Source organism: Pinus tabuliformis, chromosome 2_2 (assembly GCF_031772625.1).
Source record: "Pinus tabuliformis cultivar Carrire ecotype Pingquan chromosome 2_2, CPIR1, whole genome shotgun sequence".
Lineage (NCBI taxonomy): Eukaryota > Viridiplantae > Streptophyta > Pinopsida > Pinales > Pinaceae > Pinus > Pinus tabuliformis.
In genome coordinates this window covers 595996226-596140404 of record NC_142300.1, presented here as the reverse complement: position 1 = coordinate 596140404, position 144179 = coordinate 595996226, and positions in this window count along the sequence as shown.

The following is a 144179-nucleotide window of genomic DNA, read 5'->3' as shown; positions in this document are numbered from 1 at the left end:
AAATGAAAACAAAAATAGAAAAATAAAAACTAAATAAAAATAAAGAATGACTCATGGTCTTGAAAACCCATGGTATTCATGTGGAACATAACCTATTTAAAGCGTGAAACCAAACGAGCCTAGATAATGTAATGTAAACATTTTAAAAGTTAAAATAAAATAAAAAATGAAAGCTAATAATCCCAGAAATCTTAAATATGAATATATATATTTTTCTTGAGAAGTGTTCTCTAACCTATATGGTAGAGATGATGTAACCTCTAAATAAAATAAAATAAAATATTTTGTTTAAAAAAAAAATAAATTAAATGAAAAGATTAATGTAATATAAACATTTTAACCAAGTCAACATAAAATAAAAAATGAAGTAAAAATAACAAAATAAAATTAAAAAATGACTTAGGGTATGGAAAAACCATGGTATTCATGTGGAACATAGCCTCTTTAAAGGGTGAAATTAAACTAGACTAGATCCATTTTAACTTCTGAACTACAAAGCATCCAAATAGATCAAATCTCTTTTAACTCTAAAAGAGGTTTCCATCTCAAGAGCTTTGATCCCTCTGGTGCTTTCTAAATCCAATGTTGAGATAAAATCTAGATTGGTTATATGAGTTTCCTATTTTTTCATTTTATCATATATTTTACAATTATAAATTAAATTGATATAATTTTAATAAATTTATAAAATATATATTTAATAAAAAATATAAACATATACCATTCATTATTATGGCTTAGTAAATATATTCAATGAAAAGAAATTAATAATATATTATTACAAATATAAAACACTTAATTATTAAAACATAATCATAATAACATATAATAAAATTGAAAAATATAAAATATTTATTTAATTTGGAAATATAATTAAACCAACATTGAAAAATAATATCATTAATTATTAAAAAAAAACATTTCAAAAACTAAGAAAATTTTAAACAATAATAATCCTATATTATTATTATAAAACTTAACTTTAAAATAGAATGTTTTAATAACATATTAATAACATTTTATAAAATTGTGTTTTAATAATTTTTTTTTTTTTTTTGCTGAAGCAAGAGTCGTTCCTTCTATTTCATTAAAACAAAAAATATTTTACATAAAGTAAAACCGTCCATAAGGCACTGTGGACCAAGGAAAATCTAATCACTAAGTGCCAAAGTCATGAACCCCCAACCCTACAAACATAACCTCAAAACCCTCAGTAGATAGACAATGCTTGGGCAGTGCGGTTAGAAGAACATGCGAAAATCCATGATTCCTCACGCGCATCTTAACAACAAGACTTGCATCTTTAATCACTACCGTCCATTCTCCCCGCTCGATCCAACGATGAAGGAGGAAATTGCACTGCAAAGACGCTCGACGCTTAACAACTAGGCCCCACCAACATGCATGATCATTCATGTCTATAGATCTGCCTAGCAAAATCTGACGACTAAGGATAATATTTATCGGGTCTAAAGCCCCAAAAATTAGTGCGCGATGATGGCAGTATTTGGTCCCACCCCCATTTCCACGTGTAGGTAGATGAGTAGAATCGCTTCCAATTCGTTAAAACCGCTTCTTGCTTGAGAGGCTTGTGATCAACCAAATACCAACAGGGAAGCGATTTTGCATCCCAAAAAGGAAAATAAGGGGTATTACGACCACGACGAAAGCTAGGAATCCAGCCCCTCGCACCATTTCCTGTACACCTGAAACTAAACCCATGGAAGGTGTTGATCCTTCCCCCTTTATGACCAACCGATAAACTGTGAAATCCTAGCAACATCCACCAGGGGTTTCTGAATTTGTATTTACCTGGGCTATTGAGGCCGACAGTGGCCTGCCTCCCACCAAAGGCCAGATTATGAAAAGAATAGAAAATCATAATGAGATCAAGTTATTTGGAACCTGCCTCCTTGGCTCTGTTTTGAAACACCTCCCTGTCTTGATCCGCCTGGTCGTAACAAAGTGCCTTTAGTCTGCTTTGAGGCAACTCTTGCCAAACCATCAAAACACTGCTTTCAGTACAGCTCAATCCTTGGTTGGGCAGAATATCTGCCAGTTTATTGGCCTTTCTGCACACATGGTTGAAACTTACTGTGCAAAGGCCTTGGAGGTGACTCTGAATTCTTTGGAAAACCTAGATCAACCTCTAGCGTTTTGAGACTTTCTTCGACAACATTCCACAACTAATTCTCTTAACCGAGTTAATGATTAACTCAAAATCAGCTTCTATAATCACATTTAGGCAGTTATCCTGCTTCAGAAAATCTAAACATTGCTCCATAGTCATTAATTCCGCCAGGTTGTTAGTGGCTCTTCCTAAATGGAAATGGAAGATGAAGAGAATACTTCCTTCTTCATCCCTTGATGCCCCTCCAAGACCAACAGTTCCCAGGTGCCTTTTGAAGCCCCATCGATGTTGTATTTCAAAAAACCCTGAGGGGGAGGGCGCCAAAAATCCTTCTCAGTATCCATTTTCATTACTTTCCTATCTAGGCCTTGAGGAATAAGCCCCTGCATACCAAGCGGACTCAGAATTCTCATTTCAACTTCTAAGGGTGGATTCTTAGGTGGATTACGCACTGTGGTGCCAATCGTCTCCTTAAGTTGTTTTAAGATATGCTCTAATAGGTAATGGGAGGGACTCTTTTCATTTTTGAAGATTCTCTTATTCCTTTCTTTCCAAACATTCCATATAATGAAGATTGGTGTTAGAGCCCAAGAAGAGCCAAGAAATTCATAATGAAAAAAGTTTCGTCTCCAATTGTTTAGGGTATTAATGATACTCCCTGTGACCCTGTCGGTCTGTTGGAAAATGGTGGAAAATGTATCCCACAACCTGGAGGTGAAAATGCAACTATTGAGAAGATGTTCCATTGTCTCCACTTGGGCTTCATAGAGCTAGCATCTGGAAGGCCACAGAACACCCCTCTTCCTAATATTATCCCAAGTCAAAATTTTCTTATGATGAACCAACCACATGAAGAGTTAAATCTTCATCCACCCTTGATGCCTCCATAGGTTCTGCCAGATCCTATCCGGAACATCGGAATCCATCTCATGGAGAATGCGTTTTTCTTCCTTAAGATTAAAGGGGCCCTCATTATTGTTGCCCCATCTAAGTTGGTCCTACCCCGCTGTCACTAAAATCTTCCTTTGTTCCAACCTTTTCATAAGTGTCTCTGCTTTTGTTTTCAAGGGGCTATCATCCATGCCATCTATGTTTCTCCAGGTTCTCCACTTTCCTACACTGTCAGTATGATCCCAAAAACACTTTACCTTACATAATCCTTGGGTGTCTATCTCATACTTGAGGTCCAAAAAGTCCTCTTTTAACAGTGTAGGTTCTTGTTTCCATTTATCCTCCCAGAATATAGCTCGATCTCCTTCTCCGATCTCCTAAAAGCTATTTTTTTGTACTAAGCCTCTGTTCTCCCAGGACTTATTCCAGATGTATGAGCCCTTTATATTACCGGACATCCTTATGTGATCATTAGTTTTCCAAGAGCTGGCATATTTTTCTTTCTAGATACTTGCGCACTGAGCCCTTCGATCTTTTACCCTATGCCACCATAGTTTAACCCCTCAGACAATCTTGAGAATCTCCAGATCGTCCAATTTAAGACCCCCGTGGTTCTTGGATCTATAGATTTTTTCCCAGGATACTAAGGCCCATTTCTTACTTGTCTCCTCCTTACCCCAAATAAAGTCTTTTTGGATGGCCCTGAATTGATGTAAGACTCCTTTTGGTGCTGGGAGTGCTGATAGGATGAAAACTAGGATTGATTGAAGCACAACCTTTGTAAGCACCAACCTACTAGCCAAGTTTAAAGATCTAATGGTCCATTTCCTGACTTTATCCTGCATCTTATTAACCACTGGCTCCCAAATGCTCTTGTGCAAAGGTTTAGTAGTTAGAGGAACTCCCAAATATTTTGGAGGGAGGGAGTCCCTTTGAAAGCCTAGACTTCCAGAGATATTTCTCTAAATAACAATATTTGTATTAAAGAAAAAAAATTTGATTTGGAGAGATTAACATCCATACCTGTAGCCTTGGCAAAGTCATTCAGGATTTGTTTGTACGCTAGAGCTTCTTTGACTGTGGGGATTCCCTATAACATTGTATCATCAACAAATTGTTCATGAGTCAAGGCTTGTCCATTCTGAGTTAGTTGTAGGTCCTTAATCTTACATGCTACTTTAGCATGCTTGATAGACCGACCAAGTCCTTCCATCATGAGGATGAAGAGAAAGGGAGAGAGTGGGTCTCCCTGCCTGAGGCCTCTTGAAAGAATAAAATTCTAAGAGGGAAAGCCATTAACCAATATTGAAAAGCTGGAGGAAGTTACCATGGCCATGACCCATCTGACCCAGCTATGATCAAATCCAAAAGAAATAATAACTTTCCGGATATAGGTCCAGTTCAACTTATCATAAGCTTTGGCTAGGTCTAGTTGCATGATCATTCTAGCCTTCTTATTACTAGTCAACGAGTGCACCACCTCGTGAGTTTTAATGATGTTATTGAGAATTTGTCTACCTTCCACATAAACGGATTGTTCCATAGAAGCTATAGTAGGAAGCGGAGGTTTGAGTCTATTGGCCACTACCTTCAATATTATCTTGTATATCACGTTGCATAACGTTGTAGGTCTATGCCTGTCTAGAGTTTGAGCATTGTCCTGTTTATGGAACAGGGAGATGAAGGAGGTATTGAGCACCTTCAAAATAGTTCTATCAATCCTGGAGTCCTCCACTACATTAATTATATCCTGTTTAACAATATTCCAACAAGCTTTAAAGAAATCCACATTGAAACCATCAAGGCCTGGCGCTTTGCCATTCTGCATATCATTGAGGACCTCACTAACCTCCTCTTCAGGCATTGCCCTATTAAGGTTGAAATTTTCCTCTCTAGACACCATCTTAGGTATATCTCCAGTTAAGTCCCTGATAAAATGCTCTCTATCTGAAATGGTTTCCTGTGCTATACCTAGGAAGTGTTGAACTAACACAGCTTCTATATCCTCATGGGAGTTAAGAAGATTCCCATCCTAGTCCTTGATCGAAGATATCCTGTTGTGAACTCTATTCACCATGGTGGATCTATGGAAAAATCTAGTGTTACACTCTCCTTATTTTAGCCATTGAACTCTAGATTTTCATCTCCAAAACATTTCCTCTTGTTTACACAAATTCTCCCATTCTTGCTGATGTTTTTCTACTTGATCACTTTTGACTTTATCAAAGTCATCCACGATAAGGGTTTGGTTGAGTTCCTGCATTTTGTCTTCAACAGATTTTTTTTCCAACAAAATTATTACCAAAATCATTCTTGTTCCATTCTTTGAGCATGAGCTTGAGGTTCTTTAATATCTTATGTAGAAGGAACATTCTTGTTCCTTGAATATGTAAATCTTCTGACCACCATTTTTCAATATTGCTGATGAATTCTGGGTGGGTAAGCTAGATATTCTCAAATCTGAAAGGTCTATTCTTGGGGGTACCAATGCCCTGGACCTCCAATTGAACCGACTAGTGATCTGAGCCTCCAAAGGGGAGAACTCTCACTATTATTTCCTTGTGTATGGGCATAAGGTCCTTTAAGATAATGAATCTATCTAACTTGGAGGCTACATGAGACTCTCCTTCTCTTTTATTGTTCCAAGTAAATAGACCATTGCTCGTATCAGTATCAACTAGTTTCACGTTATCTATAAAGGTTTGAAATGCTAAAGAGTCTTTGCTTAAAGATTTGGTTTCACGTTTTTTCTCCAAAAGTGATTTGATCATGTTGAAGTCCCCTCCCATGATCTAAGGTATTTCTACATTTCTATCTCTGAGATCCATAAGAGAATCTAGAAACCTGAGTTTATCATCCATTCTTTAAGGGCCATAAACATTCGTGACCAGATAGGTATCCCTATCTCCTAAAGGCTGAATAACCAGTGATAAATAATTCCTAGATGCCTCAGCATCGATTATGCAAATCTTTTGGGGGTTCCAAAGAGTGAGTAAGCCTCTTGCTATATTCTCTGCTTTGACTTCTAGAAATTCAAATCTACTGAACCATTTGCTATGTATTTGTTTTAACTTTTGAATGGAACATTTAGTTTCTTGGATAAAGATCATAACTGGAGCTACTTGTTTCATTCTATTAAAAAGAAATCTTTGTTTTCTTTTACTACCTAGATCCCTAATATTCGAAGATGTGAACTTCATAATTAAAGATTTGTAAAGGAGTAGCTAGTCAGATCTTTCATCTTACCTGAATCTATCATTATCTTTCCACATTCCATCAATAGCTCAATCTGTTTTTTCCTGCCTCTTTTCTTCCCTAGGTTTCTAGGTGCTAATCCTATTGTAGTTTTCATAGTTTTCACACCTTTGTTACCCTGCCTTTCAATGTTTTTTGCCTCTCCAACCCATTAGCCTGATTTTTCCACAAGAACAACTGCTATACTCTATTGAACTCTTCTTGAGGTAACGAGTCTACCCGTCCCATGGTTCCCTGTTTCAAGAACCCTTCCAAATCTAAGTGTTCCTTATCAAGAATCTCCTGTAGCTCGTGGTCCTCCAATTCCATCTCACTCTGAGCCATTTCCTCGTCCATCTCCAGTTCTGCATCGCTCATCATAGTCCCTTTTTGTTTATTAATATACTATGTTTGTTCAGGCTCTTCTTATTTCTCCTTCTCCCCAGGGCTTCCTCCCATTGCTTGATCTACTTTTGTTATCTCTTCATCTTCTTCAAGTACTTGGAACCTGTTCTGACTGGCCTGTTGCCCTACATTTTGATGTTGCTTTGGCCCCCTTTTGTTCCATTTTCCTTTATGTACAACTTTATGGAAGCTATAAGTGTCTTTCATTGTGTTAGCTTTTCTCTTGTTCTCTACATTATTGAGAGGGCAGTCCCTGAATAGGTGCCCGTGTTCGTGGCATATATGGCATCTGAATGGAATATGCTCATAGTCTACTATCTGCACCCATTCTTCATAAAAAAAAAAATCCAATATTACCTCATCCAGAAGAGCTCCAGAGAGATCCATCTCCACACATATCCTTGCAAAGGAAGTATATTTTCCCCTTCTGGTGGCCTTAGAAGCTTTGAAAAAATGCCCTAATTTATTACCAATGGAAGCCAATGATTCAATTTGATAGTAATAAAGAGGTAGTGAATAGAGTCTTACCCAGACTGGGACCGAAGTAAAAGTCTCATGCTCCAGGACAAAATTCATCATCCATGGCCGCATATAGAGGCCTGCTACTGCATAGAAGTAGGGCCCTCCTTCAAACACTCTGTCTTTATCTTCAATATTTTTGAAGACCACTGTGAAGAATGCCTTTGACCCAAGATTTAGGTCTATGCTTCCTTTAGGTTTCCAGTGGTATTCAATCCACGTCTGTAAAGATTTTTCATTGGACCATAATCCCATGAATTTACAATTGATAGCATATGTCTGCATGTGATCCTTGTGCGCTTGCAGAGCAGGATCATTTAATACTACTCTGGGTGTGATCTCAGCTTTGGGTTTACAAGGTTGCCTTTGCCTTTCGTCTTTTGTTCCCTATTTCTTGTCTTCTTCCTCATTTCATTTTGTGCTATTATTCTCCCTCGTTTTGGTACCCTCTAGCTCCTCTTCCATGTTCCTTTTCCCTTCCTCAGAAGTACCTCTGTGATTTTCTAGTGGTTTCTTGCCTCTGTTGGCCACGACCTGCTTATAGGAGGGAGTGGAGCTCCCTCCTTTGTGTCCTTCCATGTAGATCAACCCCTACAATAGTCTGGAACCCTAGATGTTCACCTGTCGTTCGTCCCTCCCTCGATTGAATTCCTGCCAACAAAATCACTTCATATTCGTGTTTTAGTAAAATTATAATAAAATAAGTAATAAATATTTATTTATTAAAATTTAAAATATATAAATTGTATATGGTTGACATTCCATCCAGTAAGTGCAATTCATTTTTGTGTAGTTCATTTTCATCTGTCTCTTAAAATGTCAACCCAAAAATATTACAATAAAATTACTCTTCGTACAAAAAAAAACTACCACACTCCAATTATATATATATATATATATATAAGAGCTAATTTTGGATCAAGATTAAATCAAAGACCTTTGATGGTAGGAGAAAAAAGGATATGCCCCCATTTCTTAATGGTTAATCAAGAGACTTAAAAATTAAACTGGATGATTAATTCATCTTGGTTTAGTGTAACATTTTGATGCTTTGTAAAGTTTAACTTTTGTTAGGTCAATATTAGTGAATGTACAACTAGAATAATGTAGATACTGTAGTATTTTATTCAAAAGCTTAAGGTTCGAATATGTAGTCTAATACATACTTAATTTTGACCATATCCACTCATTTCAACATGCTTATGTAAAACATGTATCTAAACTCAGCTTTAAATTAATGTATTTTAATGCAATAAATATTCTCAATTCATGTTAATATGAGATGCTAAACAGAGTTTTAGATAATTTTTTATCTTTCTAAACTTTCTTAAATTAAATTAATTTGTTATCTTAATTCTAATAAACATTATATGTCAGTGTGTGTGTGTGTCATGCCTATACAACTTCTTTTTTGAACATTGGTAACATAATACTTCTCTTTATTGTCTTGTTCAACACTGGAATCATTTTTAATTATAATGCTCTTATTTTAAGTTAAAACAAGAGTATAGTTCTTTTTTTTCCTCTTAGTCTAAGGATGATGTTTAAATTAAAGGTAAATACTTCAACTGGATGATGGAGCTATGGTATGGCACTATTACATAGACCTATCACTTAAGCATAGTTTTTAAGTTATGTTTTAAGGTTCTGAACATATTGAGGTTCTGAACAATCTTGATGCTTTTACAATTGCTTTCCACATGGCCTTGGTAATTGTAAAATATTCGATCCATAGTTATTGTTCATTAGCATTTTGATCAGCTAGTCAAAATGGAGTAGGATGCTAGAGCGTAACCACCCTTCCATCCTAGAGTCACAAGGAGGTCATTCATTCAATTTTCTGTGTTGAGAATGGATCTGCAACTATGTAAGGAACAACTTGTTATGGAACCTATGGGTTGTCTATTCCAAATCCAGTATTCCATCAGGTAAGATCCACAACTGAAATATTACATAAATTTTGTCTGATCAGATGTAAGGCATTGTTATCATCACTTAATTAAATTTTTGTTTTTTGTGTTGAGATAATTATTAGTCATATCCTTCTTGCTAAGGTAATTGGAGTTTGATATCAGATTTCGAGGTTTACTCGAACCCTTGCCATGGCTCTGAGGTCACATACATGGCTATGTTATTATTGAGGATTTCCAGGTAATTTCGAGTTAGGCTTATCTAAATGATTTTCTTTTCTTTGGTGTAATTTATTTAATCACTTAAAAGATGGGTTTTCATTCTAGGAGTACTATGGAAGTCATCGCAAAGAGTATCCATCATACAGGTAATCCCCTTTCCCGACTACTCATCATTCTAGTTACTTTATTCCATTAAAACTTGAATGAATTTGCCTGACATTTCTGTCTCGCTTCCCTGACATGTATCTTTTGGAATTCTATTTAGTGTGAATATTTCCCTCTTTTAGTAGGTTATGTTGGGCTAGGGTTCGACCAAGTTGGTTCTCACACCTTGCCATAACACAAGGGAGAAGTGCTCTTCCAACTTGTATATTTTTAAAGCCTTTTAGAGTCATCATTGTCGACTTGGAATGCTATGTTTCTTACTATAAGGTTTTGAAGGTAAGCTTTGACCTTGGTTTTATAATACCACTACTTCTTATACTCATGTGCCCATTCTGATGAGGATGATCACTCATACGTGGAGGTGTTCAAGGCATTTTTCTTGAAGGTAGGTTCAATGGTACAATCTTTCTCTTTTCCTCTGGTAATTTTCCAACTTCCCCTAGTTACGTTTCCTAACTAATAATTTTCATGAAATCCATATTGCAGGGTATGGTATTCTCTGCCCTTCCAACATTTGGATCTATTTTTCTTCTTACTCCCATAGTTTCAGTTTCTCATTTTTTTTCCCCAAACACGTGTTGGCTTAGTGGGTCCTGACCCAGGTTCAGAGTTAAGTTTGCCAAACAAAGCCTTTCGGCATAAACCCACGGAGTGTGGACTATAGTCACACACGAAGTAGTATGGGGGGATGCTAGAACCAAGTTTTTGCACCCAGAGATGAGTGTGATGTTGTTTTGTGCCTTAAACCGGATTTTACGTAGATCGATAAGCATCTAAGGCTTATCGATACAAGTTCCTTTAACCAACCTATAAACCTTCGTGAAGGTCTATGACTATCTTTTGTTGACCCTGAACGGGTGAATCAACCACTTATGCACCTCTATAATTACCCTTAGTTCTATATTTACCCAGATGAACTTAAGTGTTTGATAACATTGACATGCAATACGATATTCTTTGCATAAATAGTTATTATTACTTGCATTCATATGCCAATGTAAATCATGTAAAATCATGCATGAATACAATATTAATTCATAAACACGTCATTCATCATAACATTATATCACATTCATTCATATCATAAATAAATAGACAAAATAGAGGAATTGTTGGAATAATCTCTTTATTAATGCTTATGTTCTTCTTACAGACTCAAGAATTCCCTGTGTACTCAGCTGTAGAGGTCCACACACTTAGCTGTGGACTCTACTCTAGGCCTCTGCACACACAACTGTAGAGCCTCACTTCTACTATAATACTTATTCTCTATTACTCTTAATGACCCATTACATTCATCTTCATCCTTAATTATCATCTCTTAGACTCTCTGAGACTCTCCTTTTTATAAAATCCCATGGTCCGCGAACCATGGGTAGATCGACTAAAGCTGACACAACTTACATAAAACAAGGATAAAACCCTTTATGACACTTTAATATCTATTCACATTGTGACCACATCTTGCAGAGACTTTAAATTCTTTACAACAAAACTTGGGCTTTTGCCACAAAATTGGCCTTAGGGGACCTCGTCCCAGTAGGCCCCCAACACAAATATCATGACTCGCCCCCGAGTCACTCTACTGGTGTGAAGATATTACTGCAGAGACCTCCCAAATCTACTTGTGCCACTGCTACCCCAGTCGTGCTCTGCGTCGCCACCTGTTTCATCTGCTTCACCAGCTCCTCTGTTTTTGGTCTTACACTGTCTTCCTTTATCTTCTACTGTGTTCTCTATAGGTTCACCAACCTCTCCTCAATGGTGGAAGAGATAACATAGGCCTCGTCTAGGCAAGGCCCCAATATGGCCTTGAGGAATACCTATTTCCTTTGCGTTGAGTCCACGTGTTCGAGAAACTCCTTCACCTCATGTAGCTTGGCTAGTTGTTGTGATATGATGATGGTGCATGCCGATGCTCTTGCTTCATCATATTGCTGGTGCAATTCATAGGCTTCCATATTCAACCTCTATAAGTTAGGATCTTCCTGGATCATTGTGACTACCTCCATGGACTTCTCAAAGAGATCTGTGCAATCCACCACCGCAACATCTACTACTGCAACTCCATCCTTTACAGCTGGCTTGTGCTGTTATCTAACCTCTGGTGGAGTTCAAGGTTGTGACTTCAACTCGAGCTCCGTTATCTTTAGGTTCAATTCAAACTGAACTTGGCCACTTCTATTTTTGCTTCATGCACACCTGGAGCCAACTTCCTAAGGAACTTCCTCTGGGATATGCAGTTCAGGGAATTTCCTACATGACTCAACCACCACGGCTGCAGTATGATCATTCTGCGCCTGCACTTTTTCCATGATTTTAGCACTGTTGTCTTTGTAATGAACATCTATTTGTTGTTGACCTTGTACTCATTGATCATGCTCAGCGCGCATTGCTCCTGGGCCTTAGGCTCTATGATCACAATTTCTTGTAGTGTGTGAAGGAACTCACTAGGAGCGTAGCTAAGTTTATGCCCACATTCTTTCAAGTGCTAAAAATAGCCTTATTAGTGGCTGCCTTTGCGTTCAAAGCTCCATAAGGCATTGTGACTTCCTAGAGATCGGTCGACAGAACCATATTTTCTGCTTGAGTGGTTCTTGGTGCCAAACTGATTGACGTAATGTTTGTCTATCTTGCATGTGCCTGGAGCCTAGTTGTTTAGATCTACATCTCATGCAGACCTGATTGTATGGCAACCAGTGATTGCTTTTGCTTCTACCCAAACTGCTGCAACAGTTCTGCTCTTGTATCCTACACCTTATCACAAATATCATCCAAGTCACCCTCTCTTAAGGTAATCAGATCTAGTGAAGACTTCGTGGCTTTTGTATTTTTGTGTGGTCCTTCCTTTTCCTGCTCCATATAACTCTTCACCCGAAAGGGAGTACTTTCCTATTGATCTCCACTGCTGTGATCTAACCACTCTTCTTCATTCGTTTGGGGTGAAGGAGATTTCTAACTTCTGTTGGAGTCATGCTCCTCCTATTCTGCCTATTCTTTTGTGGTGCACTCTGCTTCTGCTCAGGCCTTCTCCTCATTCTCCTTCTTCCTCTTTTTAGCCAACTGCTAAACCTTTAGTCTGGCCACTCCCTTTTTCTACTTCTCCATGGACTTGCTAGTCCTGGTGGCCTCATTGGATGCGACATGCCAATCTATTGGCCAATGCTTGATGAATTCTGCAATCACGTCATCTGTGACCAGGTAGGGTAAGTCAAACCATTTCTGCTTAGGGTCCTTATGCGCCTAGATGTAAATATGATGGAAGTCCTCTTTGAACTCCCCAAACCCCGATAACTATTCGAACACAATTGGCGACAACTGCGGATTTTGGTTGATCGCTGCATGGATTCTTGCCACCATTAGTACCCAAAAGACTTTTCTTTATCTAACCTGCTACTTCTGGTAAATCTTCCTTAATCAGAGGAAACTGGCTACTCTCTAGCAACTCCCACACGACCAACACAATTGTGAGTAATAACCATTAATAATCAAAGGTCATAGTTTGGTCCTATGCCTCTCTGTAGTTTGTGAGGAACTCACTACAGAGGTATCGCTCCCAGTTCAACTTTACGCCCTCTGCATACTAAGCTGGCAAAGAGACCATAGGTGACAGAACCTCATCTGCGTAGCATTCCTTATGACTTTTCCAACTAGAATTTGAGTTGCAATCATCACCGCGAGATCAGTAATGTTGGTAATGGAATACCCGCGCGAATTCTTGACAAGTTTGAACTTGTCCTTCATCTTCTCAGTGAGGTCGCACTCGCTTGCCTTTCCACCAAATGCCTTGGTCCGATTCAGTCTTGAATGAGGTAGTAATGTGATCCGATGGATCAACATATCGGTTATGGGGATCAGCTCACTCAGCCACAGGAACCGTTGTGCACCAGGCACAACCATTGCTTGATAAAAGTCAGGTTTATCGAAGCACGGTGGTAATGAGGCACCCATAGCAGGTTTAGTAACCTCGATTTGTTAACTCCAAGAGTCCACTCCACCGACTTCAGCACAGTAACACCAGAATCCTTGTAGAAAACCCTCCTCATGAAGGTGTCAGTTGGCAGGTGGGGGAACCTCTTGATGTCCCACAAATCCCAATCTTAAAAATTCAGATGTGGGAACCACGCCAAGCAGGGGCCTTCAAAGGGTAGGTTGTCCAGTAACAGGGGTGTGTTAAGGAGGAACTTTCCCTCATCTATGCCCTTTGATACTTTTACTTTGCCCTGGTGTGGAGGGATATACTCTGGAAACATTGAAATAGGGTCTACTCGCTCAATGTCTACGTTGTCTGTGCCCTCCTTAGCTTCCAGGTCTACCACCTTCCCTTTCTCTTTTTCACTCAGCTTTTCTTTCTGTTGAGCCTGTGTAGTTGCATGTTTCCTGAGTGACTCGAGCACTGGCATAATCTTATTTTTCTTATCCTTTCTTGTCTTGCAGACCTCTCTCATCGGCACAGGCTTCGACCTAGGAGACCTCGGTGCCATAGGCACTGTCGCTGGAACTCCCATACTCACAACCTTAGGGGCAGCTTCCTAAGAGGCAATAGTCTCTCCATTGCTCGCAGTCTCTGTAGGACCTGGTCCTAACATGATATCATGGATAAGCTTTATCCTTGACTTGGGAATACTGAGTGAACATGGGGCTTGCAAGAAAACCCTTAAAGAACTCATGGTTCATGTGCAATAGACAACACAGCTCAGAAATTCTCAGAATGCAAAGTGTTTCTTGCTTGACGACCACCTGTAATTTATTGGAAAATTTGAATTCAAATTCAACCGTTCCCCACAAAATATGTCCATAAATGCAAGATTAGCAGTAGATTTCCAAATATTTCACTCTTGATTTCAACCTTAAATTACTTAAATGTTGGATGCGTACTCCTCCTAAACGTCTTCTCGCAATCAAATCATGAACAATGATAGTAACGGTCACTTTTTGCCTGTACTACACAGTCTCCACCACTATAGTAGCTCCCTTCACACTTCTTCTTATAGGAAGGTTCTGAGTTTAGAGTATACCCCCATTAACATGACCTGGCAGGAGAGAATCAAGTGGTTCCAAGACAACCTACCAAGATTCAAAGATGTCCACTCGGATTCAATTCTCGGCCAAATTAAAGGTCCTCTTCAACCTCAGATTCTACATCACTTAGTTATAGAAGATCAACTCCTTCAGCTATCCATGGAGATCATCTTTAAGTGGAATCTGTGGTGTTGCCTGCTCATCATCTGCCACATGATGTGCTTTGAGGCAGGGGAGTAGATTCTTCGGCTATTCACAAGCCAAGAAGTTTGTGTCATACCTCTTCCAGAAAACACCGATGGAGGGATGGTTGAGAAAGATTGATAGCAGTGATATCGATCGAGGGAAGTAACCCGTAGTCATTGTTGGCTCACTAAGATGTCTTTTTACAGGCAATCTTAATCCCTACATTAGTTTTCAACTGGAGGTAAGTCTTTCTATCTCATGTGTGCCAACACCGTATGTGCAGTGAAGCTAGAGGTTATATGATGACGAATTGTTGCAATCAATAAAGGCTAATTCTTGAATTCAATTCACACAACTCTGAAGAGAACTATCTATGGAAGAAATTACTTCAAAACACTATGTAATTATATGCAACTTGTTCCAAAACCAATTGTGCCAACACCGTATGTGCAGTGAAGCTAGAGGTTATATGATGACGAATTGTTGCAACCAATAAAGGCTAATTCTTCAATTCAATTCACACAACTCTGAAGAGAACTATCTATAGAAGAAATTATCTCAACATGCTATGTAATTCTATGCAACTTGTTCCAAAACCAATTGAAACTGAACGCAAATAAAAATTACACTTAGAATAGTTCAAATAACCTTAAGTAAAGAAACTATGACTATTGAACACACTGCTAATCTAGAACAACCCAAATCAATCTACATTACTCAATTGAACAACAACAATAAGTGAACAGTAATAAAAAATCGGTAATTGAACAACAAACAACGATAAAGGATTCCTCAATGGAAAACATTCTATATTGCAATCTATAGAAGTTAATCAGTCTTGTCTTTCAAGATCTATTATAACATCTATTCAAATTAACAATAATCTGCTATCAATACGTATTCACTCATCCTAATCAAAGCGCTACTTAAGTATGTCTCATGAATTCACTCTAAATATAATTGAACAACAATATAAACCAATATCACAAATATTCATGATAAATGAAATAACTGAACATTGAATCAAGAGCAAAGACTGAATATAAAAATATAACACAAAGGAGCAATGGAACTTCTTGTGATTGGGCCCAGAGTCACCAGAAGCCTCTGCTTAATAAAAACTGAGAATAGAAAGATGCATCAAATGCAACCTTCTTTCATTAGCTTCAAGTAACAGCTGACAGGGTCACTTAATTAAAAATGTATATATTTCAAAAAGAATAATTACAAATAATAAGTCCGAACCGTATCTAATATCCTTTCGGCCCTATATATTACATAAAAGAGAAACTTGGATAAAAGTGAATCCTCAAGATCACAGGATCCTAAGGATTTCACACTATAAAAGAAAAGAATCAGTTTTTCGTACTAGATTTTCTTATTCTATGACCAAATAGTTTCATCGAACTTTAGCCCATATTTTTCTCATTTTAATCTATAAACGAAGATAATCGTATAAGGATGAATGATAAATGAAGCAATTTCTAAAGAGAAATCAACCTTTTTCCTATCCCAACATACTCCCCAACTTACCTTGTTGCACGTCCTCGTGCAAGAATATAGTTTAGATGCAACTGAGTGAGGGAATAAGAAGGATATAGTTCCTCATTAATTCCTAAAACCATTCTTTTCCTTAAGTATAGCGAAACCTTGGGTTACCTCATGATCCTTTAAGTTATAATTACTACGGTATTGATCAGGAGGGTACCATATGATTGGGGTTCTATAGCGGAATGCTATCCAATCTGGCCCCATTATTAAAATCATATTTCTATATTTATAAAAATGGGAAGAGGCATCTTGGAAGTTACGATATTCGAATGGCTCTCGGCCCCTCACAGTGTTAGTGTAAACTTCCCACCGTTTCCTTAATGCAGCCAAGGCTTCTTCTTTAATGTCCTAGAAGTATTCCTTCCCAGCCTGAATGATATCCATAGGGAGTGGCCCCAATTTGCCTATGACACCATATTCTTTCATAAATTTTTTATGCCACACATATAGGAGTAATGGCTGTGTAGGCTCTCCTCTAACCCATAGGTCAATTCCATACTCACACCTTTTGAGCATGTTGTAAGCCTTGCCCATTTTAGCTGATTAGAAGTAATTGATAGGAATGCTTGAAATTGAATGTCTCCTATAAAAGGGGCAGGGTGGTTGTCCCTGTCATCCTCTAAAACAAAATTATGTATATAGAGTTTGCAAAGGATGCGTTGAACCTTCTCATCGTGCTCTCTAAAGAATTTGATAAAGTCATGAGTGGTTTTGATTTCTGCTAGTTTACCAACCTTAATGGCCTTAACTTTTAATAGGAGGTATCTTTCCATGAGAAATAAAGAATAATTTGTGGTCGGGGCTTGGTAAGATAGAGTGTCTGAATAAAGAGAACATAAAATCTCCATTTTCTCTCTAGATTTTTGCAATTGACCTCTAATTGTTCAACCTTATTTTTCTCAACCTTATATTGATCAGAGGTCTCACCTTCAGTCCTTGTAAGTGCTTCAAACTTCTTCTTTAGCCCTTCATGTTCATGTAGAGGCACCACCTTTTCCTTGTGCTAAGCAAGTTCTTGGTGAACTATCAGAAGCTCATTTTGTAATTTTCTAATAACTGCCTCTCTTACCAATGGGGTGTAAAGGGGTGTTTCATCTATTTGGACCTCTACATCGTGGGTCTTCACAGGGCTAGTTTTCATAGCAACTTCAAATGCTTCTTGAATTACACAATCAACTTGAACATTTTCTTCAACATCTATTTGGACAATAATGTCTATAGTGGGGTAGGCCGTTTCAGTTCCCTGTGAAAAGATACAGGGCTCTTCAGTTTTGTATCGCAATATCTTCTCTCATAGCTGGTTCAATCTGGGTTTCTTTTGGAAAAACCTCAAGAAACTCTGTTTGAGTCTCAACGTCCTTCGTAGAACATAATTCTATTTTTGTTCCTGCAGCTTCCATTTCCACTTTCAATTTCCTGGTTCTGGTTTCTTTGTTTAACCAATATTTCAGCTGCCTAATTACTTGCTACTATTTCCTGTGCTTTTTGAGCACCTTTTTAAGCCTAGCTCTATAGGGATTTCCTACTCTAGGGCCTCTATCTAAAGCTGTGTTATCCTTTTCTACCTATACAGGCTGTACTATGTCATCATTAGGAATGTTCCCAATTGGAACTGTGTTTTTTGGTGGAATTTCTCCTTCCAACTCGTAATTATTATACATTTCATTTTTAGAAGATCCCAATGCAATGGTATCTCCTAAAAAATTATCATTCTCGTGGTCTTCTCCATGGTAGGCCTCATCCAGAAGGTACTTTTAAAAGGGAATATCACTTGGTTAATTGGCATCTCTCAAGTTTTCATCGTCACAGTTTCCTTCTATTGGGTGGTCCACTGGACAGGTGCCTACTGCTTGAGTTTCATTTCTGCTCACTGCTCCTTCATTTTCCTCAGCTTCGAGGGGTGTTTCCATAACAGGAATTGAATCCCTCTATTCTTCCATGGCGTCAGTGCATGGCTTGGTTTTTTCATGATCGGAATTTTTAGCAAGGGCCGACCGGTTAGGGGTGCAATTATGCTTTTCAATGTTCCTTGGTTGATCCCTACCTTTCGTAAACACTCAAATGTTTCCCAAAACCTTTGCCACTTCCTCCTCATAGTCTTGCAAAGGAGGGTCTTTCGAACTAAGAGGAGGTGTGTGGGATGGTCTGGCTTCCTCTGCTAGGATTGGGATGCATCGTTGGGCTTTTACTCACACAAAGCATCTACACTTAGCTGATTTTAGGGGTGTAGAGGGGCTCTTTCATTTTAGCATTTTCTTTGGGCCTGGGGTTCTTAGCCCTTACTACTCTATTTCCTCATTTTCCAAGGTGGAGCCACGGTAGTATTTATGATACTATCCCATGTTAATTGTTGTTGTGCCAATCTATTTGTGATAATTAACTTAATTAACCCATGATGGCTAACTACACTATGTGGGTCCTTGCTGTCCTTACCTATCGGGAAACATTGTGTAACAAGGAATTTAGATAAAATGGTAAATTAACTGAAATTATTTGTTTTAGAATGGCTATAATTTTTAATATTCAGGGCTTTGCCATGTCATGTCGACCGTCGCAGGTGATATATCTTTGGATGAAAACTGCCATCTCTTACCACGGTTACTACAATGCCGAAGGATGAATTTCCTTCCACGTTCGTACCAACTACTCGCTTGGGTCTTATAATGCTTCAATTGCACTGTATAAAAGGACGTGTTTGTCTGCCCATTTCACCCCTTATGCTGGAAGTTGGGTGATTTTGGCCAGGCCTTCTTCAGAAACCATCATGCTTATGCCTTTGACCACTATACTACCATTCTACAGATTTTGCAGAAATTCGAGTATTAGCTCTTCATGGAATCCCTGCAATCTATTTAAATACTACAGCGAGCCAGCGCATTCAAGGATTTCGTGAGCTTGATCTGACACCATTAGTACTGGAGGTTCACTTTAGATTGCTCTTTCGCCCAATGTTATTGCACTTGAGGATGGTTCTTCATGTATAACTGTGTTTTACCCCTATAATGCAACACAACAACAATGTATATTACAACAACTATGAAGGAAATGGCATTGCTTGGATAATTATTATCGTTTTTAGTTAAGTCACTCATCTTGTCAGCCATACTTAACGCAAAATCGTAGGTTCGCATGCCCACCGTAATGGTTTCCATTCGTCGACCAATCAAAATTTTTACCTAATTATTACACATGCGTGTTGATCATGTAGTTTGTACTCTGGAGGTAATTCGAATGATTGTCACACAGTTATCCATAACTGTAATACGTGCCATCCATACACATGCCATCCCCCCTTTGATGAGAAAAGGGTGTCCACATCCTTTCAGCACACAGAAAATAAGAAAATAAACCAATGCGAAATAAATGTCGACAACCAATCTAAAGAACACAACACATAAATCAATAAAGAATTTAAGGAATATCTGTCATCAGACGTGAATTGGCCAAATCAAATAAAAACAACAATTTGAAGTCATTATGTCAAAGATATTTACCATAAGCGAATTAATCACATCAACATAATTGGCGGTTTATGTTTAATGACTGTCATTTAATGCTCGGATGTATGGAATATAATAAGTATTGATTAAAGTCACCATGTTATTCGGCTTGTAAAAGTGCTACCAAATGGAAATTTTCGTTAGAAGAAAATTCATAGGTTATAAGAGGTAGATTTCATATGGCAATATAAGATGATACTCCAATACCATAAGCAGAGCCACTACTGCCAGAAAGCATTTATAGCCTCGCCAGGGTTGCTTTTTAACCCTCCCAAATGAGCCAGAGTCCTTACAATTAATATTTAATTCTTTTGTCACAAAGAGACCACCATACTAGCATGGTGACTAGATAACCATAGTCCCACTCACTAGGGTGTAACAAAAATGATTAGGTTGGCTCATGAACATACCCCTATTCTTCTGAAAAATTAATTATCAAGAAGGTCATTACCCTGGTTTGGTAGCTAAATTGGAATGTCACCTATTACTTCCTTATGATCATGGTAGGCTGGCTCATGATGAGACCTCCTATCCTTTTTGGACAAAGTTTTAAACATTTTGATATTTTATTTTTCTTTTGGAATCTTTCTTGTAGAAGAGGGGAGGCACATTTATTCCTCAAGGGTCAAGGATGGTGTAAGAAGTAAGAAGATGCTAATGGAAGTTTTATACTCTTATCCACTTAATCCACCACGTTACCCAGTTTTTGTGTAAAGGATAGGACCCCGCAAACATTTCGAAGGGGAAGAGAATGGATTTCACCAATGCAGAGGCCATGAAAAAAGAAATAAAAGTTGGAGAAGAGGAAAATGGGATACAAAATATCCAACATCAACAATAGAGCAGTTAAAGTTGTGACCCAAATTTTGGCCGGTAAGCTCATGCAGAAGTGTTGCCCAGATGGGGTACCCACACCATTGGTGGCATTTGATAGACATGCACAAAAGGAGTCCAGTTTAATTGATATGAATTCTTACGCAACGAGTTCTTGGAGAATTGCCACGAGAGACAAGAACAAGGAAAAATTTTCCACTATGCATGGCTTATTTTGTCGATAGTGTTGGTGGCAAGGGAATTTCCAGAGGACAACGAGTTCCCCACAATTTCTAGGGATCTCCAAGAGGCCACAAAGAACGCTTCACTATGGGCGACTAAGGATGCAACTCAGATCCGCGACAAAAATATATTCTAGGTATTCATGGAGATGAAAATTAGAATGTGGATTAACCACAAGCCACGAACTGTCTACAACAGCCTGCAAAGTTTTGCAAAATTTAAAGCGGACATTCACCACATATACCTCAGGGTGCGCAAGGACCCTATGAAGAAGTGGAGTGAGCTACCCTTCATAGCCACTAATGATGCGATTTTCGATGTACTGGAGACATGTCCACCGAAGTGGCATGCCCTAGACATCGTCGCAGTATAGAAGTCTGTTGTGCAGAAGAAGAAAGAGGAGGTCAAACGATGCATGGAGTAGTTGGAAGAAAAGAGGAGGCAAGAAGCAGCAGCAACAAAAGCACAAGAGGCATGGGATGCTGTGTAGACATCAGAAAAACAAAAAAAAGGTTGTAGCAGTAGCAACATAGGAGGTAGCAGAGAAGGCATGTGAGGGCCAGAATTCACCTTTGCCTAGGCAGGAAAAAGAGATGGAAATAGAGGAAGAGGAGGGTGATGCCAACCCACAAACAACGTTAACACAATTGAAGTGACAATGCTTAAGTGAGCGTACAGGGCTACACAAGAAGGTGAAATCATCCAAGCTATCGATTGACCCAATCACCCTTATTGAGGGTTTCCTACACGACATAGGTGAGATGGTGAAAAGTCACCACCGAGGTCATCCAAAACTTTATGCAGGAGAATCAATCTGTGTTAGGGGTTGTTCGAGCACAGATTCAGGAGTTGCAGGTGCACACTCATTAGGTTGGTACTCTTTCGACCAACCTCGTAGTAGGGACAGCTACAACCGAGCAAATGTATTGCGCTCGGACAACCAACACAATAGCACTGCCAGAAGGGGCACTGGTTACAGAAAATGAGGCCGACTGACCTACGGTTAGTGCACTAAAAGGGATATGGATCAACATGGCTGTTCTCCTGTGGGAGATGCTCTATGTTCTATAGTATGGGATTACTACAGAATTGCGGGCTAGCGACAGCCACACGTTGTAAGTGCTGAGTGAGCAGAAGATCAACATGGAACAATTGAGCTTGCAGCATGACAAGGTCATGCCATAGAACGGGCAGATAGTACAAATATTGGAAGAAGCCTACCAGATGGTCCTTGAGATGGCCATCCTAATAGAAGCACCAACAGAGGCATGCATCCAAAGATTAGCAGCAAGGCTGCTAATGGCCAAGGTTCAGCTGGAGCTGAACCTTCAGATGGCAAAGCTACGATTGAAGGCACAACATCCACTCCTCCAGAAGGGAATAGCGTGCCAGTGATATTATGTCGGGGATGGAGGAGATCAATACTGCAGCAAGGGATTACACCAGAATGTTGGAAGAGTCATATGAGGTCCTCACCAACGTGGAGGAGGACCCTAACACCCAGTGCTTAGAGATAGAGGTGCGTGAGCTCCAACAGCAGTATGATACCATCAAAGGGACCATTCATATGGTGGACCTTACTTAGAGGCTTGCGCGAATGCAATAGGCCAAAGCGTTGAAAGAGCAAGTGGACAGAGGGCGACACAAAGAAGAAGTTTTGGAGGCATGTGTTCAGCCTTGGATCAATGACACCTTCAAAATCACAACAACAATTGAAGGGAACCTCGCGCAAATGCAGGGAATGCAAGAACAGATGCAAGGGAGCGGTTTTGACAGTATGGTCTTGGATCAATGTGTACAAGAGATTCAGTAGGCAGCCACTCAGTGTGCCACTAACCTTGTAGCTATTTGAGCAGAGTTGGAGGGTCTCCACACAAAGATCTTTGCACTGACAGAGTGACTCGAGGGTGAGTAATGATGTTTGTGTTGTGGGCCTATTGGGCGTGGAATCCCCCCAAGGCATGTTTTGGGGCTTAAAGCCTGTTAGCTCCTATACCAATAGGTTTTCATTTCTCATGATTGACAGTGGAAGTGCCAAAAATGTTCACCTTCCATGCTACTAAGGTTCCATTTTTGTGAAAGAAGCAGACAGTTAAAAAATGTAAAGAGGGTATGCCTTAAAAGAAAAATCAAAGGGCAAGAAAATGAATTGGTCAAAGAAAAAATAAAAGAAATGAACCCCAAATAAAGACCATGAAAGTGGCTAGTCCAAATAGCCACTATTACTTTGATGGGTGGTCCAACAGCTCAAGCTGGGCCTCACCATGTTTTAAATTGTATGTTGTAGACTAGAGAGGAAGTAACTGTTCAAATAGTTCTAGCTTGACAGATGACTAGGTGGATAGAGAAAGAAAGGAGCCCAACTGCTTAATCTGGGCCCTTGGAAGTCATAAGGGTAGACTTAGATAGGAGGGAAGCAAAAAGAAAAGAGAATTATCAAGGTTTGCAAGGCTAAGTGCACCCATCCAAAGGAAGAAAAAATGTTAGGCATATTAGGCAGGGTAGGCAGTTGAAGGTTTTAGAAAGCAAGATCTAAGCATATGACATGGGAAAAATCACAATGATGTCACCAGAACAAGAAAGGCAAGAGCAATGGCCTATTTGGCAAACTACTAAACCATCACTAACTTCCCTCATCCCCTCCAAAAGTTTCTTACTAACCTCCCCATGAGCACTGCAGGATCTGCCTGATCAGTCCTCCTTACACTCCTCATTTGTAAAAATTTCATGTCAGAAGTGACTTCTCTTTTTGAAAAGCAGCCACATTTCCTGTGTAAAAATTCTTTTCATTTTGATCTACTCCCTAACTAAGTTTGTTTCCCAAAAACTTAGTATCTATCACTTCCCATTCACATTCTTCTCCAATACTAACTACTAACTCTATCTACACTAAATCCCCTATTTTCCCCTTTCCCTATTACTATAACACCATGGTGTATAAAACCCCATAGAATGTATAAATATCCCCCCCCTTTAGCATTATAGCTAAATAACACTTCTAAGGGAGACATTAGTCCACCAGGGACTATAGTCAACCCTTGCTTTGGGATTACTCTAACCTCCAGTTAGAGTAATAACCTACACTAAACCCTCATTTACCCTTTTTCCGAAAAAATTCATGAAAAACCCCTTCCCCCCTCTCAAACCTAGCATTCAAAGGTTTTTTAAACCGACAGATTAACCCACATACGTTAAAACCCATTTAGAAACCCCCTAACCCAAAGTTCTAAACCCGAAATATTTTAACGAATATTTTATTCGCTGGCGGGCCACCACCCAAACTTGCACGATGGGTCGGGGCGCCCGCCAGCCCTCGATCTCCCGCCGCCCTCAATCCAACGGTGGGCGGGCGATTTCGGATTTAAAACTGCCGCGCTTTAGCGTCCGGGGAGCGGGTGGTTTTGCTCCCGTACGCTGGACGCGTGGTAGCCGACGGAGGTGTTCGGAGCCCCCCTCCCCTATACCGCCTTCTGCCAAAAGCGGTGCGGGGAGACCACTTACTGCCTTCCCTATCCCGCCACCGCGCCTCGTGACCCTCCACATCTTCTCGCGCCCCCCACATCCCGCCACCATGTCCTGCCATGCTGGCCTCCAGCTCAGCATCCACGTCACCATCCATACCCGGGCCCGCCATGACGTCATGCTGACGTCATCGGCGGAAAAGCGCCAATAACCTACATTTTCCAAAATTGTCATTAAAAACGCGCAAAAGAGCCATTTTATGTCATTTTCATACGAAAAGGACAGAGTCGCTATTTTTCGTTCGCTCCAAAAATTGCCTCTACGCTGCAAATTCAAAGCTCCGGACGCCATCATTCACCACTTCAACTGTGTTCTACACCCACTGTTCAACCCGGAGGCCCTCGGCATCAATTATCCAGGTATTCAGCGCAATTCACCTGTTTTTCCCATGTTCATGCCACTTCTCTGTAATATTGTCCACTAAATACCTGGTAAATCCAACATTAAAGATTGTCATTTATTCAATTCTGGACCAAAACAACCTACATTGCCCCCTGCCCCAAAATTCACTATTGAGAAATCATTTGCGGCCTTAATTCACAATTTATCCTCCAAACTGCCCGACATTGTTCCCTTTTGCCGAGTACATGCTTGAAAAGCTGCATTTTACCAATTTTTAGTCCTGCCCTCCCTCTGCAATTCATCCTTATTATCCACAATCCCTGTGAATTCACCAGAGCTGAGCAGAGGCAAGCCTGCTCAATCCACCTACTCCTCTTTGAAGAACATATTTGGCATTATCTGCATTCAGTCTGCCACCTCACTTTTAAGAATCCTTACAAGCTACTGCATTCACTTTATTTCATTCAGAGATTGCACTTTTAAAGACAGAACCCAAAAGCTACACAATGGTTGCTCCTGCACCCACAGCTCTCAGTGTTGCCCCCATGAATCCCCCAAATAAAGAGCTTGAGTCCCTGCCTCTTGCTGACAGGGATGACCTCATCCAAGACTTTGTGGGTGATAGGAACCATTTGCAGACCTTCCGGGAATTAAGGGATAACTATTTGAACAACAACGATACATATGGGATATGGGAATCTAATCTGCCTTATTACTTCCTCCCATCTGTCAACATTTTTCCAGAGATTATCCGCCTATGTGCTGAGAATTATGATCCAAATCACAGAGCTGTCAAGTCTCCATCTGCGAGCATCCTCTTCCACATTAATGCTGAGTCAATCAACCAGATGATTAATTTCAAAAAAACTCAACTGTTGCATCCTTTCTCCATGAACTATCTACTGGATACATGTGCCAAGCTTTCCACTGCTGACATTCAGAAGATCACCCAGACATTTATGAGAGCTGACCGCCAGCCCACAGGGCCACCTCCCTTCTTGTATGTCCATTTTACTGATGTAGGAAAACTTCTGCTGGACATGATTGCATATGTGTTGGGCTATAAAACCAGTGAGTATGTTGATGAGACTGTGCTGGTGTTTTTAGCTGCTTATAGCCCAGGCCAACCCCCTGCCTACAAATATAATTTTGCTAAATTCATAGCCAACAAGATACATGACCAGCTGTTCAAAGTAGACAGGGAGGGCATATTCAAATATTCATCTTACATCTACCACTTGTTCATGTATTACCATTCTGAGGCCTTTCAATTCCATATTAAGAAGCTGGATTCTAAAGGAGAAAGAAGATCTATTATCTTCTGGACATCTATTTTTCACCAAGTCCAAGATTCACCATATTCATACTGTGAATTTATTGATCAATTTGTATACCCAGTCTCTTGCTTATTAATGAGGTCCCCTCCTCTTAGAGTCTCATTTGAAATCCAGAAAACTCTTAAGCTGTCCAAAAATTATAAAATAGGTGATTGGTACCTATATCAAGATCATACAGTCATCAGAATTTATGGTTGTGAGCTCTGTCCATACAGGCTCCCAAAATATGTACCAATAAGACTGTTTGCCTTGGAGTACTATAGGCAGCTCATTCACTCTGACCTCACCCACTTTCATAGTGCTAAAAAGAAAGCCCATCTCAAGTTTAAGCACCACCTAGGCCCCTTCATCATGAACAAAAAAGAGGGATGGCAAGATGTTGAGCAAATCCTCAAAGACAAGTACAAGTTATCAAAAAGCTTCCGGTGCATCCCTTATGACCCTGAAGGCTTCATCTGTGCTAGGAGGGTCAAGTACAGGCTGCTAGGCTATGAGCATTGTAAATATCCACATATTGAGCAGTATGCCAATCAGCAAGAATGGTTGCAAGATACATTAATTGAGAAACTAACTGAAGAAGAAATAATGCAAAAGAATGTCAAGGATTTGGAAAAAACTCTTGACTTGGATTCTGTGCAGCAGGTAATCTTCAAGCAACCACATCCAGTGGGAGAAGGGACTTCAGCTACAACAACTGCACCAGCCACCCAGGCGCCATCTACAGCAGCATCAGGTACAGATAAGGGTAAAGGAATAATGGGTGCTGAAGAAGAAATAGTAAAAGAACAGCCTGCCTCCTCAATTGGGCAGCAACAAGAGCAGACCCCTCCACCGCAAACAGAACCACCAACAACACCTATATTGCAGACTCCTGCACATGAGGAAAGGGGCAAGAAGAGAGACAGAGAAGAGTCCACTCCTGCTAGTGGATCCTCCCAGCAACCTGAGGCCAAGAGGCAAAAGGTTGACTCCCCGATCATAGAAGAAATAAGTGAAGAAGTCCTTGATAGCCCAAGGAAAGAAGGGGAAGACAGTCAGCAAACGGGCACAAGCTCTTTCCAACAAGAGCAAGGATTGCAGCTTGGCTTGGAGGGGTCCTCCTCCACCCAGAAGAGCAAGAAGCCTTCAAGCACCAAGGCTTCCTTCAAACAAATAAAAGCACAGAATGATTTGCTGAGAATAGAGGTATATAAACAATTCCTCAAAGCAACACCAACCAAGCAAGAGAGATTGATGTCAGTGTATGACATTCAAGAGGAGAAAATGATCCTCAGCCACTTCAAACCCAAGGTGCCGCAGCCTCAATCAGCTGCAGATTTTGTAAGAACAAGTGTGGAAGTCATGACAAAGGACATTCACCCCATGGACCAGATTGAACTGCACAAACAAATAGGGGAAATGGTCTATGCCACCTTGGTAGACAGGGCCACAATGGCCCATGAATTGAAAGAATCATTGAAGAATACCAACATTCAGTTGGATTTTGAGAGAATGTCCTCCATGGCCAAGGACAACAGGATTAAATCACTAGAGGACATCATCATAGACCTAGGACATGATCCTAAGGACCCAAAGGGCGTGAGGGCCCTCATGAAAAAGAAGGAAGATGATCTTAGTGCATTGAAGAAAAGGCTAAAACTGCTTCCCACCGAGCACCCCCAAACAATAGAGTTGCAGAAGGAAAAGGAGGCGGATGAGCAGCTTGATCTAATAATGCAGCTCAATCTAAAAGTCATTGATCTAGAGAAGGAGCGAGAAGGGGCACTACAGAATAAACAGGGAGAATCCACATCCCAACCTCCTCCAACTACCTCAACCACTGCCACCACTACAGAGGCAGCAGTAGCCCCTGCAACTACACCAGAAACAATAAAAGCAGCAGCAACAACAACAACAGCTCCTGAGTCCAGCTTGAACATGGAAGATTTGACAAAGGCTATCAAAGAGTTGGAGCTCCAAGCTACTGAGATCAAGGAGGCCAAAGAAAAATTGGCAGAACTAGAGGCCAAATATGATAAATCAAAGATGATTGTAGCAGAGCAGTCTAGAGAAATTAAGGCCCTAAAAGACAAAATCAAGGCCTTAGAAAAGGAGCTCAAACTAGAAAATGCTCTGGCAGAAATAAAGAGGATTTTGTGGGCCCAGATTGACCACTCCCTTACTAGACAGTGGAAGTCAATCAAGACTGTGCATGAACAAATGGAATTGATTGGCCAAGCACACATTGAGATCCAAAAGGCCAGGACAGTACTAGGGAACAGGCCTGAGCAGGCCAATAGAATGATAAATTTTCTGAACAATCAGACTAAGGAAGAGCTGGCAGCCGTCAACATTGTTAATAGAACAGAGGTTGTCCTTATAGCTAAAAAGGTACTGACTCTCAGGAATTTTGTACAAACTGTAGAGAGGAAATGCCATGAAATACAGGTTGAGCTGGATGAGTACAAGCTCAAAATAGTAACACTGCAAGGAAAGGGATTTCCCAGCCTACTAACTAGCACAGGAAAACTTCTCCCTCGTGAGCAATATGCTACCAGGTTGACAAATTTTGTTGAAAATCAAATTACTGCATCTACCAGTACTTTTGAGGAAATAGGGCCTCCAACAGGGCAGGGCCTCTATGATAAGCTTGAAAATCTATTTTTCATTGAACATGAGGTCAATCACCTATTTGAGGTTCCTCCTAATTTTTATAGATATACAGAGGCAGATGAAACCTTGGTGAAAATTCGAAGACACCAGCTGCCCAAAGAGGATTGGTGGCAGGCAATGCTGCAAATTTTTCCTCAGTGATCTCAGTTGATCAATCCTAGTCAGCCTCCACTCAGCAAAGAGCAAAAAGCAGAATGAAGACAGCACACAAGGTAGCTGAAAAGGGTGACTCAACATAAAGACAGCGGCAGCAAGCCAAATATAGGAAAATGTGCAAATTTTGGGCAGCACATCTTCAGCCGACTCCAACGGTCACAAAGTCAACATTCTCTGACCATTTTGGACAGCTAATACACTTAGGAGTTACTACAGCATTTACTTTCCCAGCTACAATGCTCCAGGAGTTCGCACGATATTAATGAGCCATTAACTCATTAGCTAGATATTTTTTGATGTAAATTTTGTATATATACCTCCCCTGGCAACGTATTAGGGGTTTGATTTTCACTCTAAGGCAAATGTGATGTATACTTTCAGATAATCTAATGCAAGAGGCTGGAAAAGCTCAGTGATTTCTTGGATGTTTGATGTCTTGATGATGCTCTGCGTGCTGTTGCAGAATTCCTGTGCTGTCTAATGGAACAATAAGTTTTCTCAATCTATGTTTTATCTTCTTATGTTTGTTTGAATCATACACATGCTTTCACTAATCTAACAATGGAGAAAAGGAATAGTACAGGAAATGTTTAATTACACCTTGTGCTCAATCTCTGTTGCTGAAAATGTTTTCTTCAGAATTAATAATGAACATGAATTCTTAATTGCTCATGTTTACATTAATTCTACAAATATGAATGTTATATAGGAATTCTTCAGTGCTCCTAAATAATATTCCCACTGTTCTCCATATCAGATTACTGAAAGATCCTTAATTGCCTTTCATGCCCTGATTACATCACACCCAATCACAGATTTAAAGAATTGTTTCTTAGACACTTATCTGGCTCTGCAGCATCACTGTTGTATCAACACAGACATATCAAGCAAATTAAGCATCACTGACTCCATGCCCAATGGCCTAGAGCACCCTGATAAACATATATCTATCTTGACTGAAGTCATCATCCAGCAAAATTCCAAAAAAAACCTTGAGCATCATAGCTAGCCTAAAATATTATACAAACAAAGTTAAATCATAAAGAGAGAGCCCTCTCTGGTCATATTTAGGCTAGAACCTGTGACCCAAAGATTGGTTAGTGGTTACCTCGGCCTTATTCCCTTGGGAGTCAAAGGGAACAACCTGAGTGCTAACATAATTGGCGAATCCACTGGGGAAAGAGCTTATTTTTCAGCTGTTGTCTGTTTTTAGACAGTGGTTCCAAAAGCCTGAGTAGTCCCTTAAAATAGTTCTAAAATATCCTTAAAAATACCAAAAACAAGTTTAGAAGTTGGCTCTGAAAAATAGAACTAGGCACACCAGGTCAAACCCTGACCCAAATCCCCCACCTGTTTTCGAAAATCCAAATTTGATCCATAAAACTCTTAGGAACCAGAAGGAACCCGAACAATCTCCTGAATCTAGCCCTAAGGCAGCTCAACAAAGTTTTATTCCAACCCCTTCTAAGCCATCAGTTCACCTTCATACAATTCATTCTTCCCCCTCTTCATCATCCACTTCACAAAACATATTGTCTACACCCAATACACAAACTGCTGTTGTTGTCCCTGTTGTCCCAGTTGTTCCCTTTCTACCAGTTGTCCCACTTATCCCCCCAAATATGGCTAATCGTTATGTACCCCTTCAGTTACCTGGCAATCCTGGGGCCATGCCTTAGGACTACCAAAGAAAGATTACTTATTTTGATGGAACCAGTACATACACTGCCTTACAGCATACTAAGAAAATGCAAGACTACTTTGAGAACTATGAGATAGATGATGATGATATAAGGATGAAAATATTTGTCCAAAGTTTAACAGGTGAAGTAAGAACCTGGTTCAGGGCACTGGCTGCACATTCTATAGCTGATTTGGGTGCCCTTTATCAGTCCTTCCTCAACAGATGGGAAAAGAAAAAGGACCCTCTGCACATTTTATCTGAATATGATACTATAAAAAGAGGCCCACAAGAAGCTGTCTTGGACTATTGCACTAGATTCAACACTATTTATAATGCCATTCCTCAAAATCTTAGACCTCCACCTGATTTAGCATTGATTAAGTTCCCTGATGGATTTGACGCTGATATGGCATATCAACTAAGAGAAAGAGCCCCTGCAACTCTAGCAGACACGCAAAACATAGCTGTGAGTGTAGAGGCAAATCTAATTGCCAAGAGAAACCAGGCAAGAACTGAAAGAAGAACTACTTTCAAAGAAGAACCCTCATCATTTGAGCAAAAGCTAGATGCAATCATCAAAGGGATGGATAGACTTGGAGACAGGGTGGAAACCATAGAGATAAAATCATCATGGGAAGGTCAAACAAGCAATATTAGAAACCCAAACTTTAGAAAGAATCAAAATCCCAATGTTGGAAGGAGTGATCCTGACCAACATCTCAGACCTCCTTTTCAGGAAAACTATGCCGAGGCTTCAACATCTAGTGAACCTAGTGAGGACCCTCACATCAACCTAATGGGTTTGGACAGTGAAAATCAAGTCTTTCTAACACAAGAAGACCAAGAGGTCTACAACGACAACCAATTCCACACTAAGTCAGGAGAATCATTTGATTTTAAAGAAGGTTATGACGCAGCTGTGTATGAGGTACACAAACAATACAAACTAAGGAGTAGAACAATAGATGTACCTACACCCCTCAAACCAAAGGACAATAAGCAGCCAAAAAAGATCAATGAAAATACTACCCTTCCCCAATCAGCTGGCAGCTCAAACCCACCTGCCACAGAAGTGACTGTGGAGGACATTTCAGAGCAACAGTCCTCTCAAAATCAGCCAGGTCCACCCCATCCATTAAAGTCAAAGGCAAATAATCCCCCAGGAAACAAACATGGCACCAGTTTTACTCAAAATGGACCCAACTATGAGCAAAAGACACTTGATAACTCAGCTGAAAAGGAAAAATCTGTTGCACTAAATGCCAAAATTCAAGTGGAAAAACCTTTCAACTTGGAAACAGAAATAAGTAAGCTAAAGATATCAGTTCCTCTTTCGGAATTGGCCAAACATGACATATGCAGACAGCAGATCAATAAGTCAATCCAAGTATCAGACAACAAAGATGCGGTTAATGTCCTAGATGACCAACCAGAGTTGTTGTTCGGACCTGAGGTTAATGGAAAAACAAAAAATGGAGGGGTACCACCCTTTTATGTCAGTCTAAACATTCATGATAAGGTCCTACATAATGAAATGTTCGATTCTGGGGTCTCACACAACTTAATGCCCAAATCTGTAATGGAAAAACTTGACTTGGACATCACAAGACCTTACAAAGATCTGTTCTCATTTGATTCAAGCCAAGTCAGGTGTTTGGGCCTGATCAAAGATTTATGTGTTTCTCTGGTTCAATACCCAACCAAAACTATCTTGATGGATGTAGTAGTAGCTGACATACCCCCTAAGTATGGCATGCTCTTGTCCAGATCCTAGGGGGCCAAACTCCAAGGATCGTTGCAATTGGATATGTCCTATGCAACTATCTCAGTCTTTGGGCAGCCAAAGAGGTTATATCGTGAAACTTTGATGAAATATGTGGTAAGAAGTCAAGAGAAGCCCCAAAACTTTCCAATCTATTCAATACACTTTGACATGGATTCATTTATTCTCTACAATGCCGACATCTCTCACAAAGCTTATTTTGAACTATTAATGACAGTAGAGACCGAGGAGTTAGATGAGCAATGTGCTTTCAAAGACCAAGGGACTGTGGGTATACCTGATAAGAAGACAAAAGAACATGATGCATCAAGTCACTTGCAAGAAACCAACCTACCCATGATCCAAATTTCTAGTGATCCCAATCCAAATCTTGATCATGAAACTTTATGGTATTTAGAATTTGATGGCTCTGTAAACAAGCTAGGAGCTGGGGCAGGAGTCTGGATCCACAATATGCAAAATGACCAAGCTGAGGGCCATGCATACAGATTAAACTTTCGGTGCACAAACAACATGGCTGAATATGAAGCCCTCCTGTTAGGTCTGAAACTCATAAAAAATCTAGGTGCAACCAAAGTCTCAATCTTAGGAGACTCAGATCTGATCATACAACAGATGAAAGGAAACTTTACCACAAATGATCTAAGGTTGAGAGCATATAAGGGAGCAGCTATCCAAGTCCTTGAGAGCTTCTCACAATCACAGTTGACTAAAATTTCCAGAGAACTCAATCTACATGCTCACAGCTTGGCAACCTTTGCCAGCACTTGTAAATTACCTTTCAAAACCAATCATACATTTACTGCTGAAATCAAACACAGACCTTCAGTTCCGGATAACATCAAGAATTGGCAAGTCTTTGAGAGTAATACACAGATAAATAACTTTCTCACTTTAAAAGAAGAATTTTCTGGCATGAACATTGACACTAACACTAAAGATGATCAACCACAGGTATGCACAATTACACAGAAAATATCAGCTGAAACAGCTGATCTAGTTTTGCATCCTACCACCTTTGACAAAGAAACTATAAGGGAGTTGAAACAATCAGATGAAGAGGAAATGGCTGAAACAAAAGAGGAGGTAATTGAGCTAAAGGATAATTTTCTGCCCATAGGTCTAACCCCTTTGGAGGATATGTTTGATTCAAATGACATCTCAAGAAAACCAAAAATGCAATCATTGAATGTTGAAATAGAAGATTGTAACATTGGGACCCCTGAAAATCCCAAAATGGTTAAGTTATCCAAAGCATTACCACCTGAGAAGAAACTAAAATACATTGAGTTGTTCAAAGAGTTTCAAGAAGTCTTTGCCTGGAGCTATGAGGACCTTAAATCTTATGATACATCAGTTATCCAGCAAACTATACCTCTAAAAGAAAATCAAAAGCCTTTCAAACAGAAGCTCAGGAGAGTCAATCCAGTCCTCCTCCCCCTTATTGAAAAAGAGGTTAAACGTATGTATGAAGCTGGGATCATTGCCCCAATTAGATTCTCAGAGTGGATTTCAAACCTTGTGCCTACTAGGAAAAAGACAGGGGAAATCAGACTGTGTGTTGACCTAAGAAATATGAACAAAGTATCTCTCAAAGACCATTATCCCTTACCTAAAGTGGACCACATCTTGCAAAGAGTAGTGGGAGCTGCTAGGATCTCTTTACTAGATGGTTTCTCAGGATTCAATCAGATTCTAGTACACCCAGATGATCAAGACAAAACAACCTTCACAACACCTTGGGGAACATTCAAATATGTCAAAATGCCTTTTGGACTTAAAAATGCAGGGGCCACATTCCAAAGAGCAATGGATATTGCCTTTGCCAAGGAAATTCATGACTTCCTAGTTGTCTATCTTGATGATCTAACTGCCTTTTCAAAATCATATCAAGAACACTTAGAACACTTGAGGCAGGTTTTCACAATTTGTAGAAAGTACGACATATCTTTAAACCCAAAGAAGTCACTGTTTGGGATAGAAGAAGGTAAACTTCTGGGGCATATAATCTCAAAAAATGGAATTAGGATTGATCCAGACAGAATTCAAGCTATCCTGCAAGTACCACGTCCAAGAAACATCAAAGAACTACAAAGCTTTCTAGGAAAGATCAACTTCTTGAGGAGATTCATTCCCAATCTGGTTGAACTCATTAGACTGTTAAATAATATGCTGAAAAAGGATTCCAAGGTCAAATGGACCATGGAAACTAGACAAGCCTTTGAGGATATCAAAAGAGCAATGACAAACACACCAGTCCTAACAAGCCCTAGATTTGATCAAGATTTCATTATTTTTTCTTTTGCTTCTGAGCATACAATTGTTGTTGTTCTGCTACAAAAAGATGACCAAGGCTGTGAAAAACCCATTGCATTTTTTAGCAGAGCCCTTAGAGATGCTCCTTCGAAATATCAGATCATGGAAAAACAAGCCTATGCATTGGTAAAAGCCATCAAGGAATTCATAATATATATCCTTTACTCTCATATAATTTCCTATGTTCCTAATGCAGTGGTCAAAGACATTCTAACCCAAGAATGAATTGAAGGCAAGAGGGGAAAATGGATTTCCAATATCTTAGAATATGACATTGAGATTAAACCTACCAAACTGATAAAAGGGCAAGGCCTAGCCAAACTAATGACTGAAACCAATTATCAAGCCCTTGACATCAATGAACTGGACGACTAACAGGAGATGGCGACTCCACAGATCAACCAAGCCTTTATGCAATCTCCCTGGTATACTAATATATGTTTTGTATTATTAAACCTGCAAGCTCCTCTAGGGTTGTCCTGAACTAAGAAAAGATTCTTGAAAATGAAAGCATCAAAGTTTTGTATTATTGACAATGTTTTATTTTGGAGAAATCATGAAGGGATCTTACTCAATTGCTTAACAATAGAAGAAACTGACAATGTCCTCAAAGAATTTCATGCAGGTGACTATGGAGGACACTTATACTGGAAGTCCACAGCTGATAAAATCCTAAGGGCTGGATTTTATTGGCCCTCCTTGTTTGCTGATGTAAAGAAATTTGTGATGTCTTGTCACAAATGACAAATTTTTGAGGGCAAGAGGAAACTGCTACCTTTACCACTCAAACCAGTTTCAACTGAGAGACCATTCCAGCAATGGGGTTTAGACTTCATTGGTGAAATTCACCCTCCATCCTCTGGCCAGCATAGGTGGATTCTCACTGCCACAGACCATTTTACCAAATTGATAGAAGCCATCCCTTGTAGGCAGGCCAATGACTCCATTATTATACAATTCCTAGAAACCAACATCTTGTCCAGGGTTGGCTGTCCAAACAAAATTATTACAGACAATGCTGCTGCTTTCAAGTCCAAGAAAATGATCAACTTTTGTCACAAGTATCACATGACCCTAGGTCATTCCACTGCCTATTATCCTCAAGGTAATGGCCTAGCTGAGTCTTCCAATAAAAGTCTCATTAATATCATTAAGAAAGTTTTGGAAGAAAACAAAAAGAATTGGCATAAGAAGTTGGTAAATGCACTGTAGGCAGATAGACTGACCACCAAGAGATCAATTGGCATGAGTCCATATGAACTGGTCTATGGGCTAGAAGCAAAGTTTCCTACATCTCCAGGAATTCCTGTGATCAAGTTGCTGCAAGAAATACAAGCTGATCCAAATGACATTCAAAGAAGAATTAATCAGACAATTCATTTACAACAAACAAGAGAGGAAGTCTATCAAAGAACCCAAGTTCTACAAGAAAAGCTCAAAAGAATATTTGACAAAAGAACCAAAGCTGAAGACTTCTTCATAGGAAACAAAGTGTTAAGATGGGATTCCAGGAGGGAGGACAAAGGCAAACATGGTAAGTTTGATTTTTTATGGAAGGGACCCTATGTCATCTATGCTATACAAGGAAACAACACCTATTTTCTAAGAAGTTTGGATGGCTCAAACACAGAGGAAGGCCCAGTTAATGGGAGAATGCTCAAGCATTATTTTGACTCCCTTTGATCAAACACTCAACAGGCATATATTGTACATAAATATTTTTATTTCTAGTATTTTCAGTTACAGCAGATAAATAAAGTGCCAAGTACATATTTTGAGAAGACCAGGGTGCTGCATTTTTCCCCTTTTTTGAATATGTTTGATCCTGGCATTAGAAAGCAAAGAAAAACACAGGGTAACTGTCAAGTGATGAGGGAAAATTCTGAGAAACAGGTAAAAACAGATATGCAAATTCACAACAAATCAGCTCACTGGGTGCTGCCAGCAACTATCTAGGATCCTAACCAATGGTCTCCAACAATAGAGAAATTCAGCGTGCAGCAAGAAAGCAGAACTCAGGCAATCTGACCTGCTGTTCTTGTCTTTTCACCTGGAAAAGCCATCCCCAAGTGGAGCCACTGTTAGACTCCTATACCAATAGGTTTTCATTTCTCATGATTGACAGTGGAAGTGCCAAAAATGTTCACCTTCCATGCTACTAAGGTTCCATTTTTGTGAAAGAAGCAGACAGTTAAAAAATGTAAAGAGGGTATGCCTTAAAAGAAAAATCAAAGGGCAAGAAAATGAATTGGTCAAAGAAAAAATAAAAGAAATGAACCCCAAATAAAGACCATGAAAGTGGCTAGTCCAAATTGCCACTACTACTTTTATGGGTGGTCCAACAGCTCAAGCTGGGCCTCACCATGTTTTAAATTGTATGCTGTAGACTAGAGAGGAAGTACCTGTTCAAATAGTTCAAGCTTGATAGATGACTAGGTGGATAGAGAAAGAAAGGAGCCCAACTGCTTAATCTGGGCGCTTGGAAGTCATAAGGGTAGACTTAGATAGGAGGGAAGCAAAAAGAAAAGAGAATTATCAGGGTTTGCAAGGCTAAGTGCACCCATCCAAAGGAAGAAAAAATGTTAGGCATATTAGGCAGGGTAGGCAGTTGAAGGTTGCAGAAAGCAAGATTTAAGCATATGACATGGGAAAAATCACAATGATGTCACCAGCAGGAGAAAGGCAAGAGCAGTGGCCTATTTGGCAAACTACTAAACCATCACTAACTTCCCTCATCCCCTCCAAAAGTTTCTTACTAACCTCCCCATGAGCACTGCAGGATCTGCCTGATCAGTCCTCCTTACACTCTTCATTTGTAAAAATTTCATGTTAGAAGTGACTTCTCTTTTTGAAAAGAAGCCACATTTCCTGTGTAAAAATTCTTTTCATTTTGATCTACTCCCTAACTATGTTTGTTTCCCAAAAACTTAGTATCTATCACTTCCCATTCACATTCCCCTCCAATACTAACTACTAACTCTATCTACACTAAATCCCCTATGTTCCCCTTTCCCTATTACTATAACACCATGGTGTATAAAACCCCATAAAATGTATAAATATCCCCCCCGTTTAGCATTATAGCTAAATAACACTTCTAAGGGAGACATTAGTCGACCAGGGACTATAGTCAACCCTTGCTTTGGGATTACCCTAACCTCCAGTTAGAGTAATAACCTACACTAAACCCTCATTTACCCTTTTTCGAAAAAATTCATGAAAAACCCCTTCCCCCCTCTCAAACCTAGCATTCAAAGGTTTTTTAACCCCGACAGATTAACCCACATACGTTAAAACCCATTTAGAAACCCCCTAACCCAAAGTTCTAAACCCGAAATATTTTAACGAATATTTTATTCGCTAGCGGGCCACCACCCAAACTTGCACGTTGGGTTGGGGCGCCCGCCAGCCCTCGATCTCCCACCGCCCTCAATCCAATGGTGGGCGGGTGATTTCGGATTTAAAATTGTCGTCTTTAGCGTCTAGGGAGCGGGTGGTTTTGCTCCCGTACGCTGGACATGTGGTAGCCTGCGGAGGTGTTTGGAGCCCCCCTCCCCTATACCGCCTTCTACCAAAAGCGGTGCGGGGAGACCACCTACCGCCTTCCCTATCCCGCCACCGTGCCTCGTGACCCTCCACATCTTCTCGCGGCCCCCACATCCCGCCACCGTGTCCTGCCATGCTGGCCTCCAGCTCAGCATCCACGTCACCATTTGTACCTGGGCCTGCCATGACGTCATGCTGACATCATCAGCAGAAAAGCGCCAATAACCTACATTTTCCAAAATTGTCGTTCAAAATGTGCAAAAGGGCTGTTTTATGTCATTTTTGTACGAAAAAGACAGAGTCGTTGTTTATTGTTCGCTCCGAAAATTGCCTCTATGCTGCAAATTCAAAGCTCCGGACGCCATCATTTACCAATTCAACTGTGTTCTGCACCCACTGTTCAACCCGGAGGCTCTCGGCATCATTTATCCAGGTATTCACCGCAATTCACCTATTTTGCCCATGTTCATGCCATTTCTCTGCAATATTGTCCACTAAATACCTGGTAAATCCAACATTAAAGACTGTCATTTATTCAATTCTGGACCAAAACAACCTACATTGCCCCCTGCCCCAAAATTCACTATTGAGAAATCATTTGCGGCCTTAATTCACAATTTATCCTCCAAACTGCCCGGCATTGTTCCCTTTTGCCGAGTACATGCTTGAAAAGCTGCATTTTACCAATTTTTAGTCCTGCCCTCCCTCTGCAATTCATCCTTATTATCCACAATCCCTGTGAATTCACCAAAGCTGAGCAGAGGCAAGCCTGCTCAATCCACCTACTCCTCTTTGAAGAACATATTTGGCATTATCTGCATTCAGTCTGCCACCTCACTTTTAAGAAGCCTTACAAGCTACTGCATTCACTTTATTTCATTCAGAGACTGCACTTTTAAAGACAGCACCCAAAAGCTACACAATGGCTGCTACTGCACCCACAGCTCTCAGTGTTGCCTCCATGAATCCACCAAGTAAAGAGCTTGAGTCCCTACCTCTTGTTGACAGGGATTACCTCATCCAAGACTTTGTGGGTGACAAGAACCATTTGCAGACCTTCCGGGAATTAAGGGATAACTATTTGAACAACAATGATACATATGGGATATGGGAATCTAATCTGCCTTATTACTTCCTCCCATCTGTCAACATTTTTCCAGAGATTATCCGCCTATGTGCTGAGAATTATGATCCAAATCACAGAGCTGTCAAGTCTCCATCTGGGAGCATCCTCTTCCACATTAATGTTGAGTCCATCAACCAGATGCTTAATTTACAACAAACTCAACTGCTGCATCCTTTCTCCATGAACTATCTGCTGGATACAGGTGCCTAGCTTTCAACTACTGACGTTCAAAAGATCACCTAGACATTTATGAGAGCTGATCGCCAGCCCACAAGGCCACCTCCCTTCTTGTATGTCCATTTTACTCATGTAGGCAAACTTATGCTGGACATGATTGCATATGTGTTGGCCTATAAAACCAGTGAGTATGTTGATGAGACTGTGCTGGTGTTTTTAGCTGCTTATAGCCTAGGCCAACCCCGTGCCTACAAATATAATTTTGCTAAATTCATAGCCAATAAGATACATGACCAGTTGTTCAAAGTAGACAGGGAGGGCATATTCAAATATTCATCTTACATCTACCACTTGTTCATGTATTACCAATCTGAGGCCTTTCAATGCCATATTAAGAAGCTGGATTCTAAAGGAGAAAGAAGATCTGTTATCTTCTAGACATCTGTTTTTCACCAAGTCCAAGATTGACCATATTCATACTGTGAATTTATTGATCAATTTGTATACCCAGTCTCTTGCTTATTGATGAGGTCCCCTCCTCCTAGAGTCTCATTTGAAATCTAGAAAACTCTGCAGCTGTCCAAAAATTATAAAATAGGTGATTGGTACCTATATCAAGCTCATACAGTCATCAGAATTTATGGCTGTGAGCTCTGTCCATACAAGCTCCCAAAATATGTACCAATGAGATTGTTTGCCTTGGAGTACTATAGGCAGCTCATTCACTCTGACCTCACCCACTTTCATAGTGCTAAAAATAAAGCCCATCTCAAGTTTAAGCACCACCTGGGCCCCTTCATCATGAACAAAAAAGAGGGATGGCAAGATGCTGAGCAAATCCTCAAAGACAAGTACAAGTTATCAAAAAGCTTCCGGTGGGTCCCTTATGACCCTAAAGGCTTCATCTGTGCTAGCAGGGTCAAGTACAGGCTGCTAGGCTATGAGCATTGTAAATATCCACATATTGAGCAATATGCCAATCAGCAAGAATGGTTGCAAGATACATTAATTGAGAAACTAACTGAAGAAGAAATAATGCAAAAGAATGTCAAGGATTTGGAAAACAATCTTGACTTGGATTCTGTGCAGCAGGTAATCTTCAAGCAAACACATCCAATGGGAGAAGGGACTTCAACTACAACAACTGCACCAGCCACCCAGGCTCCATCTACAGCAGCATCAGGTACAGATAAGGGTAAAGGAATAATGGGTGCTGAAGAAGAAACAGTAAAAGAACAACCTGCCTCCTCAATTGGGCAGCAACAAGAGCATACCCCTCCACCGCAAATAGAACCACCAACAACACCTATATTGTAGACTCCTTCACATGAGGAAAGGGGCAAGAAGAGAGACAGAGAAGAGTCCACTCCTGCTAGTGGATCCTCCCAACAACCTAAGGCCAAGAGGCAAAAGGTTGACTCCCCGATCATAGAAGAAATAAGTGAAGAAGTCCTTGAAAGCCCAAGGAAAGAAGGGGAAGACAGTCAGCAAACGGGCACAAGCTCTTTCCAACAAGAGCAAGGATTGCAGCTTGGCTTGGAGGTGTCCTCCTCCACCCAGAAGAGCAAGAAACCTTCAAGCACCAAGGCTTCCTTCAAACAGATAAAAGCACAGAATGATTTGCTGAGAATAGAGGTATATAAACAATTCCTCAAAGCAACACCAGCCAAGCAAGAGAGATTGATGTCAGTGTATGACATTCAAGAGGAGAAAATGATCCTCAGCCACTTCAAACCCAAGGTGCCGCAGCCTCAATCAGCTGCAGATTTTGTAAGAACAAGGGTGGAAGTCATGGCAAAGGACATTCACCCCATGGACCAGATTGAACTGCACAAACAAACGGGGGAAATGGTCTATGCCACCTTGGTAGACAGGGCCACAATGGCCCATGAATTGAAAGAATCATTGAAGAATACCAACATTCAGTTGGATTTTGAGAGAATGTCCTCCATGGCCAAGGACAACAGGATTAAATCACTAGAGGACATCATCATAGACCTAGGACATGATCCTAAGGACCCAAAGGGCGTGAGGGCCCTCATGAAAAAGAAGGAAGATGATCTTAATGCATTGAAGAAAAGGCTGAAACTGCTCCCCACCGAGCACGCCCAAACAACATAGTTGTAGAAGGAAAAGGAGGATGATGAGCAGCTTGATCTAATAATGCAGCTCAATCATAAAGTCATTGATCTGGAGAAGGAGCTAGAAGGGGCACTACAGAATAAACAGGGAGAATCCACATCCCAACCTCCTCCAACTACCTCAACCACTGCCACCACTACAGAGGCAGTAGTAGCCCCTGCAACTACAACAACAACAACAGAAGGAGCAGCAGAAACAACAACAACTCCTGAGTCCATCTTGAACATGGAAGATTTGACAAAGGCTATCAAAGAGTTGGAGCTCCAAGCTACTGAGCTCAAGGAGGCCAAAGAAAAATTGGTAGAACTAGAGGCCAAATATGATAAATCAAAGATGACTGTAGCAGAGTAGTCTAGAGAAATTAAGGCCCTCAAAGACAAAATCAAGGCCTTAGAAAAGGAGCTCAAACTAGAAAATGCTCTGGCAGAAATAAAGAGGATTTTGTGGGCCCGGATTGACCACTCCCTTACTAGACAGTGGAAATCAATCAAGACTGTGCATGAACAAATGGAATTCATTGGCCAAGCACGCATTGAGATCCAAAAGACCAGGACAGTACAAGGGAACATGCCTGAGCAGGCCAATAGAATGATAAATTTTCTGAACAATCAGACTAAGGAAGAGTTGGCATCCCTCAACATTGTTAACAGAACAGAGGTTGTCCTTACAGCTAAAAAGGTGCTGACTCTCAGGAATTTTGTACAAACTGTGAAAAGGAAATGCCATGAAATACAGGCTGAGGTGGATGAGTACAAGCTCAAAATAGGAACACTGCAAGGAAAGGGATTGCCCAGCCTACTAACTAGCACAGGAAAATTACTCCCTCATGAGCAATATGCTACCAGGTTGAAAAATTTTGTTGAAAATCAAATTACTGCATCTGCCAGTACTTCTGAGGAAACAGGGCCTCCAACAGGGCAGGGCCTCTATGATAAGCTTGAAAATCTATTTTTCATTGAACATGAAGTCAATCACCTATTTGAGGTTCCTCCTAATTTTTATAGATATAAAGAGGCAGATGAAACCTTGGTGAAAATTCGAAGACACCAGCTGCCCAAAGAGGATTGGTGGCAGGCAATGCTGCAAATTTTGCCTCAGTGATCTCAGTTGATCAATCCTAGTCAGCCTCCACTCAGCAAAGAGCAAAAAGCAGAATGAAGACAGCACACAAGGCAGCCGAAAAGGGTGACTCAGCATAAAGACATCGGTAGCAAGCCAAATATAGGAAAATGCACAAATTTTGGGTAGCACATCTTCAGCCGACTCCAACGGTCACAAAGTCAACATTCTCTGACCATTTTGGACAGCTAATACACGTAGGAGTTACTACAACATTTACTTTCCCAGCTACAATGCTCCAGGAGTTGGCACGATATTAATGAGCCATTAACTCATTAGCTAGATATTTTCTGATGTAAATTTTGTATATATACCTCCCCTGGCAACGTATTAGGGGTTGGTGATTTTCACTCTAAGGCAAATGTATTGTATACTTTCAGATAATCTAATGCAAGAGGCTGGAAAAGCTCAGTGATTTCTTGGATGTTTGATGTCTTGATGATGCTCTGCGTGCTGTTGCAGAATTCCTGTGCTGTCTAATGGAACAATAAGTTTTCTCAATCTATGTTTTATCTTCTTATGTTTGTTTGAATCATACACATGCTTTCACTAATCTAACAATGGAGAAAAGGAATAGTACAGGAAATGTTTAATTACACCTTGTGCTCAATCTCTGTTGCTGAAAATGTTTTCTTCAGAATTAATAATGAACATGAATTCTTATTTCTCATGTTTACATTAATTCTACAAATATGAATGTTATATAGGAATTCTTCAGTGCTCCTAAATAATATTCCCAATGTTCTCCATATCAGATTACTGAAAGATCCTTAATTGCCTTTCATGCCCTGATTACATCACACCCAATCACAGATTTAAAGAATTGTTTCTTAGACACTTATCTGGCTCTGCAGGATCACTATTGTATCAACACAGACATATCAAGCAAATTAAGCATCACTGACTCCATGCCAAATGGCCTAGAGCACCCTGATAAACATATATCTATCTTGACTGAAGTCATCATCCAGCAAAATTCCAAACAAAACCTTGAGCATCATAGCTAGCCTAAAATGTTATACAAACAAAGTTAAATCATAAAGAGAGAGCCCTCTCTGGTCATAGGTAGGCTAGAACCTGTGACCCAAAGATTGGTTAGTGGTTACCTCGGCCGTATTCCCTTGGGAGTCAAAGGGAACAACCTGAGTGCTAACAAAGCCCAAGTTTTGACTAAGTCCATTGTAAAGACTCTGCGAATTGTGGGCGTGGAGTGTGATGCTATAATAGAGTCATAGGGTTGTCCGCCTTTGTTTTCGTAATGTAATGTCAATTTTAAATATCTACCCATGGTTCGCGGACCATGGGATTGTATAAATAGAGTGAGGCTCTAAGTATAAAAAGAAATCAATCAATAATCTAAGGAGGAGTCAGAGGAGTCAATGAAGTATTGGGTCGAAGTGTAGGTTGTGTCTTTGGGTTGTAGAGTAGGAGAAGGCTCTTCTCTTGATTGCACAAAGGCCTAGTAGTCTGTAGCTAAGTGCGCAAACCCCTGTAGCTAAGTGCATAGGGTAGGTCGAGTCTATAACCATGGGAAGAATTAATAAAAGAGAAGTTTTACCATATTTCTGTGTATATTTTCCTACTTTATGTGTTATTGGGTATGAATTGGAAGTTTACTATTTATTTATTACGCGAACTCATATGAATGTGTTGGATAAGTAAATATAATATAAAGCGTCTGTTTACATGAAGATAACTAACTGTTATAAGAAGATAAGTAAGATCTCAAGTTTGACTTAGGGAGATAGTCCAGATCATTGCTCTAGTAGCGTGAAAGCCCCACAGCCCCTGGTTAGGGCTACACGAAGGTGGATATATCAAGGCACGAAGGCCAGGGAGGTGCGTAAAGTAACCTCCATAAAGGGACTCATAGTTATACTAAATCAATTCCTCGAACATATCAAGGGTGTGGAAACCTGGTTCCAACACCCCCCCCATACTACTTCAGGTGAGACCACAGTCTATGCTCCATGGACTGTTGCTGAAAGGGCCAGTAGTACAGGGATTTGTTTGGCTAATTAACTCCGAACCTGGGTTAGGCCCCAACAAGCCAACATTCTCAAACCAGCACAAGAAATGGACCAAATAACTGATGTGATAGTGAACAAGACTCTGACAACCAGGGATGGTCAACTAAAAATAAGTCAAGGGACACTGTAAAAAGGCCAACTCTAGTTTATTTCCCTTGAAAAAAATCACAACTAAAATGTGACAATATGTTAGCATATGATAACTTTGTATAAGTTTGTCATGGAAGAGGCACAAACAAACTCTCCATATGATTGGAAGAGATAACCAACCAGAGGAGTATTGACTCAATCAAGGTTAATGCCATGATGGGTCTACAGTCATGGAATCGAAGTAATCTCTGAAAATATCCAAACTGTCCTAAAAAATGACCCATCCCAACACTCCAAGGCAAAAAGGTCACAAAGCTCATAAATATTTGCAAACAAAAAAATGAACTTTTGGAAAAATTAATTTTTACGTGTCAACCTATATAAGGACCTTTTGACTTACAATTTTTTTTTCATTGTGAATAAGTGAGTGAAGGAGATCTAGAGAAAAAACCTCAACTCATTCGATTCATCCATTGCTTCAGCCTTCAACTGTCTAGGTAATATCCTAAATGATTGTTAGAGAAATTTTATTTCTTTCCAAATGTTTTTTTTTCAAAAATTTCACTTTAGAAAAATAGTTTAAAAATTTTCTCCTTGTGTGCATGCAGGTTGGACACAGTAGAATCATGTGTAAAATGGCCCTACACGTGACTGTGTATATAATGAACCTGTGTGTGCATAGTTCAAAAATTTAAAACATGGTTTTTAATGATCCAAAACATTTGTTTTGCAAAGTGTCGATCACATGGAGAGAAATGGAACATAGTACAATTGACAATGAAGTGATGGACGATAAAATCACACTAGATGCATTAAATGGATGTGGTTTATTAAAAAATTTCAAGATGCCAAACATGAAGGAAAACACCAAATTACTAGAGATGTTGAACTATTATTGGGATATAGAAGAAAATGCCTTCATTATTAACTGAATGCCTCTAATAATAGAAATAGAGGATGTATATTTTATCACTGGTCTTTCCCGAAGAGGAGAGAAGGTCAATTCGGTGGGAAGAACAAGAGGGAGCCTCATTGTAGAGGACAATATATGTACCTATTGCCTAGGGCACACAGAGAAGATTGGAACTCAAATTCCAATTAAACATGTAGAGAGCATAGCTTTGAGAATCATTATCTTTACCATTGCTAGAGTGAATGGGTCAGCCTCTCTGCAATAGGCTTCTCAAGTTACGATGAGTCTAGTAGTAGACTGTCTTACAACAGTTTATGATTGATGTACACCTCTCTTGACTAACATGAAAAAGAAACTTACATCAATCACAAAAGGTCAAACAAAAAACTTCAAATATGGAACCATTTTGTGCTCCTTTTTCTTTAAGAGTGTAATAGGGCCTCGACCTAAGGTATTGTCCACCATTAGCAGCCTAAGGGATCCTCGAATGGGCAGATGGGCTGATCTAATGGAGAGATTAGGGGGTGGTGAGGTCCTGTTGTGGTAAAAACACAACCCCCCCATTATTGATGCGTCCACTTCGAATAATGGGGACCCTTTCTATAAAATGTTTGACTAAACACATTTTTGGATTTTTATTTTAGATGATTGCCCTACGCTTTTGTTAATTTTTAGTTTTCTTTGGATTCTTGTTTTGATTGCTTTGTTAGAATCGATTTTCTATAAGCTTCACATTGATGCTTGTTTCGCCTCATTTGGTCAACTGGTTTGAAAATGGCACTCCTTTGAATGTCTGATTATTTATGTAGCCTGGGTTAAAAAAATGCGTAAAATGTACAATATTGCATTTTGTAAATAAATTAGTTCAATAATGCATTCAGTTTAAATATTAACCCATAGTGAGTTTTTACTAACTTTTTTCCATATAGCCAAATCATGAAGCAACCGGATTTTAGTAATTTACTCCAATAAATTATTAATCTCAAAAAATCATAATTTCAAAGTGGCTATAATTTATTTTTCATTTTATTAAAAATAGTTGTAGTTTATAAAATAAACCAAAATAAAAAATTAATCTTTAATATTAAATCTTAAATTAATTAAACTAATTATTATTTAAAATATAATTAATTTAATTAAAATAAAATTTAATATATAAAAAATATAAAAAAAAATGATTTTAATCGCATCGGAAGCTTTCGAGACATATTTTAAACAATCCCGACACTACACTCCCCGACTCTCCGATAGCGAAAAACCATGCCCCCCGATGCCCCGATGCGATATCGCATCGGGGACTTTTTGCATTGACACATTTTTAAAACCTCATTAGCCATCCCCGATGCGATATCAGGTCGGAGCTTTTATGCGAAACATGTTTAACCCATCCTCCCGATTTCCGATAAGCGAAAAGGAATAAAAACAAAGTTTTATATAGTTGGTTCAAACGACTTGTTCCTTTGACTCGTACATATGGTAATATGGTTAGTTTTAATATTTTATAGATATGGTAATATGGTTGGTTTATATTTTTAATATTAATATGTATATTAATATGTATATGTAATATATTATATTAATTAATTAATAATATGTAATGTATTATATTATTTAAATTAGTATGTAATATTTAATTAATTTAATTCAAATTCAAATATCATTTATATTAATATTGATTAGTTTTTAATTAGATTAAATTTGCTTATAAATCACTAATTAGATATCAGTTAGTTAGATTAATAAATAGGTTATCAATAATTAGTTTAGTTTATAATTAACAATTAATTTAGAATTAATTAAAATTATAATTTAGGATTTAATTTTTAATGAGAATTTTGATTTTTTTTAGCCCAGCAATAGAATTTCCAGATTCATGCCAGATTTGATCCATCAACTTTGGAGGCTCATAAATTGAGTTATACTTGGCCAAATGAGGCCCAGGATGGCTCATTGGAAAGAGAAAATCAAGGAGAACATTTTGGAAGAGATTTCACCAACAGATTTAATCATTTATTGGGCCAAAAATCAGGCAGAAGATCAGGATCCGAATTTTGAAAACAAAATCAATTTTCTGAGTTCTTTTCTTCAATTTCATTTGTCCAAAGCCTCTTCTAATTGCAGATCCATTGGTCAATGATATCCTTTGCCAATCAAATCATTCCAAGCATCAATACAGAGCTTATATTTTATTTTAAATTATTTATTTGAATAGAATTTGATTGAATTTGATTTAAAGGCCATCAATGCTATTTTGATTTTATGGTTGCATTTTAATTTATTTTGATTTCTTTTTGCAGGAAAATAGTGGAAGAAATATGGAGAAAAAGATCTCAGTCAATGAGAATGCTCCAGCAATTGAAGATCATAATTTTGAGCAAGTAAAATTGGATTTAGCACATTTCTCTTGAACAAACTCTCCTCTCCAAAATTCCTACACAAATATTATAAATAACAGATTGTAGAATGGAATAAGGGCTGCTCTCCTCTGCAATGCTAGACTTCTAAAAGCACTACTGTAATAGGAATTTAGAGTTGTAGGAGAGAGGAGAGAAAATCTCAGATCTGGGGATTATTGAGGATTTTTCCTTTGTATCTTGAATTATGTATGAGGGGCAGAGTTTGCACCATTGTGGCTCTAGTTTTAAAGGCAGAAGTTCAAGCAATATAAAGGACAGTTGGAGACCAAAATCAGAGAAATGGATGCAATAAATTGGTATTTTTAATACTACTATTTCAAATATCAGTTTCATTTTTGTGGTAGCAAGAATGTGTCATTTTATTCATGTTTGTGCACTATTGTAAATATGGATAGTTTGTCTGAATGTTGTTATCATTTATCTCTGTTCTTATGGATTAATTTCTGATGTTTGAGTAACTATTTACTCAGAAATCTGCATTATCAAAACTAATTTATTGAATGGTAATATGTTGTGAACTATTTCCACATATTATTGTTTAGTTATTGGATTTGCTGATTTGATAATCAATATCATTTATGTGAACTACTTCTTGAGTGTTGCTAGTTTATTATTTCAGTTAAGAGGTCTCAATAGGATGTGTTTTGATATCCATAATATCAGTTAATTGAACTACTTCATTAACTTGGTATTCATTATAAACAAGACATATCTAAATCCCAATACTTTAATTATCTTGCTCTTAGTTGGGTTAGATCTATATCTACCTAATTAAGATAGGATTTAGATTAGTTTCTTTTTCTTGCATCATAGAATAAGCTTGCATTTAGAGTAAATTCTACATTCTTTTAAGTCCTCTTCTCAAAGAGGACTTAACTTTAGTTGTGGCTTGGCTGAACCCAAATCATCTTAAGGGTCATTCTCTTGCCTGATCAGCAAGAAGAAGTGATCTGATATCCCTGTCTATTGGTATGTAAAGATACATCATAAACCAATAGCAATAGGGAAAAGGTAACTGGACCTAGTTGAACCAGTCAGAGCCACCACACCAAACGAAAAAGGAGCTGCTTTTAAGGTCCAGACCGGGTGGTTATCCCCCAATGTTGTTGCACCGATTTTCGAGGCATCAACAGGTCCCTAGAAACACTTTCGATGACAAGTTCTTCTCCTGGTGGGAACAACAAGTCATAGTCGTTGAGGAATACCCCTATGCTGGCATGGATTTCAGAGGAGTTCCAGATTTGGTGTTGCCACCAGATGTAGCATGGGGAGCCATAGGTATAAATGTTTTTAATTTTTGAAATATTTTTACTTTCTTTATAGATTTTAAGTATAAATAAACTGAAAATCTTTCTGATGAGACAAACACTTACAAAATTATTTTCATCATGACACAGATATTGGACCAGTAAGACCTGCGAGTCTACCTAGGTACATGCATCATGGGAGAGACGTGGAGGGGGCCGTATCTGAGATCGAAAGGACCCTTCATGTTGTATAGAGAAACATGGTGAGAATGGCTCACCAGGTACCTATGGCAGCCGTAGAAGATGTTCTGGAAGAGTTGCAGGGGTGCACGATAGGAGTGTCATGTGATTGGGTGAGACTATTCTGATTGGTGGTAAATTCCATCATCTTCTTCCATGATGTTCACCCTGAGTAGGACCCATAGATATAAACTCGTGGATGATTAGATATTTTCATTAGAAATGATAATTGGCATAAGCCCTAATTGTGTAGGATGATTTTGTCCCAATTTTGTATATTATTTTGAAAATAAAACTCATATCTATGTACTTATGGTTTCATTGTGATGATCACATATATACATATGACTCTTTGATTATTTTTATTTTTAATGCGATGAATTATTTATGTGCAAATCTAATGATTGATTAGTGATGGAATCTGCAAATGAATTTTCTGATCGTGGAATATGAATAAATGTGATATAAATAAATGATCTCTAAATGATCTCTGTAATAAATTCACTCTCAAAGATTTTCGATATAAATAAGGATCTCTCACCCGATAGATGTTGTTTAATTGAAATACCACTAGTTTTGAATCCAAGTATGCCACTGATGAATCAATACCAAGAGATATTGCCTCGGGTAGTAAATTAATGACAGTAGTATATTCGACAACATTGTTTGAAGTAGGACCGATACAGACGCCTCTTGAAATCAACAACTAGCCGGATAGATAATAAATCAACCAAGCCATGGAAGTAAGGTTTCAGGTGTGTCTACTAGCACCATTGGCAAACCCTACATACATCAAATCATCCTTAAATACCTACCAATGCAGATAAAAAATATCGACATCACTACGAAACCGATAGATAGATATGTACAAATATACAATATTTACAACCAAGCAAATGCTAGGCCGAAGCCTAAGAAAAATACATTTTAAGATAGAGCCCATTTCTAGGCTCCACAAATTTGTTTCCCTCGATATCAACCAACTCATAAGTTCCCTTTTTCAAGACCTTTTTAACAATGAAGGGACCGTACCACATAGATTTGAACTTGCCAGCCCCCAAGGCGTCTTTGTCTTGGTCATAAACAAAGACAAGGTAACCTTTAGAGAAAAACCTAGGATGGACAACCTTATCATTTTGAGCTTTTACTCTCTTTTTATCAAATTCGTTGATTGTGGCCACATCTTGATGCTTCTCATCAAGATGTTCCAAATGAACGAGGTGTTCTTCAATACTAGAAGTATCTCGAAGAAGTTCAACAACTAATTTAAGGGAATATATTCACATTCAATAGGAAAAATTGGTTCCAACACATAAACTAGTTGAAAAGGAGTAAAACCTGTAGCAGTCTTGATTGACATTTGGTATGCCCAAAGCACTGGATATAACATAACGTGCCAATTAGATCGAGCTTTGTTAATAGTCCTTTGTAGGATGATTTTTAAGGATTTATTCATCGCTTCAAATTTCCCATTGACTTGAGGATAAAAAGGAGATGAATTCTCCTGTTAGAAACCCAACTTAAGAGCTAATTCAAACATCATCTGGTTCTGGAAATGACTGCCATGGTTAGTGACAATCTCTTTAGGAACACCAAACTGGGAAATGAATTGGATGAAGATAACCAGGGCTTTTGTTTCACCATCGTTCTTGAAAGTGGGCATAGCCTCGGCCCACTTAGTAAAGTAGCCTATAGCTATGATGATATACTTGTGATTTCCCACCGAAGGCAGATTGCAAGTAGTAAAATCAATACCCCACTTTGTGAATGGATTGAGGATAATCAGTAGAAAAATCGGAGCTGGATGGGCGCACATTTTCTGAGTATAAACTAGACAAGGGTGGCATCTCTTAACCGCTTCAATGTAATCCTTGAATATCGATGGCCAAAAGTAGCTTGCACACAATTTTTTTTAGGTTATTGCAAGCCGAGATAGATGACCACCACAAGCTCCACTGTGGCAATCATTTATCACAAACTCAACTTCGTCTAAGGCTAAACAATGTCTAAGGATTAAATCAGCCTTGCGATGATATAAAGTGACACCTATAATAATATAGCTTTTAGCCAGGTGATGTAACTTTCTATGTTCATCCTTCAAAAAAGTGAGAGGAAATTATGAAGTTTGGAGATATATAATGATATCTCCATACCACGGATCTTGAGGGGAAATAAGGAAAAGATGTTCATCAAGAAAATATTCCTCAAAAACTATTTCTTCCTCACAAGGAAACTTTGAGATCAATTATACAAATACTAATGATTTCTTAAACTTTGGTGACATGAATTCGAGATCAAACTCTTATAAAAGGACAATCCATCTATTGTGTTTGCCCCCAATCACTTGTCTACTAAGAACAAATTGAAATGGATTGACAAAAGCTAAGATGAAAGCTTTTCTAAGAAGAATATAATGTCTAAGTCATTGGACAACATGGACAGTTGCCAAAGTTAACTTCTCAATGGGAGAACATCTCAGTTCAGGACCCACTAAGCCTCAGCTCAAATAATAGATTACGTGCTCAGTGAAAGCATCATCTTTCTAAATGAGAACCAATAGTTGATTTTATATAGAGAGATATAAAAGGAGGTCTCTATTACAATTAGGTGGACCCAATAAAGGAGCAGAGTTTAATTCTTTTTTCAAAGCCTCAAATGAGTGTTGTGCGAAATCGTTGCTTAGAAATGGTACCCCTTCCTTGAGCAATCTGATAAATCCTTTAGTAATATCAACATAATTAGCGATAAATCCCCTTATGAAATTGGCTTTTCCTTGGAAACCTTGAAGTTGATGAATAGTGGATGAGGGAGGAAACTGAACTATTTCCTCAAGCTTGAAGGGATCTATATGAATACCTTTAGTAGAAATTATGAATCCCAACAACCGACCGGATGTGACAGCTAAAACACACTTATTTAGATTCAACCAGATTTTTAAAAATGATATCATTCAAAAATTAATCGAAGATGCTCGGGATGATCAATTCCTTTTCAAGAGCAAGAAGCTCCAAGTAGGCTTTGATCATATATTTGATATTGTGGAAAGCATATGAAATGGCCTGCTCAAAGGTAGCTCCAACATTCTTAAGGCAAAAAGGCATGTCCTTATATGAAAATTTGCCCCAGGGGAAAATAAAAGTTGTCTTATTTTGATCTTCAGATGAATAGTGATTTGATTATAACCTAAAAATCCATCCATAAAAGAGAAAATCTCATTACCATCACACTCATCGATAATCTGATAATAAATGGTGTGGGGCAATTATCTTTAGGACAAGCCTTATTCAAGTCCCTAAAGTCAATGCACACACGGAACATTCATTGCTTCTTGTCAATCGAGACTGGATTCAAAACCCATTGAGCTAAATGAACAATGTATATGAAACCCTCCTTAAGCAACTTTTCAACCAGAGCTTTGATAGTTGCTGCTTTCCTAGGGTTTACCGGTCGAAGCTTCTAGTGGATACATTTTACATTTTCATATGTATTGATCTCATGCTGGACTATATATGGATCTATCCCAGGAATTTCCTCATAATACCAAGCAAACATGTAGTGAAACTCTTTGAAGAGATCAATATAAATTCAAATTTATTTAGGGGAACAATCAACTCCAATGAAGAAATTCTCGATAATGTTGGGATTCCTAGAGATTTTCACTGGAGGAATTTTTGAAATGATGGACATGTTACCTTCAAATGAAACCTACAATGGAGCCAAAGGATTTAAAACTACGTGAACATCACCAGTAGATGAAGGACTGGGAAAGCTTGATTCTACTTCTCACAAATCAGGGAAGAAATGTGACTGATGATGTAAGTCATCCCATGACCTCTCAATACCCATCATTGCTTCTAGAATTGCTTATTCGGATGGCAATGCAATATCTATGTAATCCATAATAGAAGTTGAATCTATAGTCCAAGCCAAACCCACATCCCCATCCAAGTCCTCCGGTGAAAGAGGAGTAGGAGCAGAGCCTACAGTGTTAACTATAGATTGATAAGAAATTTCAGCTACAAACATAGGAAATGCCATTCCATCCACTTTCCCCTCATCTAATGTGATGCTAGAAGATGGTAAGGACCAAGGATCCAAAAAACGATGAGTTCTAAAGAATTGTCTTTGAGAAGCCGCCTTCAAAGATGAAAGAGCATTAATTCGAGCAATAGGAGCAGAAAAATAAAAGGTACCCGTTACGGAAGAATACAGCCCAACTCCTATATTCCCAATACAATGTTTAAGATTGTTCACTAAGGGAACAATAGATTTAGAAGATGCATTGGATTCACCCACAGAATAATCCATCTGATTAACTATTACAATTCTCCTTTCATGAGGAAAGCAAAGGACACTGAATAACAATGATACAATAGCATCCATCTCGTAAATCCAATTTCTTCCCAAAAGAAGATTATAATCCATATATGCATCAACTATTTATACTTTGATATTTACAACCTTACCGCCAACACAAATGGGAGAGGCTCGAATAATCCCATGTGGCCTATGAGAATGACCATCAAATTTCGTTAAGAGGGTAGGTGATGGAACAACCTGAGGTGATTCGATAGCCTTACAACATGATATAGACATTACGCATGTGGAATCCCCCTCATCAACTATGGTTCAAAAGATATTGGTCTTTTGATATGTAGACTAGATTTGAAAATCCATATGATGTGGGAGTCTCTTCTTGATATTCGACATGTTGAATCTAAGGACAAGAGAGTTATTTGGATCTACCTCTCTGATCCCAGTGAGCAACAGTCTCCTTTGTGTTGGACATGACTGGAGTACATCTAACACTCACATGTCACAAGGAATTTGAGCTAGATCATCTACAATGGAGTATTTCTGCGTTGTCTTGGCATTGGGGTTCATTTTCTAATGCTTTGTGGAGCCTTTTAGCATTTGAGGTACAGACTGAACTATGTGCCTCTCAATATGGAGTGGCTCTAAAACATCAAGAGTATTCTTAACATTAGATGATTCTGGTTCACCATAATCATGTGATCATATAGAAACGTCAACATGTGAACTCAACATATAAACATTTGATGGATTTTCCCCTTCCTGGTTGCCCCTAGTGGGGGTACCAGTACTAGCATTTCTGCCAGCTAACAACTGCCGCCCTTAGGGTAAAGGGTTAGCTAGCACATCTTGGGAGCTAGAAGTCCCTTGATGAACTGACAAGCGTTGAGCATCCTAAATCTTTGGGAAATGATGAGTCAAATGGTCACCATTGCTAACTTGCATAGAAACTTCAATTTCTTCTTGGACTCTTTTTTACCCTCCCTAACATAACTATCGAGCTTATTTACATTACCCTTCCCATCCAGATTAATTTTCTTACCACATACTTTCTTATTCCCATTGGGTTGTTGATTTCCTTTGGGATTAGAAATTTTAATGACATTGATAGAAGAAGGTTGAGAAAGCGTGGGCACTTCTGACGATGCCTGAATAAAAGAAGCAGTTTGTAAAGACAACTGCTGCAATTGGTTTAGTATTTTAACCCCACTATTATCAATTGATATGACTAGCTCGTCAATATGGGGACCCAACTTTAGCTTGGAAGATCAACCTTACATATAGGAGCATCAGGAAATTTTTTCTCAAGAATCCCAGATTGAGAATATATGAGTTATAGTTGTTGGGCTCTAAAAATAACCTATCCTTTGGTGAATACAATGAAGAGAATTACATCCTTAGAAATTTCAGGCTGCAAATATTTGAGAAACCATTCAAGAAGGAATTCTTGGGGAATATCGGCTTGAATAAGATTCTTTCTTTTCCTCCATTCCTGGATGTGATTAGAAATGTGGGTTGTGTGGTCTTGGTGGAAATTAGCTAAGATATCAGCTCCAACACCATAATGAATGGGCAATTCAAAATGGTTTAAAAATATGGTGGCCAAGTCACCAAATGAAGCAAAGTTGCCCCTTGGAAGCTCAATATACAATTTAGCCACATTCCCAGTTAGGGTGCATTAAAATAGTCTCAACCTGATTGAATCATCAATCGAGGACTTCGACGAACAACATAAATGAAAAGTGGCTATACAGTCACCCAGATATTCACTAGTCTTCCCTTCGAATTTTGGTATGTCTGATGGAATTTGCGTTGGAACCGGAGGCCAAAATGGGTTGTATCAGATAGGATCATTAGTCAAATTTAATAGATCTATCAAGTTTAAGGCTAGCAGGAAAGGTAAGCACAGAGGAACTTGAGGATCCCACCCACTCTTGGAAGAATTCCTAAAGTTATGAAAATAATATCCTGGATTTTTGAAATCACCAAGTTGCTTGAGGTGATTTGTAGAAGTGTCTGAACCATAAGGAAAAGCTTGTGGCCTAGAAAAATTCGTAGTTTTTCCAACTCCTATAGAAAAAAGGCCATAGCCAGTGAAAATTTTCTCCTAATGATGTATTAAATGGGGCATAGAGCCCTTGGTAAGTGTTCCATGCATTAGCAAAGGCAGAAAAAAATCTGAAATGAACATAGAGAGGAGTACAACATGTTCCCCTATTGTCCAAAAGAGAACTGATTCCTGGCTCCCAAGCTACTCACAGATAGATTAATGCATCCTTTGAAAGGATTATAATCTTGACCACTTGAGGGGAAAAGGTATTGATCCTAGAGATGAGTTAGAATGTGGTATATGACCACTCCCAAAAGGGAAACCATGAAAATAAGTTAATCCACTTGCCATGGAGGTGACATGTGGAAGCAACAGATGGAAAAGTTAAGGGAACTAAAGGAATTGTGTTGGAAGGAATTCCAAATGTGAAAGAACCAGTGTTGGAGGAAAAATCTTGGGTGTCCCCACTCAAATATGGAATGGAGGTAGAGCCAAGGATTGCATTGCTAGGAGTGATTGAAGGTATTGAAATTGTACCTCCTCCTTGTACTGGGAAAGGAGTATGCTCACTAGTAGCACTCATAGTTGAAACCATGATACTAGCTGAGGCCATTTAAGGAAAAAAATGATATAGACCAGGGATCGAAGGCCTATGGGTTGGTCTCCCGAAATATAATAGAATGTCTGGATAATTGGGAGGGAGAGGAGAAGAAGGATTCAAAGGAGAGCCAGGGAGTTATTCAACCTCTATAATGTCTTTTGATTGGAAGAGGACTCTAGAAAGGACTGGAGTGTTCCTCTCCAAATCTTGACTTACACTAGGTCTATTCTATGAAACAATAGCTTGAACTGGAGGATCAATCTCTGTTATGTCCACTGCTACTAATTGAAAATCACCGGAAAAATTGCTCCAACGCCTTTTGGAAGAAGGCTCAAAACTCGTAGGTGAAAGCCCACGAAGCCACCTAGACTAACGAACTGGTCAATGAGCCACTTTTAATTATTTAAGAGAACTAATTAAAGACTCAAAAAATATTTAAATCTATGGCTAACTAGGAGCAAAGATCACTCTCTAACAAAGTCCCTAGAAGATACAATCAATCAAGCAACTTCCAAGTATTTTCGTTCCGAGTGATGAGGACCGGACACCAAAATACAAGAAAATGAAATCAAGGACCTTCCAAAGATAGTTTGCGATAATGACAACCCAAGCCTACTAGCAAAGGTGATAGAAATAGCTATGCTAACCCCCAGACAAAACCATTTTCTGGTGTAAGTACCCAAGCTTCGCAAGGGTACCCTCTAGAAGTACTAATGAACGTAATGCAATGGCTGCCTTAGGTGTCAGAGGATTCCCCTACGTAGCAACCTATGTGGTCCCTAGAAATAAAAACTATGGACACCAGTTGATATAAAAAGGCGGGTAGAACAGTCTCAGCGTGGGATCCAACAAGTAGGAGACGAGGTATCTCTCTTTCCTTCTCTTCACTCTCCCTTGCGCTTGATTCCTAGTAATGGATATTTCTCGGTCTTTCTAACGACACTAGATTTCACTCATTATTCGACATCTATGTTTAACAATTTCAGTGTCCTTGGAGAGTTATCCCTCCACTCACCTATTCCAAGGCCCTAAAGATCTAGACTTGCTGATGTAATTAATGAGAAATCAAAAAATATTCTAGTTCTTTTTAATTACGCACTTGATTTTAAAAGGTTTTACTTTAGATCACGGGTAAATTGAGAGTTCAACTTGTGGTGTTTTGATGAAAAAGAAATCAATAGAAACTTGGCTATATGAAAATGCATCTATTTTTCTTCGATGAAAAGATATTTCTATAAGGTTCTATGAATAAACTTGTCAAACAAAAATGTTTTATTTTCAAGAAAACATACTCCACGCTATATAAAAATGTATATATTTTTCTTTGATGAAAAGATATTTATACAAGGTTCTACGAATGAACTTGTAAAATAAACATGTTTTATTTTCCAGAAAATAGACTCCACACACTGAAAATCTAACAAAAATACTAAATTGCTTATAGTGCAAACTAACTTAATGCAAAATATAATGATGGTACAATATTCTATGGATTCTCACACAATAATAAAATGTGTTCCTTGACAAGATCAATAGGCCAACTTGACTACAAGGAGGTCATAAATTCAATGACAAGCTTCCCTCGAAACAGACCAAAACCAATCGAAAAAAATCATAATTGCTCAAGAATAATGAAGTAACCAAAACAAAAATTGAAAAGAAAAAGAAAGGCAAGCACAATGCTTTCTTCTTTTTATTTTATAAAGAACCCAAATAAGTTTTTGAGAACACAAAGACTACTAAAATTCAAAGACCAAAAACAAACATAAAGGGTCCCAAACTTTGCAAGTTATGCACATCATTAATATAATAAAACTTGAAACGAAAAAGGGCTACAAACTTGCATAGATTGATCTAAAAAACACTATAAAGGTGATCCGAATTGGATCCTAAAAACTCTCTAATTTTTCATCACTGTTTTAAATTATGCCAAAAGATACAAATCTTAGAAAAATCAAGCTATCAGAAGGAATCCTCGTGACAGTTGCAGTTGTGATTAGTGCGGAGCAATGAGGACCCTCGATTGAGCGCGCAGATTGTTGGTCCATGGTAACACGCGTTGGCACAAAATTGGCAAAACCAGAGGCTAATTCGAGAAGCAAGGGTAGTTTCTGATACGCGATTAGAGATAATAGTGTATCAAAGGGCATCCCCCTTAGTGAAGGAAAGCCCCGAAGTGCCCAGACATGAAAAGACTATGAAATGTGAAAAAGTAATGCATTCGGTTCCGTAGCACGATATTCCACAAACTGGCAGGATATTGGAAGGCCTCAAGGTGGTAAGTAGTTTTGACTCAGTCCCGCCTGATGCCACACATTGAGTGACACGCGTTCAGCAGATGAGAGAGAAAACTACTCACATTGGATGGGTAAACGTCATGCTACTTACCTGCTCGATATGAACGACGACTATAGGATCTAGGGGGCCTAGATCAACGGTGGAGGAGCATCCCGATAAATGTCTGGATTTGGAAAATTTATAAAGAAAGATTACATGGGATTTGAAGTTTGACATGGACAATGAGTTGGAAAAAGAGTTGTGTTTCATGGGAGATCTTGAAGCAAACAAAAATAACGACCATTCAAATACAATTCAAGGAATCTGACCCACTCAATTCGTTAGGAAACAAGTGGCCACCTCCTTACAAGGTGTTACCCAGTGATGATGACACAGACTAGAGGATTTGAACGAACAGAGGAAGGAAACCAAAAAGATGGGAAGTGGAAACGAACAGCCAAAGAACAGACTGGCTTTAAAGCCATGAACTAACAAAAGCAGACAACAACAAGAGAGAGTAGTAAGAGAGCTAATAACAGGGAATAGAGAGTAGAAGCTGAGCTGACCTGAAGGTATCATCGAGCCAAACAAATCCAGAGAGAGTCAGACAGTCTGTGTATTCCAGAGAAGGCTTAAGAGGTTCAAGAAAACCTCTCGGCATAGGCCTATCATTCTTCCGTGACCATTAGAGGTCGAGTTTCAGTAAGGAGAGTCTATGTACTCTAGTCCTACTGACTTATATCTATTAAGTGATACTCAAATTGAGCTCACTATTGCAAAACTCTACTTTGAAAACATAATAGAGAGGCCACAACTGAAGGCCAGACCAGGAGACGTAGCCTAGGAGCATTGGGTGAACTCCTTATTAAACTTCTTGTGTTTACATATTCGACTATTATGTTTTCTCTAACTGCCACAGTGTCTATGTATCCTGGAAATCTTATTGATCCATTGCATAAAGTAACATAGGAACATCCATGCACATGAGTCTGTAATACCTTTAATTCTCTGTCCTGGATAAATTCCAGATCAAGTGGTATCATAGCTCTAGGTTACTAAGGTTAGACAAGCTTGTGCTGGATTTTGTTATTGAATGCTAACTAGATCAAAGCTTAAATTAGGAGAAGGGGAGTTGGTTGAAGCTAACCCTAAAATTGGAAGAGTCCACTCTAAGAGGAAAATGTCAAAAGAAAACCCATTGGAATCAGACTCCCAGTTCATGGACGGTTTCTTGACCATGAAAGCCATGGTGGAGGAAATGTATAGAGAATTTAAGAAAGGTAGAGCTGAAGATTCATCAAACTCCAAAAAAGATAAAGGAGCAGAAGAATATCTCTTCCATGACCACTCTAAAGGCAAACGAAAGGAAGAAAAACTTCCCACACCTCCTAGTAGCCCTGAAAACGAAAGGAAAACATCTTTGATTAAATTAGATGTTAAATTTGATTTACTGATATATGATGGAGAGTTGAATGTAGAGAATGATCTAGGTGGATGTTGGTGGCCATCCACCTATCGCATTTGGACCCCCACAACTGTCTCTTTTAGTTTTTTAGTTTCCTAAATTGTAGCACAGTTTACTATTTTTAGTAGTTTTTCGGGTCCTGAACTTCCGAAGCTATTTTGAGGCCCTAAATGACGTTTTTTGGGAAATTTGTGGGCAACATGGGTCCTTGGCCCGATGTTTCCCTACCCAAAGTGGTAGTGCTCGGATAGATCTTTCTAACGAGCTATTGTACGTGTCAAACGGAGATTGTATGCCAAAGTTACGACCCCAGGAAATTGATGTACCAATTTACCCAAACGGGGCCGACAATTTGGCGTTTCATCTTCTAGTGTTCGGTTTTGGGATGTTAAGGGTTTTCCATTGTTTATCAACAATAAAGAGGCCTTCGAGCCTCATTGTAATACAGTTCAAAGGCATGTAGCCGCCACATCTCTTCTCAGAGATAAGCTACCATCACCCTAGCTCATTTATTTCCATTTCCGGTTGTAAGAATATTTCAGTATTTTCCATTAATGAAATGAAGAATTATTTCCGTTGCATCTTTGTGTATATGGTTATCTCTGTATTTTGTTGCGTTCCTATTTAAATCTTGATCAAAGAAGCTGGACAATTGGATTAGATAGATTGATGTTTGTTCCAGAGTGCAGAGCATCAATTCAGACAAGAGTAAGATTCAGCTGGCCAGCCTATGCCTTGGAGGCACTGCCTTGGTATGGTGGGAACATAAGCTAACATGAAGAAACATGGTAAAATTCTTTCCGTCTGGAGAAAATTTGTTTCTGCAATTAAAAAGAATTTCTATCCAATAGCCTATATGTAACAAGCCATGATGATCTGGCAAACTCTTTGCCAACTAAAAGGGCAAAGTGTACAAAGTTACAGTCAAGAATTCAGGAAAAGAACTTTGATTCTAGTAATTTCTTTAGACTCACCTGAAACTCTGCTGAAGTATATAGGTGGTCTAGATAACTACTTAAGGCACACTATTCTCATGTTTAATCCCACTAGCATAGATGAGGTATCTATTTAGGCTACACATCTAGATGCTAGAGAAAAGAATGTGAACCTAGAAGTTGGGGGATCATCAAAACCCACTGCAAGCAAAAGCAAGGAAAAGAGAAAACAAAAATGGAAAGAGAGGAAGGCCAATACTATACAAAAGACCAAGTCTTCATGCACTCACTGTAAGAAGGATGGTAATGATGATGAACACTGCTGGATCCTGCATTTGGAGCTGAGAGCCAAGAAATTTGAGGGCAAGAAGAAGAAGATTGTTGCAGCTATTCAAAAGGGTTTGGGGTCAGACTCAAGAGATGAAACAACAATTGCAGCCATAGGTATAAAAGGTAAAAATTCTGAAGCATGTACTAGTAATTTTGCACAATCTACTGATAATGAAGAAAACGAGAGGAAAAGACATGAGCTTTTACATATTCGAGTTATTTTCAAGCATCAAAAGATTGATACTTTGTTTGATAGTGGCTCACAAGTAAATTTAATTTCTGAAGAAATTGTAAAGAAGTTGGGATTCCTAACCACACCTCACAAAAATCCAAATCCATTAGGTTGGTTATGTGATAAAGCACAACTACAAGTGACTAGACAATGTAAACTTAGGTTTTCTTTTGGGTCAACATTTGTAGATGAGGTTGAGTTAGATATAGTTCCTTTGGATATATGTGGAATTGTTTTAGGAAGTCCTTACTTATATGATAGAAAATCTATTTTCTATAGAGCTGAGAACAAGTATCAACTCGTTAAAGATGGAATCAAATATATTGTAAGAGCTCATAAACTCAAGAATAATTATACTCTCATAAACTCAGGGCAGATGAAAAGAATTGTAAATTCATGAATTTTTTTTTTACTGATGGTTGTAAAGGAAAAGAAACGTGATAAAACCAATGTATTTGAAGGGTGTGATGCTAAACAACAAGCTGATTTAGAAAAAGTTGTTTCAGAATATGATATACTATTTCAAGAACCTAAATGTCTACCACCCATAAAGGAAATAGTGCATGATATTAGTTTGCAGCAAGATGCTCCATTTCCTAACATCAGATGTATAGGTTGTCCGCTTTAGAGAATGTAGAAATCAAGAAGCAGGTAGACGAGCTACTCGAGAAGGGGTTCATCAAACCTAGCACATCACTATGTGGGTCTCCAATTGTCTTGGTGAGAAAGAAATATGGATCATGGAGAATGTGCATTGATTATTGAGCACTGAATAAGATAACGATAAAAAATCATTATCCCCTTCCTTGCATAGATGATCTATTGGATCAATTAAAGGAAACTGTTTATTTTTCCAAGTTGGACTTGCATAGTGGCTATCATCAGGTCAGAGTTGCAAAGCAAGATACATGGAAGACTGCTTTCAAAACAAAGCAGGGATTGTATGAGAGGTTAGTTATGCCTTTTGGCTTAACTAATGCTCCTACTAATTTCATGAGAGTAATGAATGATGTACTCAGACCTTTTCTTGATGATCTTGTCATTGTATATTTGAACAATGTAAACTTTGAAACGGGAGCTATAAACTCAAAATGGGAAATCTGGCAAAAAAACGCCAAAAAAACATCAAAAATAGTTCTAAAAATGAAAAGTGTGTATACTGGAATGATGATTTTTTTTTTTAGGGATAACTTTGAACAATTTTTAAAAATGGCAGTGAAAACAAAAATTTTGTGCAAAATACAACTTGAAAATGAAAAAGTGATTATACTTAAACGATGATTTTTTTTTTTAGGTTCAATCTTCAAAATTTAAAAAAAATGCTAGTAAAATGATCCAATAACATAAAAATGACTCATAACTTCTCATTTAACACCATATGGAAATCAAAAATTTTATTTCAAGATGCAATGCATACATCAGTTAGATAAACTGTCTTAAACAATTACTCAAAATCACTCATATTTTCTTGCACACCATCAGAATTCACATATTTAGATGAGTGATTGGATGTTGACGAAGATGTTTTATATTCTTCTCTTTCGTCAACTAGTGCCCCATCTGAGTCCACATGCATACCCATCATTTCAGGTTTCAAAATTCTTCTAGATCTATGACTAGTTTCAGTAGACTCCCATCTCAACACTGTTCCTTCTGGTAACAACCTTTTCAGAATCTCTATCGTCTTGAAGTGAAGAGTTCCTCTCTTTGTTAAATTGAATTGATAAACAAGTATTTCAACCTCCTCCAATTTAAATATGTTTGCGCGGTGACGATTTATATTTGTACCCTTTCCTTTTCTCTTTCCGCCATTATTTTTGTCAACTACCATCTCTGGCTTATACACACCATTGAATGGGTGTGTATTTTTAGCATACAAATGTACTTCAACACTTTTAACATCCTCATTTTCTGTAAAGACCTTTATAACTTTAGCAAACCATAATGGATAGCCATTGAGATCTCCATCTGCTAGCACTGTGATCATGCAACCCTCCTTAATATCTTGTACTGAACCCCTGTAAAGGTATTCCATGGCTTCACGTTGTGCACGAGATCTTCTGGAACCAATATACATCTCTCTTTCCTTTGCCTATTAAGAATTAATAATACCTTGAGATTGTTGTTGTTCAACAATGTTTATTTCCTCATGTGCTGTCAGGCCAGGCAGTAACTCCATGGGGTAGAAAATAATTGACTGTATTATTCCATCAGGTAAGTCCTCATTATATACATGAAGGAGAGACTGTTCAGTTCGTCTCCCAATGACTGTTCATATTCCTATCTATCTATTTATAATAATTCACCCAATCACAAGGATTAGGTGTCAACATTCCCCACCCTTAATTTGAAGGGGTGCTGGTGAGTCCAAACATCATTCTGAATCGTTCAAGCTTTTCCCTTCCAAGCGCTTTGGTGAAGATGTCTGCAATTTGCTGATTTGTGGAACAATGATGGAAATGGATTGTTTTGACCTCAACATGATGTCGAATTACATGATATTTAGTATTGATGTGCTTCCTTCGATCATGGAACTTTGGGTCCTTGGCCAACTTTATTGCAGAGGTATTGTTAATCATGAGTGGAGTTGATTGTACTTGTTTTACCTGCAAATCTTCAAGAATTTTCCTGAGCCACACAATTTATTTTGTTGCTTCAACTGCTTCCACGTATTCTGCTTCTGTTGTGGAATCTGCTGGAACTAATTGTTTGTGTGATCTCCAGGAGACAGCTCCTGATCCAAGACTCATAGCATATCCTAAAGTAGATACTCCAGTTTCTTTGTCTCCATCGAAGTCTGAATCAGAGTATCCAATCAAGTCAAAGTCTTCCACTTGTGTATACTTGATTCCAAAGTCTTGAGTTCCCTTCAAGTACCTTAGAACTTTTTTTGTAGCAGACCAATGTCCCTCACAAGGCTTTTGCATAAACCTGGAGGGGATTCCAACAACAAATGAAATGTCTGGTCTAGTAGTAGTTAGGTAGTTGAGACTTCCTACAAGTTGTCTATACTTTGTTGCATCCTCAAATTCCTTTCCTTCAATAGATGTGAGCTTTAATTTTTGTTCCATTGGAGTGGTAATAGGATTGCACTCTATCATGCCAAACCTGTTCAACAAATCTCCAATGTATTTCTTTTGAGAAAGAAATATGGACTTTGGACATTGGGTTACTTCAATGCCAAGATAGTAATGAACATAGCCCAAATCAGTCATTTCAAAACTTTTCCCCAATTCCTTCTTTATGGATGCAATGTAGCTTTCATTGTTCCCTGTCATTAAAAGATCATCTACATATACCATAAGATATACAACTGTTTTGCCAATTTTCTTGACAAATAAAGTTGCATCATCAAGATCAAAATGATTGAAATTGAGTTTCAGAAGATGCTCAGTTAGTTTTTCATACCAGGCTCCCGGTGCTTGTTTGAGGACATGCAAGGACTTCACAAGTTTGCATATTTTATGTTCATGTCCTTTCACAGCAAATCCTTCAGGATGGGACATAAAAACATTCTCTTTTAGATCTCCATTCAAGAAAGTAGTTTTTACATCCATTTGATTGACTTTCCAACCGTTCTAAGCTGCTAGTGCAAAGAGTGTCCGGATGGTAGCTGTTACACAGTAATTTGTCACTGTCTCTCTCTGTCAGTCTCCCTACTATGTCATGAATTCAAATCAATCATGCTCATGCTCTCTAATCTGGACAAATGACCCACTTTGCCAAAGTTTTTTCCATCATCGCGACTATTATTAAAATAACCACACTGACTGACACCTCATAGTGCAACGAATGCACTGCCAGCGCGGAAGCACACATGTTTTCCGCGCTGGTCAAATTTCATGAGCCAGCGCATTGTATGTTTGTATTGAGTCACGCTGACACAAACTTCTCCATTATTCAGATGCGATGTCAGCGCTCCAGTGCAGTTATACACCCGCGCTGATCCAGTTTGGGCGAGTTTGTTCTAACAGCCAGCCTTCCAGATGACTTCATACCTGGTTGTTGGCCTTGTAAATGTCGCCCTCCCTTCTATGGCATGTCTGTTCGTCATTTGAGCCACCTTCCTTGGAGATAAGCTCATCCTCCCACCATTCATGGAGACTCCTTCTCCTATTTAAGCCTCTACCATGGCCATGAGCAACTAGTTTGGATAGTGTGGAATTGATAGTGCTTAGACTGCTGCTGTTAGTAGGTAGCTGGTGTGACAAGTGTGGGATTTCTAGAGAGCTTAAGGAAGGTTGTGAAGTGTTGCTTTCTTGCGTGAGCTTGTGTGAGAGAGAGTTCTTGTGTTGGGAGATCTACCTCCAAGGGTGAATGCTTAAGAGACTTGCTGGCTGGACCCTCTTGAGAAGGATTCAACGTCAGAACTTTGGTTGTACCTTTCTCTGTTATTGATTAATAATAGATGACTACTGTTATGGTTCCATTCTCATTTGTCTTTGTAATGGTTAATGTGAATTACATCCTTTCTGACTGATGTATAATTGCATTTATTAGATTTCATGCTTGTGTTTGTGTTTCTCTTCATGTGTGCAGGTATCTATCTACGGGGATCGTCGAAGATCGTGACCGGCCAAAGCGAAGGAGCGAGAACGACGTCTCTTCATCAAACAATAGCACTGGAATCCAAGTAGGTGTTCATTGCCTATATTTTATTTTCAATTAGGAACTTGCATAGTAGCATTAACTGATTGTTGCTAGACCCACTCTGGGCTAGTAGGGATCGCCTCTATCCGTAGAGGGGATTTACCTCTCCAACAATTTGGCGACTCCACTGTGGAGCTGGCCTTTGTCTCTTTTTGTTCATTCTTGCTTTGAGTTTGATTGTTACTCTCTCTTCAAAGATCGGGGATTAGTCCTCTGCTTTTAGACTTCCTGGTTCAGTCTGGGAGGTGCCTTGGTTGTTTAAAGAGTTATTGCCTTGGTTTGGGAGCCTTTGGCTTGATTGTGCATGTTTTTTAGCCTTAGCGCGGTTTATATCAAAACAATCGTGTTGACATCGCTAGCTCTTTCTTTGACTTCATGGTCATCGCGCTTGTACATTTAACAGTCGCGACGGTTCTGAAAAACGAACCAGCGCGGTTAAGCCGTGTACTTTCGTGCTGACAATGCTTTGTTGCTACGCGTGGTTTCTGGTCAGCACTTTGTTGCTGCGGGTCACCCGCGCTGATCCTGTAGAATTGAATTTGTTTCAATTTTGCCTCCTGAGCCTGTTGGTTTGGCTATCTCCTACTCTTTCCACCTAGTTTATGACTTGATTTCTATTGTTTGAACTGTGAAGCACTTGCTTGTGAAGTCTTGTTGGGCGAATCTTGTTTTGTGTCCTGTGACCTGGTGTTATCATCCCGTTTTCGCTGGATTGACTTTGTTTTATCACTCATTCACAAAGATTCGTTACTAATTGCCTTTGCTTTTGCGAAAACCTTCCTCTTTTGCTTTCTTTGCTTGGTTGTTTAGGTGATTGTCATTGAACCAGTCCTCGGATTGTTTCGATTACTTCTCACTACCCAGACACGGATTACAGTTGTTTGGGCTCAACCGGTTCTTTTCGCACTTGTTGTGTTTTTCATTGAGTGATTTTATTTCTCTTTACTCGGTGTTGCTGTCTCTCAAAATTCATTTTAAGTGCATTGTGCCATTGGAAAAAGAAATCGAACTAATATCTTTTGCATTCAATAGTTAATGGGAAAAAGAGCATTTCATTGATTTGTGTTCTCAAAAGAAAAAGTTTCATTTCTTTGCCATTAGCTGCATTAGATTGTTTGATTGATTGAGTTCATTTTGTTTGATTGAAAACTCTTAACCCTCTCATAGTTAGAATTCATCGAACGAAATGGTATTCTTTGGCATGTAGTTTGCATCTAGGTATTTGTGAGAGATCACACGATAGGGCCTGAAACCGAAACTTAATTCAAGATAAACCATAAAATAAACTGAATAAACCTAAAAATGCATTGGAACTTAACGCAAACATCTAGAGGTCTAGGCTAGAGAGGTGTTCCAGCATCTTTAAACATAGTCACTATTGTTTCACATTACGGTTGGGTGATTCCTCCTTCTGTGGTTCGATAGTGGTCTAACACGGATTGTGCTCCCACGTACTGTCGCATATATAGGGAGACCCCACTAGGCTTTTATCCTTGATCCATAGGAAGCCAAGTCTGCCGCCTTGCGAGCCGTAATGCACCGAACATAGCATTCGGGAAGATTGACTGCAGTACAGAAAGTCCTTGGTTCTCATACGATTGCCAAGGTGTATAAGCAGTTTTATGGATTTCTTGGTAAACCCTTTGCCTAGAGTCTCTAGAGTAGTCACTTTTGATCCTTTTCGGACTCCTTAAAAGAAAAGGTGCCAGTGAGCGTCTTGTCACTTCGTGCTCATTAAACATTCGAAGGAGACTAGAGTCATCTTTTCATCCTTTTCTGGACTCTTGAAACATGAAAAGGTCAAGTTTAGTTCCTGTGTCTTAAAAAATTATTCGGCCATGTTAACATCACCTGGTTAGATCTTGTGTGTGTTAGTTTGAGTAAGGTCTTTTATCGTTAGATTCCTTTAGGTCTTGTTTGGGGTTTTGTCATCCTGGCTGACCCGTCAACTCCCGTTCCAAGTGATCAAGGTTCTCCATCTTCTGTTGCTCCTGAGGTACCAGTTGTAAGTGATACTCTTCCTGTTATCCCGAGTATCCAACCTATCACATCTCGTGCCCCGGGCGACGAAGATTACGAAGACGATTGGAACCCTATCTGGGAGCCTAACGAGGATGATATTCCTGTTACTCCCCCTAGTGTTTCGTCTTCGATGTCTACCTCCCACATGGATGAGACATCTTCCAGCATAGGTGAGACACTTGTGGTGTCGAATGTTGACACTCCCATCCCAGCTACTTCTCCACTCCCCTCGCGTTATTCATCGTTGAGGGATAGAGTAGCTGCTAGGACTCCTGCTACAACTATGTGGGATCCTCATGTCACTCCCACCACGAGACCCTTTGTTTCACAACCCCATACTACACCTGTTACCTCAGTTCCCACGAATCCAACTGTTTGTGTAGCATACTCGACTCAGGTTGTTAGTGCCGTAACAACGTCGTCATCTTCGAACACTGGTGCTGGTTCCCCTCACGGTCAAGTGAGTAGTGGCTAGCCGAAACTCTCGCCTAGAGTCATCCACCCTGCACAAAGTGCTCCATCCTCTTCTGGTCCTCTTCCAGGAGGGGGGCCATATGATGCCTATGGACAAGCTGTTCAGGACCCGAACGTGCAAGGTCCATTCTTTTATTACGATTCTACTGGTCAATACCTCCAATACTCTCAAACCTTGCTGCTTCAACCTTTCGTTGAGGTTTCGGTACCGTTATCCATTGCTTGGGACTCTAGTACTCACTCTTTTCATGGGGGGCAAACCATCCCTGCACAGCTTCAAGGACCGTCGAATCAAGGCCAGCCACCTTATGTGCAAGCCCCCCAAGGGCAGCCACTTTATGGCCAGTCTTACCCAGGACAATATGGGGGCCCACAAGGACAACCCTATCAGGGACAACCTTCGGCCGCTGGTGGTCCGTCATTTACCTATCAGAGTCAACCTTCTGGTTATCCAGGGCAACCCGGTACCCAGCAAGGTTACCCATCTGGACAACCAGGACAGCCTTACATCCAACAAGGCCAACCTGGTCTCCAGCAGGGTTATCCCTCCGGACAAGTTGGACAAACGTCTATTCCGCAAGCTCAACCAGCAGTCCAACAGGGGTATCCTTTTGGGCAAGGGGGGCAGCCTTACGTACAGCAGGGCCAACCCATTGCTCAGTCTAGTCATCCTTCTGGGCAAGGGGGGCAACCCTACGTACAGCAGGGCCAACCCACTGCTCAGTCTATGCATCCTTCCGGGCAAATGGGCCAGCTTTCTACGCAGCAAGGCCAACCCACTGCCCGTCTTAATCATCCTTCTGGACAGGCTAGCCAACCTGAAGGTCAACCGGCCATCCAGCATGCTTGACCAACTGTTCCGCAAGGACAACCCTTGGTTGCTCAAGGACAACCTGGCACCCAGCAAGCACATCCTTCTGGGAAAACAGGTCCATCCCAAACCCAACCAAGCCAACCTTCCATCCAGATGGTCCCAGCCCAACCTGTTCAAGGACATCTTTTTGGGCCCCAAATGTAAGGCGTGCCACGGCCTCAACCTTCTTACCAAGCGCAGCCTTCTTATCAGGCTCAGTATGGAGCTCAGCAAATGTATGGCTACCAGCAACCCTAGGGGCAAATTCAGTTTACCTCGTATCAAAATTATCAACAGATGCAGGTCACTCCTTACCAGAATTATCAGTACGCTCCACCTGCGGGTCAAGTTGCTAATCCATGGGGTGTTGGGGGGCAGACCCAGGGTCAACTGTCTGCATATGGACAAAATCCATATGGACAAAATCTGTATGGACATAATACATATGGATAGAACCCCTACAGGCAAAATCCCTATGGGCCAGGCCCCTTTGGGCCGGGCCCATCTGGACAGAGTCCATGGGGGAAACCACCACCTGATTGGAACCCCGGTACTGCCTCTCTTCCACAGCCACAAATGTCCTTTAACCCTTAGTTGCCTTTCTTAGCGACGTTGGAACTTCCAGATGTGTCCAAGTTAACGAATGACCTCATTCTGCATAATCTGTATTGGCCACCAGTTCCAACTAAAATACCTGGTGATTGTCCAAAATTTGATGGCAAAGCTAGTGAAGATCCTCAAGCCCATGTCATGACCTATCACCTCTGGTGTTCATTGAACTCATGGCTTGATGACTCTATCTGGCTCCGCCTCTTTTAGAGAACTCTCACTGGCTCAGCCGCTAAGTGGTATATTGAGCTGAATCGTGGCGCGTTTCAAGATTTCAACTCGCTGGCTATGGCATTCCTAACTCATTTTCAGTTACCCATTCGGTATGAGACATGGACACATCTCCTCGCGTCTCTCAAACAGGACACGTCTACGCATATATCTGATCATATACATGAATGGAGAAGGCGTCATCACTTGATCAAATTCTGGATTCCTGATCAACTCCTGACCGATTGGTTCACGACTTCCTTTGTCCCTGCGATTGCACGAGACATCGCCATGGGAGCTTGTGTAACTGAAGAGCAAGCTATCGCGCGTGCTTAGTACCTTGACCTGGTATACTCTCAGTTGGGTACTTTATATGATTATTTTCCGGATGCCCCGAGGCCTGGACAGTCCAAGCCTCCGCCAAAACCATCTGTTGACGGAGTCATTGGCTCTGTAAACTCGTCATCAAAGAAATCGGCCACAAACCGCGGGAAGCAAAAACAGAACGCTTCTAATGGAAATTCTTCTCAGGGCCAATCTAATTCTGGGAGTACCTCCGAGGTAAACGTCGTTTTGTCCACCGCGGTAGATAAATCCTCAAAAGGGAAAAAGAAAGGGAAATCTAAGGATAAAACAGGACAACCCAAGCAGGATTCCCCTAAGCCTCCACCCGAGGAAGGAGCTAAACAAAAACCTAAGTATCCTTGTCTTATCTGCGATGAGGATCACTACACTAAGGACTGCCCAAGGCGATCCGAAGTTATTCGATTATTGAAAGGTGCTCCTGGGACTCCTACCGTGCTTAAAGAGCCTTTCCCTTCCCAGCAGACTCAAATGGTGGCAGACCCGTCTCAACCCTCTTCCTCATTCGGCTCTCAAGTGTTCATGGCTGGAACGATTCCCATCCATGTTTCTACTCGAGCAAAAGAATAGCCATCTCATGCTGGGAAAGAGCCGGAGGTCCCCTCCAGTGCTCCTCCGTCCAGTTCTGGTCCTCTCCACATCGAAAGGCCCAGCACTGAGATGATCCCTCGACCCCCTCCAAAAGGTGTACTCCGGAAGTCGTCTTACAACCCTAATGCTCGTGCTGCCCATCATTATAGCATTGTTGAGGACTTAGCTCAGGCTCCGTCTGATATGTCCGCTCTAGAAGTCCTCCAGAGCTGCCCCTCCCAGAGGAAGTCCTTGCTATCAGCTATTGGTGGCATCGACCTGGCTGATTCAGATTTGATTTCTTTTGATCTCGAGGGTTTTACACAGAGACTGCCTCACCAAGTCGCTTTCCTTATACAGGTCATCATCAATGGAAAAACAATTCATCGTACGGTCATTGATGAAGGTGCCTCAACTTCCAACATGTCTGTTGCTTGCTGGAAGGCTATTTGTTCTCCTACTTTGAGTCAGTCTCCTACGATGTTAGAAGCCTTCGATGGAAGAGAGTCCCGTCCTTACGGTATCCTCCAACGCTTTCCCATCTCTTTGGAAGGGAAGATGGTAGAAGTGGAGGTCGAAGTTGTTGACGCCAATCTTACCTACAACCTCCTCCTTGGACGTAGCTGGACATACGCCATGCAAACCGTGGCTTCCTCCCTGTTCTGTGTCATTCGTTTCCCTCACCAGGGGAAGATTGTCACGGTGGACCAGCTCTCCTTCTTCGCCTCTTCTTCTGAAGGTAATGTGCCATTTGTGGAGCATACCTCTAAGTCATTCGAGAGCGTGGGTGCCGGACTTTTCAAAGATCCCACTTTAATGGGAGTCTTTCCCCTCCCACCTCTGAATCTCGCCCCTATTAACATGATATTTGTACGCTCTGATCCGTGGGTTCTTCCCCCCGCTAATCAGGAAGACTCTTGGGGTGATATGATGCCGTTGAGTCCTACTGAGCTCAACTAAGTCGAAATCGTTGCTGCATCGGCTCCACCTCCCAATCCTGCTCTTCTGAGCAGTGTTCCCGATTCGTATGTTCATTTCCCTTGGCTTGGAGATGAGGCTACGTCGGATCCATTAAAGGAAATATTTCCTTCCGATGAAGCCATCATAGAGACCATGTCTCTCGAAGAGCTCCCTTGGTCAGATCATCACCACCACTCTTCGTTTCTCCCTCCCCATCCGGAAATGATCGCATGTCTTGAGCGGTATGCTTCATGTGTCCCATCCCCGACCCTTCAAACACCTATTCAGCTTTATCAAGTGTCTTCTGAGGGAAATATGGGAAACATCACGCAAACCCAACCTATCGACATCTCTGTGAAACCAGGGATTGTCGAGCACATTCATATCGGAGTCACTTGCACTCCAGAGGAAGTTCAACACTACACTGCTCTATTTCGTGAATTCCGTGATGTCTTCGCATGGTGCTATGAGGAAATTCCCGGCATCGACCCCAGTATCGTGGTGAACTAAATACCAACATACCCAGGGGCTAAGCCTGTCCGTCAGCGCCTACGCCCAGTGCACCCCCGAAAGGCTGCAGCCATCAAGGCCGAAGTCGAAAAGCTTCTAAAAGTCAGATTCATTTACCCCATTCCACTTATGGATTGGGTTTCTAATATAGTCCCTGTTAATAAAATGCAAGGTACTATCCGAGTCTATGTTGATTACTGTGATATCAAGCGTGCCTGCCCGAAGGATAACTTCCCTACACCCTTCATCGATCAGCTTATTCATGAGTGTGCAGGAAGCGAAATTTACTCGTTTATGGACGGCTTCTCTGGCTATAACCAGATCAACATTGCACCAGCGGATCAACATAAGACGACTTTTATCTGTCCTTGGGGCACTTTTGCCTATAAGAAGCTCCCTTTCGGTCTCAAGAATGCCGGTGCCACGTTCCAACGTGCAATGTCTTATGCCTTTCATGATATTCGTCACATTGTACAGCCGTACCTGGATGACCTCCCAGCTCATTCAGTCAAGCGTCAGGACCATCCCTCTCATCTTCGCGAAATTTTTCTCCGCTGTCGACACTACCGTATTAGGCTTAATCCTCATAAGTGTGTCTTCTGCGTAGAATCAGGCCGACTACTCGGGTTCATCGTCTCTCGAGAAGGCATCCGTCTGGATCCTCTCAAAGTTGAGGCCATCCTGAATCTTCCTCCCCCTGCCTCTTTGCAGCAGTTGCAGAGCTTGCAAGGCAAAGCGAATTTTCTTAGACGATTCATTCTGAATTATGCCGAGGTGGCTAAGGGTTTCACACGGTTATTGAAGCAAGACACACCCTTTCGTTGGGATGCTATCGCTCAGGAGTCTTTCGAGCGACTCAAGGACCTCCTTGTCTCGGCTCCACTCTTAAGACCTCCGAACTACCACCGTGATTATACTCTCTATATAGCCGCCACTGACACCACCATCGACATGGTTCTAGTGGAGGATGATGATGACGGCAATGAGCATGTTATCTATTACCTTAGCTGCAACCTCTTGGATATGGAAACTCGCTACACTTATGTCGAGAAGTTGGCATTGGCTGCTGTCTGCGCCGTCCAACGTTTCCGACACTATATCCTGTTGCCCACCATGACCGTGATTTCTGACTGCAACCCAATGACATACACCTTGTCGCGTCAGTTGCTGGGGGAAAAATACTCGAAACGGATCGTAATCCTCCAAGATTTTGACTTGGAATTTACTATTGCCAAGTCTAAGAAGTCTCTGGTCTTTGCAGAATTGCTCTATTCTTTGCCATCTCCTTCTGCACCATCTTGTTTGGAAGAGCATATCTCGGATGAAATGTTGTTTCTAATCAGTACCCTCGACCCTTGGTATGGGGACATCATCGTATATTTGTAGACGTCTTCTTTCCGTCCCAATGTTTCGAAAGATGCTCGACGGAGGATTCGTCATCAATCTCAACCCTATCACATCATTGGCGATACCCTATACCGCTTCGGCGCTGATTCTGTTCTCCACCAATGTTTGACTCTCGAGGAGGCTGAGCGGGTGTTGAATGACTGCCACTCCGGTGCTTGTGGCGGCCACATGTCTGGATATGCTACCGTCCAGAAAATCCTCCGTGCTGGTTATTTCTGGCCTTCCATCTTCAAGGATTTCATCCTTGCTGTCCGTTCTTGCCATGAATGCCAGATCTACTACCAGAAAATGCATGCACCTCCTGCACCACTGCACCCTGTTGTTACCGTAGGTCCTTTTTCCAAATGGGGCATCGATTATACATCCTGTAACCCTCGTTCGGCCGGGGGGCATGGGTATATTATCGTTGCCGTGGATTATTTCACCAAATGGGCCGAAGAAATGCCTACATTGAGCGAAGACAGTCACACAGTGGTGCAGTTTTTGTTTAATCATGTCATTCCTCGGTTTGGAGTCCCCCAGGCTATCGTCACAGATCACAAAAAACATTTCCGTAATCACATGATGACGGAACTAACGACCCAACTAGGCTTGCGTCAAGATAGTTCAACGCCGTACTACCCTCAATCCAATGGCCAAGTTGAAGCCGTGAACAAAGTTTTGATCACAATGCTCCAATGTACCATTGGTACACACAAGTCTAATTGGCATCTAATGTTGTTCCCCGCCTTGTGGGCCTATCGGACCTCTGTGAAGGACGCCACCAGTTTCACCCCTTTTCAGCTAGTTTATGGACTGAAGGCCACCCTTCCTGTTGAATGTGAGATTCCTTCGTTAAAGTTAGCTGTCGAGTTGCTTCCCAACACCACTCCAGTGGAGGAACGGCTTCTTTATTTAGAATGGATAGACGAGACCCGTCGCTTAGCTTCTCTAGCTATCGAAGCACAGAAGAGGAGAGTTAAGGCTCACTTCGACCATACCATTCAACCTCGTTCCTTTGTTGAGGGTGATCTAGTACTGCTCTACGATCAAGCTAAGGATAAGCTAGGGGCAGGTAAACTCGAATCCATGTGGCTAGGCCCCTATATCGTGAAGAGAGTTTTGTAGAAGGGCGCATATGAGCTGATTGACTATGAAGGAAATCCTCTAGATAAGCCCCGCAACGGGCTCTATTTAAAAAAATATTATGCATGATTTCGTGCACCTAGTTTGTACATACGTGTGTTTTTAGCAAGTGTGTTATGTGTGCATGATTTCGCGTTTTGCTTTGGTGTGAAGGCGTGTTTGCCTCTTATTGTGTTTTCTGCTCCTTGTGCAGATGTCTAGTGCACCTTATGTTGGTTTCGCTGATGGCGCCTGCCGTAGCACTTGCAATTTGTCTTCTGCGGCGTGGGCGATCTATGATCCTCATGGTGAGTTGCTAGACCTTCAAGGTGTGTGCTTGGGTCGTACCACTAACAATGTTGCCGAATACAGTGTTGTAATCGAGTTACTAGCCGAAGCAGTTGATCTCGGCATTCATGCAATGGTGGTGAACCTGGACTCTCAACTTGTCGTCCATCAACTCAACGGGCGATATTCCGTCAGAGACCAACGCATTCTAAGGTTGTATTTACGTGTAAGATTGTTAGAAAGGAATTTTGATTACATCACATATCAACACATTCCGAGACGATTAAACACATTAACTGATGCATTGGCAAACCATGTATTAGACAGACATTTGTGTAACAGATAAACATCATACAAGAAGACATAGAAAGCATAATAAGACCATAGAATAAGCATATGTATATAAATAAATCCTTTTCCAAGCATAGTTTGCATGTGTGTTGTCATGTGTGCTTTTAAGCTTGCATAAAAATTAAAATATGTGGGTCGTGTGTTATGCAACTGATACATTAGATTACATTTGTATTAGGCATTTGCATAGCATATAAAAACATCATCATATGTAAAAGATCCATCCAAAATCGGTATATATATATATATATATATATATATATATATATATCGTGTGGCGCACTAAGGCGCTCAAAAATAAGTGTATATGTCTAGATAAGGCCGGTGTCCTCAGTACATCTGAGACGCGTGTCTCTCAAAAAACATCAGTGGGAAATAAGACCTAGATGTCTACTGTGGTGGGTTATGCTCTCTGTAGCATACAGCTGCCCGTGCCACCCACCTCAAAAGGCGGTGCATCCTGGGTTCTACCCCCACTGTGTGGATCTGAGATGCTATGGGGACCTCCTCTATCCCCTGGTAATCTGGAACCCCCGCCAGTAAGCCCTCGAGGTTATGTGTCACAGTCTCCATCGTATCGACTCCTGGAGGAGCCAAGGCCAGGGCTCCAGTGCCTTGTGCCTCTCTCCGTGCCTCTGGGGCTAGACCAAGGGGTCTCGTGGGTCCCACATCTGCATACCATAGCATTCATCATAAAGACATGTACATGAAAAATTAAAAAACATTACAAAAGATAAAAAATTAAAAAGAGATCAAGTGGCTTACCACCATCATCCCAATGCTCTCCCGCAGGCAGTGGCATGTCTGGATCACCGCGGAAGTCTATGCCAGCATATGGCCAGTCCTCTACAAAAACAACCTGCCGATCCAGCCACTCTCGAAAATATACACCCCATGCCACTGGGCGTCCGCCACCTCCGCGCGGCATGACATGGCCCCATCGACTAGCCCTCGTCTCCCGGGGACCTCTGGGTGGATCCACGACCATGTCCTGTAGCTGTAAAGCCGGTACCCGCTCCAGCATGAGCGGGAGTAAGAGCGACCCATAACCAAACTGTTTCGACTCACCACGTCGACAGTTGCTCAGTTGTCTCTTCATGCTGGTTGTTACTGCTGCTGCCCAGTTGAATATGGTGGGCTGTAAACACTCGAGAGCTAATAGTAGATGGGTCTTTGAGGCCTCGTGATTGGCCAAGCAGCCCGCTGCCCGGGTCACCATGAAGAGTATGGTTCGAAGGACGATGTCCTCCACCGTCGGAATAGCTACCTTTCCACTCCGCGTTTTACGTGCCCGCGGGCACACTCGAGCCATCAGCATATCGAGGGTTTCACCGCTGGGTCGTTGCCCCTCCAGAATGGGCATCTCACCTCGGCGTGATAACCCGGTCAAAAAATAAATATCCGTGTAATCAAACTCGATATCACGGCCTCGAATCGTAAACTTTCCATCAACAGGATTCCAGGCTCTGATTAGGAACTCGAGGAGATCGGGTTGTGCTCGCAGGCGCGGAGTGAGGAAAAATTTGAGCAACCCGCATGCCCGCATTGCATTGCGACACCTAGCATCGGCATAAGCCGCTATATCCTCGTTATCGTGAGCTCTCTCTTGCCAAACAAATGCCATTTTGTCCTGCATGACCACAAAAAACTATTAGAGCCCTGACCGTTGAAGTTTATACATTCAAATTGATAAAAATATAATTTCACGGTGTCAGCACAAGTGTTTTTAAAACAGTCGCGCTGATTATGGCGCCCTTTGTTTTTTTCCTTGGGTCAGCGCGGAAGCACACATGTTTTTCACGCTGATCCGGAGGTGGTGTGTGTAAAAATTATTCGATCAGCACGGACCCGATGAGGAAATCCGCGCTGACCGAGAGCGCATTGAAGCTCATAAAATTTTCCCAAATTACCACTTCCCACTGTGGAAATGCTGCAAAAAGGACTCAAAATAAAGCGCAGGGAAAGAAGAACCTACCTGGAACAAATTGCAGAATGGTTAGTGTCCGCACGGGATCGAATTTTCTCCGTCAACCTCGCAGCTCCACAACGTTCTCCACGGCTCAAAATGGTAACAACGGTAAAAAACCCCTTTTACCCCCCTATTTATGGTCAAAAATTTATAATTGACTATGGTTTTTCATAAATGTGGGTTTTTGTCATGTTTTTACCATGTATTTAGTGCCAATGTCGTTGTACTATGCTTTTATGCATGTTTTACTATGTTTTTAACATATCGAACAGGTTTACGCGTGCAGTATTCTTGTGCAGATTCTCGTAACCGGCAGGGTCACGACGGTCCTATACACACTTGGTCCCAAAATGTCGTCTTTAAACTCTTTTTCGACGTAAAGCAAGAAAAGATGGCCGAGCTCCCTTTCAGCTCGTTAAAAGGAACGAGAGATGGTCGCTTTTGAAGCTCTTTTTTCGACCATTTAACTTAAAAATATTGTCGGGTGTTTATCGTTTCGCGCTCGTTATTGGCTCCAAAATGACGTACTTCTGATTGCTTTTTTACTTTTTTGGGTCGAAATTACTACTTACGAAAAGTACTCCTCAATCGTATCGGTCGGGCGGTTCTTTCGAGCATTGTTTTATACTTTTTTCGGGCTCGCGAGACACAACTTTACGAAAAAGGACCCCCCTGGAGTTTTCTTTTCCACTGTCTTTTCAGACTCTCTAAACAGGAAAGGACATCGAGTTCTTCCTTTGTCAGACTCGTTAAAACTTAATGACATCGGACACCGTCGAAATGACGTTTTCCAAGCATATGCTATCCCCGTCAAGCTTGTCATCCAAAAAATAATCGGGGTACCTGCCACAAATGGTGGGGAAAATGGAACTGTAATAATTGTCGTGTCGGCAGTATGTCGCTCTTGAACATCGCACTAGTCTGCATTCGTGTCTGGGTGGGGATTTCTCATCTTGTTTTACACTAGCCTCCATGGGTTTGGGTTATCCTATTTGGCCTCTCATTTGCTCATTTCCTTGTCACCATGACCTCTGCTCATTTGATGTCAGATATTGCCAAATCCGCTATCGTGCCGCCAATATGTTCAAGAGAGGTTGACCTTTGCAAACTTACCACCTCCCTCTGATGTCTCACATAAAATATTTTATCCTTCTTTGTCTCATGTCGATGATGTGGGAAATATTATGGCCCACCTTCGATCAAGGTTACTTCCTGTCGACTTCAGCTCATTATCCAGGAAAGTGACCTAGAGACTCCCTTCAGGTGCCTTGGAGCCTGCATGCCTCAATGGCAGGTTCTTCATGTTCGACGCGAGGTTTTCATCATTGGCCTCCAATCGAATGATTCTGCGGGTGTTCGACACAATCTCATTGATTCACGCACCGCGGATTGTACCTATAAGTACCTTGAGGACCATTGTCATCATTGGTGGTACCTCTCGCGTCTATTAACAGTTTTCATTATTGGCTGGTAATCAGACAATGTTCATGCATGTTCAACTTCAGCTCATGTATTCACATGCTTGGACTTGTACTTTGTTCGGGTTGGGATGGAGCACAAGACCCTGGTTTTTTGTCTGTTGCAAACCAGGTTGCAATTTTGTGGATTATTATTACATGACTCATTGATGGATGGCTGCGCCCATACCTAAGTCTTTTGGGATGGCTACGACCATACCTTTTTATCATCATGGTCTCTTCAGCTGGGTGGCTGCGTCCATACCACAGACCTTTTCGTATGTCTTTTGGATGGCTGCGCCCATGCCTAGACTACGTGTAATAGAGATATCAGTTGTACATACGTGCAGGTTCTTCCTGGTGGTGTTCCAGTTCAGCGAGTTTTGTAAAGCATTTCACCCCTCCCACTCTCTCGGGCTTCATGCTTTAGGGGGCATCTGTTACACAATAATTTGTCACTGTCTCTCTGTCTGTCTCCCTACTGTGTCGTGAATTCAAATCAATCATGCTCATGCTCTCTAATCTGGCCAAATGACCCACTTTGCCAAAGTTTTTTCCATCATCGCGACTGTTATTAAAATAACCACGCTGACTGGCGCCTCATAGTGCAACGAATGCGCTGCCAGCGCGGAAGCACACGTGTTTTCCACGCTGGTCAAATTTCATGAGCCAGCGCATCCTATGTTTATATTGAGTCGCGTTGACACAACCTTCTCCGTTATCCAGATGCGATGTCGGCGCTCCAGTGGAGTTATACACTCATGCTGATCCAGTTTGGGCGAGTTTGTTCTAATAGCCAGCCTTCCAGATGACTCCAGACCTGGTTGTTGGCCTTGTAAATGTCGCCCTCCCTTCTATGGCATGTATGTTCGTCATTTGAGCCACCTTCCTTGGAGATAAGCTCATCCTCCCACCATTCATGGAGACTCCTTCTCCTATTTAAGCCTCTACCATGGCCATGAGCAGCTAGCTTGGATAGTGTGGAATTGATAGTGCTTAGACTGCTGCTGTTAGTAGGTAGCTGGTGTGACAAGTGTGGGATTGCTAGAGAGCTTAAGGAAGGTTGTGAAGTGTTGCTTTCTTGTGTGAGCTTGTGTGAGAGAGAGTTCTTGTCTTGGGAGATCTACCTCCAAGGGTGAATGCTTAAGGGACTTGCTGGCTGGACACTCTTGAGAAGGATTCAACGTTAGAACTTTGGTTGTACCTTTCTCTATTATTGATTAATAATAGATGACTACTATTATGGCTCCATTCTCATTTCTCTTTGTAATGGTTAATGTGAATTACGTCCTTTCTGACTGATGTATAATTGCATTTATTAGATTTCACGCTTGTGTTTGTGTTTCTCTTCGTGTGTGCAGGTATCTATCTACGGGGATCGTGGAAGATCGTGACCGGCCAAAGCAAAGGAGCGAGAACGACGTCTCTTCATCAAACAATAGCATTGGAATCCAAGTAGGTGTTCATTACCTATCTTTTATTTGCAATTAGGAACTTGCATAGTAGTGTTGACTGATTGTTGCTAGACCCACTCTGGGCTAGTAGGGATCGCCTCTATCCGTAGAGGGGATTTACCTCTCCAACAGTAGCCCATTTTGCTGTGGGGAAAAAAGTCTCCTCATAATCGACCCCTTCCTTCTATGCAAAACCTTTTTCCACAAGCCTAGCTTTGTGCTTGTCAAGTGAGCGATCAGCTTTATACTTGTTCTTGTCGACCCACTTGCAGCCAATTGGTTTGGTTCCAAATGGAGGATCAACCAGCTTCCAAGTGTCGTTCTTTATGAGGGCATCATACTCCTTTTGCATTGCTTCTTTCCATTCATCATGAGAAGCATCTTCTTTGAAGGAAGTTGGTTCAAAATCTGTAGACAAGTTCAATTCACAATCATAAGAAACATCCATATCAATAGGTGAATTAGAGTCATCTACATCATCTCCATTTTTCCGGTTTGAATTTCTGGTTCCTGTCTTTCCAACTTCATCAGGATGAACACTTTCAAGTGTCTTTGTCAACCACTTTGGGGGACCTTTCTCAAATGGTCCAAGCTGCTCCTTTGATTGAGTTGGGACTGAGTCAAGATTGAGTCTCCCAATTCTATCAATTACAACACTTAAAGCATCATCCATTGTTGGAGTTTCATGCGGGGGAGAGTGTTCTTCAGAAGAAGATTCCGCATGTTGATCTAGTATAGGAATCCCCCCTTCAAGATGTGGAATCTGATTATCAAATTCTTGAAATGATTTTTCTTTTGCAAATCTATCCAAGCGATCAAGTTGCTGCTCAACAACATTGTCAGTTTTGGATGTTTCAATGAAAATTACATCTCTAGATACAACAAATTTCTTATTTACTTCATCATAGAGGCAATATTCTCTAGAGGTGTTTGAATATCCCAGGAAGATACACTTACGACTTCTAGCACCAAGTTTATTTCTATGTACCTTTGGTATCAAAGCATAACAGGTGGAACCAAAGACCCTGAGATGTTTTACCGAAGGAACATGTCCATACCACATTTCATATGGAGTCTTGTTTCTTATAGCATTAGATGGACATCTATTCTTTATATATTCAGCACATAGAACAACATCAGCCCAAAACATTATGTTTACATTTTTGAAGAAGAGCATGGATCTTACCATATTTAAGATTGTCCTATTAATTATTTTAGCTACACTATTCTATTGGGGATTATAAGGCACAGTTGTTTGATGTTTGATCCCATGTTGGCGAAGATAATTTTCAAATTCAATTGATGTGTATTCTTTTCCATTATCAGCGCGAATAGACCCAATATGAGATTGTGCATCATTTTCAATCCATTTATGGAAATTCTTGAATGTTTGAAAAGCATCAGATTTGTTCTTCAATAAATAAACCCAACACATTCTGGTGTAGTCATCAATAAATGTCATGATCTATTTATTTCCATTTGCAGAAGGAACAGGCATTGGACCACATAAATATGAATGAATGAGTTCAAGTTTTCTATGTTCTCTTGAATGTGAATCACGAAAAGACTGTTTGATATGCTTTTCTAGAATGCAAGCATCACATTGCTTAAGTTTCCTAGGAATTGTAGGCAAACCAACAACACCATTTTTCTTCAACAAGCAGAGGCTGTCATAGTTCAAATGTTAAAATCTAGCATGCCATAATAAAATTGATGGAAGTATACCTTCTTCATGATGACAATTGTATGATAAATGTTGTGCATGAGCAGAGGTTCCTTGCAGCTTGAGGAGCCTTTCTTCTTCTATTCCCCTCATGACAAGTGAGTGGTCAGATGCTTTTCTTACCTCAAGATTTCCATCGAACATATGAATGGAGTGACCTTACTGGCGGATGTGGACCAGGGACAGCAAGTTTCTCTTCAGTTGTGGGAGATATAGAACATGATTCAGAAGAAAGTCTGGAAGACCAGGCAGTTTAAGCCTGATTGTGCCAAGCCCTGATGGCTTTATTTTTTATTGATCTACAAATTATACTGCCCCATCAACATTGTCAGTGAAATCTTCAAAAAAATCTTTTCTATGAGTCATGTGGCAGGTTGCTCCTGAATCAAGCAACCAATCATTTTTCCAGGAAGTAAGTGAAGCATTAAACAAATCTTCATTTACTCCAATGTTACATTGTGCCTCAACATAATGAGCGGATTCAGGTTCTTTACCTTTGTTTGTATCATCAATTTTACCTTTCTATTGGTTTCTTTTCTGCTCAATTTTGTCCCATGGTAGCTTGCATGTAGAGGCATCATGTGATCCATTTCTTTTGCAGCGAATACATTGTAAATCGCCTTTTCTCCTTGAGAATGTCTGCCCCCCCTGCCTCTGAAATATCTTCCTCTTCCTCTTCAACCACCTCTTCCTCTTGTAGAATCTTGAGCAAGATGCTTTTCTTTATGAGCAAGGCACACAGTCTCTTAAGAAGATTCAGGGGTTGTCTTCTTTCCAAAAGCTTTCTCTCTTTCAACAAACTTTTTCACAAGAGATTCAAAGGTTATATCTTTGAGATTTCCATTTTCTTGCAATGGCTCAAGATAATTGGAGTAAGTAGGATAAAGTGCCTTGAGAAAAGTGATAAGAGAAATATCCAATTCAACCCTAGTGGATTTGATATCATGCATGATAGATTTTACTTCAGATGCAAGAGTAAGAGGATCATTATTTTGCAGTTCAGGAGTGAAGAGTTTAATCATGAGTTGGACAACTTCAAGTGTAGAATGTGAGTCATAGAGTTCTTTCAGCTTTTGTAAGGCTTCAAAGGCAGTTGAATATGATGAAATATGGCGACTCACCTCTTCATTTATAGATGCTACGATTAATGCATAAGCTTTGCTGTTCTTGTTTTCCCAAATGACGAGCTCTTTTTCTGAGGTAGGTTGTACTGGGTCATTGTCTCCTTCTCTGACACACACTCCTTTAAACAACTCATTGAAAATGAGGGTGTGTTTTATCATCCGGGACCATTCAGGATAGTTCTCCTTCCCAGTGAGAACTATTCCCACGATGGATATGATTGAATGCATTCTGTAAAAGAAATACTTCTACTGATAGAAAAATACTTCTGCCAATATACAGTAAAATTGTACTCAAAAGAGAATTCTCAAAATATTTCAAATCTCTTCCTCATATACCAATATGTACGTCAATACCTCATGCTACAACTTTATGCAACATATTTTCTCCAAACTTATTTTCTTAAAATCCCTCCAATGTTTGATATAAAAGCATCCAACATTTCATTCAAATATTACATATTACATATCACTTCAACGTTTTAAATGTAATACACGCCCATTACATTTACATATTACATATCACTTCAACACTTTAAATGTAATATACGCCCATTACATTTACATTTTACATATCACTTCAACACTTAAAATGTAATATATGCCCATTACATTTACATATTACATATCACTTCAACGCTTTAAATGGAATATTGAGCAGAGCGCAGGTAATGGAATATGGAGCAGAGCGCAGGTAGTACAGGCACTCAGTCAGGCAAGGGAGTTACAAGGCACAAGAGCTGAAAAAGGAGTTGGCTCTGATACCATGTCAAGCCAAGCAGTAACTCCATGGGGTAGAAAATAATTGACTGTATTATTCCATCGGGTAAGTCCTCATTATATACATGAGGGCGAGACTGTTCAGTTCGTCTCCCGATGACTGTTCATATTCCTATCTATCTATTTACAGTAATTCACCCAATCACAAGGATTAGGTGTCAACATGTGCATTTGACACATTTTGTGGCCAAATAAATGGATTTTTAAAAAGGTATATCTTCATTTGTTGTTGTTGAAATGATATGACTTTGATTATTGAAAAATGACTCCCACTAAATTGAATTAGCAATGTCAAAGTACTCATATGTATATCTAATACATTTTCTAATTTCTTTTAAGCAATCAGAATAATTTATATCTCTATTTTGTCTACATGCATTATGAACTTCACCAACTAATTGTAATAACACTATTTTTGATGCAAATATTGGATGATCTAGAATGAACTTCAAAAATTGCAAACCTGATGATGATGCCCATTCTACAGTAGTTGAATACTTATTGCCCCATATTAGTGTTTTCCCATCAAATTTTTTGATATGAAATTGATGTTCGAAGCTAATGTCATTAAGTTGTTCAATGCATTTCCCCTCACAATATGATCCCATAATAAACCTTTGCATGTCAACAGTTTCTTCCAACACATCAAAAGTAGGCTCTGACATGTATGATTTCTTAATACATTCAAATAATCATGGCAAGCTCCCAACGTCCTCCCTCCTCAATGTGACTGAAAAATGACTGAACATCTGATCAATATGGTCATGAGTGTGCTCAACAAGAAGGAAACCAACCTTTACCTTCTGAAAAATTCTCAATTCAACAAACATGTTTAGATATCCAAAAATAACCTAATTTTTGTTTTCACGGCAAGTGTTGTCAAATTGTAGATACAAAACTTCAGGAAGATTACCAGACCAATGAGAAAGCACATCATGAATTATGGTTATGGTCAAATTTGCATCATTATGAATATTTGGAGCTGCGAAGTACACCTTTGGCAACATTTTCCCATTGAAGACCATACAACCGACCAAGTGATTTTTCCTCTTGTAAATTTTTGGGTGTGCGAACAAAATGTGGTAAGATTGTTTTCTTCTGGTCCATACCATCAATTATCAAACCCAAATATTTATTCGGATTATCATAATACTTCTTTCGATACTTGTACAAATTTTTCCTTTCATTTGTTTTTTGTTTGCGATGCTCCCGAAGTTATTTGACAATTGAATCTACACAATATAAAAGAAAGCCATTAAGAAATATGTTTTCATGCTTGATGAATATACAATTTTAAAAGTTAAAGTTATGAATGCTTACCACTTTCTGACCCTTCACATTTGTCCCTCTTTTATTTAAGAGAAGCACATGCACTGCAAATCCCCATCCTTGTCTTCTTAGGAATACAGACATTATTGAATTCTTTCTTCCATACCTTCACAAAATATTGATATGTAATAAACCGGTCATGTCCCTCAACATCTTCTGCATATTCTTCGTATAAGTTGTAGATTTATCATCTTGAAAATTTATCTGGAATATGTATTGTGTCTCTCTTTGGCATACACTCTCCATGCTTTGAAAAGAAATATTTCATCCATGACATTGCAGTATTTGATAATGGCCCAAACTGTCTTTTATGACGTACTTCAGAATAAAATGTGGGATCCTTTTCCAAATTTTCTTGAATTCTCGAGAGACAAAAATTCCCAATCGAATGAAACATTTTGAAAGCTTTTCTACAGATAAATAAAGTCCTAATATGATAATCATAACCTGATAATGTAGATTTCATGCACCCAACTAAATATGAATTTTGCATGCTTTTATTCATTGACAAATATATCTTCCTGCTCTCTAATGCAAATTTGAAATCCATATGTTTCAAGCAATCTTTTTGGCAACATTCAATTGGAATGAGTGCACTAACAGAATTTGTTCTCATCAGATATTCTGCTCTACCCCTTGCATAACTAGAACATATTGCATTGATATGAAAATTTTCTCCTACTCCTCGACACAATATTTATTAGCAACATCTCCATCATTGGATCATCATTTGCATGAGGATTTTCATCATCATTAAGAGGAATGTTATCCACACTATGATTAGTTGTGATTTTCAAATACTGACTTGGAGGATATTCTTCATCTTCCCATTCTTCAGTGCCACTGTCATAGTCCCTAGAATTCGGAGTCAATGGAAAATTTGACTCAATGTTTATTGATATTCTTCCTCACGTGCATTTTCACTGTTGCTCTCATAGTCCATAGAATTAGGATGAAGTGCATCATCCTGTCCTTCATCACTGCTACCTTTATACTCATTAGAATTAGGACTAAGTGCATCATCCTATCCTTCATCACTGCTGCTTTCATAGTCCTTGGAATCAGGACTAAGAGAACATTGTGACACTCCATTCTTTTGAAATTCATCATCACACTCTTCATCACTGTTGCTCTCATAGTCCTTAGAATTAGGACTAAGTGGACACCGTGACACTCCATTCTTTTGAAATTCATCATCCCACACTTCATCACTACTACTATCATAGTCCTTAGAATTAGGACTAACTAGACACCATGACACTCCATACTTTTGAAATTCATCATCCCGCTCTTCATCAAAGCAACGCTCGTAGTCCTTAGAATTAGGACTAACTAGACAACGTGACACTCCATAATTTTGAAATTCATCATCATGCTCTTCATCACTGGTGCTCTCATAGTCCTTAGAATTAGGAATAAGTGGACACTTTGACACTCCATTCTTTTAAAATTCGTTTTCACGCTCTTCATCATTGCTGCTCTCATAGTCCTTAGAATTAGGACTAAGTGGACACCGTGACAATCCATTCTTTTGAAATTCGTCATCATGCTCTTCAACACTATTGATCTCATAGTCCTTAGAATTAGGACTAAGTGGACACCGTGACACTCCATTCTTTTGAACTTCACCATCATGCTCTTCATCATTGTTTCTCATAGTCCTTAGAATTAGGACTAAGTGGACACTGTGACACTCCATTCTTTTGAAATTTGTCATCAAGCTCATCATCACTGTTGCTTTCATAGTCCTTCGAATTTGGACTAAGTGGAATCTGTGAATCTTTATTTATTTGAGATTCTCCATCCCCTCTTTCATCAGTGCTGCTCTCATAGTCCTTAGGATCAGGACTAAGTGGAAGAATTGACTTTGTATTCATAGTGGAAGAATTCCCACTATATTCATCCATATGAATAGAGTTGTTACGTGATGAAGATGTTGATGTTGTATAAATCGAAACTTCACTATTAAGACAATCCATCCATTTCAAATAGAAGATGTTGAATGATACAAATGGTGAGTCTCCTAAAGATATTATATAGCTTGGAGAATGAAATTTTCCCTCCAAAAATTCCCCCCCCCCCCCCCCCCCCCCCCAAAAAAAAAAAAAATTGCTAAAATATTTCCCTCCTAAAAGTTTGTGAGATTTATTTCTCTTCATTATTTTATTCTACAATTTAATGAAAAAAGTAAGTTAAATTTTTTTTATGAAATAAATCATTAAATTTAAAATTGTAAAATACAACTTCTACCTAAATTATTTTAATAGTCAAAGTATGTAATATTTACTAAACAATTGAATGTTTTTTTTAATTTTTATAATACATTCTGAAACAAATTAATCCCACATTCACTCTACTGTAAAACAATTCCATAATATTCGCTTTATCATATTTTCCTTTCATCACCATAAAAAAATTAACATGATAAAAATTTTTAAAACTAAATAATCCCACATTCGCCATACAGTAAAACATCTCTATAATTTCACCTATATACTTAATTCCATTATCACTATTACTCACATTACATCAAGGTTTTCTGAGGTTCATTGAAAGACTTGGAGCAAATTTGTAGAGCAGATACATTGCTATCAACAACATATTCAATGAAGAATTCGCACAATTGAAAGGTTAGTTAAATATTTTTCCTTAAAAATTCTCATATTAAATTAGTTTAATGAAGTAGATTTTTTTTTAAGATTAATACTTTTTGTGAGCCAAATTAACCAATATTTCTGTCGTGAGCATGGTGGGCCCAACAAAGCTATGCACCCGCATCCTATAATCGGCTAGCCACCTGCCCCCTCCACACACCCTACCAGCCCCCTCTCCAAACTCCCCTACCCTGTCGCCCCGCCCACCCCATGCCCACCGCACCCCCATCCTACAATCGGCTGGCAACCTGCCCTCTCCGCACACCCTACCAGCCCCCTCTCCAAACTCCCCTACCCTATCCCCCTGCCCACTCCATGCCTCTCCCACTGCTACACCCTACCCCCTGCCCCCCTCCCCAACCTACCCCCTAGCCACCCTCACGCCCCTTCGACCCACCGCACCCCACCCGACAATTAGCCAGCCACCACACCCCACCCTTACCCCCTTTCCACCCCTTCCCCCTATCCCCCTCCTCCCCTACTCCTACCCCTACCCCCCACTCCCCACTCCCCATCCCACCCCACCCCTTCTCACCATACCCCCTATGCCTCATGTCCCCCTTCCTCCCTACCCCCTTCCGCCCATGTCCCCCCATCCCACCACACCCACCAACCCCCATCCCACCTACGCTTCCCCCCCCTACCCAGTACTCCCCACGCCTGCACCCTACCCCTTCCCCCCCTTACCACCCTACCCCTTCCCCCCCTTACCACCCTACCCCTTCCCCCAACCCCCCACGCGCCCCCCTTTCCACCCTCCAACCCCCATCCCACCCCACCCCTTCCCCCCTACCACCTACTCCCCACGCCCCGACCGATTTCCCCCTATCCCCCACACCTGCACCCCCTCTCCCCCCTCTTTCCCCCGACCCCCCAAGCCCCCACTACCCCCCGCCTCCCAACCCCCATCACACCCCACCCAGCTACTCCCCTACAACCACACCCCACCCTCTCCTCCACCCTACCCCACCCACTCCCCCTCTCCCTCGACCACCCTTACCCCCACCCTCTCCCCCTCACCCTCCCCACCCCACCCCACGCTCCAACCCCGCTTCCCCCACACCTGCCCCCATTCCACCACCCCTACCCCTACCCTCCGTCCCTCGCGGCACCCCAGTGAAATTAACCGGCCACCTCGGGTGGGCTGGTAGGTTGCTGGGGTGGCGTAGGGAGGGGCCGAAGGGCGAGGGGAAGAGGGTGGGGGTAGGGGTGGACGAGGGAGGGGTGGCGGGGGGGTGGGCGTGGTTGGTCGGGTGGGGTGGGGGAAGGGGGGGCAGAGGGTGGGGTGGGGAGGGCAGGTGGGGTGGGGCGGGGGTAGGAGTGGCCGAGGGAGGGAGGGGTCAGGTGGGGTGGGGTGGAGTGGGGGGTGGGCGAGGGAAGGGGGAAAGGTGGGGGAGGGGGTAGGGGTGGGTAGTTGGGTGGGGTGGGGGAAGGGGGAGCATGGGGGGTAGGGGTGGGGTGGAAAGGGGGTTGGGGGCGTGAGGGGTAGGTGAGGAAGGGGGGTATGGGTGGGGTGGGGAGGGCAGGTGGGGTGGGGCGGGGGTAGGAGTGGCCGAGGGAGGGAGGGGTCAGGTGGGGTGGGGTGGAGTGGGGGGTGGGCGAGGGAAGGTGGAAAGGTGGGGGAGGGGGTAGGGGTGGGTAGTTGGGTGGGGTGGGGGAAGGGGGAGCGTGGGGGGTAGGGGTGGGGTGGGAAGGGGGTTGGGGGCATGGGGGGTAGGTGAGGAAGGGGGGTATGGGTGGGGTGGGATGGGGGTTTGGGGGGGCTTGGGTGGAATGGGAGTTGGGAGGCGGCAAGTGGGGGCGCCGTGGGTGGTAAGGGATGGGGGGGAAGGACGATGGGGGGTAAGGGTGGGGTGCAGTGGCCATATGATTGCGAGGTGGAGTGGGTCAGTTGGGGGGGAGGATGGGGCGAGCGTGTGGGGGGTAGGGGGTTGGGATGGGGGTTGGGGGGCAGGGGTTAGCGGAACAGGGGGGTTGGTAGTAGGGGGTTAGGGGGTAGGTGGGGTGGTTGTCTGATTGCGGGGTGGGCTGGGTCGGTTGGAGGGGGGAAAGGAGTGGGGGCATGGGGCGTAGGGGTGGGGTGAGTTGGTTGGGGGGTGTGGGGGGTAGGGGGTTAGGGGTGGGGTGAGATGGGGCTTGGGGGGCTTTGGCCGGGGCATTAGGGGGGTGGGGGGAGGTAAGGGTGGAGTGGGGTGGCTGTCTGATTACAGGGGGGGTGGGTCGGTTAGGGGGAGGAAGAGGGGCGCTGTGGGGGTTAGGGGTGGAGTGGGATGGGGGTTGGGGGGTGTGGGGGGTAGGGTGGGTGTGGTGGGTAGGGGGGTAAGGTGGGGGGGTGTGGCGGGTAGGGGGATGGGGTGGAAGGGGGTAAGGGTGGGGTGAGGTGGATGTCCGATTGCGGGGTGGGGTGGGGCGGTTGGGGGGGAGGGGGGGTGTGGGGTAGGAGTGGGGTGGGATGGGGGGCGAGGCATAGGGGGGGAGTTGGGTGTAGGGGTGGGGGGTAGTAGGGTAGGGGTGGGGGGGGGCATGGAGGGTAGGTGGAAGGGGGGTAACGGTGGGGTTGGGTGGTCGTCCGATTGCGAAGTGGGGTGGGTTGGTTGTGGGGGAGGGAGGGAGTGGGCCTGTGAGGGGTAGACGTCTAGTGGGATGGGGGATGGGGGGTGGCAGGTAGGGGGGGATGTGGGGGGTTGTGGGGTTTAGGGGTGGCATGTTGGGAAAGAGGGGTAAGAGTGGGGGGTAGGGGGCGCATGGGGGGTAGGTTGAAGGGGGGTAAGGGTGGGGTGGGGTGGGTCGGTTGGGGGGGGAAGGGGTGGAGCATGTGGGGTAGGGGGTAGTGGCGGGTGGTAGGGGGGTGTCGGGGGTAGGGGGAAGGGGGTTAAGGGTGGGTTGGGGTGGTCATCCAATTGTTGGGTGAGGTGACCATCTGATGGCGGGGTGGGGTGGCTCGGTTGTGGGCAGGGGGAAGTGTTTGGGGGGGAATGAGGGGTAGGGGTAGGGGTGGGGTGGGGTGGGATGGGGTTGAAGGGAGAGGGGTAGGGGGGAAGGGGCAGGGGGGTGGAGGCTATGGGGGATTAGGGGGGTAGGGGTGAGGTGGGATGGGGATTGGAGGGTGGCGGGTAGGGGGGTGTGGGGAGTAGGGGAAAGGGGTGGAAGTAGGGCAAGGGTGAGGCAGGGTGGCCATCCTATTGCGGGGTGGGGTCGGGTGGCATGGGGCGGGTCAGTTTGGTGGGGGAAGGGAGGTTGGAGGTGGGGGAGGGGGGAAGGGGGTAGTGGATAGGGGAATCACTCTCCACTCTGCGGATGGACAGGGTGGTGTCGGTGGGCTTCTGCCATTTCTTAGTGTTAATATTTTTTTAATTTCAATTTTCTAATTATACAAATTAAAAATTTATGATATATTTGTGGAAGGGGGGTAAGGGTGAGGCAGGGTGGCCATCCGATTATGGGGTGGAGTGGGGTGGTGTGGGGTGGCTCGGTTGGGGGGGAAGGGGGGTAGAGGTGGGGGTGGGGGGAGGGAGGTTGGGGGTGGGGGAATCGCCCACCACTCTACAGATGGACGGGGTGGTGTCAGTGGGCTTCTTCCATTTCTTAGTGTTAATATTTTTTTAATTTCAATTTTCTCATTATACAAATTAAAAATTTATAATATATTGTCATTATAGATTTAAGTTAATATGGTTTCGTGATTTATTGATTTATGTGTTTCTATTTTTCAAGAAAATGTTATTAAAGAAGATTTTTGTGAATCTTTCTAGACCAAAGACTCTTAAAGGTGCATCTTCAAAAAACATTGGTGAACGAACTCCACCGGAGCTCATGGGTACAAGTCTTTCAAGTGCCTCAAACGATAAGAAGATGATTTCATACTGGAAGAATTCAGAAGAGGTGAAATTCCCATCAAGAATTTGGTATGTGAAAGAAAGAGAAAGCCAAAATGTGAATATATATCTATGTATTGATAAATCGAATGATAACGGAATTTTTAAGCTGATGGAAAGAGTCATAGATTTGTGTTCGGTACCGGACACTGTAGTTGTTTACATACTTACAAAAGCTCTCAAGTCACATGAAAGGATTAAATGTTGACTATCATATTCATTGAATGAAACGAGAGAGGTATCTTCAAAGTTGTGTAAGAAAATCGTAAATGAGATGAAACAAAACATCGTAAGTATTGTTATTTATATTTGTATTTTTCTTTCTTGAAAGTGTCTCACTATATTTTTTTAACCTTGTTTTTATTAACATATGATATTTTGTTTGGCAGAATTTTGTTGAAAGTTGTTCAATTAGGTTGGGAGGCATTCATTTCATAGAGCATGATATCATGAAAGTTGTCAACAGTTTTTACTCAGTGTCAGAAGAAGATATGGAAAACAAGAAAAATGCAGTAATTGATGATGCTACAAAACTACATCCAAAGGATCAGAAAAAAAGGCCTCTAGTGGATAAATCTAGCAAGGGTAGACAAATTACTTTTGAGGACGATGAAGTTGAAACTGACAGTGAAGCATATATTGTCGTTACTAAAGATGACATTGGAACTGAGAAGAGACGTAAAAGACCAAAAGTAATAATGCCCAAGAATAAATCTGCTGAGAATGTTATGATGAAGAAAAGTGAAGTTGAATATTTTGAAGTAGTCATTACCAACAGTCAAGATCCTAGTGAAACTTCAAAAGAAAACAGAGAAATCATTACACCAAGAGATGATTTACAGGTTGGCATTATCAAAACGAAACAAAATTCCATTCGACAGAATTTGACAAAGATAAACTTAATTGATGGTGGTCATACATTTCAGCTTAATGTCAGACAAACCTATAAGGCAAGTGAAGGACAATGTCAATATCAAGTCAGAAAGCCACACCATCTGCATGTTCACAACTTGAAGACATTGATGAGGTACAATCCATATGCTCATGTGGTTAATTATGTGGTTCTTGTTGATCCAGTTCAAGTTCCTAACAAAGAAGCATTTGATAAGTCAAAATGTTTTGAATACAATTATTATGTGCTTGGGGGGAACCATTCTGTAGAAGCTCAAATATAATTGATGGAAGAATATCCCAGTAACCTACATTTTGAAATAATTAAATGTATCATTTATGCTGGTTTATTGGATACAGAAGCAAAATTAGTGGCATGGGATCATAATTCAGATAATGAATATAGGATGTCTATGACTTTCATCCAAAGGGTTAGATTTATTCATAGTGAATTTCAAAAAAAATGTGGTGGGGATAGGATAAATGTTACAGCAGATTTCTGAAGGGAATGTTGTATGGAAATAGGCTATCAAATTGAAGAGAAACCCAATTCAAAAGGTGGAAAACACAATGTTCCTAGTGATATATTCAGAGGTGTTGATAACATTTTCTAGTTGGCATTTAGAATTGGAGATGTTTGGAAGTTGATTGATGATATTTTTAGCATGTGGGAAAACATTGGCATTAAAAACTAGAAGGTCAAAAAGTCTAAGCCATTGATATGTGGCAGCAGTAAATCAGCTCCTGAATTGAAGTAGCTTCCACAAGATATGACTATCACACCTTGGAGAGCAATGCAAGGAGTGAAAGATGAAAAAGTTGTCAAAACAATATTATCTCATGTGGAGTCAGGGGAATTATCATTGGAGGACATGTCTGAGGAATTTCAAAAGTAAGTTTGTTGAATTTTATTTATTTATTTCTAGATTAAAATTTTCTTTCAAATAAAACATGTTGTTGTTGGTAGTATTTGTTATACGTATCATTATATTAACTTTTTGTTACTTTGTCTATGTAGTCACAAAATTTACATGAAAATTCAACAACAAATGGTTAAATTGTTGAATGAAGATAGTTGGGATGATGTTGTATCTTGATTTACACATTCATTTTTGTTCATCTGTGTACTATTTTTAATTTATAACTTACACATATATTTGTTTATTTAATAAAAGATGAAGAAGGATGATAATGGAGTGCCAACTAGCTTCAGAACCTTTATTGAAAAAATAAAGATCAAAAGACTAAGGAAGTAACATATTAAGAATGTTGAACTTGATCCAACTCTTACTCATTTCATTTCGAATGCGCTAGACACTATTCAATATCAAGTAATACAAGGCAACTGCGAAGACATTGCTAAACTCATACCTAAAAGGGAGTATGCCCTAGTTATTGCAAATATTACCATGGTTTCAATATTACAAACATTGACTATGATAGTGACCCTTATACTTATCAAGCTCTTATTAAAGTGGTTGCAGGATTTGTAGAAATCACGTCATCACCATTATGGAGATTTGTGACATTTCATTCAGACACACAATTCGCAATGATATTGTCAAGCTTCAAGGGGAAAACAAATTCAAGGATGCAGCTTACATGGTAAGATGTATAAAATGTATATTTGATTAATGTTGAAAAATTCATTTATGTACAAGTTGATTGAACTTTTACTATTTCATATTACAGGCAAAACACAAATCTTCTTAACCGTGAAGATCAAGTATTTATAAATGATTGTGAGTTCATTCATATTGATAGTTGGGCAAAAGATGATAGCTATATGTCTATGATTTTTAATCAGGTAGATGGAAAGAGTCAGCCAAATATTGACTTATGATGCTGTTGTGAGAAAACGAACATATGAAGACAAAGAAGCAAAAGGAGAGATAGTTAACATTTATCAAAAACCACAATTATTGATTAACTATCTTATAGACATATGTTCAAATGAAGGAGATTGGGCTCTAGATTTATTTTTTGTCTTAGGTAAGTTTTATTTTATAGAATTGAATTTCAATATGTTATTTTTTAATTAATATGTCATTGTACTAATTTACTTCATTATTTCTTTTTTTCTTGATAATTAGGTACAATACTAGCATGCTTCCTTCAAAAAGGAAGAAATTGCATTGCAATCGAAAAGGATCCATTATAGTGCAATTTCATTCAACAAAGAATTAATGCTCTTCAATTTCTTCCAGATGCAATACAAGAAATTGGGTTGTAGAAAGGGGACTTTAGTGAATCATGTGTGGCAAAAAAGGCAAAGGACGTCAACCAGCATTACATGGGAAAGACATACATTGGGATATTCGCAGACATCAAAGATCCATTAGAAGACGAAAATGAGAAAAAGGAAGCAGAAAATATTGTGGAAGAAGACAATGATGAAACTGTAGAAGCCAAATAGTTTGGATTACATGACATTGTTGATTAAATTTAAGTTATGCTTGGAAATAAAGCTAATTTTTTGTAACTATTAAGTAGTTATACTTGCAATGTTTTGGCTTTGACATTTTATGAGAAGAATATATGCTCAATTAAGGTTGTTATGCATTCAATATTTGTAATATGTGATTTTCGCATTAATTTTTAAGTTAATCATTATTTTTTGAAAAAAAATGATTATTATTATTTTTTTGACATGAAATTCATTAAAAAAACTATTATTTAACTATTTTTAGTTAAAATTTTTGTATAAAAATTGTGATTTTCGCATGTCAGCAAAAAATTGTCAAAACGTGTAGTTTTTTAGTTATATTTATGTTAAAAATGGCTATTTTTATGTCCATTGTTAAAAAATGTTGTTTTTTAGAAACAATTATTTCTTGTGGATTGAAAAATTAATTAACAATGTATAACTATGTAGAATATCAAAAATTCAAAATATCGACCTTCTTCTTTAAATATGCAAAACAATAAAAACCTCACTATAAAAAAATAAAATTAAAATAAAGGAAAGAAAATATGAAGAAAAATACCACTTCAAAAATTATTACATCTACAAAATAGTCATTTACATTTCATACATTAGAAAAAAAATAAAAAATAAAAAAGCCTTTTAAAAAAAGGGCCTGGTGTAGAAATACCACGTTTTTAAATCAGCATAAAAAACACTACCATTATAAAACGCAATGTACATAAAAAAATTATAGTGCCAAAAACTAAGCTCTAAAAAACACGTGTGTTCTGCATCACCCCTTTTCAAAATCAGGTCACTTTTTTGCTATCTCTACAAAACGGGTAACAGTATGAGTTCCCATTTCAAAGTTTACATTATTTTTGGATGACATTCTTATATTTAGTAAAACATGGGAAGAAAATTTAAAGCATGTTAAGCATACTCTAAACGTTTTGCAAAAAGAAAATCTTTATGTTAAGCTCTCAAAATGTGAATTTGGAAAAACATCTTTGAATTATTTGGGTCATATTGTAGGTGGTGTTGAATTAAAGATAGATCCCTCTAAGGTTGCAGTCATTGTAAACTAGCCTAAACCCAAATCTACTACAGAAGTTAGAAGCTTCTTAGGAGCAACACAGTATTGGAGAAAGTTTATTTCTAACTTTTCCTTAATTGCAGCTCTCTTACATGCTTTAACAGGATTGAACAAGGTGTTTCAGTGGGGAGGCAAACAGCAAAAAGCCTTCGACACCTTAAAATAAAAGATTAGTGCAGCACTAGTACTAGCACTACTCGATCTTCAAAGACCATTTGATATTGAAACGGATGCCAGTGACTATGCCAAGGGAGCAGTGTTGATGCAACACAGTAAACCCATATGTTATCATTCTGAGACATTTAATTCTGCAGTAGTTAACTATCCCACATATGATAAAGAATTATATGCATTAGTACAGAGTGTGAAAAACTGGAAACATTGCTTAATGGGCAAAGAGATAGTTATACATATTGATCATCAACCACTTGAATATTTACACTCCAAACTAAGTTGCAGCAATCAAGACATTACAGATGGATGGGTTTTCTACAACAGTTTCATTTAGTCATCAAGTATAAAAAGGGCATACACAATAAAGTTGCAGATATGCTATCTAGATCAATCATAAATGCAACCACTATACTTAAGCATAATTCAGTATTACATGAAAGCTACATTGAACAATATGCTCAAGATATAGATTTTAAAGATGTATATGCAACTTTAAGTCATGGCAAACAAGTAGAAGAATTAGATTATCATCTTAAGGACCAACTCTTGTATCATTTTGGTAAGCTATGCATTCCACAAACTGAAAGAGTAAAGATAATTTGAGAGGAACACATTTCTCTAATATCAGGTCAATTTGGTGTAAGTAAAACAGTTGCACAGCTGCAAAGATTTTGTTATTGGCCAAAAATGAATGAGAGAGTTTCTAGATATGTAAAAGGGTGTACTATGTGTGCTAAAGGCAAGCCCAGCAATAGAAAACTAGGCTTGTACACTCCACTACCAGTGCCTTCTCATCCTTGGGAAAGTGTTTCCATAGAATTTGTTGGAGGACTGCCTAAATCTAGGAAAGGTCATGACTATTTATATGTTGTTATGGATAGGTTCAACAAAATGTGTATTTTAATACCTTGTAACAAACAGATTACAGCTGAGCAAATGAAAACATTGTTCTTTCAGCGTGTATGGGTTCATTTCGTGTTACCCACTTCCATTATATCTGATCGAGATACCTGATTTGTTGGGAAATTTTGGTCAAGTTTGTGGGAATTGATGGACACCATGCTGAAGAAGAGAACCACTTTTCATCCACAAATAGATGGCCAAACAGAAGTAGTCAACAGGACAATGATCCAGTTGCTCATAGGCTATTGTAGCAAGCATCCCAGGCTTTGGGATGAACACTTATGTTAAGTGCAGCATGCTTACAACCAAGCTAAACATTCTTCTACACAAAGATCTCCTTTTGGGACCTGTTTTGGTTTTACACCACGCTCTTCATTGGATTTTGTCTTTGGTAAAGACATAGGGGTTTATGGACATAGTGATGTGTACAAGGCAACCAAGTTCATCGAACAAATCAAAGAGATTCACCAGGAAGTACAGGAACAACTGGAAAAGAGCCAAGCCAAGTACAAGGCAAGGCATGACAAGCATCAGATGGAGCATAGTTTCCAAGTTGGTGATCAAGTCTAGTTGTATATCAGCAAAGACAGAATGCAAGGTGAAGGTAAGAAGATGAAGCCAATAAGGTATGGTCCTTTCAAGATACTTGAGAAAATTGATGAGAATGATTTTCGCCTTGATTTACCAGCTTACATGCACATCTACTCAGTTGTTAATGCAAACAGCTTGAGATTATTTGAACCTTCTTTAATTGAAGATCCTGAAGAGCATAGTCAATTTCCTTCTATTGATGATCTGTTGCCTGAATATCTTAATGAATTGCGGGAAGATACAGTTCTGGATAGGAAGGTTAGAACTACATGCAGAGGAGATGTTGAATACCTCAGGATTGGACTCAAAGGTTCAAAACCAAGCAGTGGAAAATGGATAGAAATTGGGCAAGCGAGGAATCTATACGCTCACTTGATTGATGCTTAAAAAAAAACTTTTGGTGGTCCAAAAGCTTTTTCAGTGGGAAGGTCATGATCTGAATTGGATCCTAAAAACTCTCTAAGTTTTCATGATTGTTTTAAATTATGCCAAAATATTCAAGTCTTAGAAAAATCAAGCTATCAGAAGGAATCCTCGTGAAAATTGCAGTTGCGATAAGTGTGGAGCAACGAGGACCCTCAGTCGAGTGCGTAGACCATTGGCCCATGGTAACGTGCGGTGGCACAAAACTGGAAAAACCAGAGGCTAATTCGAGAAACAGGGGTAGTTTACGATACATGATTAGTGCTAAGTGTTAATCACATATCGCAGGGCATCCCCCTCAGTGAAGGAAATGCTTGAAGTGCTCGGACTTGAAAAGACTATGAAATGTGGAAAACTAATTCATTAAGTTCCATAGCGTGAGATTCCACAAACCGGTAGGATATTAGAAGGCCTCAATGTGGTAAGCAGTTTTGACTGAGTCCTACCCGATGCCACATGTTGAGTGACACATGTCCAGTGGATGAGAGAGAAAACCACTCACATTGGACGGGTAAACGTCACGCTACTTACCCGCCTGATATGAACGATGAGCGTAGGATGTGCGGGGCCCAGATCAATGGCAGAGGCACATCCGGATAAATGAATGGATCTGGCAAAGTTATAAAGCAAGATTACATGGGATTTGAAGTCTAACGTGGATGATGAGTTGGCAAAGGAGTCGTGTTTCGTGGGCGATCTTGAAGCAAACATAAATAACGGTCATTCAAATACGATTCAAGGAATCTGACCCACTCAGTTCGTTAGAAAATAGGTGGTCACCTCCATGTAAGGTGTTACCTAGTGATGATGATGCAGAGTAGAGGAATTCAAATGGATAGAGGAAGGAAACTAGAAAGTCGAGAAGAAGAAATGAACAGTTAAAGAACAGACTGGATTTAAAGCCATGAACTGAAAAAAGCAAACAACAACAAGAGACAGCAGTAAGAGAGCTAAGAGCACGGAATAGAGAATAGAAGTTGAGCTAACCTGAAGGCAACATCGAACCAGATAGAGCTAGAGAGAGTTAGAGAGTCTGTGTACTCCAAAGAAGGCTTAAGAGGTTCAATCAAACTCCTTGGCATAGGCCTATCATACTACTATGACCATTAGAGGTTGAGTTTCAGTAAGGAGAGTCTGTGTATTCCAGTCCTACTGACTTATATCTGTTAAGTGAGACTCAATTGAGCTCACTGTTGTAAAAATTTGCTTTGAAAACATAATAGAGAGGCCACCACTGAAAGTTGGACCAGGAGACATAGCCCAGTAGCATTGGCTGAACTCCTTATTAAACTTGTTGTGTTTACATGCTTGATTGTTATGTTTTCTCTAACTACCTCAATGTCTATGTATCCTGGCAATCTTATCGATCCATTACATAAAGTTACATAGGCACATCGATGCACATGAGTCGGTAATACTTTTAATTCTTTGTTGTGGATAAATTCTAGATCAAAAGGACTTCATCAAACCAAAATAACATCAAGAAAGACTTTCAATATTGCCAAAGAGGCACTAAAAAATCATGAAAAACAAAATAGGTCAACCAAAAAAGGAAAGGAAAGAAAAGAAATCCGAAAATTGGGTTATAAACAAAACTGCGACCAGTTTGTAGTTTTGCAAAGTTAGAACAACCAAGGACTTCTACAAGAAGCCTTGAACCCAAAGCCCAAACTGAAACTTTACTCAAAAATCAAACTCTAGGTTGACTAGGCTTTCCAACAAGAAGAAGATTATAAACTGAAAGATAGCATAAAATTAGAGATTTATTGATAGTGAATAACCAGAAAAAAGAAAAAACCAGCAGATAACAATCTTAGCTGAGTCCAAAATTTTAAGAAACTTATTCAAAATAAGGTATACACGACTATGCAAAGGCAAAGCAGTGTGTAAACATGACCCAAACAAAGGAAACTCACGTATACATGAGCTTCTTTGAAGAAACTATCATGTAGATGCTACTGTATCCTCTAAAAAGCGCGTATACGAACCTCAATAAAGAAAAGAAAAAAATTGAGGCCTGATCCAAAACATCAAACTTGATGCCCAGGAAGAAAACAAGTCACAGACACTGTAAAAGAAAGAAATCAATCGAGTAGGCCTTGATCAAGAAGAAACAACTCAATCTAGGAAAAACAAGAATTCTTTTCCAAATGGAGTTGACAATTTTGTTATGGGTAGAATCAGCCTAGGGTCTTGGGTTTGGAATCCCAACAAAGCAGAGGGCATACACAATTAATAGACACACAAACAAGAATTCCTAATACTTGAACGGTTAAAATTGGTACAAAAGGTCTTACCTATAGGTCGTACATTTGAGGTTGCTCCCATAGAGTCCAAACCATCTACTTCTTCCTTTTTCTTTAAGACTTGCAATTCATTCAACGCAAAGCATATACAACAAAAATAAATGAAAGCATGTTCATGATATCAAGGTTAGATCGTATAAGTATGTAAGAAAATAAGCATTAACATGAGATTTTATAAGAAAATCATGACATAAATTAATGCATAAAGACCATAATCATCAGGAACAAGAAATCACCTCGTTATTAATGTAAGCTAAAGAAAATACAGAAGAACTACAACCTGAGTCGTCCACCAGCTCCAAGTGAAACTATCCTTCGGATCCGTCCTGCCTAGGCCTCAACAATCCTCCTCCATAAGTACACACAACGATGTCATGAAGGGATGATAAACATCTCAAGAAGGAAACAGGGGTTTCCTATGGCTTGGGAGTGCAGAAGGCACATGGATATCTTCAGACTTGATCAGGGATGTAATCAACTATAATATCAATATCTAATATTTCCTCCTCCCTTAGTCCTTCCCATGGAGATGTATTTATACTTCTCCGAATTAGTCTTTTTAGTTTGGAACTAGTTGGGCCACAAGCTATAGTAGGTGGGTATCAGGTCAAACCCATAAACCCCACTCGAATTAAGGTAGATTATATATTTTTTAATGTCTTGACACATATACGCAGGTTGGGTATAGACTTACCCATGCGTACAAATGCTTTCGATAGGGAAAAATAGCATATGGGATTTAAAACATTGTTTTTTAGAAAATGGACCAACTATGGTAGGGAAAGGTTGCCCTAGGCCATATTATAAATCATGAAATCTACCAAGGGTGGTAAATGGTGCTATAACATAAGCAAATGATAGAAAGAGGTTCCTAGCTATGAGGAATCAAGTGGGAAGAGTAGTCATGACAAATATATGAGGTAAGTATCATGTGAATATGAATTTAAATTGTATGTGTGTATTATACATATGCTTATGTTATGGATAGGTTATACCAAGGGATGCATCAGCGAAATGAAAGCAGTATGATCCGTGACAGGCTAGGATAAGCATGGATGGCAAAGAGATGTTGGAAGCAAGGTTGTTTGGTAGATATAATGTTGTTTTGGATGTGTTCAACTATTTTTGTGCATATGTTGTATATGTTTTACATGTTTTATCTATGATGTGTGCACATGCGTTGTTCTGTACATATAGTGTGTGTACATGTTGTTTATGCAATTTTATGTCCAAGATTGTACAAATAGTGTTGTGCAAATATTTCATATGGTGTTGTGCACATGTTGGATAAGTAGTGTTGAGTACAGATGATGCTATGTACATGTTGGATATGCAGTGTTATCTACAGGTGGTGTTGTGTACATGAGGCATTGTGTACAATTGCACAAGTTGCATTGCGAGTAGATGGTGTTCTGCATGTAGTGTTGTGTACATGTCATGTGTGTGGTACTTTGTACATGTGATATTGTGTACACGTTGTACAGTGGTGAAGTGTACATGTGAGATTGTGTACACGTTGTGCATGTGGAATCATGTACATGTGATGTTGTGCACACATTGTGCAGGTGGTGCTTTGTACATGTGGGATTGAGTGCAAGTTGTACATGTTGTGTTGCGGGCATGCAATGCTATATATGTGCATTGTGTAGTAATGGTATTGTGACATATGCATTCATTGTGTTGCAATCTATATACATATTTGTGTTGTGTTATACACTGGGTGTAGAGGTATGTGTTGTATGTCATGTGTACTTGCATGTTTTTCATGATGTTTTATGTGTGTGATGCACACTATGTGTACGTGCACATGGTTTAGGGAGGACACTGGGTGATCTTCTGGTGTGTAAACCGATCCACAGTGTGTACGGAATAAAGGCAAAGGTAGAAGCTAAAGATTGATGGAAGGATAAGTATCAACATTTTATTTCAGTTTCATTATGCAGATGATTGATGATTACGGTATATGATGATTATATGTGATCTATGGTTCTAGCTTATGATGGTTACATGTGATTTATGATTATGATCTATGATGGTTGTGTTTTCATCTAACCATATGTGATATGTTTATACATGATGTTTTGATAAAACAATTTGTTTGAGTTGTTGTGACAGTAAGAGAACTGAATTGTAAGTGTACCATATTGACAAGCTACCAATGAGGTGAATTTATTTTGATTTATTTTAAATCTAATGGAAGTTATGTTCTTGAAACATGAATGTGTGAACATGCCCGATTGAGTGGCCAAAATCAACTGCAAGAATTAGTAGCAGGAAAAGGAATTCAAATAGGAAGCAGTATGCTGGTAAAGAACTTTAGCGGCAGGGCCATTATGGGACACTAGTACCTAATAGTGTCCATTGATTTCCATGAGCGTGCTATGACCAATATGATGGTTTTTAGGTAGGTATATGACATGGTTGATTGATATTACGATGCAAGGAATCCTTCCCAAGGGATGGATTTCTTGCGATAGGGGATGTTGGGCAACTTCGAAGGTGAGTGACTGCATAGAAGGGGTGGCCAAATTTCTCGAGAGACTATGTAACAGGAAAGGAAAGGTCACATATATATTTTTTTGGTCATCAACATTGCTAGTTTGGGCGAATCATTATGAGAAAAAATGGAAATTAGCAAATCTTCTTTTTGGAAAAAGCATTGGAAAATATCCCACTTGCAAATATTAGCCCCTAAACTTTTTCCTAGAGTGTGCCATGCAACAATGATTCAGTAAATGTTCACTGAGATGACAAGTGGCACAGGATTGTAGTACTGGCCATTGGATGTAGCTTTGACTATGAGAGTGGATTTTGAACTCCTTGGGAAGGAGGTGAATCCAGATATGACTTTGAGGGTCGAGGTTTGATCATCTCGATTCCCTTGTTGATTGATACATGCATTGTATCATTTTATTTTCTGGTTCAACAAATGTGCATATGTGTATATGTGATTATTGTAAATACCGTAATGAATTGTGTTATAAATATCTAGAATGCAGTATGGTTATTATATTGTCAGGTTTTCGTGATGCTTTTCTTTTCAACAATTCTTTCATTATAAATACTACAACAAGATATGTTATAAAGATCCATCGAAAGTATGTTTTGTTTTTAGTAGTGTTGTTGATTATAGGTGACATTGAACACCGAGGACAATGTTCCCCGAAGGGGGCAGATTTTGTATCATCCCTGGTTAAAAACTCATGTCAATATATATAAATATATATATATATATATCTATATACATATAAGGCCAAGGTGATGGGACACATATTCCAAGTTGAATGTTGGATTTGGCATCATAGTGGGGGTGTTCATATGGTTGCTTATGGCTAAGGAAATTAGCAAAGGCAATGGCTAAGGCTTCGGAAAGGCATGAGGCATTTATTGGCATTTTATTTATGAAAATAATGGAATTTAGGAGAAAAGGAGGTGAAAGGTCATAGGTTGCATGTGAGGAGGAACTTGAAGGAAAATAATGGAAAATGAAGAAAATAGAGGCCTGATTCATAAAAATGATTCCGACGATTAGTGGGCAAGGCTTGGTCAATGTAAAAATTTTCCAGTTTAGTTTTGGAGCTCTCTCATTATTCTCTCTCTCTCTCTCTCTCACTCATGGAGACTTAGAGTTTCTTGGAGCACTTTGGCATTGGAGAAAGAAAGGAAAAGAAGGCAAGAGGGAGCAAAGATCAAGAAGGGAAAGGAAGGATCAAATAGCTACAACATGCTTCATTGTAGGTATCAACATGCATTTGTATTTTCCATCCATGGTATTGCATGCAGTTCTTTTCTATCATGGCATGGGCTTTGCCCACTGTGGCAGTGTTCTTCAGCCTAGCCTTGCCATTTATTGATAGCTTTGATGAGATGGGTTCACATATTCGGTTGAGTTGGGATGGTGAAATGGATTCGAATTTGAGTAGGGTGGACTCTGAAATGACAAACACATGGCCTAGTGGTCCTTGAACTAGACTGTGGATCACGATAAAGCCACTGGTCTAGTAACCCATGATCTAGACTATGGGTTGTTATAAATCTAGGATTGTGTGCCTTGGTGGGACTAGGAATCCTTACCGGTGAATGAAAAGATATACAGTAAATCCAAGAGGTGGAATTCTCTCCGTTGGGCATAGTAGTCCCGGGATGGGATGTATGGTAAATCCTAGAGAGTTTGTCTCAGTCTACGACCTAGTGATCACTGGATCAAACTAGGGATTACAGTAAAGCCTGAGAGACTAAGAGGCATTCAAATTCCTCATGGTGTAGGTGGAGAACTTTGATGGAATCCACGCTTTTCTGGTGTGTTCTACACATCCCACATTCATGCTTGGAATATGGCATGGGGGTGAATGACTGAAGAGAGATTTGGATCAACCATTGTATGGTCCAGGGGAATGTGGATGTCCCATCCCAGGTTTGGATTTTGTATCATTAAGGAAAACTTATTTCTCCTTTCAACTCTATGAGTATTTTGATGGATTATACGTGGTCTATATGGTTGTACTTTCATGAGTATTTTTTTTGCTATTATGATGGTTATATTTGTGTCTTATGACAACAACTATGTATGGATCTCAACATGTTTTTGCCTGTAAATGAATGGATAATGTATCTATGGCTTAATAAATGGTAATCTAGAAAATGGCATGAGGGAACGATGGTCCATAGCGCTTCTCAGATAAGTATGAGATCCCTACACTTAATTCTATTGTTTACAACTATAGGTTACATGTTGATGATATGTTTGATGAAGTGATTGTCATGGTTAGTAGGGTTCTCATTAAGTTCTTATTTAACTTATTGCTTTTGCATCATTATTTCCATGTTCTTTTACTGCTCCTAAGTTATCATTCCTTTCTAGGCAGTGACCTGGGCTCTGGGCTTATAAAAGTGTTTCAAATCCCAGGGATGCTGGCATAACGCTAGCAAATCGGGTTTCTAGACATTAGCAGGAAAGCCTATGAGAGAAACTTTGGATTTCTGGACACTGTCATGCCTATAGCATGAGAGAGACTAAGGCTTAAGATTTCTAGACCACCAGTGCGACCCAGGGAGATGATGTCTGAGTAGCTAACATGTATGTTGAGGGATCTGTTGTTGATGTGGATAGGTTGGTTGATGTGTTCCATCGATTCCACTTCCTTAAGGTCACATAAGAGGTCAAATCCAATCATAGTAGCCTCTTGTCACATGTTTACCCCGATTGACAGGTTAATTGGGTAGATGTGTGGGGAGGGTGTTACAATAGCCATATTGAATTCAAATCACTCCCACCAAATAAGAATTAAATTCTTATGATTTGTTTTGTAGATGAGAGGAAATATTTCGAGACACATAATAACGTGCAAAGGACACCTACAAGAAAATTTTGAAGACTGGTGTAAGAAAATAATAAATCTCTAGATCCCAATACCACTGAGCCTTTTCACAAGAGCCATATACCATTTATAACAGGAGGAAGATGTCCCATCCCCACTTCAACGCAAATTTCCATATGTATCAAAATTTGAATGAAAGAAAATACTTCTTGGGACTCTTGTCATGAATATGGTATATAGATGATTTTAAAATTTCCTTCATCCAAATATAATCTTCCTTGGCCCAACATGGAGCATTTATTTTCCAAAGTGTCTACCACTAAATTCAAATGTATACAAACATGGAAAAAAATCCATATGCTCGAATTAAGAGGCAGGTAAGAGAATCCTTTGGAGAATAAGAGGGAAAGCAAAGCTCAACTCCATTGTAGCCTTGACCACCTAACAAATTATAATCATTGAATCAATGAAGACTATAATATTTTTTAAACTTATTTCCAAAGAAGTTTCTAGACCCTTCCACAGAGAAAGAAACTCCACTTGGTTGTTTTCTACATGACCAACACCCCATGCAAATTGTGCCACATGTTTTTCATTGGGGTTGAATAATGCCCCTCTTGCTCCTACCTCCCCCATAAATGAACATGATTATTAAAATAAAAAATATGATGCATTATGTAAGATAATTGACTTCCATAATTATTAGTTAAACTACAATAGAAGCATCAACATTCTCCACCATGGAAATCATTCCAATTTTACTCGTAAAACTTTTTATTACCTTTAAAACAAAATTAAACATAGTAATGTAATTTCCCATTCCTTTTGGCCATATAATTTGATGTTTTGTTACAAGGTATCCATTTCATACTTTGAGGGTGTTGGTGAAGCTTCTCTTGGATCTACATGTATAAACGTGGCATGGTTTGAATTGTTTTTTTGTTTTTATAATAGACAAATAACATAACTTGTGCATTTTATCCAGATAACTTAAGAGGCGTGTTTTTTTCATTTGGGTTTATATTAGATGGTTAGTAGAAATAAATTTTGTCCTCCCCACCTAGGTTCAATTATTGCAAGCCAGATGTTGAGGTTTATTGTAATGGATTTGAGCCTTGTTGCTGAGTCTAATTAGTCCCTAGAGGTACAAAATATGTATGTTCCTCATATGGAATATAAATATATTTCGCATGAGGAGGGGAAGAAAGAAAAACTTATGAGATGTGTTTTGGTTTTTGAATTCCATTACTCACATTATTAATGTTTCCATTTTATGTTCTTTTAGACATCACAACGCTCAATTTAACAAACTCCAATGATGTAAGATAAATATAAGTAATCTAAATTTGTTTTACTATTGTTTTATATGGAAATATCTATTAATTGATCAAGTAGCCAGTAACTAGCTTGCAACTAGTGAAAATGTTATCATGTTAGCATTGTACTATGTGTAGCGTATGTTGAATCTATAGCGGCACAAAACGTTTGGTGTATGTTTGAATATATAGTAGTACAAAGGGTTATCCCTTGCATACATTTAGCTATTTATGACATTCTGACAGACTTACGCTAGTATGACCACTTTTTTTTAAAGGCCAAACTTATTAGCAAATAAGGTTTCCTTGGTATATTGTATTTGTTTCCATGTTACAAATCTCGGCGAAAAACCTTGGATAATTTCCCTCATTTCAAAGATGATACATAGAAAAAATCTAGACTATTAAGGCCACAAGGCTAGTCAACAATAGGTATGAAATCCATTAGATAAATATACTCTCTATGAGCTCAACATGTCACTTGTGGGAATCAAACTTAAGTGGGCAGGATGATACTCATTCCTCTACCCACCTGAGATAAATCCAATTATATGTTAATGCATTAATTTGGTGGTACATTAGATAAAATATACAATGTCAATAAATCGTCGATGGAAATAAATTTTGAAAGGGTTGTTAATTATATAATCCCTTCGATAATATAATTATTTAAATAGAGGATAATGAATAGTTATCCATAGGCAAATACATCCTCTAAAATTAAAAGTTAGGAGGAATAGGAAAATTGACCATGCATGTTGCCACATACATAAATAATGATTATAATGATGGTAAAGAATGAAAATGATAATAATCATAGGAATATATACGAAGATGGAAAACATTAATAAATACAAAGCCATATAGACATATTATGTTGAACAATGTTGAAAGTAACATATTAAATTTTGTTTGAAGAACATATATCAATGATATACAACACCTTGGTATTATTTTGTAGGCAAACTTTCTTCTTGGAAATTTATTTGAAAATTTCAAAAATGGATGGAAGATACTTTTGTAATTCTCTTCATTTTGGAGATTTAGTTTAAACCATAATTTGTTGTGATTGTTTCTCTTTATCATGTTAATTGTTTTTTTTGCTCAAGATAACTAAAATGTTAGATAGAGATCTCACGTTCTAACACTTAGTTTCACAAAGTGTATATGGAAAAGGAGGTAGGTCTAGTGTAAAACTTCCCTCTTTGCTATTTATCTAGAGGTTCCAAGAATCAATAGGATGATAAAATATCCTACTCCCACCTATATTTTATTGTATCATCCGAATAAATACATCTATGATATGATATAGTGAAATTTCAAAATTGGTAGCATGATTAGTGTAGGAAACTTGTGAAGATGAGATATCATGATTCACTAAAGCCAAAGCAACTTAACAAGTTCCATTTATTGCAATACTATGTTACACATTATGCTATAAAGAAATATAATACATCCACTTCTAATCCGAGGGTTCTAAATCATTCTCATTATAAATTGAGTTATTGTCTTAATATACTCCTTACTTGATCATTATTTGTTATCTTCCATTCATTAATTCAATTATGCACTTTTCTTTCATATTTTCAATTCATGTTTTTATTGTTCCTCCAGTAAGGTATGGGCATAGTATGCATATAAAATTCACTATTGAGGTTAATATTATGTCATTAACACACATTAGGGGAGGTTTTATGAGGGTTTTGAGTACAAATGATTATCACTAATAAAGTGAAGAGATGGATTTATATGTTATCCATAGAGATCAATTTTAAGCCATAACTATATACTTCAAATGATACTATATGAAAATGAAAATGAGATAATTGATTCAAAGGCATAGCTTGAGCCTTGTCTTGAGAAGCATATTGTGATATAAAATAGGCTATGATTTTTTTTTTTGCATAAGCATTTCTATAATGTAAGAAAAATAGAATATGTATCATAAATAATTACATCCAATGCATATATAGGAAAAAATTAAATTAAACTTTAGTGATAATGTAATGCCAATAAACACTTGGAATTGGCATTTTACAGTAACATTCCAACCAAAACAATAATAGAAAACCACCATTATGCTTGATGAAACATGCATAAATCTCCAAATAGCTTAACAAATCATTTAATACAAGTTACAAATGCTAATTTTCATCCTTGAGTCTAGTCCGTAGAGAATTTGAAGGATTACTTAGCAACATTGTTATGTTGGAGAATCTTAGAGAGCATTACATCCACTCTATAGCTTGAGGTTATGTAACATTGATATTTTTTATGTTTTTACTTAATTGCTAGTTATGGGCTAGTGCTTTCAAATATAAAAGAAGAGAGACATAATTAAAATGATAAAATTGAAAAAACACACACAAAAATCACGATTCCATTTTGAAAAATGTGAGTGGAATACATTTATATTTTTCTTGGGAAAAAGCCATTCAAATGTAAAAACCTCCCAACAAATTACCTATAAATCATGAAGATGAAAGTTCCATGATTTTTTTTATTGGATGAATATCACTAATTGTATGGATATGTGCACTTTCAAGGATAAATCTTATCCAAATGCAACGTGACACTACTCATGATGCATCAATGTGTGGAATTTAATATTGAACAAATATTAAATTTCATATTTATAACTATTTCTCTTTATACTCTCTTACAACATTTCTTTACACCCTTTGGACCAATAATCTTTATACTCTCTTACAACGTTTATTTAGACACTTTGGACTAAAGTTAGGCTAAAGTATGGTGAGAAGAAAGTAAATTTAGCACTTAGAAATAATTAAGCAAAGTCACTTTTATAAAACATTAAAGTCTTAGGGATTGTTGGCGAGGTAAATCCTCTCTGCGGACAGAGGCAATCCCCACTAGCCTAGAATGGGTCTAGCAACAATCAAACAATGCTAACACACAGGTTCCTAATTACAAATTAAAGGTAAATTATGAGAGCCTACTTGGATTCCAACGCTAGTGTTGTAGAAGAGTCGATGCTCCCGTTCCTTTGCTCCGGCCGGTCACGATCCTCACGATCTTCGTGAATGGACACCTGTACATGCAAAGAACGACACAAATACAAGCATAAAATCCAATAGATGCAATTATATATCGGTCATAAAAGATATAACTCAAACATCATTACAATGAACAACAAGAGTGGAACCATAATGATAGTCATCTATTATTGATAAACAACAAAGAAGAATACAACCATAGTTCTGACGTCAAATCCTCCTTTGGCTGGGTGATCAGCTACATATGCCTTGCAAAGCTTGTTGGGATTGGGAACAAGCCTCTCTCTCTTTGATTATGAATGCAAAGAAGACTCTCACAACAATCTCTTAGACTTCTGAAAGTATAATTCTCCCTATGCTCAAACTAGCTTGTCAAAGGCAACGGAACAAGCTTTTATAGATGGAGGAGAAGGAGATAAGATCAATCACACCATCTATGGGATTGGGTTTATCCTCAAAAAGCTATTATGGATAGAGGAAAGGGAGATACGATGAATCAGGACATCCATGGGATTGGCATTATCCTTAAAAAGCTTCATGAGTCGAAAGGAAAAAACCTTCACGGGTGCATTTGTTAAAAAGCTTTCCCAAACTCGGTTGGTGCAGGTATAGCTATGAGACAGAGCGCCAACTGGTGCGCCCTCTTTGGAGGATTTCCTCCATTGGCACGAGTAATACACTGTGGATCCGCGCTAATGGAAAAAGGGAACTTTTTAAGGATATTCTGTAGGAGATGTCTTGAGGGCATATGAAGTCCATACTTAGGGGAACATAATGCAAGTGTTTTCAAGTTATGTCACTTCTCACAGGTCCCATAATGAGTCCTCCAAAGTGCGGGAGAGGGGTTATAGGGACGGTGACAAATGGTGACAAATTACTGTGTAACAGATGCCCCTAAAGCATGAGGCCTGAGAGAGAGAGGGGTGAAATGCTTTACAAGAACACATGCAACTGAAAATGCTACCGCTGGAGAATCTGCATAGAGACATACAACTGATATCTCAAGTACATGATATATGTGGTATGGGCGCAGCCATCCATAACAGAGTACATAATAATCTAGATCCAAGGTATGGGCGCAGCCATCCGGTGAGGATCGATGAATAGACTCAGGCATTGTCGCAACCATCCAGTGAATGAGTCATGTAATAATCACAATAATCCATAAAATCGTAGCCTGGATTCCAATAGACAAAATCCAAGGTCTTGCGCTCCATCTCGACCCGAACAAAAGTACAAGTTCAAGCATGCGAATACATCAGTTGAAGTCGAACATGAATGAACATTGTCTGATTACCAATCAATAATGAACACTATTAACAGAGGCAAGAGGTACCATCAATAATGACAATGGCCCTCAAGGTACTATAGGTACAATCTACGACGTGCGAATCAGTGAGCTGGCGTCGAACACGCGTAGAATCATCCGATCGGAGGCCAATGATGAAAACCTCACGTCGAACACGAAGAACCTGCCATTGAGGCATGCAAGCTCCAAGGCATCGGAAGGGAGTCTCTATATCAGCTTCCTAGATAATGAGCTGAAGTCGACAGGAAGTGACCTTGATCGAAGGTGGGCCATAGTGTTTCCCACATCATCGACACAAGACAAAGGAAGAATGTTGTGGTGGATCAGAATTATGTGAGCTATCAGAGGGAGGTTTTTATTCTGCAGAGGTCAACTTCTCTTGAACATATCGGCAGCACGACAGTGGACTTGGCAGTATTTGACATAATTGGATCAAAGGTCATGGTGACGAGGCAATGAGCAGATGAGAGGTCAAACATGATCACCAAAATCCACGGAGGCAAGTGAAAAACGAGATGAGATGTCCCCACCCAGACACGAAAGCAGACAAGTGCCATGTTCAAGAGCGACATACTGCCGACACGACAATAATTATGGTTCCATTTTCTCCCACCATTTTTGGCAAGTACCCCAGTTATTTTTATTAACAAGCTTGATGGGGATAGCATATGCTTGTGAGGCGTCATTTCGATGGAATCCAATGTCATCAGGTTTTAACGAGTCTGACAGAGGAAGAACTCGGCATCTTTTCATGTTTAGAGAGTTTGAAAAGACAGTAGAAAAGAAAACTTCGAGGGTGTCCTTTTTCGTAAATTTGTGTCTCTCGAGCCCGAAAAAATATAAAACAGTGCTCGAAAGAACCGTTCGACCATTACGATCGAGGAGTACTTTTCATGAGTAGTGATTTCAACCTGAAAAAGTAAAGAAGCGATCGAAGCGACGTCGCTTCGTAACTGTTAACGAACCTGAAATGAAAAGGGTCCGACAATCCTTTCATATTTACACGGTTGAAAAAGAGTTTAAAGACGACCGCCTCTTATTCACATTTAACGAGTCAAGAGGGAAAACTCAGCAATCTTTTCGTCTTTAAACGGTTGGAAAAGAGCTTAAAACAGACCTCCATTTTTATCCTCTTTAACGAGTCAAAAAGGGAAAAATAATCGGCAATCTTTTCATATTTTACGAGTCAGAAAAGAGCTTAAAAGGAGACTCGTCTTGTAGGAACGAGTGGTATAAAGAGTAGCGACTGGTTCCGGTAATGGTGGAACTGCTCAAAACATATAATGGTCAAGAGGCTGGCTAATAAAACCACTCATCACTGTGGTTCCTCAGGAAGCGATAAACAACCAAGTGAGAGCATATGATCGGCCAAAGAGATGGTAACCAAGGCTCATCTAACAGAATTTAGCAGATAAAAGGAAATCATGAGATGTAAATCAGGTATGGGTTCATTTTCACACAAGCTTGAACCATGGAGAACTCTGCTTAGATTCGGTTTCATGTTTACACAAGCTTGCAACGAAAAAATATGCTTGTTATGAGTTCGCATGCCCCCAGCATAATAACGCAAAATGAGGTACATGCCCCCCAAGCTTCATTGCATTCAACAAAGTGGATGGAATGAAGGTTCACTCTCGAGATCTATGAAAGACTCGACTTGTATTTTACGAGACCTTAATCAAAGACTCTATTTGGAAAGGAGGAGATGTTTCATTTTTTAATGAGGTTGACCTAGGAAAAGAACTATCCTCATAACCCTTATTTCATTTTTTAATGAGCTTGACACAAGATCAGGAAGTATGCTGGGCCCGACCTAGTTTCATTTTTTTAAGGAGCTTGACACAGGAAAACAAACTATGCTCCGCTAGACCTAGTTTCATTTTTTAAGGAGCTTGACATAGGACAACGAACTATGCTCCGACCAAACCTAGTTTCATTTTTTAAGGATCATGACATAGGAAAACAGACTATGCTCTGCCCAAACTTCATCATAATGAACAGGAAGTCGAGGCTTCCAAGAGTGCCACTCCGGGTGGAAGGGTAACATCTTGGAAGTCAGGACCCAATGCCCCCAGGACACTATGCACGACGGCGACATCGCTGGATACAGGCACGGGATAGGTGGCCACGTAGTTGATCTGTGGTGGGGCAGATGCAACTGGTGGATGAAAACCAGGAAGGGATGACAAGTTCGCAGGAGGCACCCGGGGACGAACGAATGATAATTGATCTATAGTCACAATTCTTCCATCGTGTGGAAAGCAAACCACACAGAAATGGAAGAGACAATGGACCCCATGGCATAAACATAGTCACGACCAAGGAGAAGACTGAAATCTAAAGCACCTTGAGTAACCGATACGTCTATATAGACGGTTTTGCCTCCCAAAGTAATAGGGAACTTTGGAAGGATCCCTAGTGGTTGACTAGTTCCTTCGTCAAAAGCCGTCAGATTCGGTGCGTTTGGCTCAAGCTGTGGGGAACCCAAAGCTTTCCAAGTAGTGGCAGGCATAAGACTGACAGATGCACCCTCATCCTAAACAGTGCCAGGTATCGCCTTATTATAGGCGTGTACCGTGACCCAAAAAGGCACATGGGATGGAAGGTGGGAGGTGGTCAAATGACTCCAGTCGAAGGAAACGACTGAAATACTTGGTGGGGGAATCGTATGATTGCCCCCCTGCTCTAAAGGGACCGAAGCAGGACTCTCGGGAGTAGTTGGGATAGGATAGTCATTTCCGGACTCAGGAGAATCTAAGGAGACGAGAAGAACATGGGAATTATGCTCTTCCGAAACAGAGTGATCGGGTGGTGAACTCGAGTTGACACTCTTTCTGACCAATGGTTTGTCTAGAACAGGCTTGGCAGAGCCAGGTTCAGGAAGAGGGCTAGACAAGAGAGGAATCTTGGTCGATCTCTTTGTCAGCAGGGGAACGATCTGTGGCTACAGAGAGATGTTGATAGCCAATGGGTAGTTGGAGTGAAGGAGCTGTGAGACTTTCAAAGACAACATAGGCTTTATCCATGAGTAGACAAAGGAGAAGGGGATGATTGCCTTCACAAAGTCTACAAGGGATTCAAATCTTCCCTTTTCCCTTACCATTTCTAGCTGATAGAGTAGCATCGCTGTGAGCTTCAGAGAACGATGAGGGGCGGGCTGGATCATGAGACCATACTTCTAAGACCCTGGGAATGCCAGGACAATCGCGTAGAAGATGGTCATCCTTACATAATCTAGAAGGAGATTTGACTTTCCGCGGAGGAGCAGAAGGTGGCCCGATGGGAGGTGTGCTCGAGGGACTAGCTACAGTTTTAGCCTCTCCCTTAGGAGACTTCTTCTTCTTCATCTTCTTCTTCTTCTTCTTAGTCACCTGGTTACTCGAATCTAGACTTTCACCATGCGAAGTAGAAGATGAGGATGCAGAAACAGGTGAAGAAGGGGAGAGGTCCACCTTGGAATCAACATGATGTTGTTCAGGTGGAGGGGACGATGGAAAAGGAGTCATCACACTCGGGACCACCGAGGTTGAAAACAACCATACGAGCAAACCGATGGTTAACCCAAGCAAAGACAAAGTTTCCATATACGGAGCACCGGCATTTCGAAAAGAAGGAAATGGAATAGGGTTTCCATCCGGGGGAACACCTTGGCTGGTAGACTCGGGGAAGGTTGCCATTGAAAACGAGAAAGAACCCTACTCAAGCTAACGCAAACAAGATATAACTGGGTAAATGTGAATCGTGGCCGAATAAATTTTAAGACGCGAGGACATAACTTGACCTTTTCATTTTTTAAGAGTGGAGAAAAGGACAAAAAGATGACTCTAGTCGCCTTCGAATGTTTAATGAGCCTGAAGTGACAAGTGCTCAGATGGACCTTTTCTTTTAGGGAGTCCGAAAAGGAACGAAAGTGACTACTCTGGAGAAAGTAGGCAAAAGGTTTACCAGACAATCTGTAAAACTACTTATACACCTTGGCAATCATATGAAAACCAAGGACTTTCCGTACGGCAGTCAATCTTCCCAAATGTTGTGTCTGGTGCGTTATGGCTTGTAAGGCGACAGACACAGCTTCCTATGGATAAAGGATGATAACCTAGTGGGGTCTCCCGATATACTCGACAGTACGTGGGAGCTCAAATCCGTGCTAGATCAATATTGCGTCACAAAAGGAGGAATCAACCAACCTTGAGTGAAACAAAAGTGACTAGGTTTAACGACGTCGGAGCACGTCTCTAGCCTAGACATCTAAATGTGTGTGTTATGTTCCAATGCGTTTTTAGATTCATTCAGTTCATTTTACGGTTGATCTTTGATTAGGTTTCAGTTTCCAGGTCTTATCGTATGTAATCTCTCACAATTTCCTACTCATGAAATCACTACTCATGAAAAGTACTCCTCAATCGTAATGGTTGGGCAGTTCTTTCGAGCATTGTTTTATACTTTTCGGGCTCGAGAGACACAACTTTACGAAAAATGACACCCTTTGAGTTTTCTTTTCTGCTATCTTTTCAAACTCTCTAAATATGAAAAGACGTCGAGTTCTTCCTCTTTCAGACTCATTAAAACTTGATGACATTGGAGTCCCTCGAGATGACGTTACAAGCATATGCTATCCCCATCAAGCTTGTTAATAAAAATAACTGGGGTACTCGCCAGAAATGGTGGGGGAAAATGGAACCATAATTATTGTCGTGTCGGCAGTATGTCACTCTTCAACATGGCACTTGTCTGCTTTCATGTCTAGGTGGGAACATCTCATCTCGTTTTTCACTTGCCTCTATGGATTTGGGTGATCCTGTTTGACCTCTCATCTGCTCATTTCCTCGTCACCATGACCTTTGATCCATTGTTGTCAAATACTGCCAAGTCCACTATCGCGCCGCCAATATGTTCAAAAGAATTTGACCTCTGCAGAATAACAACCTCCCTCTGATAGCTCACATAATTCTGATTCACCACAACATTCTTCCTCTGTCTCGTGTCGATGATGTGGGAAACACTATGGCCCACCTTCGATCAAGGTCACTTCCTGTCGACTTCAGCTCATTATCCAGGAAGCTGATCTAGAGACTCCCTTCCGATGCCTTGGAGCCTGCATGCCTCAATGGTAGGTTCTTCGTGTTTGACATGAGTTTTTCAACATTGGCCTTCGATCGAATGATTCTACGGGTGTTCGACGCCAGCTCACTGATTCTCACGCCGTAGATTGTACCTATAGCACCTTGAGGGCCATTGTCATTATTGGTGGTACCTCTCAAATCTATTAACAGTTTTCATTATTGACTGGTAATTAGACAATGTTCATGCATGTTCGACCTCAACTCATGTATCGCATGCTTGAACTTGTACTTTTGTTCGGGTCGCGATGGAGCACAAGACCCTGGATTTTTTCTGTTGGAATCCAGGCTGCGATTTTGTGGATTATTGTGATTATTACATGACTCATTCACTGGATGGCTGCGACCATGCCTAAGTCTATTCATCGATCCTCACCGGATGGCTGCACCCATACCTTGGATCTAGATTATTATGTACTCGGTTATGGATGGTTGCGCTCATACCACATATATCATGTACTTGAGATATCAGTTGTACCTCTCTATGCAGATTCTCCAGCGGCAACATTTTCAGTTGCATGTGTTCTTGTAAAGCATTTCGCCCCTCTCTCTCTCAGGCCTCATGCTTTAGGGCCATCTGTTACACAGTAATTTGTCACCATTTGTCACCGTCCCTGTCACCCCTCTCCTGCACTTTGGAGGACTCATTCCAGGACCTGTGAGAAGTGACATAACTTGAAAGCACTTGCATTATGTTCCCCTAAGTATGGACTTCATATGCCCTGAAGACATCTCCTGCAGAATATCCTTAAGAAGTTCCCTTTTTCCATTAGCGCGGATCCACAGTGTATTACTCAGCCAATGGGGGAAATCCTCCAAGGAGGGCGTGCCAGTTGGTGCTCTGTCTCAGAGCTATACCCACACCAACCGAGTTTGGGAAAGCTTTTTAACAAACGCACGCGCGAAGGTTTTTTCCTTTCGACTCATGAAGCTTTTTAAGGATAATGCCGATCCCATGGATGTCTTGATTCATCGTATCTCCCTTTCATCTACCCATAATAGCCTTTTGTGGATAAACCCAATCCCATAGATGGTGTGATTGATCTTATCTCCTTCTCCTCCATCTATAAAAGCTTGTTCTGTTGCCTTTGACAAGCTAGTTCGAACATAGGGAGAATTATACTTTCAGAAGTCTAAGAGATTGCTGTAAGTGTCTTCTTTGCATTCATAATCAAAGAGAGCGAGGCTTGTTCCCAATCTCGACAAGCTTTGCAAGGCATATGTAGCTGATCACCCAACCAAAGGAGGATTTGACGTCAGAACTATGGTTGTATTCTTCTTTGTTGTTTATCAATAATAGATAACTATCATTATGGTTCCACTCTTGTTGTTCATTGTAATGATGTTTGAGTTATATCTTTTCTGACCGATATATAATTGCATCTATTGGATTTTATGCTTGTATTTGTGTCGTTCTTTGCATGTGTAGGTTTCCATTCACGAAGATCATGAGGATCGTGACTGGCTAGAGCAAAGGAATGGGAATGTCGACTCTTCTACAACACTAGTGTTGGAATCCAAGTAGGCTCTCATCATCCACCTTTAATTTGCAATTAGGAACTTGCGTGATAGCATTGTTTGATTGTTGCTAGACCCGATTTGGGCTAGTAGGGATCGCCTTTGTCCGCAGAGTGGATTTACCTCGTCAACAATTTGGCGACTCCGCTAGGGATACTATTTGTTGTTTGATTTGTAAACTTTGGATGGAGCCTGAAGTACAGCCAGATAGCCTTCGAAATGCTATTGCTTTGCATTAGCGAAGTAGATCAATGCCATTTCAGTCAATCTCCAGTTTGGTTTACAAACTAAACAGCTTGGAGTTTGTCTTACCTCTTTGGTTTTTCTTGTTTTGCTTGCTTGGTCAGCTTTCTGGGTTGATTCTTTGGTTGTCTCTTGCTTCTTGGTCTATCTGGGTACTGCTGGCCTACTCTTGGATTGCTTGTTTTTTATTTTAGCATAAAAAACTCAATTGGCACTCTTTTTTGCATGACAGTCGCGCCATTGGCGCCGCTTGTTAATGTACAGCCCGTGCCAATCCTCAATAGGCGCTACTTTTAGCCTGAAAGTCGCACCAGCCCAGGGAACCTTTTAGAGTTTGCTTATTTTTAGCCTTCCAAGCTTGGTTTTTATGTCTGGATACTTCTTCTCAATCACTTGATTGTGTTAGAGTCTTGTTTGACTGGTTCTTGGCCTTTACCTTTTGGGTGTTTGCTTTTTTCTACCGATTTCATGTTTTAGCCCTAGGGCATCTAGTGGCTTTGTGCATCGAGCCTTCCTTAGGAGTTTTGGCCTTCTGTTGGTCTAGTCGACTTTTTGGTTACTCTCTTGCACTTGTTCAGTGATTGTTAAAGCTTTTTATTGTGTTATTCGAGCGATTTAACTCTTTTTCGCTCGGATTTCGCTTGGCTTCGTTTGGGCTTAGATTACATAGCTCATTGGTGTTTCAGGGACTTGATTGTGTTTTCATTGAGTGAAATTTGTTTCTTTTACTCTTTGTTATTATCTCTCAAAATTTGATTAGTGTATTTTTCCATCGAAAAGAAAACGAACAATCTCTTTTGCGTTGCAGTAGTTAATGGAAATTAGATCTTTTCATTGTTATTAGCGATTAGTGACTTTAAAGAAAAGTTTCGTTTATTTCCATTAGCTGCATTAGAGTCATTTTTGATTGTTTTATGATCATTTTGTTTGATTGAAAGATCTCAACTCTCTCGTAGCTAGCATTCATTGAATGAAATGATATATTTTGGCATATAGCTTGCATTTAGGAAATTGTGAGAGATTACATACGGTAAGGCCTGAAAATCGAAACCTAATCCAAGATCAACAGTAAAATGAACTGAATGAATCTAACAATGCATTAGAACATAATGCACACATTTAGAGGTCTAGGCTAGAGACATGCTCCGGCGTCGTTAAATCTAGTCACTTTTGTTTCACTCAAGGTTGGGTGATTCCTCCTTTCGTGATGCAATAGTGGTCTAGCACGGATTTGAGCTCCCACGTGCCATCGAGTATATGGGGAGACCCCACTAGGTTATCATCCTTTATCCATAGGAAGCTGTGTCTGCCGCCTTACAAGCTGTAACGCACTGAACGCATCATTCAGGAAGATTGACTGCCATACGGAAAGTCCTTGGTTTTCATACGATTGCCAAGGTGTATAAGAAATTTTACGGATTTTCTGGTAAACCTTTTGCCTAGTTTCTCCAGAGTAGTCACTTTCGTTCCTTTTCGGACTCCCTAAAAGAAAAGGTCCATCTGAGCACTTGTCACTTCAGGCTCATTAAACATTCGAAGGCGACTAGAGTCATCTTTTTTTCCTTTTCTCGACTCTTAAAAAATGAAAAGGTCAAGTTATTTCCTCACGTCTTAAAATTTATTCAGCCACGATTCACATTTACCTGGTTAGATCTTGTTTGCATTAGCTTGAGCAGGGTTCTTTCTCATTTTCAATGGCAACCTTCCCAGAGTCTACCAGCCAAGGTGTTCCCCTGGATGGAAACCCTATTCAATTTCCTTGTTTTGGAAATGTCGGTGCTCCGTATATGGCAACTTTGTCTTTGCCTGGGTTAACCATTGGTTTGCTCGTATGGTTGTTTTCAACCTCGGTGGTCCCGAGTGTGATGACTCATGTTCCACCGTCCCCTCCACCTGAACAACATCATGTTGATTCCAAGGTGGACCTCTCCCCTTCTTCGCCTGTTTCTGCATCCTCATCTTCTACTTCGCCTGGCAAAAGTCTGGATTCAAGTAACCAGATGGCTAAGAAGAAGAAGAAGAAGACTCCTAAGCGAGAGGTTAAAAGTACAACTCAAGTCGAGCCACCTTCCGCTCCTTCACGGAAGGTCAAATTTCCTTGTAGGTTGTGCAAGGACGACCATCTTCTTCGCGATTGTCCTGGCATTCCCAAGGTCTTAGAAGTATGGTCTTGCGATCGGGCCCACCCCTCATCGTCCTCTGAAGTTCACGACGATGCTACTATATCAGCTAGAAATGGTAAGGGAAAAGGGAAGATTCGAATCCCTTGTAGACTTTGTGAAGGCAATCATCCCCTTCACCTTTGTCTGCTCATGGATAAAGCCTTTGTTGTCTTGGAAAGTCTCACAGCTCCTTCACCCCAACTACCCATTGGCTATCAACATCTCTCTGCAGCCGCAGATCGTTCCCCTGCTGACAAAGAGATCTATGAAGATTCCTCCCTTGTCCAACCTCCTCGTCCTGAACCTCGCTCTGCTAAGCCTGTTCCAGACTAACCATTGGTCAGAAATAGTGTCGACTCGAGTTCACCACCCGATCACTCTCTTTCAAAAGAACATAATTCCCATGTTCTTCTCGTCTCGCCAGATTCTCCTGAGTTCGGAAATGACTCTCCTATCCCAGCTTCTCCCGAGAGTCTTGCTTCGGTTCTTTTAGACCAGGGGGGCAATCATACCATTCCCCCACCAAGTAGTTCAGTCATTTCCTTCGACTGGAGTCGTTTGACCACCTCCCGACTTCCATCCCATGTGCCTTTCTAGGTCACGGTACACGCCTATAATAAGGCGATACCTGGCACTGTTTTGGATGAGGGTGCATCTGTCATTCTTATGCCTGCCACTACTTGGCAAGCTTTGGGTTCCCCACAGCTTGTGCCCGTCACACCGAATCTGATGGTTTTTTATGGAGGAACTAGTCAACCATTAGGGATCCTTCCAAAGTTCCCTATTACTTTGGGAGGCAAAACTGTCTATATAGACGTATCGATTACCCAAGGTGCTTTAGATTTCAGTCTTCTCCTTGGTCGTGACTATGTTTATGCCATGGGGGCCCTTGTCTCTTCCCTTTTCTGTGTGGTTTGCTTTCCACACGATGGAAGAATCGTGACTATAGATCAATTATCATTTGTTCGTCCCCGGGTGCCTCCTGCGAAGTTGTCATCCCTTTCTGGTTTTCATCCACTAGTTGCATTTGCCCCACCACAGATCAACTACGTGGCCACCTATCCCGTGCCTGTATCCAACGATGCCGCCGTCATGCATAGTATCCTGGAGGCATTGGGTCCTGACTTCCAAGATGTTACCCTTCCACCCAAAGTGGCACTCTTGGAAGCCTCAACTTCCTGTTCATTATGATGAAGTTTGGGCGGAGCATAGTTCGTTTTCCTATGTCAAGCTCCTTACAAAATGAAACTAGGTTTGGTGGGAGCATAGTTCGTTTTCCTATGTCAAGCTCCTTAAAAAATGAAACTAGGTCTGGCAGAGCATAGTTCGTTTTCCTATGTCAAGCTCCTTAAAAAATGAAACTAGGTCGAGCCGAGCAGAGTTCCTAATCTTGTGTCAAGCTCATTAAAAAATGAAATAAGGGTTATGAGGATAGTTCTTTTCCTAGGTCAACCTCATTAAAAAATGAAACATCTCCTCCTTTCCAAATCGAGTCTTTGATTAAGGTCTCCTAAAATACAAGTCGAGTCTTTCATAGATCTCGAGAGTGAACCTTCATTCCATCCACTTTGTTGAATGCAATGAAGCTTGGGGGTCATGTACCTCATTTTGCATTATTATGCTGGGGGCATGCGAATTGATAACAAGAATAGTTTTTTGTTTCAAGCTTGTGTAAACATGAAACTGAATCTAAGTAGAGTTCTCCATGGTTCAAGCTTGTGTAAAAATGAACCCATACCTGATTTACATCTCGTGATTGCCTTTTATCTGCTAAATTCTTTTAGATGAGCCTTGGTTACCATCTCTTTCGCCTATCATATGCTCTCACTTGGTTTTTTATCCTTTCCTGAGGAACCGCAACGATGAGTGGTTTTATTAGCCAGCCTCTTGACCATTATATGTTTTTAGCAGTTCCACCATTATCGGAACCAGTCGCTACCCTTTATACCACTCATTCCTAAAGGACGAGTCTCCTTTTAAGCTCTTTTCTGACTCGTAAAAGATGAAAATATTGCCGAGTATTTTTCCCTTTTTGACTCGTTAAAGAGGATAAAAATGGAGGTCTATTTTTAGCTCTTTTCTGACCGTTTAAAGATGAAAATATTGCCGTGTTTTCCCTCTTGACTCATTAAATGTGAATAAGAGGCGGTCGTCTTTAAACTCTTTTTCGACCGTGTAAATATGAAAAGATCGTCAGACCCTTGTCATTTCAGGTTCGTTAACGGTTACGAAGCGACGTGGCTTTGATCGCTTTTTTACTTTTTCAGGTCGAAATCACTACTCATGAAAAGTACTCTTCGATCGTAATGGTCGGGCGGTTCTTTCGGGCATTGTTTTATACTTTTTCGGGCTCGAGAGACACAACTTTACGAAAAAGGACACCGTCGGGGTTTTCTTTTCTGCCGTCTTTTCAAACTCTCTAAACATGAAAAGATGTCGAGTTCTTCCTCTGTCAGACTCGTTAAAACCTGATGACATTGGATTCCGTCGAAATGACGCCTCACAAGCATATGCTATCCCCATCAAGCTTGTTAATAAAAATAACTGGGGTACTCACCAGAAATGGTGGGACAAAATGGAACCATAATTATTTTCGTGTCGGCAGTATGTCACTCTTGAACATGGCACTTGTCTACTTTCATGTCTGGGTGAGGACATCTCATCTCGTTTTTCACTTGCCTCCATGGATTTGGGTGATCTTGTTTGACCTCTCATCTGCTCATTGCCTCGTCACCATGACCTTTGATCCATTGATGTCAAATACTTCCAAGTCCACTGTCGTGTTACCGATATGTTCAAGAGAAGTTGACCTCTGCAGAATAACAACCTCCACTCTGATAGCTCACATAATTCTGATCCACCACAACATTCTTCCTTTGTATCGTGTCGATGACGTGGGAAACACTATGGCCCACCTTCGATCAAGGTCAATTCTTGTCGACTTCAACTCATTATCCAGGAAGCTGATCTAGAGACTCCCTTCCGGTGCCTTGGAGCCTGCATGCCTCAGTGGCAGGTTCTTCGTGTTCGACGTGAGGTTTTCATCATTGGCCTCCGATCAGATGATTCTACGGGTGTTCGACGCCAGCTCACTGATTTTCACGCCGTAGATTGTACCTATAGTACCTTGAGGGCCATTGTCATTATTGGTGGTACCTCTTGTGTCTGTTAACAATTTTCATTATTGACTGGTAATCAGACGATGTTCATGCATGTTCGACTTCAACTCATGTATTCCCATGCTTGAACTTGTACTTTTGTTCGGGTTGAGATGGAGCGCAAGACCCTGGATTTTGTCTGTTGGAATCCAGGCTACGATTTTATGGATTATTGTGATTATTACATGACTCATTCACTGTATGGCTGCGACCATGCCTGAGTCTATTCATCGATCCTCACCGGATGGCTGCGCTCATACCTTGGATCTATATTATTATGTACTCTGTTATGGATGGCTACGCCCATACCACATATATCATGTACTTGAGATATCAGTTGTACCTCTCTATGCAGATTCTCCGGCGACAGCATTTTCAGTTGCATGTGTTCTTGTAAAGCATTTCACCCCTCTCTCTCTCGGGCCTCATGCTTTAGGGGGCATCTGTTACACAGTAATTTGTCACCATTTGTCACCGTCCCTGTCACCCCTCTCCTGCACTTTGGAGGACTCATTTTGGGACCTGTGAGAAGTGACATAACTTGAAAACACTTGCATTATGTTCCCCTAAGTATGGAATTCATATGCCTTGAAGACATCTCCTGCAGAATATCCTTAAAAAGTTCCCCTTTTCCATTAGCGCGGATCCACAGTGTATTACTCGCGCCAATGTGGGAAATCCTCCAAAGAGGGCACGCCAGTTGGTGCTCTGTCTCAGAGCTATACCCGCGCCAACCGAGTTTGGGAAATCTTTTTAACAAACTTATGCGTGAAGGTTTTTTCCTTTCGACTCATGAAGCTTTTTAAGGATAATGCCAATCCCATGGATATCTCCCTTTCCTCTATTCATAATAGCTTTTTGAGGATAAACCCAATCCCATAGATGGTGTGATTGATCTTATCTCCTTCTTCTCCATCTATAAAAGCTTATTCCATTGCCTTTGACAAGCTAGTTCGAGCATAGGGAGAATTATACTTTCAGAAGTCTAAGAGATTGCTGAAAGAGTCTTCTTTGCATTCATAATCAAAGAGAGAGAGGCTTGTTCCCAATCCCGACAAGCTTTGCAAGGCATATTTAGCTGATCAACCAGCCAAAGGAGGATTTGATGTCAGAACTATGGTTGTATTCTTCTTTGTTGTTTATCAATAATAGATGACTATCATTATGGTTCCACTCTTGTTGTTCATTGTAATGATGTTTGAGTTATATCTTTTCTGACCAATATATAATTGCATCTATTGGATTTTATGCTTGTATTTGTGTTGTTCTTTGCATGTGCAGGTGTCCATTCACAGAGATCGTGGGGATCGTGACTGGCCGAATCAAAGGAACGGGAGCAGCGACTCTTCTACAAATACTAGCGTTGGAATCCAAGTACGTTCTCATCATTGACCTTTAATTTGCAATTAGGAACTTGCATGATAGCATTGTTTGATTCATTCAGTTCATTTTACGGTTGATCTTTGATTAGGTTTCAGTTTCCAGGTTCTATCGTATGTAATCTCTCACAATTTCCTAAATGCAAACTATATGCCAAAATATATCATTTCATTCGATGAATGCTATCTACGAGAGAGTTGAGATATTTCAATCAAACAAAATGATCATAAAACAATCAACAATGACTCTAATGCAGCTAATGGAAATAAACAAAACTTTTCTTTAAAGTCACTAATCGTTAATAACAATGAAATGCTCTAATTTCCATTAACTACTGCAACACAAAAGAGATTGTTCGTTTTCTTTTCGATGGCAAAATGCAGTAAACAAATTTTGAGAGATAATAACAAAGAGTAAAAGAAACAAATTTCACTCATTGAAAACACAATCAAGTCCCTGAAACACCAATGGAGTCTTTCAAACCAAGAAAAATCACAAAGACCTCAATGAGCTATGTGATCTAAGCCCAAAAGGAAGCCAAGTGGAATCCAAGTGAAAAAGAAGTGAATCACTCGAATGACGCAATAAAAAGTTAAACAACCACTGAACGAGTGCAAGAGAGTAACCAAAAAGTCGACTGGACCAACAAAAGACCAAAACTCCTAAGGAAGGCTCGATGCATAAAGCCACTAGATGCCCTAGGGCTGAAAATGTGAAATCGGTGAAAAAAAGCAAACATTCAAAGGGTAAAGGCCAAAAACCAATCAAACAAGACTCTAACACATTCAAATGATTGAAAGATAGTATCCAGACACAAAACCAAGCTTGGAAGGCTCAAAACAAGCAAACTCTAAAAGGTTCCCTGGTCTGGTGCGACTTTCAGGCTAAAAGTAGCGCCAATTGAGTTTTCTATGCTAAAATAAAAAACAAGCAATCCAAGACTAGGCCAGCAGTATCCAGACAGACCAGGCAGCAAGAGACAGCAAAGAATCCAACCCAGAAAGCTATCTAAGCAATCCAAACAAGAGAAAACCAAAGAGACAAGACAAACTCCAATTTGTTTAGTTCGTAAACCAAACCGGAGATTAACTGAAGTGGCGTTGATCTACTTCGCTAATGCAAAGCAATAGCGTTTCGAAGGCTATCTTTCCGTACTTCAGGCTCCATCTAAAGTTTACAAATCAAACAACAAGATAACTCCCCAGCGGAGTCACCAAATCGTTGGCAAGGTAAATCCCCTTTGCGGACAGAGGCGATCCCCACTATCCTAGAATGGGTCTAGCAACAATAAAACAATGCCAACACGCAGGTTCCTAATTACAAATTAAAGGTAAATGATGAGAGCCTACTTGGATTCCAACGCAAGTGTTGTAGAAGAGTCGACGCTCCCGTTCCTTTGCTCCGGCTAGTCACGATCCTCACGATCTTCGTGAATGGACACCTGCACATGCAAAGAATGACACAAATACAAGCATAAAATCGAATAGATGCAATTATATATCCGTCAGAAAAGATATAACTCAAACATCATTACAATGAACAACAAGAGTGGAACCATAATGATAGTTATCTATTATTGATAAACAACAAAGAAGAATACAACCCTAGTTCTGATGTCAAATCCTCCTTTGGCTGGGTGATCAGCTACATATACCCTGTAAAGCTTGTCAGGATTGGGAACAAGCCTCTCTCTCTTTGATTATGAATGCAAAGAAGACTCTTACAGCAATCTCTTAGACTTCTGAAAGTATAATTCTCCCTATGCTCAAACTAGCTTGTCAAAGGCAATGGAACAAGATTTTATAGATGGAGGAGAAGGAGATAAGATCAATCACACCATCTATGGGATTGGGTTTATCCTCAAAAAGCTATTATGGATAGAGGAAAGGGAGATACGATGAATCAGGACATCCATGGGATTGGCATTACCCTTAAAAATCTTCATGAGTCGAAAGGAAAAAACCTTCATGCGTGCGTTTGTTAAAAAGCTTTCCCAAACTCCGTTGGCGCGGGTATAGCTCTGAGATAGAGCGCCAACTAGCGCGCCCTCTTTGGAGGATTTCCCCCATTGGCACGAGTAATACACTGTGGATCCACGCTAATGGAAAAAGAGAACGTTTTAAGGATATTCTTGAGGAGATTTCTTCAAGGCATATGAAGCCCATACTTAGGGGAACATAATGCAAGTGTTTTCAAGTTATGTCACTTCTCACAGGTCCTAGAATGAGTCCTCCAAAGTGCAGGAGAGGGGTGAGAGGGACGGTGACAAATGGTGACAAATTACTGTGTAACAGGGATCCTAAGTCAGTGACTATGATAGGTGTGTCTATTTACTTTTTCAGTCTAACTATTTTCAAAATTATTTTTTCCAGTACATAATTACTATATACATATATATAGATATATATATATATATATATATATATATATATATATATATATATATATATATATATATATATATATATATATATATATATATATCTATATATATATTTAAAAATATCACATAAATTTTAAACAGATTTAAATTTTACAATTATCATTGTTTTAAGTTTTATTACTTTATATATATATATATATATATAGATACACCACTCAATAACAAGACAAGCCTTTGCACCATTAATGTTAACTCTCACCCAATCACTATTATGCACACCTAGATAACTAAGAAAGGTTGGTCAAAAAAACTATAGCCTTGCAAACAAAAAAATGCAAAGTTATGGACCAATATTGAAATATTTATTGATAAGTTTTAAAAAGCTCAGTTTTTAAAGGTATCGTAAGTTATAAAAGATTAATACTAAGTTAAAAGATGCTTTAATGAATTTTAATTAAAATATTGGTCTAATGACTAGTAATTAAATGATTGGTTAAAGCTAAATTTGGACACAATGGTCCAAAAAGGCCATCATAAATCTCATGAATTTCCTAGGCATTATATATTTGCACGCTTGATGAATGAAGAATGAGTGGAATCAGTGATTGTGATGAATGGAGATTGAGAGAAAGAAATTCATGAATGCAAAGGAGGTGACCAAAATTTTTGCTATCCGAAAACAAAGTGTAGACGATCAAGTGGATTATTCAGGGTGAGGGTAATTTTGTGTTCCCTTTAATTTGTTTGTTTAATTGTTTAATTTAGTCCATAGAAAAATTGGTTAACTAGGGAAAGGTAGTAGGCTATTGAGTAATTTGATGTTCCCCTTAATTTGTGTGTGTTTAATTCATTTTATAGAGACATTTTTGTAGCATGGCAATTTTTTTTTCTATTCCATCTACAGGTTCAACATGTGGGTTCTTTCTCTCTCAAGCACTCTGATGTAAAGGTGTATGTCTTATGGAGCACTCCATAAATGTTTTATGTAGTGTTGTATGCATCAATGTCCTATGTAGTGTTGTGGTATGCTTGTAATGTGTGTTGTATCATGTGTAGTGTGTAAATGATTGTTTTGTGTGTATGAGGATTTGTGTTAATTGAGAGAGAAAGTCCTATCTGAGGAGAATATGCATTGGTGGTTGAACTACCAACTTGATCAAGAAATAATGCTTTCAGAGTGCACTGGAGTGAGTTGGTACTCATGGAAAGTTTTTCCTTAATTACTTTTAAATTCATTCCTAACCCTTTTTTATGTTTCATTTTTTGATGAGTGAGTTGGAATTTTATATATATGAGTTGGATTAGTGTTTCTAGTGATTTTGTAGTAGGAAATGAGGAGTTTCTAGCTCTTTTACAACGACCAGTTTGTATAGTTTCAATAGTAAATGAAATATTCCTAAGAATCAAGGCTAGCCCCTGGATCAACACCTCTGTAGCTAGGGATTCAACGTCAATGAGGCATTTACACCTAAGAACGACAAAAAAACCACAATACAACGACTCTAGGCTGACTGAATGACAAAGTTATGACAAAAAATAGGATAGTAAGACCCCAAAATAATAGAAACTAACAAGTTATAATTGATGAGAAGAACGAGTGACGACCCCAGTATAACACAAAAAATCCACATACAAACGATTATGCAGATAATTAACTAGTTTTGATGACTAACTACTTAACACCCCTTACTAAGCAAGACCACAATCCATTTCAACCACCTAAGAAACTATAGTTCTTTAGGCCCGAAATGATTAAGGTTTGAGACGTTTGAATTAATAATGAACAAGTGGAACTGTAATTGTTTTTAGGACCAGATGGAGAAGGTAACTCAGTAGCAGACTTTTCATACCAACACTGGGAAATTAAAGGAATTTTTTGTTAGGTTGAAGGTCAGTGATTTTGTTGAGGGAAGTACCCAACCGTGAGTTATGTAAGAATAACACAAAGAACATTGACACCGTATGTGAGAAAAATGACCACCCAATGCAAAAATTAAAACCCGACGACAAAAGACATTGGGATATAGACTTATGCAACTCTTCAACAAAAAAAAAATTGCCACCCTACTAAAATCACCTGAGAAATTAACAGTGTATGCAAACCTCCTGTTACAATAACACGGTCAATTGGGGACCAAAAACAAGAGGGAAATTGTTTCAACTGAAAGACGCCAACCACATAACTACCACCTTCATGCCACCCAAACACCATGGTGGAACTTATGTAAATAGATATAAACATGATGTATATAGTACTAGGAAGGAACGACACCATCTGAAATCACCATGAAAAAAGCCAAGTGTATTTCATACACCATGTCTTAGCCATCCCAAGGCATTGCCTGAGAGTGAGGTCATTAATGAAATTTCTCCTATTATCAGATAAATGCCTTCCCACATCCAATACATTGTGGGAGGGACAATCCATCCATGAGTAGAAAAAATGAAACGAGTTAATGTAAAGATTGAGACAGAGAAGACCCTAATCTCTAATCTCTTAGAAGTTAATAAGAAAATTACTTGAGTTAGTGGCTCCCATTATGAAAACCTGAGACATGTCATGCATGTCCCATTTGTAACCATTTGTATATCCCATATCTATCTACGAGGAGGGACCACCAACACCACTTCTCTGATATTTTTAAGTGTGATATCCTCTAAAATTGACATAGACCTATGTTTTCCTTCAAAGATTCTAATATTTCTCTTCTTCCGTAAATTCCATGGAGAAAATCCTATAGCTAAATGCTAGGCTATCATTATCAATGGATGTTTAATTTTTTCCAGAACTAGTCATATATCCATGAGTTTATGTTTGTTGAATTGGGTAAAGCACACCTGAAGATTTTCTTAACAAACTCCAACATTTTTTTGGCATAAGAACAAGTGATTAGTAGATGATCTATTGATTCGACATCTTCTGGTCATAACATGCACATTGATGGACCCTCAAAGCCTTTCCTTCATATATGTTCATAAGTTAACATATACCCCCAAGATACCAGCCATAAAAAAGTTGAAATTTTGGGCCACCCACAAACTTTCCAAATTCTATTCCAAAAAGTAGTGTGGTGTTGTGAGTGAAAATATTCTAATACAAAGTACACTTCCTTTAAATTAAACAATCCAACTGGTTGCCTCCCGCACCACATCATGTCATGTTTAGGAGAAGCACAGATCATTCCAATATCAAGCATTTGATGGAATTCCTCCAATCGAAGAGAATTCCTAGAGCATTCCCAATCTCCTATTATTTTCCATTGTCTCCAACAATTCTCCTTATCATCAATTTTCCAGAAGTTTTCCACTTTAAAGGATCCTTAGGCCTTTGTTAATACTTGAATAGGTTGTATCTTCTAATTTTCCTCTAATAGTGGATACTTATTCCATGAATCCTCCCATAATAATGTCATCCTTCCTCCTCTAATCTCCTAGAATGAAAATTGTTTCACCACATCCTCGCTTTCTCTAACACAATTCTATACCCCTAAACCTTTAATTCTTCCATGGAATTGTAATATGTCGAATCGTGAATTATAGACAAGTACCTATTACACCATATTTTTTCCAAACTTGGGTACGTCCTTGAACCCATAGCCACAAAAACTTCATAGCATAAGCTTTACCAATGAGGAGGGGGTCTCGGAGATCCAATTCTCCATTCTTTTTACGTGCAACCAATTTATTCCACCTGACCAATTACCACATTACTATTTTAGCTAAGTATCTTCATATAAAAATTGCTCCAAAGAAATATTAATTGCTAACACACATTATTTAGAACGGGCGTTACAAATAACTTGTAATTTGATAATTCTTTTAAAACTTCTTTCATCAATACTAGGCGACTTGGGAAGTTTGTTTCGTTGAAAGTCAAATAATTCACTTTACGATGAGTTATTTATATATTTTATTCCTAGGTAAAGACCCTATTGTATAATAATAATACTAGAGGTATACCTAAATTCTTTGAAGGAAGGTGACGTCTATTAAAACCTAGGATTCAACTTAACCTGATGAACCATTTGCAGACAATTGAAGATATTTTTTCTTGGATTTGTTAGTGCTCGCTATAGTTGTTGAGGCTTCCATAAAAAATTGAAAAATCCTACCCATTATTTTCACCTATATCGAAGTTGGTAAATCAAATAATATAACGTCGTCAACAATTGTTGATGAGAGATAGGAAGATGTGCCCCATATAGGTGGAGACCATAGTTGTGTTCTGATTCATCATATTTTTGAAACATTCGAACAAGTCCTTCCATAGCTAAAATAAATAGGAATGGTGATAGAGGTTCACCCCGCCTGAGTCCTCTAGAAGGATAAATGGTCTGAGGGTGATCCATTAATAAAATTAGAGAAAAATATAGATGAGATAATGGATGCCATACACTTTATCCATTTTTCAAAGAAACCATAAGCTCAAAGAACCTGAAATAATATTGTCCAGCTAATTCTATCATAGGCCTTCGATAAGTCCTATTTACTAATCATACATGGGAAATTTAATGACATCAAATAATGAATAATTTATTGCACCACAATAATTTCATCCACAATTTGATTCCCTTCTACAAAACTAGTTTGAGACAGGTATAATAATAATCAGACTAGTTTTAATCTATTAGCTATTACTGTAGAAATAATTTTATAAAGAACATTGCATAGAGAAATTGGTATGAAACCCTCCAGAATTTCTGAGTGACCTATTTTTGGGGCTAAGGATAGGAATGTAGCATTGAGTGTTGGATGCAATGATCGTGACCATCTTTATTTATCAGATACTTCTAGAATTTCATTTCCTCAAAATCCCCAACTTTCCTACAACTACGCCTTTCGTCTTGATCTTAGGCCTTGACTCACCCTTCGTGGACAAACCTTGCAGAGGAACCCTTAGGTTTTCGGGGCATTGGATTCTCACCAATGTTTGCGTTACTCAAGCCGACATTCTCGCTTCCACTTCGTCCACACCTGCCCGCTTGCCAGACTGCCCGTACCTTCGGGTATATTAGCAGTTCGAAGAATGGAGGCAAGTCGAAAAGGAAGGGAAGGCCGATCTGCCGGGGCGAGCTCAGGTTCGCTTATTTCTTTCCTTGGGTCGAGAAGGAAAATGAATAAGGAGTAGAAGAATTTTTTTGTGAAGCCATCTAGTCTAGGATCCTTTTTCTGGCGCATGTTCATATTTTAACATTAGACATGGATATTGGTATAATTAATGCAATATTTTTCTCACTATTAATCAGTCTTTGTATGTGTTGAATCATTGTATTTATATCTTATTATCTTCCTGAATTATCCTCTATTAAGAGATCAATAAAATATGACACTAGTTCACTTTATATATGTTGGTGTTGTAGTTTCCTATCTCCATCCTTGCCAATGAGGTAAATAATCTATTATTATGATGGCATTGAATCATATCATTGTGGAAGAACTTTGAGTTACGATCTCCCTCATTGAGCCATTGTATCTTGTACTTTTGCTTCCAAAGGTTTTCTTCTTGTTGCCTTCCATGCTCTATATTTTGAAGGGCCTCTACCTCTTCTGCTATCAACTCTGAGGTTTTTCCTTCCATAATGATTCTTTTTTGGATGCTCAACATTTTACTTTCCAATGTTCTCTTGTCTTTAAAGATATTCACAAAGACTTTTGTATTCCAAAATTCAATCCTTTTCATCAATTATTTTAGTTTGAGTTGGAATGTGTGCCTTTTTATGGTACCTCTAATATTCAACTCCTTCCACCATTTTTCTAACAAATCTACAAAACCATTGCACTGAAGCCAAAATATTTCAAACTAGCAAGGGTGATTTAGTGGGGCTTATTTTAGATCAATTTTTAATTGAATGAGTTAGTGGTTTGACCCCATGCATGGAAAAATTGAAGCTTTGGTAAATATATCCTCTGTAAAAATTCCTATGAAAAAAGAACAATCCAAATTGCCAGTTATCTAATTGGTAAATGATTTTTCCAAGTAAACATCCCATTTCTAGTTGGAATGTCTATAAGGTTCAAGTTATATATGATCTAGTCAAAATTAGCTAATTCATGGTCTAACCTATGAATGCCTCGTTTTTTCACCTCTAACAATCTTATTATATTAAAATATCCTCCAAACAACCATAAGTAATTTCTTATCATTTGTCTCATCTTCTACAGTTGCTCCAAAAAAAAAATTGTGTCCCTTGTACTTGGAGGGTTGTAAATCGATGATAAAAAAAAAGAAATATTCTATTACAACATACCTAAACATATGCGTAATAATTCGATTAGAAGTCATCTAATTTTGGAAGACCACTTCATCTGAGTTCCACCAAACAACTAAGCCTCCTACACTACCCCTATAATTGAGAGACGTGACTCACATCCTTTCCAACAAATGCCTTATATTTGATTCATTTTCTCCCTTATTAATTTTGTTTATTGTAATATAACAACTGTTTGGTTTTCAGTTTTTATTATTTCCCTAAGATATTAGTGTTTTCCTTTATTATTGAGCCCACTTCGCTTCCATGAAAGAATTCTCATGATGATGAGTTGGGAAAAGGCAGTGACTTCTCTGTCACAACTACTGCTTGATCTGTATTACCTTGGTTCACTCTATTGTTTTGTCTCACTTCCTTGTTCAGTTTATTTTTATTCTTCTTAGGTTCTTTAGTAAGGTACTTCAGTATAATTTATTTTCCCTTGTCCTTAAAATCTTGGAATGATTGATTTATTGGGTCCACTATTAGGTTTCTTCGCTTTTTTTTCCACCCAAGATAAGTATTTTCATAGATATCTCTTTCCACATTAGATAATTCCCCCATATATTATTGCACCCGATCATTCACCAGTGTCATTAATACCCTCTCTTCATCAAGAGGTATGATGAGTTTTTCTTCGCTAAAGGAGCTACTTCCTCAAAACCTGGCAGCGCAAAAATGTCAAAACTACCTTGTATATATTCCTCCTCTTCCAACTTACATTTTAACATAATTTTGTCCATAGTTTTTTTTTATGGGAATAATATCCATGTGGATGGCTTTTATATTCCAACAGTCTTCTTCCATAGCCTCCATTGTGGAATAGGAATTATTCTCCTCTATCCCTAGTGTTTTATACGAGGTTTGATTCCTGTGATTTCATCTACATGTAGTGACCTTGGTGAAACCATCATTTTTAATCTGACTTCCAAAACCTTGTTCCTTCCTTCTCAGTGGACATTCTCTTATCAAGTGTCCATGCTCATGATAGAGCCTACATCTAAATGGAAAGTTCATATAATCCAGAGGTTCTTTATAGATCTCTCCTTGATAGTCCAATTATACAATATTTGGTAATGGTTGTAATATATTCATATACACACATAAGATATCATATGAGATATTTTTCCCCTCTTTTTTGGCCTTTGAGACCTTCAAAAAGCATCCTAGTGCTTGCCATATACCTTCTAGAATTTCTGGTATCTAGAAATCTACTGGTAAAGAGTACAATCTTACCCATATGGATGCTTCTGTTAATTATTCCTTATCCAGGTCAAAACAAGCTTCTCATTTCCTAATGTAGAATCCCACCTTGTTAAGGAAGTATGGTCCCCCTTCAAAGATCCTAGCTTTATCTTCAAGGTTAGAAAAGATGATTGTGAAGAAACCTTTCAATCCCAATCTCAAATCCACCTCTCCTTTTGGTTTCCAATTTTGTTATATCCAATGCTCCAATTCCTTATCCGTCGACCAAATTCTTATAATCTTACATATAAAAGCATGATATCTTATGTGTTTCCTATTATCTTCTAGATATCTTGTAGGAATGATAAATCTAGTGCTTTGAGGGGTCTTAGGGATACATGGACCACGTAGCCCCATTTGCCACTTATCTCCCGGAATAGGCATTTGAGAGTAACCTGAGGATCCTCCTTTTGTACCAAATTTTCCTTCCCCTTGAAAATACCTACTAGCAAGAGCATTCTAGAAGGAGGGGTGACCACCTCCTACTTAAACATTCATGTTATAGATTTATATTTAACATGTTATTATAAATTTATTTAATTGAATATGTTATAAATTTATATTTATCAAATATATAATTGAATAGGTTATAAATTTATATTTATTACTTATCTAATTCAATACTTTATAAATTTATATTTATTATAAATAAAGTAGTACACTGCATTGCATTTAATAAAAGTATGATATATTAACATTTCTTATTTTTCATTTTTAAATATTTAATTAAAAAAATAAATTACATAAAATTATAAATTATTTCAAAAACTCTTTTTTAAATTATATAAAAATAAATACCACATGTGAAAGGCCCATGAGCCAATTGTCCATTTTTGTAATGAAATGAAATGGTTAATAACCTGGTAGCCTTCGTCATGATGACTTCTATAGTGCATGCCAAAAGTGGAAGTATAGATTCCTTTATTGGAATTAAATATATATGATCTTCTAACTTATATTTGGTTAGTGTGATTGGACCCTTACTAACCCAAAGTAATGGAAAGAATTACTAAATATCATAAATATTTAATCAAAAACCAAACATGCAATTTAAGAGATTCTAGTAGCTATATCACCGCCTCATATATCTATGAATGCCTAAACATTTTAAAAATCCTTAACACATTAATTTAAAATTATAAAACTTTGAATTTTGAATTAAATAAAAAATAAATAAAAATTCCTCTTTAAACAACTGACATAGTATTTGGCAAAATAATTCCTTAGACTTGTCTAACGGAAGAAAAAAAATTTCAATTCACATAGCTCCAAATTTCGTACTTGGGATTTGAATGTGTGACTTAACATTCTCAATAATAATAAAATCATGGACTATATTTAGCGAAGAGGGTTTTTGAATTTATCGGAAATGGGTAATCGATTTCCACATTTTATGTTGAAGTGAACATGTTCACGTATTAGGATTGGAAAATAACAACACAAAGAATATTTCCTATAAGAGAAACTAGTAGTTAGTAACAAAACAAGTAAGAGTAACTAGTAATAAGAGTGTGAGGAATTTAATGTAAGAGAAACCAATAACGATTTATTTTCATTTTTAAGAAATAATTATTTTTTCTGAAAACACATGAAAGGCCAGTTTTGAAAAATACCATTTAAAAACATGAAAGAACATCACATCTTAGTTTAAATGGTAATTAAAAGATTAGTTTAAGAAATGGTGATCAAAAGATTCATTAATAATTTGAACGCAATGGTCCAAAAAAAACTTAAAACCAAACCCACAGTCACACTTGATGAATGAAGAATGATAGTAATTGGAGATTGAGGAGGTTCTGCGCAGGAGGAGGAAATTCAAATGAGAGGGAAAAGTAACAGGTGATCGATGTAATTTTCTGGTCCTTTAATTTGTTTGTCTGTTTAATTCATTCCACAGGGAATTTTGAGTAACCTCACAAATTAGGTTTCTTTGTTCATTCAACAGGTTAAGCATGGACTGTGTTAGCTCTTTCTTTTCTCTCTCGAGCACTCTGATGCAAAGTTGTTTGTCTTATGGAGGGCTCCATAAATGTAGTGTTGTATGCATGAATGTACTATGTAGTGTTTTTGTATGCCTGCAATGTGTTGTGTTATGGAAATGTGTCGTGTGCGTGAAAATGCTTGTGTTATGCATCTTTGGAATTGTGTCAATTGAAATAGAAATTTATGGCTAAGGAGAATATGCACTTGTGGTTAAAGGGCCAACTTAATCAACAAATAGTTCTTTCAGAGTGAGTTTTTATCTATGTCAAAAGTTTCTTCAATTATTTTTAAATTCATTCATGAGCCTTTTTTTGTTTGCTTTTCTGATGAGTTGGAATTTCATATACACAAGCTAGAGCAGGGTTTCTAGTGCTTTTGAACCATAGAATGAGGAATTTCCAGTTCTTTTAGAATCACCAATTTCCATAGTTTCAACAACAAAAGAAAGATGGCTAATAAGCAAGGTTAGTATTCTTTTTTGAATGTCATGTTCTTCTTATAGGAAAGGGTAAAGAACTATAAAGGTTTAGTTGCTTTCTTTAGAAATATGAAACCATATATAATCTATAAATGGCCTAGGCTATTTATTTTCTAATGTGTAAACAAATCAAACCCTAACCTATCTATTCCTTTATAGATAGGTATTCCTTTCCCTTATTCCACGGTGGGAATGATGGACGATCCTTACCTTCCAACTAGGGATGAAGAGCTGATCTATTATTTCATTAAACTAGTAATCAGCTATGGAACAATTCTATGTTTCTTATGTAACAATCATGTAATAGGTTGGGAATATGTTCCTTTATAAGGCTTTAGTAGGGTGATTGGCTTTCTACTGGATATCCTTCCTCTACTATTTTCATGATATTCTACCAAAAAATACTTATGTAAGATAGCGGTATATCCTTTGTCGGAGTAGTAGCAGGAGATCCTTCCATTGGTTGGCCTTTACTTGACTAGAGAGGTAGGCGTAGGTTACCCGATTACAAGTTTTAAATGAGACCTAGAGCAAGACCTAGAAGTCAAGGTAACAACATAACTAGGATAAAATAGTTACAAATAGAACAAGACCTAGGTTACATATAGAATAGTTTTAGCCACCTATATATTGAGATCGATGAGTTATATATAAACCCAAAAAGCATTAGATTCTTGAGAGCGAGATCTCAATGATTATGATAGTTTGAGTCTTTACAGAGATTAATTCTCTAGATCGATCGAGCAACTACTATGTATGAGAAATAACTTTTATTTTCCTTGAATTACAGCTTAATCTAAAGAAACGACAACGCAACAAAATACATGGAATGGAATCAAATTTAATTGACATCTGACTTACGATGCTTAATGGGTTGGTACTCTAAAGGCCTTCACAACTCAAAATCTTAAAAATACCTTCAAAACCATAAATATTGAAAATAGAATGAAAATAACATGTATTTGAATGATAATAACATGCATTGGAAAATAGGCACTTAAAAGAATTTTCAACTATAAAGAATCCTAAGGATAGCCTCGTAATAGCCGAATAACGTTGTAAAAGCCCATCATAATATGAATAGATGAGGCTAAGCCACATAAATAAAAATATATGAGTTTTGAGTGCTTAAGACCAAAATAATAAAATACTTTCAATATTGCAGTAGGAAGAAAATATCATTAGTATGTGAATTAACTTCGAAGTCATATTTATTTATAGTGGTATGGGATATTGTACAACACAATGGGTTAGTGACATATTAGATAAATCTTATGAATGGAATTTTTTTTTTTTTTTAACTTAGGTATTAAGTATTATGTATTATGCTAATGAATTGTTTATTGTCTTTACATATTTGCAATGAGGGAATTATTGACCTTGTGATTAGTCTTTTTTCATTTAATAACCTCAGACACAATGCCAACTGCTAATACTATTACATATCAATCTTACAGACGTGTCAGTCTTAGACCTTTTGTGAAACCACTAGCTAAGACCATCAAGCTTTGATTGATTGGATTTTATAGTTTTGTGAATGAATTTTAACATTATATATATATCTATATCTATATCTATATATATATATATATATATATATATATATATATATATATCTGTGTGTGTGTGTTAATGGTGTTACTTAATTAGACTGTCAGATTTTCTAGAATGTTCATGCATAGGAGCGAGTTGCTTTTTTGAGATATTTGGTTTCCTACTAAGCCCTATGTTTTCTAATGTCTAGCCAATGTCCAGCCTCACAAATTAGACATAGATCACCTTTCCATCCTTCAATATCTTGTGGTGTTGGAATGCATTGGCAAATGGGCTTCCGAATAAAATAGGAGCCACTTCGTAAAATAGTGAGATGACCCTCCCTTGCACCTAGGACACTTAGTTGAGGAACTACACTGAGCATGCATAGTCTGGGGAGAAAATATTGCATTCAGTGGTGTGGTTTATGGTCATATTCATATCCTCCCATTTTCTTAGTTGATGGGCATCATGGAACACAAATTTCTTTGGTAGTTGTAAGGGATCTATAGAGATGATCTACGAAGCCTTTCCTGGCTTGTGAACCTTTGAAGCTCAGAAACACCTTATGTCTCCATGTTCTTCACATTACCACTTCCATTCAGAAGAAACATATTAATTTGTTTCTCAGAAACACCTCATATCTCCATGCCCTCCGCATTCCCACTGTCATTCAAAAAGAAACAGATTAATATGTTAGCTTGAGAAGGTTTGAGTGAGGAAACCTTATATGGAGCTACAGAATTTGGAGGCTAAGACTCAAGCATCATATGGAGAATTTGACTAAGTGCATCATGGAGCACTTTATGAGGAAAGAAGATGCTAAGTGTGTCATGAAGTGTTTTATGAGGGAAACCAGACACTTTTGGGTTGGGCATCATTTCAATTAGTAAAACAAATAGACAATGTGTAAATCCCTACCTACCCACATATCCACCACCAAGTTAGGACCAAGTTTCAAATCCAGTTGTAGATATAATTGACCAATCTCAGTTGAACCAATTGAATGAATCCCATATTCGCCAACAATACAAATAGAATATTTGGGAAATGGCAGACCCAATTCCTAGTGTTGATTGTGCCCATCTTATATCATTAATATTTAAACGTGATTATTAGTTAAAATCGTTTTATTAAAATATTATTTAATTTAAATATATTTAAAAGAAAATTTAGTATAAGATATTTATCAAAATTTAATAATAATAATAAACATTTAAGAAAACTTAAATTTTAACATAAGACATTAACCATAATAGTTTTAAAAAGTAATAATTTTTTAACACAAATTCCTTAAATGGTATATAAGATAGGATTTCCAACATCGTCTCCCAAGTTGGGAAAAGCAAACATTGATAAAATATTAAAATGTAACCAAGAGTTTAATTGTTTAAAAAATTTAACAATTCTATGACTCATTGTTTGTGTAGTTTTCGCTCAACCAAAAAGAAAATGTAAGTAGTTATACAAACATAGCGAGTCATTAAAATTATAAATTTAATACCATAAATATATATGGAATGAAGTTTAATTCAATACCATATGTATATATGGAAAGAAGTTATTATTTTTTTATTTTATTTAGAAAAAATAAGGACATTATTTACTCAAACTCTGTATCTTTTTCATGCATCTCCCTTTGAATTGTGTTTCTCTTTACCACACAAGAACATCTATAGGAAGATACCACACTTAAAAGGCCTCATATAATCCCCATTACAATAAATCATCATAGCTGCTCGCCCACACCATCATAAGGAGCATGTCCCCGCATCCAATAGAAAACATAGAAACAGAGAACAGAAAAATGTAGCAGGTAAAATAAATACAACAATATTATAAATTATAAATTAGAATACCCAAATATACTCACATAGAAACAAAGCGTCGAAATTATATCTATTGCAGGTTTCCCAAGCTAGTTGACGTGTCCAATGGGGCCCGTTCATCTCCATTTCCTCTTTTGCTAATGATTTCAATGTTCCATAAATTTCATAGCCCTCTTGATTTCTGGCATGTCAGACAATTGCGACTCTCACAAACCAATTAAGATGTGAACTTAAGTGCATTCAATTCTACTTCAGCACCAAGGATTTCAAATACCTTCGTGCTTGGGATTTCAAATTGAAAAATATACCATAAGCTATTTAATAGGGAGGATGACTCCCTGTTTCATTTTGGTTGTGGGATTGATGAAATCCACCTCTCACCCACTGGCATCAACACTCTCCCCAATTACAAAAACATCGATGGAAACCCTAGTTTAATCCCTATATATCTCGAGATCGATATCACTACTTGCAATATTTCTCAGTCATCCCTCCACTAGGCTTTTCTTGAAGAGGTAATTTGAGATCGAGTACCCTTGACCTGACACGAAACCCTCATCTTTTGAATGGTCGAATAATCTGCTCCCCAACCTCCTTATGTGAAATTTCGTAGTAAATTTAAATTCCGTCCAAGTTTAGGATAGTGGACGTGTAAAGGAAGACACCATGGGTGTGCGTTGTACCTAACCGCATGAAAGGAATACTACTTTGAAAATTAATTGAATAAGTTCATTTCTTTTTCCAAAATAGGCCTATTTAAATGGCCTTTCATTTAGCCTCTAAAGATGAACCTTGGAGTTTGAAGACATATTTCTTATAATTTCTCTCATTTGTATCCTTGATCATGGATGTCCTCATCACGAGATCCCTTTTCCCTCTAAAGGATATGATTATCGGTGTTATTTCTCAATTTGGGGGGCATGGATATGATTTGGGATCAAATCTAGTCATTCAAGATATGTAAGCTCCCTTCATAATGCCACTAAAATCCCTTCCAAAAATGTCCTCCCAACTTTTAAAATCAAATTTTATATCGGAAATAGAAAACTAATTTGTTTGGTTTTGTTCCCCTTTACTTTATGTTCCATTGCAAGTGAGGATACAATATAGTGGTGTTGACAGTAGAAAGTAGAGGATTAATTAGGCTACAACCACAAAAAGCCACTGACAAGCCTAATGAAGGTTATAAAAAGAGGCCTTGGATGATGGATCCTGCAACGGGTTACTAGATCCTAGAAGATCACTTTGGTGAGGCCGATGTAACTAAACAGAAAGAAACTATTCTCATGGTCCATTCAAGTAATTCCAACGAAGTACCGAATTAATGCTACTCGATTTAATTTTGAATATAAATATTTTTGTCCAGGGGATGATCTTGGTAGGAAGATATGTACTCTAGATGAGTATACATATCAATTGTATCATTTTTTAGCTACAATATTGTTTTACCAACTATAAATCCAGGGAATTTTGTTAGAATTTCTTAGTTGGAAGTTGTTGTTTGACATAAACTTCTTTTTTTGTATGACCATATTACATTTCATCTATAAAATTGGCCTTAATTCTAAGAAAAGTCATTATGTTTTGCTTTTCCAATAAGTTTCCAATTAGACTTGCTCACTATTATAATCCCAAAACATGAATTTGTCCTGAATACAAGCAGGAAGATTTCTATATTTGGTTGTTGGAAGAAATTTTTTTATAATTAAAACATCTACCCACATCTAGGTATAAAATAATTTTTCTTATATATAAATTTTGTTGGGATAGGGTCCCCTGGGGTTAGTTTTGGGGTAAAAGCCCACATTTTGATGTAAAAAGATGAAAAGTCTCCCCAAATTATGGTCACAGAGCACGTAGCTAGTTAAGAGTCAAAAAGGCTTTTATCCTCTTTTATGTAAGGTTGAGTTAGTTTTCAAAGATCTACCCATGGTTTGCGGACCATGGGATTGTATAAATATGTGTGTATTAGAGAGTCTACGAAAAAAAGTGATCTAAGTCTATGGGTACAAGCAAAGAAGTATAACACAGAGATAGAAGTCTTAGAGGAGGGAAAGGATCTATAACTGAGTGCATAGAGGCCTAGAGTAGTGTCCGAAGTTGAGTGCGTGGACCCCTACAACTGAGTGCACAGGGAAGTATTGAGTCGGTAAACCTATCTTGAAGATCAATAAAGAAGATTTTTGCAGAAATTCCTGTGTTTTAGCTCTTTACTTTTGTTATGTGTGATTGAGATAAATGCTCTTTATAAAATAATGATGTATTGATGTGTGAATTTACTTGAACCGTCTTATTATTTGAACGCAATTAATTTTGAGTAATTATGTGAATACCATAACACTTTCTATTAAACTTATCGAGCACTTAGGTAGATCTAAGTAAATATTGGTCTAAGAGTAATCTATGGTGCACGCAAGTAGCTAATTTGCTTTTTCAGGGTCCACAAAAGCCAGTCGTAGACCTTCGTAGAGGTCTAGAGGCCAATCAAATGGTGTTACAACACTAAGCCTTAAGGGCTTAAAGGTTTGCACAAAGGAAATCTAGGTCATAGAAGGGCATCACACTAATATCTAGGTGTAG